Here is a 144,179-nt window from a genome sequence, read left to right as displayed (position 1 = left end):
TCACCACAGGTCAGACTTGATACAAGGTCTCAAGGAAAAATTAAGAACACTGTTAACTTTTACCTTTTGGGTTCAATGTAGCTGCAGCAGCTTAGCTATTTGTTGGATTTTCACCCAAACATAGCCAGACAACATTTGACAGTTTCACTTTGAGATGGCTTGTAGTCAAATTTAGAGTCAAATATAGTGACGTACTCAGACCTGATCCAGGAGATTATTTCTCAGGACCTCTTCAGATAGTGAAGAATTGGGCCAAACAGTTCAAGCTCACAGATAATAAATCTAATAAATCATAGAAAATAAAAATGCTCTTCTCCCCCACCCTCCTTTTTTTTCTTTTCTTTCTTTCAAATCTATTTTGCTGGTTTTTTTACAATGAACAACTCAGATTCATTGAAGAATTTTACAGAGATGGTTCCTGATGTAAAACAAATATGTTTGTGCTTATCTCTCTGGGCACAGTTCCGCACTCCCTCCTGTCTATTGCACCGCAGCAACTCTGTACTTTCAGAGCTCTCCATATAACATATCTGGCCCTTACAGAGTTGGTCAGCACTAACTCTTTTAGACATGGAGGTTTTCAAACACATCAGACAAAAACTCTGCGACACATTTAACTATTTGTATCATACAACTAACCCCAAAGATGCACCCATTTGTGTAAGTCTGATGAGCAGGTCAGCTTTAACCTTTCATTTTCTTTATCTGGCTATTCTATCTCCTCACTGAACTGAGACACTTGTCGTGCCCCTAGATGAGTGGGTGGGAGGAGGCATGGAAAAAGTGCTAGCTCAGCTTGCTAATGACTTGAGCTGCTCGACTTGGTGACAGATTGTAGTAAATTCTGAAAGTTACAACGGTAGAAACTGGCCCACCTTACATTGAAATTGTTTCTATCTAAGCTTCAGAACAGAATCTAAAGCTGGTTTCAAAAATAGTAGTTATTTTTCATTGGAACAAAAGAGAAAACAAGCAAAATTATTCTTTCTACCAAGCTAATTATGCAAACAGTTTACTAAGCTATGCTGAGGGCACGAATCGTGTTTTGGTGTTTTGGTTTTGTCTACTTCCTTTCCATAGATTTGTGGAAGGCTGGGGGTTGAATGTTCATAAATATTTCTTTGCTTATCAAGTGACAAAGTCTTCTACAAATAATCTCCTAATAGTGGTGAAAATAAATGAGAAGCAGATTGTTTCAGTTCTTATTGAAAATAAGAAACTGGATTAATGCAATAATGACACTGAGAACCATCGTGAGTGGATTAAAATCTCTATTTACTTACACAGAACATATTTAATCCAAGAAGAAATTTTTGTGCTGTATTTGTAAGGTGTATTTTGTTCTTCACAGTGCTTTCCAAATGTTAGAATTCAGATCTTAAAATGCTCTGTGGTCCTTCATTTTCTGTTCCATGGGATTCAAATTAGGAAATCTCTTTCGAAGCAGACTATACAGACTCCTGAGTAAATAACTGTTTATGTATAAACAGGAAGAGAACATAAAAGCTAGCATTGGATGTCCAAGGCTCCAGCCTCTCACATGTTCAAGTTTGGATCAGACTAAAACATCTTCACTGCTTGTTTGGCCATGTTTTCAGTGATAATACTTCTTATGATGGGTCTATTGCTGTGAGTTTCCAAACATCACAGTCTAGTTGATGAGAAACTTTGTATTTAGCACACAGAAGCAACAGCCTTTACGATGACCAGTGCCATAATAATTCATTACAAAGTGCTCCAACAGCACCTAGATACCCATGGCCCACATGGGTGTCCCGTGTGCTAAGGATTAGGCAAAGACATTGTTGAGTAGTGCAATTTGTTCCTAATGAATAGATCTGCTGGGGTCAGGTAAAGTCACAAAGAATGAGTTAGTTCTCCAGATTCAATCATTTCATTAAGACCTTGTAGCTTGTCCACATTTTAAAGAAACCCAGGAATAAACCAGTATGGGTGGTTGAACCACCTGCTGTTGAGCCTAGAGACAGTTTTGAGCAACCAAGGCTATGAGTTCTTATTCAGAAAACGTTTACACAGCAGTTACTGTTGTCCAGAAAACATTTTAGAGACAGCTTTCAAATACTTAGATCAGATGCTGCAAGCAAGTGAGCAGCCACACCATAAATCTCAAAGGGTACTAAATAGCTCAAACATTTACTTAAATTCTCAGGTGGGATTCACAACCTGAGTTGAGCACCATGAGTACAGTGAGAGCAGTATTTGAGTTAGTCAGCTTTAAAGTTATCTTGCAAAGACCTTTATTAACCACAGTGATACAATATTGGCACATGCTTAGGTTGCAAGATTTTTCAGGAAGGAAAATACACATTTAATAACACACTGAGGAACTCAGAGTGTCTGCACTGGAAAGGGCAATGGCACTCTAACCTCCAGCTGGGATTTTACTCATAAAGTACAAAGTAAGAATTACTAAAAATAGGATGTCAAATACTGTGTCAAACAGATGACTTGAGTATGTCCAGTAAAAACCAGAGTTACTTGATTTTGACCAAGTTTCACTTCAAGTCATTTCAGCATTAAAGCAAGCAGCTCTCAAGAAATGGAAGTGCATACATTTAAAACAAACCCATATAAACATAAACTGCAAGGTCTCACAGAAATCTCTCTATGTGCTATACTTTGCCACTTCTGTTCTTATTGCCTCTTCCCTTCATTATTTTTTTTACTTTTGCTCTTGAAGTAACTTTCCGTTCCCACGCATTCTCTGCCCATCATTCACCACCTACCTTCCTATAATAATACTAAAGAGAGGCTTTACGTCTCATTTGTTGAAATCACTGTATTCATTTATTTCTAGTACAGAGTAATAAAAGCTAAACAAAAAAAAAAAAAAAAAAAGAAGGTTTTTTTTTTCTATTTAATTAGAAGAATGTATTTTTATTTTATTTTTTCTTCCTCAACTCACATATAACTTTATTGTCACAACCTCTGGGATTGTGACAGCACTTTTAAAAAACATCTTCTAAATGAGTTGAAATCATGCCATACAGCAAACTGAAATGAGGCAATGAATCACATCCTCCATAGGTATAAATCTTCAATCTTCCGTTCATATAGTTTTACACCGATCTACTGAGAAAGTGATGATGGGGGTGGTTTTAATCCCCTTTTGCATCATTCTTCCCCCATCCCGCTACACTCCTGTCCTCTTATTACCTCTTTTTGACTTGTAAGACTTAAAGTCAGAAATATTTTCAGGAAGTTTTCATAATGCTGATGGCACTTCAAATGGATTAGAGGGAGTAGAGAGAGAGGTTAACTAAGTAACTATATGTGTCTGTATTAGCTCAAAAAGCAATTAGCTGCTGTAACACAAGACCTAACAGACTGATGCCTAGCAAGAGTATATATGACTAATGCAGTGTGACTGCATTGAGAACAGTTTGCCCACTAGAGAAGCTAACACATTACTATATAAGAGCTCACTTTGAAGTCTCATCTTTAAGCTTGCAGCTGGTCTCAACATTTTTTTTTTTGAGCTTGCTGCTTCCTTTTTTCCATGATTATTTTTGACAACTCCATCGCTCCTACTCAGCCCAGTGCAAAACAATGCAGTGGAAAAATCATTGCACTTACACCACAAAAACGGGCAGTTGTATATTTTCTTCTCTGTCTAACCCTTCTCCCTCTCCTCCTCCCAAGGAAGCCCCAGACCTGAGATATAATAGAGGATAAAAGTAGAATATCCACTTTTCTAAAAATGAAAAAAACTCCTATCCATTCCAGTGACAGTGTGTCTGGTCTGATATTAAAGCCTTTCTCACTTCATACCCACCCCATAGAGTTTCTCCCCAGTGCAAAATGACCATCTCAGATGGTTCCATTTGACAGTTCCTCAGTAGCAGTTACTTTGGACTGCAAAATTGGCTATTAATAAAAGCAGTGTTACTTTGCAAGTGGTCTAACACAGGCCATGTCCCTGCCTAGTTTTCAACAGTACTCATTCTGATGTGACTGCTTGTAGCTGCAGTGGTGTCTGATATTGTGGTAACACTGAGAAACCAGCAGAGGCCTTGCGAGTTTGTCCTTGTAGATGTCCTGAAGTCTGGACCTCTGGTCCTTCTGGAGGAGGGAGATGGATGGTGAGTGAACCCCTGCAAGGCTTCGGGCTACACAGCTCACAAGCAACCCAAATACGGCAGCTCTAATTTAAACATCTTTCACCCTCCCCAAAGGACCCCCTTACCTGTGTCTGAAATCACACATTTTATATCAGCTCTACATTATCTCCCTGGAAGACAGACTTGGAAGGCAGATCTCTGACCTCCTACCTATCAGAAGCTGGAGGAAATCACATGACCCCTCTTCCTCCACTTCCCTTTCAGTAATGCTATCAATTATCTCAAAGTCTCCAGTTCCAGCTGATGAAAGACACTTGAGGCAAAGCTTTAGCTGCTGATTATCAGGTTTCCCTCTCACAGAGCTGACAGATTTCTCATGTTGTTAACTGCATTTAAAAAAAAAATAGTACAGGAAAACTGCTCCAAAATCTAACACATATTAAGGGAGTGCAGGAGTTGATAAACAACACAAAGATTAAAGATCAGTTGCCTTGAGAACAACTGATGAGATCATTCACTTATAAAACAACAGGCTTGACAGCAAGGATCAGGTGTCCCTGAACTAGCTCCTGAAGTGTAACCATACCATGTAATTAATATCAGCCCTCAGAGAGGCTAACATTTCTGTTCAAGTCGTGTTTCCTTCTGCTATCAGTGAGTCTTTCTGCAGACTCGTGGCACTGTGGAGCAGAACAACAGGGAGTGCAGTGCTGCTACTATAGAGGCTGCATTGTCTGTAGAAGGACACTGCTAGCTGGTCATGGAAAAGGCAACAAAGAGACTGCTGGATGGTCACTTGGAAATAAAAAAATAAAGACAAACCTTGGGGGAAAAAAAAAAGCCAGAGCTGTAGTACTGGATATGCTAGTTATTACAACTTGGCTTAGGAAACAGAACTTTCCAGGGTCATTTCCAGCCTTTGCAGGAGACTGTACTCTCTGAAACACTGAACAGACTGGGCTGAGTGGGCTTGCTGTGTCCTGTCATACTCTTCATGTCGGTCTCTCCTGTTTTATCCTCTGATTTTTCTGAAAGGAAAGGTAAAAAAATGTGACCCAAACAACTCTTCCAAAATACAGAAAATGCCAACCAAAACCAGCAAAAGTAATTAAAACCTAAGGCCAGCTTAAAAAGCATGTTGGAAGTCATACAGCTTTAGTCTTCAAAGGCTTGCTTTTTTCTGCAAAGGGGTGGAGAAGAAAGCTTTGATTTAAACAACACCACCATCACCATAATGGATCATTTGATCTTTTGGTTCCTGTTTTATTTTAATTAATGTTTCTAAGTACTGATTTAAAGTCAATCCAGCTTTATTAAAGGTTCACTGCAGGATTAAGAGAGATTTGAAACCAAGCCCAATACAGTCAGCAGAGACAAGTTCAAAATGACCACTCAGCAAATAAGAAGTGTATTATGCTGGTAGTGTTTTGAGCGATCAGCTAATAAAATCAGGCAGCACTTCCAAATACTGTGTTATTGTCTTTTTTTCCCTTGGCAATGAAAATCTTTTAAACTCCTAGTTCATAGGCTTTTGTGCCACTTGTGAAAAATTCCTTTTCATTTTTTTGAGAACATTCGTTCATTTAAGGTTAATGTTAAACAGAATCTTATATATGCATCCATCAGCTACACAGTCATTACCCATGCTGAATGCCACATATATTAGCAAACTTGTACCATTCAATTCCCCTCTTTTTCCAGATTTGCAAGCTCAGAACAGCAATGCTGTAATGTACTATAGACTCTAGTTCCTCTCTACAGGTCGCATATACAGGACACAGACGGAGCAAGGCTTGTGAGCACAATGAGCTTATTTTAAATCTCACAGAAGCAATAGCCTTTCTAGCTCTTCCAGATAGGTTGCATCCAGTTGACAGCATGTCTTGGTGGTATTAGGACTGTGTCTAGGAACTTATTAGTATTTAATATGGATTAGGCACTAACCTATATATTTCACACTCCATTAGAAGAATAGAAAATCTGAGATCCTTTACAAAAAAGTCCTGTGTTTTACTTGCCTTATTCCCACCTCAGGAAAAATAGTATGCCACAGGTATAAAAAATGTCTCATTCTCCCATCCACGGGGAATTTTATTGAAATCATATATGCAGACTCCTAAACCATATCTACACTACTGTCTCCATTCAGTGCTTCCAGCTTCTGCAGGTTTGGGAGAAGACAAGGGAGAGTCACAGTAAAACTTCACATGAGGCATAACGCCATGAAAAGCACCGTGCTCTCTTGCAGAAAGCTCTCCACAGCTTCTGCAGTGGGCAGGTGGGAAAACAGCATCTGTCCTGTGAAAAATCTGGATCCGGTCATGAGAGAGCCAGGGTGTGAGCAGGAAAGAGTGTGCAGCAGAACAGTGTGGGCATTGGTGCTGCCATAAAGCAGGCTCAGGATCAGCCAATAAGGCTCATCATTCCTCTGCATCATTCAGCCCAGCTAGCCCCTCTCGTTCAAATGGAGAATAGTTCACAGCTGTGCATACGCTACCCTAATTCACTCTCTCCCCTGTGAGTGTGTCTACAGAGAGTATCAGGAGGCCTCCATTGCATTAGCATTGCTACTAAAGCAAGGCAGTACTTACAGAAATGCATTTCAATTCTGAGTCCTGCACACATGCTTTGGTTACTTTTGTCCACTTAATGAGAAAATAATGTAGGGCCCAGCTGGTGTAAGTCAGCACAGAAGCAATGAGCCTAACGAAACAGTGCCAGTTTACCTCAGTGAGGATCTGGCCCAAGGGATTCATAATGGATGGAGATGTCTAGTCAGGAAGAGGTTAGAAAAGCTCAAAAGATCTGCATTTATCCCCCACTTTCACAGTTCAGAGAGATTCTGCCAAATGGCATGAGCAGCTGGACATCTATTTCAAATCCATATTCTATTCCCTAAAGCTGCATTGAAATGAAGAATCCTGCCCACAAAACAGATCAATATCTCGCACTTCTTTAACTTCAAATTGTGATGAACAAGGAAGATGCTGCTGTAGCTTAAGAACTAATCAAATAATCAAGGTTACAGAATCTCTACATTGACAAAACGAAGAAAATAAGCATTTTAAAACATTTTCTTAATTCATTGCCTCTGACATAAATAGATTTATATCTGATTGTGACATCTTTTTTATCCAACACAGGGGTAACAACAATAATAGCAATTATAATAATCTGAGAATTGAAAAAAAGGGTGCAAATTAAATGACAAAATTATGAGTTATTGTCATTCAAGATACTGCCATCAATAGACAGAGATACTATGACTAAGTCATACTATTTGAATCTGGGTCAGATTATTATTAACATTAATCTCTCTACTAGAGTTTTCTCTTTCACCAAAGAAAGAGACAAATTTCAGATCAGTGAATAACCATAGCTATGGATGGAAGACAAGTGTAATTTCAATGCTGATTGAACTTCACTTCTTGACTTTCTTAATCTAAACAGAACAAAGTCCTCTTCAAAATTTTTTGGTGTTAAAAATTTAATCAAATATGGTTGAGATATACCTGAACATAGGAATGGAATACAGAAAGTAACAATAACATCAGGTAGTTTATTCATTTTGTTAGGGCTGTTTAAATTATATGAGAGTACATTACATTATTGAGTGGGATAGAATCCACACAAATGTAGTGTCTCAGATTACACATAGAAACTCTAGTCTTAAGAATCTGTTTTGAGATCTCTTGTGTTGAATTTTCACTCTTGTCAAAAAAGGCATTGTAAAGACATGTCCAACAGGATTTTGTCTATAGCCTTGATCAAAAGTAAACTGAAACCTTCAGGTTTCACAAGACTAGATTAAAAAAGTCTGATTAAGAATACAGACATTGCTAAACTTTTTTTGCTATCACTGAATACAAAATTCAATGAAAGGGAAATCTGATGTTTGTTAATGTGTCACATTTTAAAATTAACATCTCCACATCTTTTTAACTCCCCTTGATAGTCTAAATCAGAATAAGAAACTTGGCCCCTTAACCACAAACATGTAAGCTTCCATATGCCCACCTGAGACTACAAAACTCATTCTGGCTTGTTTCATGGATGAATCAAGCCCTAAAACTCCAAATAACCTGAAAGCCCAAAGATTAGATTATATGAATCTCACTTTTCTCTTTAAAACTTTTAAAGCTTGAAAGTGGTATCTCTTCTCTTAAGGCAAAACAGAAGTAGTTCACCTCTAGAAACAGACAAGGGAAAATACTTTTTCAGAGAAAGAGGCTCAGTTTCTCAATCAAACACAACTACACTGATATTTACTGCAATGAAACAACTGTCATTTTGAAACCCCACCAGTAAATAAAGTGCAGGTGCTTTCTGCTAATAAATAACTCTTACTAAAAAATACATTATGTAGGGTACACATACCTTATATAGAGCACATATGATGTCAAAATGTGCCTGGTTGTGTCTTTCAGAACTTGTATCTGTCTGCTATACAAGAGATTCCTAAGACTTCCAGAGTTGATGTGGTTTTGAAAGGTAAAACTGACTAACCACCAGGGAATGAGAAGCCAGATTACCTGCTTGACAAAGCTTCAAGGACAGTGTGCACAGTCTGTTCCTAACTAGACTTCAGAAGAATCCCATAATCAAACAAACTGAACAAAAGAGGTATCCAAGGACAGTGCAACAAAAGGTGACAGAGCAACATAGAGAGAGAAAGGATTGGGAAATAATGCAGACAAACCTTATGGACAAAAGAATGCAAACTGAGGAAGCAGGTGAAAGGTAAGGAATTAAAGTGTATTAGGACAAGGTAAAGAAGAGTGGAGTGTTTTTTTTAGCAAACAGAGTTAGCAAAAATGTTATACATCTCCTGACCCAGACTGTGCCTCAAAGGATTCCTTCACAATTTAGAAAATACTTGTGTGAGCAATTGCAGATCCTACTTATCAAAGTCAAAGCAACACATATATTTATAGTACGATTTTTATGTTTTTATTGCTAGAAAAGCCTTTTAACTGAGAACACAACAGTTCCTAGTTTATTTATTCAGCCAGACCCTAGTCCTACTTTGTACAGTAGCACTAATTTCACAGGATGTGAACTCCATTGCTGTATTAATACTGAATCAATGGATTGTGTTTTCTGATCAATATAAGCATAATGTTGAAAGTTTTGACTTTCTAATTTTGAGGAAAGACATGAAGCTGATAATGTCAGGAGATAGGAACTACAATATATAATGAAATAGGGAGAGTAGGACAAGGGGTTGGCAAATAGGGTGACACAACAGAAAAAGAAAGACTACTGGATGTAAAGGAGATATTTCTTTGGATTATCTCTGGCCTAGTCCTGTTGACTGAGTGCACACTGGTACAGTAGGTGCTTGGAGCATATCTGCTACTTTAATGTCCTCCAGAAGGAATCTAGTCTATATACCCAAAACATATCTGCAGTGCTAACAAACCATGGTAAGAGGAGATGCATGGGAGACTGACTTGAAAAGTGCTTTCCTGATCCAAGCTAAAACACAAGCATAGATGCATCCTTCACCTTCCTGAATGAAAGGCAGAGAGAGGGCAGGGAAGGAGAAAAAGGGCTCAGGCTGGGAAATGAGGAAGCTGAGAGAAATGAGGCAGAGCTGTGCACCACCAGAGCAAAGTCTTCTGCTGAGCACTGAGTGGCCTGTGCTGCAACCCAGTAACTGCAAGCTGTGCAGCTCTCCCATGTCTGGTGACTGTTCAAACCGGTAGGAGACTGTTTCTGTTATATGAGTGGGAAAAGATCTGTGCTGTATCTCCAGAGCAGGGGTGTCAAACTCATTTTCAGTGGGGGCCACATCAGCCTCGCGGTTGCCTTCAAAGGACCAAATGCAATTTTAGGGTTGTATAAATGTAACTACAACTACATTTATACAGTCCTAAAATAACTACTCCTACATTTATAAGTAAATGAAAATGGGTTTGACACCCCTGCCCTAGAGGATCCAGCCTTGTCAGGTAAGGATGATTCCCTATGAGTGAATTTTGAAAAAAAAAATATCTAGAAAGTACCATCAGAGCAAACGCATCCACACTTTATTCTGTATGCTGGTTGAGGCCATCAAAATCTAATTTGTAGGACTGCTGAGTATTCTCTATGTATATCTGAGTCCTGTGGGAGCACTGCTAAACATGTTAGTCCTTTAAACTGAAGCATCTCTGTCAAACAAGATAAAACAAAACCAAGAGTCTGAAAACTACCTCTTCAAAAGGAGGATGCATGGATGGAGGTTAGGTGTCATTGATACAGGCCAGATACAGCACAGGAATGTGCAATATCCTGCTTCCTTCAACACAAGAAAAATCAAATAGCTACAGATCGTCTCCCTACTCGCAGCTCCAAATCTTCCAGTCAACAAGCTCTCCACGGAGGGGACATCTCTCAGGGGACTGTTCCAATTGCCTGACTGTGCCTGGCCATCTGTGTGTTTGCTTTTTGTTGTTGGTGGGGTTTGTTTGTTTGTTTTTCTTTGCCTTTTTTGTTGTTGTTATTGTTGCTCTTTTCTCCCTCTTACTCCATATTCCACCACTCAAATGACCATGTGCCCTAGCCCACACTGCGCACAGTCCTGAAACTCCTTATACATACCTTTAGTTTGGAGACCAGAGCCATCCCATAAAACAATATAAGTTTTTGTAGTCAAGTATGTCTACTTATACGCTTCTGTGCACCTAAGCATTGCTGTTGACAGGGGTGAGGATGTAGAGGGCATTTAGAAAGCACTTGCACAGCCTTTTGCCATGTCACGGTCCATAACGCCTACACTGCAGGGTACTAAGGAAGCATCGCAGTTCCCTCAGACTGTGGGCTCAGTGAACTGACTCTGCAACCAATGTGGAGCTTTCTGATGAACTCTAACTGCATTCAAAACAGTCACCCAGATTGCCTGGATATATGCACACACATACACACGCACACATATAATCTTGAGCACTCTGTGGCATGATACTCTACTTTTAAAATGGCAGTCATGTACCTCAACCTCCCAAAGGTCGTGGGACAGTAACTTAAATAATATTTGTGAAGTACACAGAAATGTTATTATCAGCAGCAGAACCCACACAGAAATTAATGGTTATTTACACAGAACAGGCTTGGATCTGAATGTACAGCAAACAAAGGGCATTGAACACTGAACGCTAGTGACAAAGGAGAAAAAATATGGTCATTTCCTCACCAGCTTGCGCACTGAGGCAGAAATCAAAGGAGGAATATACTAAGTAATTATTAATTCAAAATTATGGCATATTGTGTATATATATATATTCAGTCTGGACTGAATAGACACTTTGTTCTTATTTTTTCTTACTTACAGGTTATTTTTATTTTGCATATATAGATTTCAATACTATACAAATAATACTTACATGATATGTTTTGCAAATTCAAACAGATACTAATGGGATATGCTGTATGTCACAACCCAGGCTGTCAACTAGAAGTCCAAAACTTGCAGACACTCTTTTGCAGGAAGGCCCTACCAATGCCAGACAGTCATATTCTATTTTCATGTAATCCTGTATTTGAACAATTAAGACTTAACGCGACCAACTGTTTGATAATCTCAATAATGATAAAAGAGCTCTATGAAGGTTAGAAACAGCAAGTAAATGTCAGTGTCTAAGGGAGAAAGTAGGGGAAAACACAGGGCTTGAGGATCACAAAGCAAGTGAGCAGACCAGAAAGTCAATTATTTTTCTTTCCTCTTTGTTAGTTGCATGCTAGCTCTAAGAAGAACAGCAGCCAAGTAGACCTGCCAAGCCCTCCAGGTTGGAGATGGATATGATGACAAGAAATGTGAGGAACTGAGCACTGATGCTGCTGTTACATCTGTTTTAAAAAGTGACAACACCCTCCCTTCAGAACTAACTACCCAAGCAAATTTTGCAGCTCTTAACAGGACTCATTTGCTATTGATGAACTCAAGGTGGCAGGAAAAATCAGATCCAAATCCATCCAGCCTAAGAGCCTTATTGCTCTCATTTTATCCCTAAAGCTTTTGTTGCCCATTTTTTTCATAGAGTTTACTTCTTTGTAATTTAAGTCCAGGCCCCTAAAAAGGGTAAAAAAACAATTTTGAGTACAGTCTAACAGTAATTATATTCCAAAAATATTAAAATAAAGATGAAATATCTTTGGCCTTTATAAAAGATATCAAAAGGTAAGAATAATAAGGGAAAAAGAGTGAGAAATTAATGCCTGTAATTGGCAGTGCCCAGTTCAGTGTGCCTGTCACTAGTAGTGAGTATGCCATAACAAAGAAATCAGCAAACTGGAAATTCCTCCTGCTGTGCACAAATAAAGCCAGGAATGACTGTTGCTGCTGCTTGTACAGTCAATTTCAACATCTATGTGATGCTTCACAAACTGGGTGTCTGGTGGCCGTGGTCAACAGAGTTTGAGTATCATATTCTGACTATTCAGCAGCCTGCTTAAGCATAAGCTAGTTTCACTTCCATTCTGATGCAGATCCTGTTTTTTATAACCACTGAAGGATTTGAAGTAGCCAAGGGGAGGAGTAATAATTTCTTTGAAGATCCAGACAGAAAAATGTTGAATGCCATTCACTGATTCAGTGGAAAAGACACCAGAAAATAAAAAGTGCAAAAGGAAATCATCACTTTTATTATCCTTTTTTTTTTCCCCACCAGTTGTTCATGTTTTACCCAGTGCTTTTTAGAGGCAGAATGCTGCCTTTCTCGACAGCTATTCTACAACATCCTAATTGGTACCTTTTTTTAACCACTGTTATTGATATAATTGCAAAATATCAGAGTCTCTTCTTATGATATAATTAGGCATCAGGCATGATAAGCTTATTATGAATCAAATGTATTGCCTTCCAGCACGAATGTTGCAAGTGGAATCATTCAGATCTCATTTTATCCGATTGTATAAGGTGCAACAGCAAGCTTTATGTTTCGTACAGAATGCACAAAGCATTTAAACACAAAATTTAGACTATTGAGTGGAAACTTTTATTGCAACATTAACCAGGGTATGATTTACTGTCAAGCCATAATCTAGATCAGAAATTTCAGAGGCTTCTTCCTTGACCGAATCATAAAGTAGACAGTTTTCACCAGATGGCAAATTTTTGTTTGGATAGAAACAGAAGAAGGGTTGATTGGGGAAAAGAATTGAGGGACCGTCACGTTTTGTAAGCAATTCAGAGGAGGTGTCTCAAATAAGGGGCCACAGGAGAAGTTACAATGGAACAAATCTGCAAAATAATCAGTAAGAAATCACCAGGATTAAGATGATATTACTCAAAAATGACCAAGTAAGTCAAGCAAATGGCTGGAAAAAATGTAGTTCGTAGTGTCTCCTTAATTAGCCCTTGCATCTGAGGACTGAGAGGTGACAAATGGAATGTCAGCTTTCTAAGTTTCACAAGGGAACTATGGGCTCCTACCTCTGGCCATATCTGCACTGGGAAAGTGAATAGAAACTATAATAATGAGCAGACTTATTGGTCATGTGGATAAAGATTACGCATTTGGGGAAGGAAAAAACAAAAACCAAAAAAAAGCCCAAAACACAAAAAAAAAAACCACCAACAACAAACCAAAACCAAAACAAAACAACCCCAAACAGACAAACAAATCAACCAAACAAACAAAATGAAACAAACCACCATAACCAGAATTTTTAATATGGTCATGCATGGCAAATATGTGGGAGTTTTTCGCAGAGTAAACAAGCATATCCAGCTGATATAAGCTACCTGGCTTTCCAAAGTTTAAGTTTCTTTGTTTGATTTTTTTTCTTTTTTTTTTTGTTTTAATTCCACCTCTAGTACCTTCTCAGGAAACTAATCCGACATGGCATTGCATCACAACTACTTGCTTAAAAGACAGGAAGCAAAAAGCAGGGTGAAAACAGAGCAGAACAAGATCAGTAGAGATCAAAAAAGCAGAGGTGCTTTTCAGACTGGATAATGAAAAGGCAGATGGCATTCAGTATAGATTAATGTAAAGAAGTGCACAAGGGGAAGAACAATTCTAACTTCATATATGAAGTCATGGGTTCGAGCTAATCACTAGAGCTCAGGAGACTGACCATGGGGCTGCAACAGCTGAAGTGTCAATGATTAGTAAGAATGAAATTGAGAACAAAACAGAGAATATCCTCATGACAGCACAAGGAATCAAGGTTCCCCTGCATATTAAGCTGTGTCATTCTGGCACATAGAGATCAACTAATCATGTTCTCTTTTATCTTAAGAACTAAATATCATTGAAAAGACACGAAGGAGTACACTTCAAAACAGAGGTAATGCTTCACTTAGGTGATGTTAACTAGTGGAACTCCTTGACAGAGAAATCTGTCAACCCAAAGTTTACCTGATTTGAAGACAATATTAATCAAATCTATGCAACGGAAATCCCTCTAGAATTATTATCCGTCCAGAAACCACATCTAGCTCATGTCTTTTCCATGATATTAAAGAAGTAAGAGTTCTCTTTCCCTGCCTCTATCAGTCAACCTAGAAGTTGGTAACACACAGATCTACTCAAGGAATCTCTCCAGAGACCAGCACCAGCCAAAAACAGTCTTTGGTGAGCAGCAGGACAGTAGAGAGATTTTGGTATATAATGCTCCAGGACTGAGACAAGAACATTAGAAATCTGGATTTATGATAAAATAAGTTGAAAAAAGTATGAACTTTAGGGATATTGAAATTCTCTATGAAGTCAAGAGGAGACTAGACAAGTCCCTAGAGAAGTATCACTATATACTTGTCCTGTCCTTATATTCTTTGCAGTAAACATCTATTAACGGCTGTGGCAAACTGAGCTAGAGGCAACTTTGGTTTGACGTGCTACCAGTAATTTATTTGATCTGATCTCTGTTTTTAATGGCAGCATGCAAACAGGTAGTGTCAGGGCTTAAAGAACATCCCCCTGCTCCTGGAGATTTTGTCTGCCTGGGCTCAGGGCCAGCTTAGACAGAGCACAACTACTGACCTCAGAAGTTACTGTGAAGAAAACTAGAAGAGGTCTGAGTAGATGCTGCCTCTCATTCCCTTGGGAGGTACTTTTAGCTATGACTGTCACCCTTGGCCTCTGCCTGGGCTATATGGTGTTTGTGTTGTAGAATCATAGAATCATAGAACTGTTTTGGTTGGAAGAGACCCTCAGGATCATTGAGTCCAAACATAACTTAACTCTAGCACTAAACCATGTCCCTAAGAACCTCATCTAAATGCCTTTTGAACATCTCTAGGGATGGTGACTTCACCACTTCCCTGGGCAATATGTTCCACTGTTTCACCACCCTCTCCGTGAAGAATTTTTCCTAATATCCAATCTAAACCTCCCCTGGTGTAACTTGAGGCCATTTCCTCTTGTCCTATCACTTGCTACTTGGGAGAAGAGACCAACACCTTCCATGCTACAACCTCTTTCAGGTAGTTGTAGACAGTGATAAGTTCTCCCCTCAGTCTTCTTTTCTCCAGGCTGAACAGCCCCAGCTACCTCAGCTGCTCCTCATCAGACTTGTGCTCCAGGCCCCTCACCAGCTTCATCACCCTCGTCTGCACCCCCTCTAGTACCTCAATGTCCTTCTTATGATGAGGGGTCCAAAACTGAACGCTGTGTTCAAGGTGGGGCCTCACCAGTACCGAGTACAGGGGCACAATCACTTCCCTAGTCCTACTGGTTATAGCAATGCTTGCACTTGGCCATGTAGCCCACTGGGCAGGACTCCTGACCTTGACACACAGACTGACTGCTCAGTGCACCCTGAGACCTCTCTTGTCACGATGACTTCAGCTGGTTATCACAGGCCCTCAGCTGTCCCTAGTCCTCAACCCCATCCCTGCTCTGCTTACCTTGTTGGGGCATGGTGTGACTGCATCCAGCCAGGGATGCAACACCCCTACAAGCTTGTGAGCACCTACCCTGGCTGGGTGCAGTCATGTACCTACCGAGCCCTGCCCATACCGCATGACCCATACTGCACCCTGACACAGAGCAGCTGTACAGAAGTTTGGTCATAATCTTCTGCTCACATTCATCCTGGACTGGAAGAACACATCAATAAAGCATAAGGAATCTGAACATCCATGATGCTTGTGACAGCATCTTTTGTCATGAAAAGAAATAGTGTCTCCTAGCATGCTGTCATAATTCAGAAGAGCTTCATTTATATAAAGATTTGCACTGTGAAATTCATTGATTGCGTAATACAAAATTTCCTTTTGGAATTGTCAGTTGATAAATAGATAGCCTTTTGTCACAGGAGACTTCTGTCCAAAGTTAGTATGCAGGAAAAGTGAAGAGGGCTAAATACAGGTTCTTCTTCACTGTGCTTTTAGAACAACATTCCCCGGTCCTGTTTGTAGAAGAAACACTGTGAAAAATAAGTCAAACTCTCTACTCTAGTAGGATAGAAGAATTGCAAGCTCTGTCTCTGAACACAAGTGTAAAAATACATTGAAAGTCTGGAAGAGAAGGGAAAGGGGAAAAAATTAAAAGCCCTCAATTAGCATTCTCTTTACTCTTTGGTTGATTGTGGTAGATATTCCCTTAAATAATATATGGCATTAAATTTAAAAACACTACAGGTTTAAAAATATTTGATCCTTCATTCTGGTTTGTATACTTTTGGAGTTCATTTATTTGATTATTTATATAGTCAAAAATATTAGAATTTTCCTTTTTTTTAGTTTTAATGTGGGAATCTTTACTCATTTAGTCAGCTGATTCCAGGAACTGAGGCTTTAAAAGTAGACCATTAAACACTGAAAACTTAGTGATAAAACTCTAAGAGTTGGCAACAGTTACCACTGCAAGGACTTTCCTTTTTAGCTGTTAAAGTTTTGCAGTTCCAAATGAATACAGTTCAATGATGGGAACAATAGAAGTCTTCTGATACTGCCTCTCGAAACCTTGCCCCTGAAAACTAGAATTCCTGTAAGTCAAAACATCAAAAAGATTAACAGCTTTTATGCAGGACAGCAGTTACATGCACATGCACTTTACTCCTGACAATACACTTCACCTGTCTTGCATTCCCTGCCCGTTTTGCTCATTTACTTAATTATCTGTTACTATACATAATGAATATTGCTTTGTCCAGAATGTAATTCTACTTCTAATGGTCTAGCATTAACAGGCTCACTGCTGTTTTGTTGAAGTAAATGTAGGTTTTGCTGATGACCTATTGACTTCAGTGTCTGAAAAAATTAGGTCCCTTTTCTTCCTCTGTAAAATATGTTGTTAGCATTGAGTCAATGAATCTAGACTTCAAAGTTTTATTCTTTTCAGCCAATTTAAAATATTAACTCTGTGAAGTCAGATCTATATATATTATAAAAATTAAAAGTTAGAATTAAAACTAGAACATGAACAGATTACATTTCACTCAAAAATGTCTTTTGTATTCGAGAAAAAGAAGAGTGACTGTTAGGAAAAAAATTGCAGAAAAAGATAAAGTTCAGGATAGCCCTGGTTTTAATGTCTGGGAATTTACATTAGAAAGAATTGCACTTGATATATTAAAATCAAAATGAGATTTCAGGTAAAGCTTTCTGATATAAATGTATGTATGTAATTATGATAGAATCCTCAAAAGTAAAAACTAAGGTTTGTATTAGTAGACCTTGATCTCCTTCAGGCATTATTGCAGACCAGAACTGAGACATATCTGAGCTCAGGAAAATATGATAACCCAGATCAGGTACACAGCTTTCCTTCTAGCTACATTTAGATGCTAATTTACCTGCATTAGCAACTTTTTGGGGAAGGCAGGCCTTCTGTTTCATATTATTAGATGATATTTGTCTCTTCATCCCGCTTTTGAGTCGAAATGAGAAAAATGGGCTTAATCTCCTGTGAGCATACTCGTAAAAGTGTGTAGCAACTGAGCTTACCTTGTCATCTACCTGAAAAGAGAAATTCATATACTGACTAGCTATTTACAATGCCAAAGCATAAACATTATGCCCTCCAATAGTCTGCCTTTCTGCTAACCACACTTGAACAGGACTGAAGATTTATTTCCAAAGAAGCCCTGGAGCATTTTGGCTGATTTACATAGGGACCGATTTCTTCACATGTAACAGAAATACTGTAGTAATCAATCTACTAAGGGAGAAAAACTGAATACTCCCCCAACTACTCAACTTCTAAAGAATTCCAGCAGCTTCTGAATTTAATTACCAACAAGTTTAGATATGCTGGTAGATTCCAGGGCTCTCTTTATGCACTTTCCCTTGAACCTTTCTTGTCAGACTTTCTCACAGTTCTTCATAAATGAAGTCACTGATTGTTTAGATTAAATTGGAACATTGTGTTTATGTCCATGCAGTGTAGTACTAAACATAAACAAATTCTTGATATGAGAAAAGAAGATAGACTCTCCAAGTGTTATATCACAGAGCACATAATTTCTCTTAAAATCCATTAAAAATATTGCTATTTAAATCCAAACAAATTACTGCAACGTAAGGAACCTCTAGATTTATTCTTAGTAAGGGAAGTGGGCCCTGTTTCTTTCCACTGAGTATTCAGACAACTTATTGGGTTACAAATCAGATCAGTGCTAGCCTAAAAGTCAAGGTCACCACTCAAGCTTGGCTGAACACAAGAAATAATGCTGAACAAATTTGCACAAAGTTAGCTATATCAGTTCATGCATTTTCCACTGCTTGAATTAGCAAATGTTTGTCTGTACACAAGACTTTTGAATTTGAAATTGGAGTTCCCAGCTACACAGAGTTGATGGGCATGCTGTTTCCCTTTTAGTTGCAACTTTCCTCAGCAGCTCCTGGCTTTTGAGCACTGTAGCCTGAAGTCAAATAAACTGTTCAAACACAATGTAGCTGCCCATTCATGTTCACCTACAAAGGTCACATGCTTGTGATGCAAAGATCCAAGAAAAAGGCTGAACAAGAGGTTGGTGGTTGGGAACGAAGTTCTTAACAACATAGGGTGTTTCAAAAAGATGGGTCAAACATGTTAAAACTATACAAAAATTTACAAACAGTTTAATGAACTATCATTTTGAGTAACATTTTTATAAATGCTCTATATTCCCTCTACTTGCTGTATGGACAACATCAAGATAATAGTTGATAGTTCATAATTACACAGATATAGTGATTTAAAATCAAGTCCATCTTTTTGAAACACCCTGTATTTTGCCTTTAAATCCCATCAGAATAGTCTCAGTAGAGTCACTTACCCTTTTTATTATTAAAATAATTTGTCATGAAACACCAGAAGTTTCTTAAAATTAAAAAGTAAGATTATTAAAAAATTCTCTTTCACACACAAAACTGAACATTTCTCTCAACTCTTCCCAATGACTTCATAGAGCAGTCATCATTTTTATTTTCCTTGTTTTTAAATAAAAATGTCAAACAGAGGAAAATCACAACTAAACAGATAGTTAACAGCAAAAATCCAAGAATGACTTCTCGGTCTCTCCTCCATCAGTCCTTTCAATTTACTACAGCTATGGTCTACATGCCAAGAGTAATAGCAGTTGTGATCAAACTTTGCTATCATATTTAGTAATTTGAAACTCCAAGAACTTGCAGTGGTACTCAGGAAAGTCAAGTGTTTATCTTAGATACTTGTTAACTTGCCCTGACTGGCTAAGAAATTGTCAGAAATCACATTGTTACCTGGGAGATACTGAAAATAGAGGAATAAGTGTAAGCGTTTGTGTAGCTTAAATACAGGAGGATTTAAAGGCATTAACCATTTGCTAATGCCTGTAGAGACTTTTCCATTGTAAGGTACAAGAGACCTAAATGGATGTTTTCCATTATCACTTAACAGGGATTAACCCAACCCTTAATTAAATGGGCACTTTCAGCATCAAAGAATCAATGAAACATGCAGACACATAATCCAAAAGAAATCAAAACACACTACAGTATTTTGGAGTATTTTTACAAGATGTTTGCCATACCTACTGTGGGCTTATTACAAGGAAACAAACAACAACTGAACACAAAAGGATTTTTTTTGTTGCAAGGGTAAAACTTGAGTTCTTTGCACTACCTACATTCCTATGAAGTCATGAGAACTCATAAGTCATTTCTGGACCTCTGAAGATCCACATTTTCAGCCTATGACGTTGTTTTAGCCTTGAACCTATTTGGAAGCACTGGAAACATGCTCATGCATATGTAGGCGTGTTTTGGATGTAATGAGCAGTGAACAATTAAGTGACAAGGATGACATTCCCATATAGTTCATAAACTGGTATTTGGGAATGTACATGCACTGTAGAGACAGTTATATACTATTACTTGAAACAAAAGTAAACAGCTATCAGTATGTATTTCACCATATAAAAATACCTCATTTGATAGCCTTACTTAATGTTGTGTAAAAAGACCATATTGAGAAAATAACATGTAGCAGAGAACTACTCTGCAGAGGCAACTGCTCTCAGGAGCTAACTTTAGATGTAAGTCTTTCAGCTAGAGCTTACCTTGCACCAGAACACATTCTCTGTTGACTGGAAACTAACATTTTTTAGGGGTTTGGTTTGGTTTGGTTTGGTTTGGTTTGGTTTGGTTTGGTTTGGTTTTTTTGTGAAGCTGAACTGCCTTCAGCATGAAGACCTGAGCGGAAGAGTAGAATAGAATTGCATTTTAAACCCCACTTCACCAGTCATTGCTAGCTAGCTGTGCCCTCAGACACATCCTAAGATAATATATTTTATTTTTTAACAACATTAAAATTCAAACAGTATATTATGCAACCTCTCCTTCCTGTGCCGTGCTGATGAATCAAAATGTAGCAGCTTCTTCCCACAGACCCTCATCATGTAGGTGCCTTGGCTAATCTTGAGGCTACCTGGTGACCTTTTGAAAAAAGGAGCATTAAATACGTGTTATCATTGAAGGATAGAGCCAGATCAAAAAATGAAATATCTTAGCTTGAAATACATTAATTTTGAATAGACGATATGTAAAATTAGGGGAAACAGAGTTGAGACAGGTCACTGAGGTGGAAGTGGACATATACTATAAGATAAAAAAGCAATCTTTGAAGAACTGGAGAATGGGAGGGGAAAATAATATACAAATGGAAAAACGCATTGTCAAATGAAGGAGTTAACAAAAGGACTGGACTTATGGAACTGGAAAAGTATTTCCTACAGGGGATAGCTGTGGAGAATTTTATTCTTATTCAGGGAAACATGGTTATGTTCTCTTTTCCCTTTTTTCAATCCAGTAATAAAATTAACCACTGTTCATTTCCATTGTACTCATATGTAAACAGAGAAAACCCAAATGAAAAATAAGGGAAGCAACAAGTATATGCTGTTGAGGGAATACAAATTACCATGGCTAGGTGGTTCAGTGTACGCAGGAAACAACAAGTAAGTTAGAATTGTTTCCTGAAACCAAAGAGTTTGGAACTCGGCATGATCCCAGTTTTGAAGTTACGACTAGGAGTTGTGATCTGAGTATTATAACCTAAACTCAACTGCAATTTTCTTCAGAAGAGATCTCTTCTCATGGACTGCTATAGAGGCTGAACTAGACAAAAACTGAGCAGAATCCAGCCTAAAATATGGTGTAACAGTATTTTATTCTAAACCCTCTATACCCAAGTGTACAACAATATAATAAAATAATAAAGGTGTTGGATAAAAGTGAGGTGAAACTCAGAAGTAGGTATATATTATTGGAGATCTCAGCTAAAGAAATGGGAATGAGTATTTGCAAAGACTACAGAAAGAGAGGTGTTTGTACACACATCAACAGAAGGCTTCCTTGTATAAAACCAAAGGAAGAAACAGAGACAGGAAGGAAATCACAGGGAATAGCTTGAGTAATAGCCAAAATGCAGTTTAGTTCTGCATAAATGTCATGGTAGAGGAGAGAAAAGGGGGAGAGCTCACAGGTAGTCTTAAAAATGAATTTTTCAACCAAACAAAATACTGTGAGAAAGAGGAAAAAAGAGAGAGGAAGGGACAAGTACTTCAAACAAGAGTGTTACTCCTGAAAGATACACTTTCCACCCGTAAAAATAAATACCAGAGTCCTAACAGTGCTGGTAGGTATGGATAACAAACTGCAAACATTAGTTGAAAGAGGAAATGTGTAATATGATAAAACAGAAGGTGCAAGAAGAAGAATATTTAAAGCAAGTAGGGGTCAGGTGGAGAGCGTACTCCCAAACAAAAATTTAGTAATCTCTTAATCTTTCAGTTCCCAGATGAAAATGGATGACCAAAATGTTAGAACAGAGGAGGAAGAAGAAGCACTAGCAAATACTCTCTCTACCAGTTTCGTTTAAGGTAACATAGACTGAAGGAAATTAAATGAATGTCAGAGGCAGCAATTAATGCAAGCAGAAGAATTATTTTTAAAGGAACATAAATAATACTAGAAGTAAGCAGATTGTGTGGAGCTTCTCAGGTGTCAGAGAGAGCAGCAAATTTATTAATTTCCTGGCTTCCTTTTTATCAGTCTTGAAGTAGTACTATTTTAAACCTTTGCTGGCTAACTCGTCCTGCAACTCTTTTGCATAGCGAATTTGTCAGATACCAGGAAAAAAAAATAATAATAACTAGCCTCAAAAGTTATAAAACCATCTCTCACAAGAGATTTGCTTTGTTTCCACAATCATGAGTGGACAAACTAGAACTATAAAGTGAACATTTATCACTCGACCATGGTGTCTATGGTGCTGCCTTCAATAATAAACAAGACCCATAGAAACAACCAGTTCTACAAGATCAGGCTGTGCATGATGCCCAGAAACAGTATCTAGAGCAATTCTTTTGGAGTACTTGTATGGGCATGCTATGTTCAATGTATATTTATGATTTTGTATCCTTGTTTGATATAGAGTTGCTGGCATGTTGGAGCAAAATATAAACTAGGAAAAGAAGAATTTATGCAGAAACACTAAAAATAAAGCAAAATTTAAAATAGAGGCAGAAGACCTCCTGTAACAGATTTGCCATTCAGAGTTCCTTTCAATGTTTAGCTTTCAGCTGTGATCAGAAAGTGAAGCATAATGAAAAATCCTTCTCAGGCTCATCCATACCATAATCAGCAAGTATCTTCATGAAGAATATGGGGCCAATTCTATTGCTCATCAGTAACCATGTTTGGTATCAGAACCAGACTGTAAAACTCTTTTTGAAGTCTAATTTGAGGCAAAGAGTTTTGGCAATGATCTCTTTGGATTAACAGGGAATGTTAGGCCATTGACTCAGCATGACTAAGGTTTCATCCTTCTTACATAAGAATATGTATGTATAGCGTTTTTTTTTCCCCTAATTCTCACATCATTAGGTGATCTAAATGGTTTCCTTGTGGTAAGCCACTATGTTTACAAATTATTAAAAAAAGGATGGTGACAGTTTTCACACTACCTTCAGAAAAGGTGAGGTTTACCAACATTTGGACTGACTATCTGTCAGACCTAAATTAGGAGCTCTTTCTGACAACTGAAATTCCATCAAGAAGCTGAAACCTGTCCTTTTCAAAACTTTTGGGACTGAAGTGGAACAAAACCTATGTTTTCTTGAAAAAGAATTTACATGTATGCTCTTTTATTTACAAGTGTAGACATAGAAATGGTCCAGGAACTAAGAACCCAGTAGGTGACTAAGTCAAGTTTTGAGGATTCCATGAAAAAACTGATGACAAGAACAATCTTAAATGTTTTTGGTTGTTGTTTGTTTTTTTTTTCCTTCCTGAAATTACTAAAGGTGGAGTTTTGGGGATTCTTAACCTAAAAATGCCTTTAGTTTTTGAATGAAATTCTGCTTGTATGCTCATTTTTTAAAATTCAGGTCGAGACCTGTGAAGGATACTATACGGACCGTAACCCTCACTTTTGAAAGAATAAGAGGCAGTTAAAAAGAAACTGCTCAGAAAATTCTACTGTGAAGCTCAGATGGCACATGGGCATGTTTACAATCTTGATTGCTTTTACAGATTTCCTCAGTGAAGAAATCACATTGAACCTCACCATAGATTTCCTAGCATGATGCATTCTGGCACCACTGGAATGGCTGCATTGCAGAAATAAGCCATGCCCCACTAACGGTTCAAGTTTGGCCATTTTTAAAGCAAAAGATGAAAGCATTTTCTAGGAAAAAAAAAAAAAAAAGGTCACAAGCTCTATTGTCCATTACGGAGAAAGAATTATCAACCTTAAAAGCCTACAAGTGAGTTATAGACCCACTTACTGCCAAGTTTAATCACAGGCAGAAAGAATTGTATGTGATGGAAAAGAGAAGTTTAATCTTCTGCTGCTTTTCTCTTCATACAGGCACCAACAGATGATATCAGAATATAATGCAGTGACTTTCTACACTTGCTTTTTTGCCAGTAAGAGGTAACATATAATTACACAAAGTGAAGAACAAACATGAGGTAGAAGTGGGGTGGAAACCAAGAGTTTCCACTCTAGAAAAAAAAAAAAAATAAATAAATAAATAAATAAATAAATTTCCTAATCCTCTGCTGCAAGCACATACAAAACTTAAGACACTCTGGAAGGTCCTTTTCCCGGAAAGTACACACAGTAGTTGTTGCTACTACCATCCACTGAAAAGCCGAATCACATCTCCTCATGAAACTGCTCCTTGCATGCCACCTGCCTTCCTCTACTCCACCTCACCAAGACGAAACATGTACTAAACTTTCTCTAACATGTCTGATGAAATATGCTCAAGTTCACCTACAGAAGTCTCATTCTGATTTGTTTTACCTGACCTTGCTTGTCCAATGCCTAATAACTGTAGTACCTGGGCTTTTCTCTTGGTAACTGAAAAAAGATCAATGGTCTTTCCTAAGCCTGGCATAATAACAAAAATATCATCAATAACTCATCTCTCTCTGAACATAATCTGGTATTAGACAGAACTGAAAATGAAGATTTAGGGTACTATTTTGTCTTTAATAGCAATTGAGCATCCCCAGAAAAAGGCAACATAATAAAGAATAGGATTGCAGGATCTCAGTCTCTTTTTTCTTCTCTGGCTGACATTTTCCAAGTCACACACTTTATAAATTCTTACTGATCTCCATCAACATTTCTCTTTGATGTTTAAAGTCTCAGATGGAGTCACATTTGTAAGCCAACAACTCCTTTCAAAATATTTATATCCTCCAACTTGAGGTTCAAAACAGGGCAAGACTCTTTGTGTATAGCCACTTAAAGCAAGTGCAGTATTTCTGTTACACCAGTTCAAGGAACAGACATGATGTGTATTTTAAGATACTATACCTCATGTAACTTTTGGCACTGGGGTCAAAGAACTATAACCTTTTAGTAAAGGAGAACAATGTGCTCAGTACTTCTCACATTAAGCCAGTTTTGACTGTACTGGAATCAGCTTCAGTGGTATAGAAGTTTTCCATGAGGAGAATTAAGCTATAACAACACTCTAAATTATGCAAATTATGCACACAGTTTACTGTGGCTTCAATATGTTTATAAACTACATATTTAAAAAATCCAATGGAATGCAATGGCGATTAAGTCCATAGGGTTCATTAGATATCTATCTTCAACAAATGAATAAGTAATGGCATCCTTTCTCCAGAAATTTTTAAGCAATAAGTACTTTTTCTAGGAGGAGAGAAAATGGTGAATTTCAATTTATAGAGCTCTGTGTGGAGTATGGATTTCATGTATACCACCACAGATTTTGTTTTGCAAGACTTTTAGATTTATGATTCCAATGCCCTTCTGCTTCCTAGGTATTCTTGGCAAGATGCTGAAGCCCCCTTCAGGATGGCAGTTCTTTGGCTAGTTGATCCAGAGAGAGGGTGTGAGACAGATAGAGAGGAGGAGCAATTCCTTGACTTCACACCAATTTGCCTAGCTCATTCTGTCTGGGCTGGAGGGTTCGAGCCAGCTGCTGCAGAAGAGATGTCAATAGCCACATAGAAAGATACACCCCAAATCATTCCATAACCCATATTCCAGATATCCCCGTTCTCAAAGAGTCAAATAGAGGATTATATTAAACACAGGTGGCAGTTTCAACCTCTCTGCAGCTGAGCCTGACTGCTGCTTCTGCCTTCTCTTTCTCATTTGCATCCTCCCATCTGTTCTTGCTTCATTTCCTGCCACCCCACACAAATTATTACACTCTTTTCTCAGTCCTCCTCCATCTCTTTCCTTCTCCCATTACAGCTACTGTCACTGCCTTCTCACTTGTCTCTGTCTTTCCCAGGCTGTCACATTCCTTCCTCCTTACCCAGCTTCAGCCATCATAAGCCTTTCCCTTCCTTGCTGTCTTGACTCTCCTCACCAGCACCTATGGCAGTGCCAGAACAGAGAGCATGATCACAAAGCTTCCTGAACCCGTTGACTTCATTTCGAATCTGCCTCCTGCACAAATGGAGCAAAAATGTCACCGTTTATAAGCCTTATATGACGTCGCATTGCACTTTCATCTCTCATCAAGCATACATATAATCTTGGAACAATGGTATAGATAAAAGATGTCTCATTCAAACAACTTTTTTTTTTGTTCTTTTGTGTTTCAGTTAAATATTCTTTCACGCATAGCAAAACGAAAGAAATCTCTGCACATTCTCTCAGCCCCAGGAATTCTGCAGAAAATTCTGGTGGCTTTCTGGCTGTGCTATTTGAGGAACTTGGGAAATTACCAAGGGAACTCCCATGGAAATTATCTTCCAATATTTTTAACTTTGTATATCTGAGAACAGTGCACCACACACAACAAAACTAATGGATATGGCTATTTCAGAAAATATATGTTTCCACACCCTCTTATGGAAAGTTCCACTAAAAGGAAAGCAGAAAATTCCTATGCAGTTTATGGTGAACTGGCAAAGAGTATCATGACCACTAAGGTGTCAAAGCAGCTCCAGTATACTACAAAGACCACTTTACAAAGAAACTACCCACTACTTTACAAGAGGTTACCTTCGAAGATACCCAGGTAATTAAGGGGTTGCCTTGCCGAACTATGAGACAGAGCTTTTAAACACAGAGAAAACTAAGCTGGCTTCTACAGTGCTGTGGTTTATTTTAAAGTCTAACATATTTTTATGAACTTTTTTTTAATTGACAAATATAAACTCTTTAATGCAAAGCACAAGAAACCATATTGCTGTCATCAGGCTTTCCCTATATCCATCCTTGACCAAATAGGGACCACCTCTCTCTCAACTCAAGCTTTGTCCCTTATGCCTACATACTTTCATCAAGCTGCAACAATTCACAGAGACACTAAGTTTTCAGGCCATACTTTTGCTTCACTGCCATTGCACCTACATTCTTAACGTTTCAAAAGGAATGCCATGTCACTCATAAACCCTCTGTGAAGGTGATGGGAAATTTTGTCTGTACACTGATCTTCAGTAGGTTATTGTGGTGGGAGAGAACCTCATGAGGATGTACAAGTTCTACTTGATTTACCTGTCTCTGTGTCCTCCTCTAGCAAAGACAAGACAATTCTGTGAGAAAAATAATCTGTAAAAAAGAATTGTTGTGATTCAAACTGACCCTGCTTTATTTCAAGCAGGCTCATTATTATCTTGTGAGTGATCAGATAAGAAGGTCCAATAGACTGATGCTATAGAACAGGTTACAAAACAACAGAGAAGAACTGGCTGTGCTTCAGAAATTTTTTTACCCTTATGATCTTCAACATTACTCCTGGTGTGCAGGGGCCTAAAGATTATTAGGGAAAGCTAATCAGCTTACAATCCAGGGGTCCACCCCGTACCAGGATTTATTCTTGCTCACTGAAAAAGGTTGAAAATCACTGCTCTAGACTTCTTACAGTCAGATTTTCTCTTTGTGATTGCATTCTTCCAGAACAGCTACATAAAAGAATTTAATTATATTTCACTAGACGAAGGAGCAGCAACCTCAAGTGACAGAGAAGGTGTGATTCTCTGTACTGCATTGCTATTCTTACCCAATTCTACCCATCAGCAAACCCTGTCTTCACATAGGACCTGATGAAAGTGGGCTGAATCCACCTACACAGATCTCCAGTGCATAAGCTGGAATTTCCCACAATGAATGAGGAACTGAAAATGCATGTGATGTATACAGGTGGTTGTATTTATAGGTTATGACTCCTCTGACTGATCAGCCACACATTTGGGGATTTTGTTTTTATGGGAGCTACTCAACTGTCTTTGCTTTATACTAAATGTCAAGGAGGAAAGCTGTACTTGTAGAAATAAGAAAGCACAAGCACCTGGACTGAAAGCACAAAAACAGGTCTGCTGTCATAGGGTAACCTTAAATCAGGCCCACAAAAAATAGTTCTCCGACTTCATCATCTTAAATTTTTGCTTTGATCTCAAGTGGGGAAGAGGGAACTCAAATGTATGACATAATTTAGCAATGTATGCCCAAAGAAGCATTTATTCCGGCTATTTACTTTGTATGCAGCCTTGCATAGGTTTATTTTTATACCTGTGACAGCTTTATTTGCTGCTGTCTCTTTCTAAAAACAATAAGTCCTTCCTGTGCTATTGCAGACTATTGTAAGTAAACAAGTCTCCTTTTGGTTTTAAAATTACATGTTGGATAAGGAACTTTTGCCCTACATAAAAGTCAGTAAATTAAAGAGGACATTGACTAGAAGGTACATCTGTGCATAATACATCACAGCAAGTTTGCTGACTTCCTACTTAGTGACTTCTCTACTATTTTACAAGTTACCCTATGATACCTTAGCAACAGTACAATACTCGGTCAGCAGTGGTATTTTATCAAGAACCTTTTTAAAACCTAACTAGTGTGAGGGGAAGGGGAGAATGGGGCTGCAAGAAAATAATAAATTTATACATTTGCATTTTTTATTTTATTTCAGCTACCTTTAAATACATTCATCAACTTTTTGTTTTTTCAAGTTTTGCCAGTCCTGTCCTGAAGTATAACTTCCCTTATATAGATTATCAGGGCTTGTGCTGTGAAGTCTTAAAGTGTTTGCAGAGCTAAAAGTCACAAATGTACACAAGACCAGAACACTCTAGTGAAAACCAGATAGTTACATGGGAAAAACAAATTAAACCTGAAGAGATATGTAGGAAGAACATGCCCTGTTAAACAGGTCCTGGCCCTTTTCTGTTCTTTTCTGTTGATAGTTTCTGGTGATCCAGCAAGCTGCATGTGGTTTAATAATAGAAAAGTAGAATGCCTACATCCATCTCACAGCTTAAAGAAAATAACAGCCCAGCTTAACTCCTAGTGAAGCCAGATTCACTGCATTTCTCCATGGAAGCAAACAGAGCAAGAAGAGGAACACTCCCCTGCCCAGGTCTCTCAGCTGATCTGTTCAGACTGCACCTGTGAAAGTAACTCAGACCAGAGCTTGGCCTCTGGCACTGAGATGGCAAGTTGCTCAATGTGACTCACTTACAAATGGCTAAACCTTCCCTTCCCCACACGCAGCTGAGTGGCCTCATTCATCCTGCTTGCCGGAAAAGGTCCTCTGCACGTGGTCCTCCCGAAACCATACCTTCAAGTGTGTTAGTAACTGCGAGTCAAACAGGAACATGGCCACAGTTTTTCACTATCAAGGGCCAGTTCCTGAGCCTCGGCGCTGTTTAGGCGACATGTAACATGCGTGTAGCCTTGTATTCCTTTCACAGAAGAGCACCAGGAGCCCAGCTGAGGGGAGACGAGCTGTTACACATGGGCACGCAATTTCTATTATTTGCCTCTGTGACAGGCTTGCTGCCATCATCCTACCATTACACACCAAGTTCCAAAAATCAGAACAAACCAGGGCCAAACACACAAATGAGTTTTGGCAATCCGTCACATACTTTGCGTGAATGCATTTAATAAATAAAAATAAATAAAAATATTCTGCCTGATGCAACAAACCTCTTTTCTTGAAGGGCTTCTGTTGCCTTGTCCCTGTCAAACACTTTCAATGAAAATAAGATGGGGCCAAAGGAAAGAAAAAAACAAAAATAATAATAAAAAAAAATAAACAGCAAACAAACAAACAAAACACCAACTATTTGGGTCATTTATCCTTATATTTCTACAAAGTCCAAATCAAAGTTGTTATTTGTCACTGAATACCTGCAAGGAGCTTAGGCCACTTGCCTTCAAAAAGTGTGAGGTTTTTAAATGTTGAAAACATCAATTCCCAAAAGAGTCCTCATTCATTTCATCTTATGGTAATGAGTTTAATTATATCAAATGGGCCCTACGTTTAGGACAGTAAACCATGCTAGGATAAGTTTGGAATGAACTTCAAAAGTCTGCATGCTAGTGTAAAACCTGGATACCAAATATAATAGTGGACTACTTATCTAAGAGGTAAACTGTTAGCTTTGAATATTTCAAGAGGAAAGGAATAGATGGAAAAGTGCAGGGGGGAAAGTTTCAAGATTGCATCTGGTTTGGGTAGCACCCTTTTATCTGCAACTTCGCGCTCACAGTCAATGCTCAGAAAATATTCTCACTCCATTTCATACACAGTGAACCTGTTCGTACCCTCTCTTGGGTTTGTGCAGTACTGTTACCAAACAAAACAGATGCCCTAGGACCAAATGGCCTATTGCATTTGGGAAACAGTGTCTGGAGCTGGTCTGCCGTTATAATGAAGGCACACAAATAAACACAGAGGACTCAGGAGTGAAACAGAAGTAATCTGACAAGGTCAATAGAAATGGTGCTAGAAAGGTACTGAAGACGTCATTACACTACAGGTTAAACCCTGATCTGTTCATTTAGTGGTTATCTCATTAGTGTATAGATTGGAAATAAAAGTTATTAATGTGACATTATATTTAGAAGTAAACTTTGTTTTACCCAAAAGTGCAATGCCAGTCATAAAATGCCATTCCTCTTGAGGTTTTTGGTCTCTGGCAAATCAGATCCAGACTACTGTAGTATAACTGAACTCAAATATATTTTGAGCTCACAAGACAGATTTGCACCTATGAGTCAAACTGATCTAATCTTGAACAAACTTATTTATTCTAAGTGAAGACATAGAGAGTGAAATGCTCGTGAGACATGGGAAGTTTTAATTCACTACTTTGATTCAGAATCTTAAGATTACTCATGGCAGGTGCTGACACTATTTCTTTTGTTTCTTCATGTGCACAACCAGCTCACATAGTTTCCTTCACTGATGGGGAAAGATTGTCTCCTTAAGTAATGATTTCTTTCTTATTGACATGACACTTTTTTTCTTGCATACTGATGCAGTGGTTTTAAAGGAAACTATTCCCCCATACAACTCTTCCTCATTTCAGTCCAGCTAAAGTAATGGATCCTATACTGACTGAAGATTTCTTTTAATAAATTTATTATCGTCAATTGTTATTATAGTTGTCTTATTTATTTCTCTGTAAGGCTCTACTCTGTTTTATTTGTGACTTCGACTCATTAAGTTTTGGAGATAGAATTTTCTCTTTTGCTACTTGCTCAGCCTGATTTTTTTCTGAACAGTTTTCAATTTGCCATAGATCAGTCACTTTTGAAATACCGAAGGAAGAACAGCATGAGATTTTTTTCAATACTAAAACTGGTGATCTTATATTTGAAAGTTACATGTTTTGGAGAAGAAACTACAAAGAGACAAGGTCATGGTCTTTGTATCAGGAAAATGTGCTTTGCAAATAAGCATTCAAAAGGATTGTGCTACAAGCCTTGTGGCACTGAGGGAATAATTGAATTCTGCATATGTGCTGTAGAGATTAACTAGGGTTCAACAGTTAAAACTGCTGTTCCACCCTCGGTTTCCAGGGGTAAAACAATAATTTCTTTGCCTCACCCGCTTCCCATCACATATGCTAGATGTCAAGTAAGGAACAAGAATCAACCTGACCCCTATAGAAAGGAAGAATAAAAAAAAGGATAAGCAAGTCGATGAGAAAAGGAGAAGTTTTACAAGGAGTAGTAAAAAGGTGGCTAAAAGCTTTGAACCTTCAAATCACTGAAAAGTTCCCCTTAGGTACAGATGAGACAGATTGAATGAAGCATATGGACATGGGGATGAGTGGGTAAAGACATTAGAACTCAAAACTGTGAGAGATTGTGAACAGAGCCAGGGGGATAAGGAACAAGCGACAAGAGGTCAGACACAGACTGAAGAGATGGAGGGGACAGAGAGTAACATTGTCAGAACAACGTTGTAGAGCTCTTCCCAAATACAAAGTGCTGAAGTTGTGAGAGTGGTGAAGCCCTTACATGTAAAGGAAGCAACAAAAGATGAATGTGGTCATGTTTTTACTTTCATTGCTTGTGCTTACAGACAATTACACAATCAAAATTCAATTTGATCTTACAGCTGATGAAAATCATAAGCTAAGGGAAATATAGCCCAGTGCCTGACCAGATGAGCATTTGAAGAGATAACACCTAGAACTATACAAACACAGAAAGTAAACAACAGATTGCAATGTGGCTGTAAAAAATGGAAAACAAAATAAGAGGAGCAGACTGTTACAGTTATTACGGACAAAGGGTGTCTTATACTTCAGTGACATCCCACTACGTCAGCAGCAGGCAGGGAAAAATCATAATGGTCCTGAGCATTTTAATTCATTAAAAAATCCTGTTACATGAAGACTCATTTTTCCATCAATCAAGCACATGCAGAACAATGGGTCAGAGCTTTGGCAAACTACGCAAAGATGACTGATTCACACAATTACCAAACTCTACAGGCTGAACTAATTTGCGATAGAATAATGACAAGACAAAAATCCAAGCACTCAAATGAGATTGCTTGGACAACCCATTAACTCTATGGAAGACTAAAGACGTGCATGACCAGTGAACAGCTCACATGCAAACAGACAATATAAGCATAGCAGTTACATAGGTATTTCAGAAGGCATGAAAATTTACTGAAAATGCAGTAAAGGAAGACATACAAGTACAAAGCAAAAGAGATTAATAAAATCCAAAGATTTATGGCTGTCACGGGGGAATAATGAATAATGAAATGCCCTTTATATGGGGTCACATGCAAAAATTCTGACAAGTCATTATGCAAAGGATTGCAGATAGGAAAAAATTGCCCCCATATTGAGAGCAATGACTCAGAGATCTTTGCATGTATGTGACATCAGTGCAGTGTAAAACAACAAAAAATAAATGGACTGTGAATTTCAGACTAGCACCAGATGCAAAGACAAGGCAGCAGAACATACTAAGAAATAGAATGCAAATGAACAGTGAGCATCAATGTGTGTGAATGACACAAAGACTTGTTCAGACATCTGCAAGAATAGGAAGAAGAATTGCAGAACTAAATTTTAAATTATCTGATAATATAATCAAACAAAATTTTAAGTTCTCTGGTAATATAACCACAGTACCATGAGACCAAATAAATTAAGAGCAGAATGTCATGAAGCAGATAGAGTGAATGTTCAGGTAGTGCAAACATTAAAGAGACTTTTAGCAAAAAGAAGAGGGTTATTAACCCCAGCAGATTAAACCTAAATTACGGATGATTCCTACCAGAAACAGACAAATAAAAAGCATATCCTGTGAGGCCAGTACACTATTGCATCCATGTAGTGAAGGACTGGACATTTAAGGCAAAACAACAACTGAGATGCTCAAAGACAAAAAATTATCAAATTCCTTCTCTTAAGACCGTAAAAAAATGACATATTTTAAAATTTTCTTTTAGTATCAGACATTATATAGCAAAATATCAGAAAGCAGCATAGGATAGGTATCAGGAAGCCAAACACATACATCAAAAATTAAAAGAGAAATAATAATTAAAAATATTTTTTATCTAACTGCTCACAGTTAAAGAACCATTACCTGATATAGGAAAGCAAAACTCTTAATAAAATCAATACATGCTACCAAGTGAGAACAGCTATCTCAGTAATTATACACAGTAAAACAGTTTGTTTTGCAGTTACCACCATAGAAAATTATTAGTGCACATTATAGAGTGCATAGGTTGTGCACTTTCACTTGGAAGCTCAGAAAGCCTCTAGGAATGAGCAGGAGGCAGTTAAGTATCATGGGGTAAAGAGATCATGCTGCAGCAGAGGAGTCTCTGTCTCCGAGAGTTCCCCTGAGAGTTAAGGGGCTGAGCCAGCTGAGAAGAGTTTTGGGAACACATAGACTCCAAACCTAGTGGTGGCGGGGATACACAGAGGAAAAAAGATAGTGTTGGAAATAGGCAGAGGAACAGATCAAAATAATTCATTTTTACTTACAACATGTAACTCATGCCTTTTACCATTTTTTCCTGCGTGGCAATCAGCTGTGATTACACACCAAGACAACAGGTTTTGGATTCATATTTGCAGCGGAGGGACATGGAAAAGGTGCTGCCCAGGGGACATCAGCAGACCCAGCATTTCTGTGAGTAGTGCTGTGGTAAAACTACCAGCAACTTGGTGGTGGGAGCTGAGAAGAAGTATGACTCCACTCACCTGAGTCCAGAAAAAGAAAAACAAACCAAAAAACTCGAAGTAATCCATTGAGTTACTGAAGATCTAGACTACTGTAATGAGAAAACAGTTTCTACTGGAGACTGGAGACAAAAATGTTAATTAAAATGTTTACAGTCGCAACATTTTGCTTTTCATTGCTGCATGACAGCCCAATTTTGTTCAAATAGCAGGAATAAGCCAATTCCACAGCTTCAGAGAAACACAAGTGAGCAATTTCAAATCACAACACCATAGCAACAACCCTATGATCACCTCAGTGAAGGAAAATTGGATGCCTCTGAACACGGAAATCCTGAAACCTTGTAGAATTGTTTTTACGGCATTTCACTTTTGTCCTATTGTCATTATCTAATTGAAGATAAGATAAATGATTTTTCCTATGTTTCTACACTGTGCTTTCCCTTCATGCCACAATACATGGTAATTTATACTATCATAACTTACTTCAGCACTGAGCTTTTATTAGCTACAGCCTAGTGCAATTCTGGTTTAAGTTTGCAACAAACTAATGTACTTTTGCACTGCAAATCAACATCAATATTAGATTTGAAGGGGAAAATGAAAAAGTCAAAGTTATTATTTCTGGCAATAAAAAAGAACTTAAATATTTTCTCTCAGGATTAGATGAGCTCATATCTGTCGGAGAATGGCTTAGCAGTTGTATGAGCAGAGCCTATTCTGAAGGCCTTAGCGTAAGTAGCAAGACTAGGCCACAGTGGGAACCACTGACTGTTTCAGTAAAATCAGCAAGGTCACTGAGACCTTGGCAGAGTTTCACAAACAGCTTTCAACAGCACTACAATGTAGAATAATCATAGCTAGCAGCTGCAAGTAGGAGGACCATGCAAATGTACTGTTAGAGCTTAAGCCAATTAGTAGGTGACAGGTATGCATAATTATTGTGAACTGTATAAGTATATGCTATTCGGGCTAATAAATCGAACTATGCTTTATCACTCATGTTGGGTCGACCTGCGTGTTCCTCCAGTGCTCAAACATATCTGCTGGAGAGGAGATGTGCAGCATCAGAAATCCAGTGGTCCAAAACTGGAGATAATCTGCAAGGATCAACGAAGAATAGATGGTAGACTATTGCACATAAGCAAGAGAAGAGGGCATCCAACTTCTGCGTCGTTTATGGAATTTGCCCTTCACCTGCATACCTCTAGGATCACAGCACCTTCCCTTTCCATCTTTAGGAACTGTGATGAGGCAGCCCACTCACTTCAGGCTAACTGAAGAGCCTGTCAAAAAAATCCCAACCTGACCAATGTGCCATCTCAGAGCAGCTGACAACTCATGAACTGATCATGAACTGATCATGACTGATCAGGTGCTTCAGATATGGAAATCAACAAAAAGCAAGATCACTAACAAAATAAAACAAAAGGATGTCTGAGATCAACTAAAAGCTGTACTTCATGACAAAACGAAACTCTTAACTTGTGCATCCTGTTTGGAAAGGAAACCATAAGCTCATTCTGCATAATTATTTAGTTTTGAAATAGATTTATTTTGATTGTATATATCTACATCATAGTCCATAAATTTCCTGGCTTGACATAGGTTTCTCTATTCCTTATATCTCTTTATATGTTTCACTATAAAGAATTTAAGTATTGTCTCTGCAGTGCAAACTAAAACCTCAGGTTTCTAGTGACACATCAACATTAAAATCTTTGACTTCTAAAACCCATGTCTTTCATCAAAATTAGTGATTCTCTCTATCCAATAGGTAAAAATAGTTCTTGCTCACAAAGGAAATTCAAATAACCGAAGAGGGAGACACTGGTTCTGGGAATCAAACAACATTGATTTTACTTCTTGTCATGACTACAGAGCTTTAAATTACCCTTAGAAGTAGAGTCTTAAGATTAATCTCTTTTGCATGAAGTTGTCTGCTTATACTGCATAGCTGTGGCTTCTACTAGAGAAATTTTCTTTTATCAATAGACATTTTAGTTTATAAGCAATAATTAAAAATCTAAGTGTTTGGATAAAAGGCTAAACATTTCACTCTTCTTTTTTTTTTTTTTTGAGAAATTGAATATAGCTTGATTATAAGTTAAATTTTTTATTTTTATTTTCTTTCATTGGCATTTCTGAAACTGATTTAGGAACAACAACAAAAACCCCACCAAACTCTATGAAGAAACTAATGCAAATTAAAAAAAATAAAAAAAAAAAAGACTAAGTATGCTATTTGGATACTTACCCACCTCTCTAAAGCATTTAATATTCTATTGATATTCTGAGACATTTTCACCTTAATAATGTAAGTGATCTTAGGGCTGCAAGACTGCATTAAACACACACAATGTAGACTCTAGTAAAGGGGTAAGATGCAAGATAGGATGATAAGATCCAAGGATCATCTGCTTATGTACTTACAAAGAACAATATTCCATTATACATTTTCTGCTTCTTTGAGCAAATTATTAAAAGTACAAAAATCAAGATGGCATTTAATAAGGAACAGTAATAAAAACCAACCAAACAAAAACTGCAACTGTTGCAATTAAAGTTATTTCATATTGTAAATTTACATTTCTAAATGAGATATCAGCCTACTCTGTACATGACTTGTAACTGTCTTGATGCAGCTTTTATAATCATGTGGTTCGAAATCCTCATGATAACCTAATATTTATGGGTTTCCCATAACATATGCCCAAACGGAATCCACAGCCCCTAAAATTTACTACTTCCTCTCATTCTAAATTATTTATCCTTGGTTGGTTTAGTGATAGTCAGATGGCCTTCTGAGAGAAGTTCTTCAATGTATATAGATAGATAAACAGCATAGTCTAATAGAAAGAACACAGTGCACAAGTCATTTCTCACATAGAAGAAAGAAACACTAGCAAGGCAGCAACTGTTTACCTGAGATTTCAGGTGTTTGGAGAACTCTTCATGGGTAATGAGGGTTTAATTTCCTACAGAACTGTCCTCTCTACTGTTTTTCCTACTATTTCCAAGATATCCCCACAAATACTGAAATTTCTCCTACTTTCTTCTTCCAAGCACAGAAGTGATGGAAAGCAGAACATAATGTTTGAAGAATATAGACTATTACCTGCCTGTCAATAACAAGCTGTCCTTTGAGTTTTGCTTGTGCAAGTTCATGCTCACAAAATATGAAATTCAAACATTTTTATTTTTCTCATAATTTTCTACCACCAGTAAGTTAAATAGTTTGTTTTAAACAGGTCTTCTTGTCCCATAGAAAACGTGTGTAACTTAGACCAGTAGAGCGAAGATTCTCTTACTTTTAGAAATTACTTCCATCTTTTCAGACCACCTGAGTCACCTGGAAACAAAGGTAGTGACTAAATACAGGGTATTGGTAACCAACATTTGTGGGTTTTAAAAGAGAAGGTGGGCAAATAAAATTTTAAAATTGTAATGTTCAGGAATACAAAGGGATAGAAAATGTAAAAAGTATTTATATCCCCCAAAGAAACTGTATTATGTAGCACAAAGTCAAGGCTAGGATATATTGTCTGAGCATCATTTCAGAACAAAGAAGGAATTTGCAAGTTTCATTCCTTTTCAGTATAGAAATGTTGTGTTCCTACTGGCTCTCGGGAAGCTATTGCGTGAGAGAATAAATTAAGGACAAGTCAACTTATTATTTATTCATTTAAATATCAAAGAAATACTGATTTACAGAAAGACAAAGAAATCAAAGCTCAACTGATGGAACACAGGTAGAGCAATTCTGCAGTCTGCTTGCATAACTGAAGAGATCAATGGAAACATTTCCATTCATTTCTTAAAAACAATATTATACTGGGGAAAAAATGAATAATAGTCAACTACCTCCAAGATCTTTGGAAAATAAAATTTACACCACAGTTCTGCACATTAAAACTTGATGTAGGAATAATAATCCAACTGATGTAATTTTACAATGAGGATAAGTGTCTTTGAAAACAAAACAAATTGAGTCAATTTTAGAATTAAATTGTGGTTTTACTTCGCCCATTAGTTTCAAGGTATCTGTATTTTGTTCAATCAAGTGGCAGAGAGATTTTTAGCCTATAATGTCACCAGTACAACTTTGTTCTAAATAAAAGCTTTTTTTTGAATGACTTTGAGTACATATTATAGCTAGAACCATGCTGTTTATGCTGATAGGTAAATGAAAAACATTAACTTTCTTCCAACTTGTTTCCCAGAAAAAAACAGGTTAACTTGAGAAGCCACGAGTTACATTTCATATTGAGTCAATAACTGGTTTTCTCCTTTTTTCCATAACCCCATTGAAATACCTTGAATAACTTGGTGGATTGCTCTGTTACTTCTCACTTTGATGTTCTTTCAAAAGATCGGTTTCCCCCCACATAAACACAAGCAACACAACAAGGTGTTGTGGGTTGTCAGAAACGCTATCTGCTCAAATCCTGTGTCATCAAGACTTTCCTGTCACTCACTAGCAGGTGTTTGACAGTAAGCACTTTCTTCCAGGCCTTATGATAGGAAGGAAGGTGAGTATGTAACAGTCCTGCATGTCCCTGTGGCAGCTTCTGAGAGCTCACCAGTGTAGCCAGAAATATCTGCCAGAAGTTCAGATAGGATTCCTGCTGAACCAGCAGAAGTGAGGAGCTGCTGACCCATACACACTTGAAATAACTATATTTCAATCAGCATTTATATATAAAGGAGGTTTTAATTAATACAAATCACATTTGGCATAGAAGAATGTGGGTTTCATCCTAGAGCGTTGTACCTAGCACCAGGTGAAATTCTCTGACTCAGGCTGAGTAAGAGATCAGATAAGATAATCCAAAGAGTCCATAGAAAGTTCTGAAAAGCTTTTGAGCTGACCATTAATCCAAAGACAATTCTTACAGAACACAGATAGCCATGAAATTGAGGCCTACTTTGAATTTGCTGTCAAATACTCCATCACAGAAAAACTAGAAAATGTAATTATGGAGAACAGTACCAAAAATGACTTATACACAATTAAATTTCTGATTCTGTTTGTTAATATCCCGTAAGAAAACATCAGTAACAACAGAACTACAGGAAATGGTGAAGAAAGCTGGAAAAAATATCATAATAATGGATATTTCAAGTGTTTATTTTCTCCTTGTCCAAAGCAAAGATGTAAGCATTTTACAAGGTGATATGGTATTCTAATTTTACTAGAATTATTTTACTGTCAGAGAGTGAACATATTGATAAGAACATCTAAAACACAAAATATTCCTAATACTCTAATGTCCAATTAGAGCTAAAACACTAGCTAACTTTGAAGAAGGAGTCTACTGCAGACACCAGTGTTTTGGAAAGTGCTTCACATTGGAATGCTTAAATGTTTGCAGAGAATGAGACTCTTGAGTATCATATTTGACTTTAATCAGCTATGAGAGATATATTTGTTTCATTAAAAAGACTGCTGTCTGTAGACACAGCTAATACAAATGAGTTTCATTCTGGTAAGGCTATTAATGCAGAACAATATTGCTATAGAATTTACTTTGAATAAATAGATATGTGTACATATGTACTTCTGCACAGATCTATTTGCTTTTATACAAAATGCATGTGTTCGCATATGTATCTGTGAACTGGGTGGCAGGTGGTCCTCAAATTCTGTTTTCTTAGTTTGTGATAAAGAGAATCTTTCAGGACAGCATCTAATGATGGCCACAGATATCCCAGGTTGCACACTTTCAAACAAACAGCACAGTCATTTTGACCGACAGTTTTACAGGAATTTAGGTGCATAACTTCCACAGAATTGATTTTGCTGACTACTGGACATCTAAATATGGGAGTTGTTTTGTGTTGATTTTTTGTTGGCTTGCTTGGTTGGTTTGGGGTTTTTTTTCTGAAAAATAAGAAATGGCCTCAATTCCATCTGTCAAATGGCCCAGACTTTACTCAGGACTGGTATCCAGGTCTGTCATGTATTCTTCTCAATCTTTTTCACAAATCTTGTTGTCATGTAATTCGCTCTTTAAAGGTGCCTTATTTTACTGTTGAAATGTGTTGTTTTGCTGTTTCACAGCATGGAGCGGGCTCTGTATGAAATTCACCAGCTGTTTGTCTTTGGGAAATGTGTACTACAATGATGTTATCAGTTCACTCATTTCTATAACAATTTTCTCTGTCACATCCTTTACAATCTGATGTGATTGGATATCTGGATATGCTGGAGGAAAACATTTCTTCTCATCAGTTTTGCTATAACAGTTCAAGAAAGGAATACAAACAAACAAGCAAAAAAAAAACAACAGACAAACAAACAAGAAAAAAAAAAACAAAAAAAAAAAAAAAAACAAAAAACAGAAAAACCTTGCTCTGACTTGACGTATCTGAAGACTGACCTCTCTGTGATGTATGTATATATGTATGTATATAAACCTGCAGCCCCTACCCCAAAAAAATAAGGCTTTATTCTGCATCAATGAATTCAGTGGAAACCTTCCATTCGACTTCATCAGATATAGAAATAAGCCACAGAAGAAGGGTGAATATGAAGATCTGGTTATGTGCCTAACTATCAGTTCATCAGCTGAGACTGTAATCCTGGCAGAGGAGAAAAGGACAAGAAAAGTCTTTGGATATCCATGGTGCAGTTGGCAGCCTCTGGCTATGAAAACTACACAGGGAGCTGTAGCTTCTGCTATAGGACCTTTGCCCGGAACCTAAGCCATCCAAGTGATCCATCTTTGCCCTACACCATTCACATTCTCTGGACACTAGGAGTCAATTCTTTTATTGCAAACAGCCATTTGGAGAAGCGGAATTCCAGACAACTAGCTAATAAACAGCTGATGAGCCAGGCACCGAGTAGCAAAATAATTTGTTTAGTTGAATTTGGGTTTCATATATCTCGCTTTATTATAAAGATCGATCTAATTACATCACTGTAGTCAGAAGAGTACAGTAAATCTAATCTCAGGAAGCACTACAGCAAAAGCCTCTTGAGGCTTTCTGAAGCCCTTCCTGAAACACCACACAATCAAGCAAAGCATTGTTGTCACTCACTCTTCAAAGCAAAAACACTTCCTGTTTTACTCTCGGTAGGAGAAAGTATGTGAGCTTAAGTATAAAAGGACTAAAAATTAGTGTGTGAGTTAAAGACAGAACCTGCTAGCTGAAAAAAATACAAGGACTGCAATGGGTTTTACTGAATAAGATACCACCCTTTGAGTGATGGTGTGAGATAACTGGAGATTCTGGGCCTGATATTGTACTCTACACTTCAACACAGCTACTCCTAATTTAAATCTGAGCACATTCCTATACTCCTTAACTTTCCCCTCATCCTGAGACATCTGTCTCTGGCAAGATATTTGCCATCTTTAAATTGGGGGTATTACTCCTTTGCAGGCAGGCCTAGTCAAAGAGTTCTGATTAATCCAGAGTCTCAAAACTGTCACATCAGAGAGACACACCATAACATGGTAGATCTTTTTCATATGATAGTCTCTGGTGTGAAATTAGTTTGTTTAGAAGAAAGTGGTCTTATACAGAGGTTCTCCTCTATTCCCAAAGTAATAGCATACATAGACAAACGACATAGCTTCAAATCCACTTTCATATTTTCATTATTATTATAATAGCATTGATCCATGTTTCCATGTGTTTGTCAAGCTGACAGGTTAGCTCAGATTATCTGAAGGCTTCACTTAATTGATTTCCTGATACATAGCTAAATTCTCTGTTGGCTCAAACTAGCACAGCAGCACTATATTCAACCAGTAAAGATACAGGCATTTAGAAAGTCAGCAGAGTATATTGGTCAAATTCAGCTTTCAGTTGCTACAAACTGAGAGATACTTAATTGATTTCAGCTAATGTATTCTACAGTTGCACTCATACATTTGAGAGGCAAATTGGGGCCAAGGACAGTAAGGACTGCAGTCACAATATTATTGTGATAGAGAAGCAAAATTTAAATTCAGGCATTTAAGTACATGGTTGTGTAACTAACCTGCCAAAAAATCAACTAGAGTTAGCCTGCAGTTGCATTACAGATAGACCAATCCCAGCTCTAAATTTATAACACTAGCTGGGGTATTTAACTATTGGATAGAAGATTGTGCTGTCACTGCAGCACAGATATATCCCAAGTTATACGGCTCCACAAAAAAAAAAAAGAAAACATTGATTAATCAGTCATCTACTGCTGATAACATTTTTTCAAACTAATTCCAAATAGTTCCTTACCACAGCTCCATTTCTAGAAGAGAGCTTATCACTTTCCTATGGTGTCATTTACAAAACAGCATGAAAACAACAGCCTCCAGGTGCTGTGAATTACAAGCTGTTCCTTGTGAGAAAAGTACCATCAAGAATCCTTAATTTGGTTTTGATGATCCCATATTTAACTGTGGTGTTAAGTGTGCTGAAAGAAAAAATCTGAAAGGGCTTTCCTCAGTTTTCACGTAAGTGTTGCTATAGAGCTTACAGGGTGATAATTTTTCAAATTTCCTTTGAAATACAAGTGTTCTCTGGTCTCTTCTCTTGAACAGGGGTTGTTTCTACATTACATTATAACCTCAACTAAGAGCAGGGAAGTGCCTTTCAAAGTTGCACACCAAGTATGTGCAAAACTCCTTAAACTGAGACATTTTGAAACCGGCTTCAAATTTTGAAAGGGTACAGTAGTATGACCACAATGAGGAAAGATAATTCTGTGCTTGGAAAGCATGCTTAATCATCATTTTATAGATACAGATTTTGTGTCTAATATGAAATTACACATTCTAAACTCACACTTGCCTTTTGCGATCACACTCTGCACTAGTTTCTGTTTTCTTCTTGAGCTAAAAAGATACAAATATCAGTGAGCCATGAAGAATTAAGCCAAATATATGACTTTCCACTCATAAACATGAAGACGCTCTTAAAATTTCAACATGAGGACAACTCAGTTTTGTGGAGACTGATAATCAGTGAGTACAGAAAACTCTGTGAAACTATCTAGCTTTGGGTCGGTAAAAAATGACACCTGGGATCAGTGACATGAGGTAAAGCCAGGAGCTGCAGGTGAGCCCAACACTGGCCATGCCGTTACTGAGGAGGAACCAGCCTATGACACCAGATTGAGGCTGGGCTAGTGACAGAGGCAGGTCCCATTGATGGTCTAGTGATCATCTATTGAAGGCAGGAGGATGAATCAAGTCGGGCAATAAAATCCAAACAATTCAAAATGGCCACTGGTGACATAGCTCACCAGCTGAGGGCCCCAGGCTGAGCTGAAATGGGGTCCTGGGCCATCAACAGCATGGAGAAAGCCCTGGGGTAGGCTGGGCAGGGTCAGTACCCTCAGAACCCATACAGTAGCCAAATTAATCAATGTCTTGGACAGTAATTATTTGGGACTGTGATTTCTGTGACTAGTTTAGTGTTATGTAAGCTAAATCCAGATTTCAGTCCTCCATTCTAGGTCCAAATATTATTTTCACACACGCAAAGCCTAAGCCCTAAAAGATACCACTCATATACTTATAAGAGAAGTGTTTTAAGACCCAAGTTTAGTGCTTAAACGAAAAACACATCTCAGGTACTTCTTATAAATACACATCTCCTGCAACAATAGCATCTTTTATACCTTAAACTTAGCATGTGAAGTGAAAATGTATTGATCACAATAGGTCAGCTTCTAGTAGATGGAAAACTTTCCTGTACCTCATGTCTCAAAGCTACTGAAACTGGTAACACCCACTAAAAGTTTTCTTGAGGAGAGTTGTCATTGGGAATCTCCTCTTTCCTTCTTTCCATGCTGTGCCCAGCTGAAGCATTATTTCCTAAAAGTGCACAACAATTAGGAGGTTTGGTAAAGTTTCCAAGTCACAATTCTGTGGGATGAGGAGGTCTCAAAGCTACTGAAACTGGTAACACCCACTAAAAGTTTTCTTGAGGAGAGTTGTCATTGGGAGCCTCCTCTTTCCTTCTTTCCATGCTGTGCCCAGCTGAAGCATTATTTCCTAAAAGTGCACGACAATTAGGAGGTTTGGTAAAGTTTCCAAGTCACAATTCTGTGGGATGAGGAGGTCCAGCATAATGGCTATCTGAAAGACACAGCACATCGGTTGAGCTATGAATGCTGCTTCCTCCCCTACTTTCCTTTGACCATTGTTATATACTCATTAAAAAGTACTAGCAACCAATATTCGTAACTGCTGTGCATTCAAATTTGACAATCCATGGTCCCAGAGATGAAAATCTCCTTTCTCCTTTCACATGGGATTGGAAACCTCCTGATGCCCCTCTCCTGATGCTTCATGGTTGCTCTGGAAAGTCCAGCTACGGCTGAGAAGTTGGGTCAGCGGCCTCAACCACTGCACCCTGAGACAGTGGCTGCTGTGCTCTCTTGCATATGAAAGACAGAGAAGTAGCTGCCCTTTTTATGCACAAAATACCCTGTGTCACCAATGGACATCTGCAGGTTAATTTATTTTCAGTACAAAAGTCCATGTGCCACTCGCTCTCGATCTGGTTCAGAACTTCCACTGACAGTGTGTGGATTTGTGTGTATGACCTAAGGAACAGATATCAATTATTTACTATTGTTTATAGGTTTTTCCTGCAGGAACTATTGATATCCTTAGTTTTATTCAGCCTCTTTAAATAAATGTAACTCAAAGGTTTCTGAGTGTGGTGATTCATCTGCAGAAGTGTAAGTCACTGTGGTCCACCAGTAAAGGAATGGCAGGGGAATTATACATCCATGCCCAAGCCACCCCGGCCTCATACTGTATATGCAACTTCCTCAACAATTTAAACACACAGAAATGTGATGGAGAGTGGTGTAGTCATCATCTAACACAGTCGGTCATGCTGTCTTTGCTACCACAAGCAGAAGAAGAGGACAAAACAGAGAGAGCAGAGAGAAAGCATGGACGGATGAGCCTGGCATGTCTTAAGCTGCCCCAGTTAAACTCAGGAGTAAGTAAGACCTTCCTAAATTAAATTGTATATAATCAACGTGATTAAAATTCCTGATTTGGAATCCCTGAAGTAAATAGTTTGGCTCATGCTTTAGAGCTAAGCCTTTCAACAAGTACGTTCAAGTTTAGGAAATGATTTGAGGTAAAAAAAAGCAAGGCAGAAATCCAGCCTGGAGAATGTCTCAATCCCCACAGGAGTCTGGCAGGTTGTTTCCTGAGGGTAAAAGACACAGGCCAAAACTGCACTGTGGGCTTGTGAACTGGAAAATGAGAGAGAGAAACTAGCTGCTTCCATAGAAAGTTTTAACCTTAAAATAGGGTTGCTTGAACTGAGCATTTTCCTGCGGAGAGCAGAGACTGTATCCAGTGCTCATTTCTGCTCCTCAGACTTCTCTGCTGCCTGCCACTGGGAGATCTGTATGAGCACAGCCACTAAGGGCTGTAATTTAGAGCTCAGAACAATGCATTCATAAATCTGATGAATAACACAACGAGCATAAGCCAGGCTTGGGAGCTGCAGTAAATGCTGGAAAGCTGATGTGGCTACAAAACTTAGTCTCATGACCAGCCTGGATTGCTTTAACATGAGTCACCTGACCTCAGAACACAGGCCTGCGAGGGCTGGGCTTTCTGATTACCCTCATTAGGGCTTTATTGTTTCTCAGGTTTCACACTGCGAGACTGCGCTTCCAGAAAATGACAATGCATCTGATGGAAGCATCCCCCACAGTTGGCCAGTGATTCATTTGTGATGGATGTATAATTGTTGTGTGATAAAATTGCACAAATGTTTTGGTTACTATATAAGCAGGATGCTGACATGGTGACTACACTTACAGGGCTTTCTAATGCGGTATTAAGAGAACCTCGTATGTATTTGTGATTATGTTTTCACTGCGTATCAAAGATGTCTGCATCAGAAGAGTAAGTCAGGTCCACATGACTGAATCATTGTAAAATGGCTAAAATAAAAACAGAAGAAACCATATAGAAACTTAAAAGATCACCCTTTCTAAAAGCTAGTGAGAAATATCCTTTCAGAATATCATTTTTGAGTGCTAAATGCAAATCCAAACTTACTGAAATGCTGTGTCTTCAGACCTCAGATTTCAGCCTATACAAGGTTCAAATTTTGAAGCCTGTCTCGATTCAGGTTTGGTGTTTAGATTTGAACTCATCTTGTCTTATTACCCACTTCACATCTGCTTTTCTGCCCCCGCTCCTCAAGAATACGTTTTCTTTAATGTGAAAAAGAAATGTTGTCTTTGAAAATTTCAGTCTTATTTCAACACCTCCTAGCTGCTGAAATCCATAGGGCTGCCTTTAAAACTGTATTTTAATTTCTATAAGTACTTAAGCTGTTCTTGTACTCCTATTTTTTAAATAAAAAACTATCATCTTTTCCTTGTTTACAAATAGCTCTCCTGTAGGTGAAGCAGGCGCTGGCAGGAGTGACTAGAAAGCAGAAATGAAAAATTCTATTAAATGCTGTTTCACATTTATTTTCCTTTCCAGGGCAGAAACACTATGAACCAAACCTTTAATCTCAGTGATTGATATGTCAATTTATACCACCTTTGGCTTTGATCTTTCAGTCCTACCACATTGTAAATTTGGTCTCATATTTAAAACTTGGAAAATCCCATGGTTGTAAAGTCTGCTTTTTCTCACTTGCCATTCTGCTGCAACCATTTTATTTTTTTTCCTGAAATAGTTGTCTTTTTGTGGTTCCTTTAAGAAGTGTAACCCAGCATCTCCTCTTGAACTTTTTTTTTTTGTGTGTATTTAGACAACTAAAGGCCACTGCTTCAAGGCTTTTCTTATTATTACATTGCAGGAATTTACATGGTAGAGATCTCAACAAATTCAAAAAATTCAAGCCAAGTGTGCATTCAAAAAAAAAAATGCAAGTGTGCATGACTTTTAAATAACTGCTCAAGTCTCATTAAACTCATGCCTGAAGTAAAATCCACCTAAGTATTTTGCTGAAGGGAGCCCTCTTGGGTCTGATCCAATGCACATTGAAGGCAGTCAAAAATTCCCATTGACTTCAGTGGGCTCCCAGCCGATTCCTGGGAGGTATTGAGTGTGTGAAGTTCAGCACTTCTCCTGCCAAACTTTGGTTCTTGCTCTGACATGTGTTCTTTGGGTTTTTTTTTCACTGTCTCTTCTCAGCAGAGAAAAACAAAATTTTTAAGGCTTCCCTGAAAGGTCAGAAAAGTTTTTCACCACTGCTTTAAATGCACTCTTGTTGAAAGTGAAGCATTTCAAAACCATTCGTTTCCTCCTATGAGAAACATAAAAAGAAATAGTTTCCAATCTAATATATAACTCTAGGGCTGATAAATGCCATTGCAGCTTTATAATTTTGAGGTTATTTTTGTATTATTATACAAATCTTCAGGACATGCAATATTATATACATGTATAAATACAGAGCACAAATGCACACTACTGTATATATTTACAATCTTCCATTGGTTTATATAGTTTAAAAATGTTTTTCAGAATTATAACTTTCATAACTTTGTATTCAGTTAGAAATTTTAAAATAGAAAAATTTTCAGTTCAGATTAAAACTAAATTTCTAAATGTTCAGTTTCCCATAGAAGAAAAATTCCATTTTTCTGTTGATGTCTTCTAAAATATTTCAGATAATATAGCTTTTTATACTTTCTTCTCCCTCTGGCCTTTTACTAGCAAGCATGAAAATCCATTTTTCAACATCCTCCTTTATTACAAATACTTGTATGTTATGTATACAGCCAATATCAGAACATAATACTCAACTTGCATAAATAAATCTTCTGAGTTACAGTGCATCAGACGTTCATTTTAAATGGAAGCTCACAGCTAATAATAGTTTCACTCAAACTTAGCGATTTATGCTATCACCATTCTGTTGATTAGTGAATACAAATAAACATGGCACTTTCAACTTGACTTGTTTGTTTGAAGCAACTAATGAATTCATCCTTAAATAATCTTGCAGTTAAATAAATGGACTTTGTATGCAATGTGAAAAATTAAGCTAAAGTCTGTAGAGGAGAGCTCTGGTTTCTAGGCATTTTTTTCATTTTGTGGCAGCTTCATTACTCACAAAAATTGAGAGTTGAATCTTAAAAAGTTTTAAGGCCACCAAAGCTCTGAAGCCTAATGAGCTATACTGGTTCAATGCAACTGGACATGTGTTCAGTTGAATATAAAACTGAATAGTAGAAATTGAAGAAGAACCATCTGTTTTGTTAAAATTATATATTCAATGTATTTTATGTGGTCACTTAATTTTCACAAAGCCTCTTTCTTTCTGTCTTCTCACTGAAGCAGTTAGGAAGATCCTTGATGTTTAGGTGGTAGAGATGGGGTGATGGCACCCAAGAAGGTGTAGAAGCAAGTCTAAGCTTCACAAACAGTTTGAGTCATAGGATATACCTGCTGGAGGGATCAGGACAAAATCTAACCAGAATTCAAATTTATCACATGAAGATTTCACAGTTACTGGTGCCATCAGAGTACACAGGTCATGTCATGTCTTTCAGATCCAGGCACAGATTGACCAGAGGAACTAAGGGGCTCATTGCCTCTATCTCTGGAAGACACTAAGGGAGAAGCAAGGGACTACTAAAGCCACTGCCCAGAGCAGCAGCAGCATTAGTTGCCAGGGCAGTCCTTGTGCAGTATGGAGCCTGGTATCCAAACCCAGCTTCCCCTGAAATACCTTGGCTTTCTGGAATGCGTATTGTTCTTATCCCACCACCCTCACAAGAGAAGGACTCACATATTACCTATCAGTTATTGCACACAGAATCACAGAATCACAAAATGTTAGGGATTGGAAGGGACCTCAAGAGATCATCTAATCCAATCCCCCTGCCGGAGCAGGAACACCTAGATGAGGTTACACAGGAAGGTGTCCAGGCAGGTCTTGAATGTCTCCAGAGTAGGATACTCCACAACCTCCCTGGGCAGCTTGTTCCAGTGTTCTGTTACCCTCACTGAAAAGAAGTTTCTTCTCAAATTTAAGTGGAACCTTTTGTGTTCCAGTTTGTACCCATTGCCCCTTGTCCTATCATTTGTTGTCACCGAGAAGAGCCTGGCTCCATCCTCGTGACACTCACCCTTTATGTATCTATAAACATGAATGAGGTGACCCCTCAGTCTCCTCTTTTCCAAGCTAAAGAGACCCAGCTCCCTCAGCCTTTCCTCATAAGAGAGATGCTCCACTCCCTTCATTATTTTTGTTGCCCTGTGCTGGACTCTCTCCAGCAGTTCCCTGTCCTTCTTGAACTGGGGGGCCCAGAACTGGACACAATATTCCAGATGGGGTCTCACCAGGGCAGAGTAGAGGGGAAAGAGAACCTCTCTCGACCTACTAACCACCCCCCTTGTAATACACCCCATGATGCCATTGGCCTTCCTGGCCACAAGGATACAGTGCTGGCTCATGGTCATCCTGCTGTCCACCAGGACCCTTAGGTCCCTTTCCCCTACACTGATCTCTAATAGGTCATTCCCCAACTTATACTGGAACCTGGGGTTGTTCCTACCCAGATGCAAGACTATACACTTGCCCTTGTTAAATTTCATTAAATTTTTCCCTGCTCAACTCTCCAGCCTGTCCAGGTCTCACTGGATGGCGGTACAGCCTTCTGGCGTAACAGCCACTCCTCCCAGCTTGGTGTCATCAGCAAACCTGATGATAGTACACTCCTTTCCCTCGTCCAAATCATTGATGACTATATTGAATAATACAGGCCCCAGTACCAACCCTTGAGGCACTCCACTAGATACAGGTCTCCAACTAGACTCCGCCCCATTGACCATGACTCTCTAGCTTCTTCCCTTCAGCCAGTTCGCAGTCCACCTCACTACCCGATCATCCAGACCACACTCCCTCAATTTAGTTGTGAGGGTGCTGTGGAAGACTGTGTCAAATGCCTTACTCAAGTCAAGGTAGACCACGTCCACCGCTCTGTCATCATCCATCCATCTTGTTATGTCCTTATAAAAGTCAGTGAGGTTGGTCAAGCACATCTTCCCTTTGGTGAAGCCATGTTGACTGCCCCTAATGACCCTCTTATCCCTAATATGCCTTGAGATGGCACCAAGGATAAGTCGTTCCATCAGTTTCCCAGGGATGGAGGTGAGGCTGACCGGTCTATAGTTACCCAGGTCCTCCCTCTTGCCCTTTTTGAAGACTGGAGTGACATTTGCTTTCCTCCAGTCCTCAGGCACCTCTCCCATTTCCCAAGACTTGGCAAAGATGATGGAGAGTGGTTCAGCAATGACCTCAGCCAGTTCCCTCAGCACCCATGGGTGCATCCCATCCGGACCCATGGATTTATGGATGTCCAGATTGCCTAACTGCTCCCTAACCCAGTCTTCATCAACTGAGAAAAACTCCTCCATTGTCCTGCCTTCCTCTGGCATTTGTATGAGAAGCTTTCCCCACATCTTTACAAATGCAGATTTGAAGGACTGTGTTTATTTTGAGTGACAGCTGAGTTATTAAATGTTTTCCACACCTGGAATATTACATAAAGCCTAGTGGCAGAAAGAAATTAGAAAAGCAAGTGACAAAGAGAGAAAGGTAGCAACTAAAAATAAAGGCTATGTTGTACAGTGAGCTGTATGTGAAAGATGAGGGGAGTGAACTTTCTTCATGGGAATTTAAGTCTCTATTTCTGTGCTTGGTTAGTCACTGTGTTAGCTTTAGCTTGGCCTTTCACCATAACAGGATCCAAAGTATGTTTGTCTTGTGAAGAGAAATGAAAATTTTTATCAGTCATTTCCTTCAAGCAATTTTTCCTTCTCAATCTCTCTGCCTCTCTGTTTGTTCACAGCAGTGGCTCTTCTGAGTCAAAGAGAAAATCAGAGAAAATGGTGATTTGAAAACTCGCCTGTTGATAGTACTTTGAACTTGACCTCTTCCACTCTAAAATCAGCAATGATGTAATTAATTCATTCAGTATGGTGTAAGACCTGATCCCTGATTTGCAAGGACCCTGTTCTGCAATCATTAGCAGGCAGCCCAAAACTTCCCTCAGTTTAATTCAGAACAGTATTAAATATCTCTATATGTATTTAGATATTTAAATTTTTTACCATGTGAAGCAGTACTTGCTAGGATAAACACAAAGTAGAGAGGTTACTGAAGCATGTAAGTTCAGTGACTTCTTTTACTCTATGAGTAATTTAGGGGGTTCTTTGTTTCCAAAAAGGAAAGAGGTCATATTCTTTCCATCAAGATTTTGAAGAAAAATGAAAGAGTAAGAAAGAAGAAAGCCTTAAAAACAACAAAGAAAAAGCCAGAGACATCTCTCTCTGACATCACTACTATAGTACTTGGAGAAGGGGGGAAAGTGAGAGGCCGATAAGTAAAAGGAACAATGTCGATGTATTTTATTTTTTTTTAGAGTACACTTCATAGATTCTTAAAAAGAATTTCTGGTCAGGAGAGCAACAGAGTGAAAAGAAGGTGCACCTCAGAGACTTTACACTTACAATATGTCACTGATGTCCACCAGCAGAGGATCATAGAAATATTACAAAGGGAGAAGTGCCAAAAACTGCTGAGTCTGCAAGTGGAGAGAGAAAATGAATAGAAAAAAGTGGAGAAAACCTCCATCCTTCATGCTTCCCTGATCTCTGAAGTTCAGCTAGTGCTTTTTAAATCCTCTCACTGTTTCCCTGGTGCTTCTCAGGCAACCTAGCCACCCCCACACACACTCCGACTAATTAAACCGACAGACAGTAATTTATGCTACTGTAATTCACACAATGCCTCTTCATCATTCAAGGATAATCCCAAACATTTTCTTTCTTAGTGGAGCACTAGCTTACATTGTACAGATATCCACAAAAAAAAGGTGGCTTACCAAAATACCCAGTTGGAACAGCATTGTGCACAGAGGTTTAATAAATCCTTATACTTTCAGATAATTTAATAGACTTGGTATTATTACAAAAACACAAAAACATAAGCTTTTAAGCTTTGCATCTCGCCAGCATTACTTTTCTCCCTCTTTCATCAGCAGCTGTATTAACGGTTACTCCAGAGCAACCACATCATGTGTATGCTCGATTACAGAACAGCAGCTTATAATGAACAGCATAGATATCTTGTCCAGGACAAGGTTGTGCTGTTTTCAATTTGGCTTTCCAAATCCGAAGTGAATTAGACTGTCACTGTGGAATGCACACTAGGTCTTTACCTGCTGCTTTACTGCTTGTGCACTCAAAGCCTGAACTAGGTGCAACTGTTTCAAACTAATCTGAAACTTTGTTTTAGACTGAGAGTATTTTTTTAACCTTTTATGCTATTTTCCCCTGAAGAGCAGTTCACGCATTGAAGAATGTATACAGAAAGCTTCAGACCCCAAAATCTTGAAAACAAAAGTGATTATCTCAAAGTAATATATATTAGTAAAGAAGTTCCCAAATGTTGCATAATAAGAAATTGATTTAAAAATAATAATAATAGTTTTTGTTCCCACCTTTCTATTCCCTGCCCTCAAGTCTCCAGCATCTCTTGGGAGCTGTTGCGATTATCCTCTTCAGCAATTGCTTTAAAACAAAGCAAATCCAGGGTAGCAAGTTTTATAAAATTGTTTTATCTCTGTCCTAAGGTGAAAAAATAGCTCTTTAAATCTAAACTTATGATGTAGTAGTGATACCTGTGATTGTCTAGATTGTCAGTCATAGCAGGAGTGATCTGTCTTACCGTGTGGCACCACTGGATTCCAGTTGCATGCACTACACAAATGACAGGTCACCCTTTAACAGCTATATGTAATGGAAATATATATACTGCCATTTATTTATCATAGTTAAATCAGCTACTCAAACATGCCTTGTAGTCCATGAGTGAATGTTTCTAAAGTATGTATTATATAGTTCCATTCGTTTAATGTTTTAAAATAGGATCACTTCTGCACAATGAGTGCAGATAATGAGTATTATGAGCAGTTGCAACCATTGTCATTCCAAATATTTCATCCATAGGAGAAGTTCAGAACATTTCCCTGAAATAAAATTATGAGAACTGAAAATATTGTAACCTTCCAAAGAGAAAATAAATTAAACCATACTGCCATTCCATGCCTCTTAGATCTTTGTTAACAGCATCAGGAAGAGAGAAAGGAGCTCTTTTCTTTTTATTATGGTATTTAGTTTCGATACAATGGCTGAAGGACTGCAACTCTCCCCTTAGCTATTCAGTAACTTTTTATGACAAGTCAAATTGTTCACTCTGTAAGAAACTCAAATTTCTTATTTGAAAAAGATAAAGCTGTTCAATAAAGATTGGGGACTTTGTGGAAGTATTATAGAGATAGGCAAGCACTGAAAATGCTACACACCCGCCTGTATCTGCACAGTGATAAAACAGTGGAAAAAATATATATGGTAACAGGGTCAGACACCCTGTTGCTTTCAGATACCAGGTGAGCTGAATCTTTAGGAACTACCCATGAATAAACTGTCCAGATTTTGTGTAAGGGCATGGCTGATTGCTTAGTAGTTCCAGTTTTCATAATGGTAAAGATGCTCAAGTATCTTGCATACGTGCAGTTGCTCCAGTTGAATAAACTTTCATTTTCTTTTTCCCTTCATTTTAATAGTTTCAATATTTATTTATTTTTTAACAGCATAATTATCCTGGTCAAAATCATGGGAAGTTTTATATGTAGTTTGGTCCTTAAGTTCACTGAAATTTTGATGAATTTGATCAAACTAAGATGGGAGGTGTGGGGGGAGCATGGAAACACTGGTGGTTTCCGAGACTTAATATTAAAGCCAGCAGTTTGCAGATATTTTCCTCTGAGGTTTAGATGTTAATAGATGCCAGGAGTCAAGAGAGAGTACAGAAGGAGATAAACTCATGGAATTTTCAACTGGAAAGGCTTTCAAAGAATCTTCAAAATTGTTAGCTTCTGAGTTACAAATGGATCTTATTCCTCTTATGTGTATGGCTGAGTCACTTCTGAGCAGCTTCTAGTGCCCAAACATGGCTGTGTGGAGATGCACAAGAACTTGAGAAAGTCTCATCTGCTTTCAGTTTCTAATCTATTTACTCCCTCCCTACAACAAAAATGAAAGGCTTAGAAAATAATTTTCTCTTCCGGATAAAAGGAGGGAGTTTACAATTTTATGATTTCCCCTATGTATGTCCCAGTTCCAAATTAAGTCAGGACTACTATATCTATGCACATGCCAGCACAAAGGAAAAAGCGCAGAACAGCAATGATTGCTCAGCAGTCAGCGCTGTACATGAGGCAGGGATTTTTTTATCCAGTTCATCACTACGATTTACTAGTCCAATTCTGCTGAATCAGCAGAAGTACTTCTTAAAAAAAGCCTCACCCAGTTTTGCACAGACAGCACTCTGAAAGTTCGCAGGGTTACTAGCACTTTTCATCAGAGATCCATTGTGAATTGCACTTTTAAATAAAGCACACTAAGATCAAAACATTTTCACCACTGCTGGACATCTACATATCCCCAAGTCAATTTATAGCAACTGTTGATTTTGCCCTCTTGAAATAGCAATATGGTGCTTGCCTATAACAGGCTGAGACATGAACTGAAGTGCTGCAAAAATACATTCCAGGGAAGGCTGTGACCAAAACATGTGCTGTTGTTTCTCATTTGTGGTTTGATTGATGTACACAGGAAAATGTAAACAGTTTTGCTTGTTGATGGTCTGATGGACAAAAGAATGGCTGGAATGAAATCATGTAAAAGAGGGGGGAAAACAGGGCAAAATTGAAAAACATTTCATTCTGGGCACTCAGACAACACTTCAAAAATCCATTTAAATAGAGGCTACTCAGTATCCCAGAGTAACAGTCTGCAGCTATTGAAGTACTACACTGTGGGAGTTATTTAATACTGAACGATATCTTCTACTGTCCTTAGTCCTGCTAAAGGCGATGCAAAGTGAATTATTATTCCAAAAAAGCAGATATAGCCTAGCTCTTATTCAGGTGAAGCAAAACAATTCTCACTGGGACAGTGTTTCATCATCACAGAGCCACAGAAAGCTTGAAAGACTTTGAATTTCAAAGTTTGTTAAGGTTTCCCATTCACCTGCCCTACAGAACATGCAACCATACCCATTTAATTCTTGACAAATAGCTCTCCTCCCAGCCCTTAAGTTCTCCCACAGTGGTTCCATGGCCTACCCAGGTCATTTGTTGTCCTCCAAGCCAAGTCTATTCAGCAAGAGACTGGTGCAAATATGCCACGGGTAGAAGAAGGAGCAGTTGGAGGGCAAGGAGAGGCAGTTCACCTGCAGGCTGCCCAAAGGTGAGCAGCTCTCCTCACCCATGCACTCATCCAGGCCTGGCAGCACACAAGGCAGCCAGAGAAGTTGCTCATCAAATGATCTCTCTGGGTTAACAGGACCATTGTTGTTTCAGGCAAGTACTAAAATGCAACACACCCATCTGTATCTTCATAGTGATAAAACAGTAGAGAAAAGTGATGTTCTAACAAGGTAAGGCTCATTATGGTTTCAGATATCAGGTGAGGTGGTACATCTTTATTTTGTACAAGATGTTTTGGAGGGTAAGGTTGTATGTGAAGCCTCTCCAGAAGCACAGGAGGAAGACGTGGTATTTGTCACATTCTTTTTAAATGGGTGTTTGCCTGTTGAGTAAAGCATATCATCTTGGGGACAAGAAAGAGATCCTTGACGGAAAAATTAAGCCAGCAGGAGGAAGTAAATATCAATGTGGGAGAGTTGGAGAAAAAAAAAAAAAAATAATAATAGCTGTGTATGACTTTCTCTGTGCTTTCACACGCAGGTAAAAATGCTGTACTTTGTTTTTGCATAACATCACTAGCCTGCAACCCATTCTATCTAGTCCAGACTCAGCTTGTACCTTGTCTCCATACCCATTCAAAGCAGTGCTCCGAAAATCATTATCCTGAACTTGTACACTGACTGCAAACTTGTCCTGACATTCACTCTGTGAATAACTCCTTCCCAAATGCTTCTTTGACCTTGTAATGGTTTTTCAGTCTTCTCTACAGCAATTCTTTCACTGACTTGCAACAGGTAGATTAATTCTTACTTTCAATGCTATCAAACTAATTCTGGGACTTTCAGGCTGGACAGCAGGGTTATAAAATCAATGGAAGTAGCCATTCATATAGAAGTTGCTCCTTCAAAAAAGTCATATATAAGCTGAAGCATTGCGATTACAATTGATTGCAGTTGTATCTGATTGATAGTTTCATTGGATCTGATGATATCTCATGATACTATCACTAAAACAGGATTTTCCATTCACAGAAAATGAGCTATGATCACTGTGTAGAACCATAGCCACAGCTCCCATCCCATCCTCTCATTTTTATTGGAAACACGGCATGTATTCAGGGCACTAGTTAGGAACTTGTACTTCATTGACACCACAGTTAATTTCTTTTTACACTCCCACATCCTGTTCTGGAAAGGTTTTGCTTATGTAGTTGCAAAACTTCATTGAGTATAGCAAAATGTATTTTCTTGCATTTGCAATCTAAATTAAGTCTCAGAAATTAAAGTATCACACAAAAAACTCTCTTTAAACAGATTTCAAATATGATCTCTTCTCTAAAAATGATTGCAACAGCGGATATGTCTTTCTGTCAAACTAGGTGTCCTTCCAATTATCACAAATTTCATTTTGCCTAAAAGCAATATATCTTCTCATGTTAGCTACATTTTTGTCATCAGCTTCCTCCTTTACAGTACTGTATGTGATCCCATTTGTAAGGTGCTGCTCTTCTCAGGACACAGCTTTGTTACCTTATTTCTACCATGAAGTTAAACATCACTTTTATGCCAACTATCATAATTTCAAACTTCTTTTCCATTCACTGCTTATCTTGACCAAGAAATTGTATAGCTTTTTGTTTCTCAAGTTTGGCCTTTCAGCTGGAACCCAGAGAAGCACACTTCAGCTCAACATACTAGAATGTATCAGCCACCTTTAAATTTTGAACACGGGAAATAAAGGGGGTCAGTGAGATGTGGGATATCCAACAAACATTAAAACCCACTGGCAGGTTTTCTCAGTCACTGCCATTGGTATGGACACATCAAAGCCAAAGGTAGTGTGCTCAGATGAAGCACAGTAGGTAACACAGAATTCAGTCTGCATGGAAAAGGCCTGTCTAAGAGTTTGTGTCATCACCTATTCAGATCTCCACTAATGTAACCATCTTTGTCCTGAGAGATTAAACTAGAAAAAAATGATATAAAATTAGGTCAGATGCGCCTACAAAAATAGTGGTAATGCAGTGAAAACAGAGATGTTGTTCAAATCTCATCTGAAATTCTGGTCCAACTTGTGTGTGATACAGCCTAGCTAGTCCACTAAAATATGATGCAAGGCAAAATTCAAGCCCAAGGTATTTGCAGCATGATGCACCAGTTTAAATTTAAGAGCTATTAGAAGTATATACCACTCCTTCCTGCTATCATTAGTCTTTTCATCTCCATTTCATTTTTATGGGCATATGTAGAAATATGCTGATTCTGATATTGTCCCCCTTGTCTCACAGAAACACCGGAAAACATTCATAAAAACTGACAGCTTAAAGTCTTGAATAAATCCTTTAAATTTACTATTTCACAACTTACATTACGTTCCTAATTGGTATTCATACCTGCTTCAATTCAAATCCAAATCTGCCTGTTATTAGGTTAATACTAAGGTTAACAGCTCAGATCTCTTATATCCATTCATTCAATGCTTCTTACTATAATGTGACATTCTATGTTTTTTTCCAGATCTATATGGAATAACTGCAAATAAAATAATTTTCATACAGTCCAGTGGACCTGAATCAATAATTTTGCTAACTGATGGACTGGTGTTCCATTTTCCAGCTTTTCCTTCCATACCCTATGATGTGTGGCCAGACTTTGTTAGATTGTCCATTTAGCTTATCATCAACAGTTATGCTATAAAAGTATGCTTTTATGAATATGCCCTTGAAAAACTGGCTATCGGGAAACATTTTCTTTTAAATAAAATGTTAGAAAATATTCCTATGTAGTGTTGGAGCTTCTTCTACCAGGAAAGGTTATTCAGGGTTTAATGGGATTGGAATTTTCCTTTGCAACATACTCATTATGAGCTACTGTTGTTTGTCTTTTGAAACAGAAATGCTAGCTTGGGAATGCTGTCTTTCATTTAAAAATGAAAAAATGAAGTGCAGCTGACAAAGTTCAGATAATTGGACAGAGCAGCAGAGCTTAAACCAACAAAGTATTCAGCATACTGACATGTGATCACTTTTGAAATCTCCATAGGGTCTTTTAGCTTACAGTGAGCCATTTCAGAATGCCTCAGTGTTGCAGAATAAAGGGTTTACCCTTTCAGGCTTGCACTGATTTCCAATGACATAATCATTTTTTCAGCTTCTCCTTTCTACCAAATAAATTCATATTTCACTTGGTAAACATATAAGTTTTTATGGACCTAGTCCAAAATCTTTCAAGTAGTGACAGAAGTCTACAAAAAAAAAAAAAAAAAAAAGCCAGAAAAATGTTATTAATGGATCATCAGTATGGTCTGTCATTACAACACACCATTCTCATTAACCCATAATAAACCTAAAACTGGTAGAAAGCAAATAAAAGAGGGATAGGGCAAAGAGGAGTGCTAAAAATGAGGGCCACTGGAATAGAGAGATCAGAAGCCCAGCAGCTGGCTTCGTGGCATACCAGGTATCTATAGTACCCAGCTTCTCAGGGGGTTATGTAGCCTCTGATGAAAACACCTGCTATTCAGGTCTAAGGTTTAAAATGCTAACTGTTAAGTTTTAAAGACATTCTCCATTTTTTGGTTAGTATGACTTTCAGTTTGGCTGCTATGAGGTTTGTCCCCATTCCCAAAATGAAAAGACCATCTAGGGACACATTCCTGTTTCACGCTGGTTTTCTGAATTGGTTGGAAATGAATGGAGGAAAAAAAATTCAATTCTATTACTTTTCCACCTCGTAATGTGAACAACTCTATTCTGTCCTTGTATTGAGCCCAGTACAATTTGTTTAATTCTCAAATGAGACTGAATGTTGAACTTTACCAAGTGTTAATCTAAAATTACCGGCCAGCTGAACCAGCAGATATGTTTAGCAAGTTATGCATTTTGCAGCAACCAGATGACATTTCAAATAACAGATTGGTAGGGCTTGTAGCAAGATTTCATCTTACCCTCATCAGGAACCCTCATCGTGTAAAGCCTTTGAACTTTTGCTTAGTGAGTGAAACAAAGCTGTAACTCAATCAAATCTGCACCTCACTTGACTGAACAATCTCAAAAAATCAAGCCCAGCAATCAAGAAACTCCGTCTCCTGATGGAATGGGAGACTCTCAGAGATGTAAGAGTTGTATTGTGGAAGAAAAACAAGCTAAAGATGGAGGCAATACATTTAAACACCCATGACAGTGAGATCAGGAATTAGTATTTATTGCCTAGACAAGCAAATATGCTAAAAGAGAGACAGGTATCCTGACAAGCTGGAGAGACTTGGTAACCCTGTGGTGGCCAGTCAACATACGGTACTGTTGTCTCCAGGAAACAAAAAGATTGTGTCATCTGTCCTGTGTTTCAACTTCTGCGGTCATATTTTGAAATATCTGCTCCTTCCCTGTGTTCCCCCAACAAAACAGAACAACAACAACAAAAAGGCAAACCACAAACCACACCTTCTGCTTCCCTGACACTATGGCCAGATACTGAGCCCATCGTGATAAAAACAGCAAGAAAAGCTCTGCTGGTACTGGAGAAGACTCCTTTTCAAAGCAGTGAATGAAAATGCATGTATGATGCTGTTCCTTGTGCTGTGTTTCTCCCCTGGCTGGAGGGCCATGGTTTCCAAATCTGATTGCTTAAGAGCTAATATACATTCATATTGCATGAAATATGGTGGGGAGGCTAAATATAAAACAGAAAGTTAAAAAAAAAAAAAAAAGCAAAAAGTGAACCAAAACAGACTCTGGATAGATGTGGAGATACCGGTGCAGGAAAAAATACGGACTGCAAAATAAACAATAAATTAATATAGGAAACCAAGTTATTAGCATTTTAGAAATCATTAAAAAGAGCTATAAAGGCTGTGAATTCAGTACAAGGAGACAGCAATGAAAGTGTGCAGTACATCTACACTAGAGTAGGAAGGTACTGTGAGAAAATGCCTTCTGCAGCATTGGCAACAAATCTGAGGTATTTCTTTGACACATTCTCCAGTTTAGTTAAACAAGGATAAATTCACAGAAATGCGATCTAGTGATAAGAAGGTCCTGAAACAAGGCTGAGGGCTTGATTCACCCACTGTTTCAAGGTCAGTTCAAGTACACTAGAACCAAGCTTGATTTCATGCCGATCTGGAGAAGGTAATTATTGAGACAGAGAATGGATAGACCTCCTAGTTAAGTACTAGGACAAAGGAAGGGCCAGAAGAAATTTGGGAGTCACTAACTGGTTAGATACTGGCAGTCACACAGTCACATGCCTGGAAGTGTTGTGACGTAAGACACAAGCACACCCTATAATGGTTAATTTTACTGCTTCTTCATGGAAGTGTCTCTTCTGTACAGGCACATGTTAGTGTACAGAAAACAACTACAGGGCAAGTGGTAAGCATTGCTCCTAGGAAGCTATTTTGTTATGAATATTTTAACATAACTTTAGCTAGTTTTCAATGTTGTTATAAAAATACCACCGGGTACATTTCAGTACGGTTAAAAAAAAAAAGAAAAAAAAAAAAAAGGTTACGTTGCTGTAACAGCAACTGCATTTCTCCTTGCTATGAAGTGCAAGCAAAGCATGAGCAAAGCCAATGGTACTGACCTTCCTATTGCTGAAGGGAGCGCAACACATTCTTGACAGTCTCCAAGGCAAAACATGGGAGACCTTGCAAACATCTCTCTGTATGGGCTCTTAACAATACTGAAGGTTCTTTCCCAGGGTTGAATTTCTCTGTTCCTTTGGCATGCTTTCACAAAAGGGCTGGGTCCTTTGAGGTTATCTGCAATGTGCTTATGCTCAAAGCATTAACATGCCTGTTAGCTCTGTACCCTTAGCATACTTTTTCTACTGTTATTAAAGAGTGATTATAACTCAGAAAAAGAGAATATTGGAGATGAGATACTGGACTGAGTTGAAGAAAAGCAGGGCTCTAGGCTCTAACCTTTTCCCATGCCACTTCAGGCAAGCAACATGTGTCACATTTCTATTAACCACATATGCTTAGTTCATAAGCTCTTTAAACAGAGATTATTTCTTTCCTTGTAGGTATAGAACAGCAGTACTGTTGAAAAATGGCCTGAGCCAGAATGCCTTGGCACTATCAGTAACACACTAACCATTTTAGCTACTATGACAAGATTTTGCAGCCCCCTTTACTAATCAAAGAATTAAAAGCATTATAGAGAAACTTTCTTTTTTTTTTTTTTTTTTTGAGAATACTGAGCATTCATTTAAATACATCAGTCTTTGGCTGTACTGCCTCTCAGCTTCTCAAACATACCTGCATATTTCTTTGTCCATGTGCTAGTGATTTCCAGCCACATGAGGCATAACATTCCCTTGCATCATCAGCACTGTCAGGAAGAAATTACCATCAGCAAGCAGGTTGTGAGAATGGCAGCTTCTGTGTTGAGTCTGCTATCAATTGCAGCAGAAGACACTGGGTTTGGATACAGCTGTATAGCACAGGGGTATCTTTAATTGCTTCAAAGAATTAAAGTAAGATTGCATTCAAGATCTTCTCACCAGCTCTAAGTGTGCTCACTGAAGAAAGCTCAGGGGAAAACAAGGCATGTATTGATTGTCAAACTATTTTAGTAATAGAGATTAAACACTATTTTGAACATTATATTAGAAGTGAATGGGTGTGGTACCAGACAAGGTGTGGTATTGTTGGTAGGCACATTGGCATATCATCCCAGTAATCAAGTTACATACCTATTCTCCATTGGCAGCTACTTCCAACTCAAAGGCAGAGCACAGACTTAGTCCCATCAGCTTCGGTTCGGTTCAGCATTATGTCACCATGAAGTATTGCAGGATTCCTGGACTACTCCTCTCAGTCCTGTTGTCATCTCACAAAAATTGATGCGCGAGTGGTGGACAGAAGTTCTCCCTTTCCAGGACACGTCTGCACTGGGAAACGATGGCAGAGGGGTCTTACATATTTGCAGGAAAGCCACAGACTTGGTCACACAAAGATGCTGTAGATCGTGACAAGTGCTATATATAAGCACAAAGCTTGGTGAACTACTGTGAATGTGTTATCTGCCTGGCACTCTGCAGTGCTTCAGCTATTTTATCTAAAAATGCCTGCCCTCTTTTTAATTCAGAGTACTTAGCCGACCTTCATCTCTGCAAAAGAATGCACTTGATTTTGACATGTTACGCATGAAACTAACTCCTTCCACATTAAGGATGCAAAAGCTTGGTGGTGGTGCAAGATTCATGTAAGTGAATGACCTGATCTAAACCAGAACTAATCCTGCCTGTTCCAGTAAGCTTTCTGCAGGCGCACACATGCACATCAGTGTGCCCATCACAGCATGGGAACCGTGTATTTCTGAATAAAATAAAGGATGAGAATTAGGTAAGTCTGCAGAGTGAATCCTCCTCACTGCATGGAGAGGCTATGCAAAATCATCTATATACATTTATAACACTATTCCCCTTATTTACTAACCACAAGTTCACTCATCACTTTGGTATATGTGTATGCTGTGTTTCTATTTACTGTTGCCCACTTGTCTCAGAACATCTGCTCAGCCTCAGAGCTTATTGATGGACAGACTTAATATGCTTCCTTAACCAGTTTTGTGAATCCCGGGTTCTGTGTAGAAATCTGTTGTTTGTATCCAGTAAAGACACCACTCAGCAGAAACTGCCATTATTCAGCATTTCTGCTGAATAAAAATGGGGCAAACAAGCAAAACTATTGAAAAATGTTGTTTATGCTGGGCTACACTGTGCTCGGCTACACAAGGTTACCCATATTTGAAATACACAAAATTGGCCTTTTGTGGCAGCTGCGGTTCATCTCCTACACAATGGCAATGAGGAAAAGAACAAAGTGTATCAGCACTGGGAATATTTGAATAGGACTAGGATTAAATGTAATTGCCTCATTTTAAAAGATCAGTTTATCAAATCCACTGCTTTGCTCCCAGTTAACACCCAGTCAGCACGCCTCTGGCTCTTTAAAACAGCAAGAGAGCATTTTTTTCACATGTTAAGGCAGGCAAAAGCCATTTTTACTTTGGCTAGGTTAAAAAATATATATGTGCTGTTCATTTGCCATTTCTTCCAACCTCGCCTGCAAATGCTTGTGGCTGTTCAAGTGGGAGTTTATGGCAGCATGTTTCTAGGATCATGAGGTTGATGGTTCTTTCTTCGCCTTTACTTCACAAAAAATAGGAGAGTAAGCAGCCCCAGATGTAAAGCTTCTTCTCTGAGCATGAGAATCTCCTTCATCAAGCTCGTAAAGAATAAAAGTGAAGATTTAATCAGTCTTTACACTTTTATATTTTTTAAATTATTTAACTTTTATTACTGTTGCACCATTTATACAATTACATATAATTTCAATGCATCCATTGTACATTTTGTTTTTTCATTTGTTTTCCAATGAGTGTGTGTTGGTGTCTGTGACACAGAATGGAAGAGAAACTGGAACTGCAATGAACGCAGACTTTTTCATTTCCACTGACCAATAAACAGAACTACAGGTGCACCCAACCACAGACATGCATTAACTCGTCATGAGAAATCTAGGTAGGCTAAGTAGGATGAGAATGTTTTTTACTCCCAAAAAATATTTGGAGAGGAAGAATTGGAGGGTTGGCATTGAGAAATATGTGGACAGCTAAGTGGGTTTTGTCTGAAAGTTGGCATTCATCCACTGCATTAAAAAAATATCAAAATAAGAAAGGCTGTAAATAAAAATAAAATAAAATAAAAATAAAGAACACAGAAAATACTGCTTTCATAAAGATCTGATTGCCTTGGCACAAACCCAGTGGGCAGAATCAAACACATCACTCCCAAACCCCATTACAGAACAAAAAGAAGATTTTGATACATTGGTGGAGTGCATTTACAGCAGTTCAGATACAAAAGATGTGCTGTACTTTCAGACATCCATTTATTTAACTTTTATTTTTTAATCCGGGACTTGTGTCAAGTTGGCAGAAAGTATATTAGATATTTCCCCACAAAAATACTATTTGGATTCTCCCCCCTCCCTCCCTCCCAGCTTGATGGGACATCCTTTTCATTTTTTCTTTTTTTTTCTTTTTTTCTCCTTTTTTTTTCTGGGCAATACATATTTGTTATTTCAGATCTGAAACGAGTTAGTATAGCTGAAAAAAATAAAAAAAAGACACAGGTTGTTTTAAGTGGTTGTTTCAACAGGCTGTCCAATTTAATCTTGCACTGCTATGGTTTGATCCGAATTAGTCGCTGGAACTTCAGAAGTTTTCGCTTCCTCTGGTGGGGCTGCAGGGTCCGAGGCCTTAGCAGTGGAACTAGGTGCTGCTGTTGCTGCCGCGGGCTCCTTGGAAGAAGGCGCAGCCTCGCTGCTGCTAGGTTTTGAGTCTGAAGCTGGGGCCACTTCACTTTTAGTTTCTTGGGCTGCAGGCGCTGCGGGAGCCTCAGTCTTTTTGGCTTCCCCTTCCTCTTTGCTCTTGTCATCTGCTTTACTGGGAGCTGTGGCTTCTGAAGGCTGGGAAGCTTTTGCATCATTGCTAGGCTCAGAAGTTTTGGGTGCTTCGCTACTTGCAGCGGGAGGAGAGGCTGCAGTCGGCTCCTCTTGCTTGGGTGCCTGTTCGCTGCTCTTCTGTGGCTCTACTTTCGCATCAACAACAGACTCTGACTTCTCTGGTTCTGGTTTCTGGGTTTCTTCCTGGGTCACTGTTTTCTCCTTCTCCCCTTCTTTTTCTTCTGTCTTATTGGCAGCGACCTGAGTATCCTTTTCACCTTTCTCCTCCTTGTTGTTCTCCTTCACTTCTGTGGTTTCTGTGGTTTTCTGGGCATCCTCAGCCTCCTTTGGAGTCTCCTCTTCCTCAGTTGCTGCTCCTTCAGCCTTCTTGTCTTTGTCTTTAGCTTTTTCATCATTGACACTGTATCCCTTCTTCTTCTTGCTCAGTTTGCCTCCCATGTTGGAGCTCTGTAACAGAAAAAAGGAGGAGGTGGTTACCCAAGGCTCAGCATTTATCACTGAGAGTATCAAAATCAGATCAGCTGAGGTGCAAGAGAAAAATTGGTGATGGTTCCTTGAAAAGGATACTACAAGAACTTTGGTCAGAGGTTATCAGCTGAACACACTGATGGTGCTGAGCACCACTGCTGCTGAGCTTATGCCCCAGTCAACCCTGCAGCATTTCAGAGAGCAAACTCTCTTCTGCCACATCCTCTGTGAACAGTCCTTCTCTGAACTCCTCTAACACTGGCTACTTTTCAGAAGGGAGGGAGGAAGTAACAAGGTGATGGAGGACCGACATTCATCACAATCTCTTGTGTCCTGAGAAAGGGATATAATATGTGCAAGTAGAAAAAGCCATATTTTTATTCATACTGGGCACAAACAAAATTTGACAGTCAATATTGGCGTCTACCCCCAGCCAACACAAAGCACACTATGACTCTAGCAAAGGCTATGAACAAGCTTTGCATTAAGGTTTCGAAAGGTCGAAGAGATCCAAGAGTTAGTGAGAAGGCTGATGTTCTCTGTCAGATAGCAGACTGCAGCTATGCACTCCACTCCCACTGCCTGTTACCCACACAGCCAGCTCCCATGATACCTACAACCTACACACAGGGCTGATGGTACCCAGAGGCCAGAGAGGTGTGGACACCATGCTCCAACAGCCCCAGAAACAGAAGCAGCTCCCGAGTGGGGATAGCCCCACACACAGAGCCCCTATGACCCCTTCCCAGCCTGTAGTTCCCACAGGGACCACCCACCACGAGCCCCAGATTCCCGCACACGGCATCCCTCCACAGCCCCACAGCAGGAGCAGAAACACAGGGCATGAAACACAGCAAACCTGCGAGCACTCAGTGAGACTACAGAAGTATAAGCACTTCCAAGTGCAGGCTTGTCTGTGGCACATGACATAACGCAATAAAAAATCAGGACGAGGAGAAGAGGAGTGCATGCTTTGTAGCCTCTGCTCAAGGTTTTCAAGCACAAGTGATCAGGTACACAGTTCAGTCGTTTAAAAGAAGTTGAGTACATGTGTAACCATATCAGTATTTATATAACTTTTGTGTGGGAGTCTTAACTAAAAATATACAAAATCTTTCACAGCACTTCAAAGCAAACTTTGTCTATTGAAACAGGAAGAGACACAGATAAACTGTGACATTAATGAACATGAAAACCTCTATGGTTGCCTGAAAAATACACTTCTGGTGTTAAAACAATTATATCTTTCATACTCAGTGAAAGATTAAGAAAAAAAAAAATTTCTTAGTTTGGTAGTATTTGAAAATAGTAGAGAAGGTGATCTTTTCAAAGTACTGTCAAACAGATGTTTAAGAGCTTCTTCAAGCGAGTTGAACCATTGTAATTTTCTGTTTTGCAAAGGTCCTATATTTTTCACACACCTGCCAAAATTGTGAATTCAAACCAGTAAAAATCCATAGGAGTGCTTATAGAAGGCTGAATATTAAATAAATTTAAATACCACTTAGAACTAGTTGCCTCTCAGTAGATTTTTCGCTAACAGAGATGCAAGGCCCAGACACAGCCTGACAGCAGATTTTTCCATATGTCTTGGGTAAAAATGACCTATGATGGTCAGCAGAGACCTTTCTGATTCCAGCTCTCAAAAAGAACCATTTGCAAACACTGTTAAAGGCTTAGCACATAGCCCTGCAAAATGGTAATGTAATGTTACTGAAACACTGTTTTGTTGTCTGAAATTTTATGGGGAACAGCAATAAAAGGATTAATTTCCACAGATCCACAATTGAGCAGTCTAATCTCTACCTTTGTAGCAGAGATAACAGCTTTTTAGGTATTTAAGTTAGCCTACGGACATTAGTTTGTCATCTGACAAATCTACAGGCTTCTCGATACTCCATGAGCATTGCTCCAGCTTATTGTTTATGTACAGTTACAACCAAATATTTTGAAAGGGCTTTTGCAAGTCTGCAGGATCAGAGATTTATACTGACGTCGTGTGTATCCCAATTTGAATCCCTAATTAAGACTATATTTGTTTCCAGTAAAGTCCAGATACTGCAAGCTTGATTTCATTTGCTGAATCTTCTGTATTTTTCCAGATTTTGCTATTTCATGGATAGTAGTAACCCATCACAATTTATATTTTCTTCTACAAAAAGCTTTTGTACTCAGATACGGCTGGCTACGGAATGCGCATGCCAAAGGACCTTTAATAAGCAGAGAAGCATGCATACGAGAAATGTGTGCCCAAACTATGGAAAAAAACATGCACTGTCTTTGCTTGGAGGTATACTGTGAAATTGCAGTGTCTCCATTTGCATCACAGCCAGCTGGCTGGAGATGCTGGAGCAGAAGATGGGGCAGAGACTCTATTAGTAAACATTTACAGTTACGAAGGGACTGCCACATTCCAGCATAGCTTCAACCATGTTATAACACAATAGATTTTTTTCTGTGTGACACTGAATCTCACATCTCACTATTTAAAAGCCACCTAGATCATCATCATCATCATCATCATCGTTATGCCAGGCTATCATGCAAAAGCACAGCACTCATCAGGGTCACCACCCAGCCCGCAGGTAGCAATGCTACAATGTTCCTTTCCCCCTATACCTGAATTACAAATATTCCTCCTCCTCTCCATAGCCTTCTGATAAGGTATCTGGGCTGCCCTGTCACATTCTCCAGAAGCAGCCCCCACATGCTTAATTGCCTCACACAGATGCTGATCTTGCCCCTGTTCCACCTTAACTGTGCCTGAAGCACAGCTCTGAACAGCCCAGCACAAAGAGCCTCAGGGTGCAGCAGACTCAAAGCAGAACTCAAAAATATTTTAAAATTGCAACCAGCTACACCTGGAAGAAATATAGTGTGTAGATCAAGTCACTTAACCATCTCTGTGACAGCAATGGCTATTCTTGCAGAGATAACCCTGCCTGCTGCCACAGTGGAATGTCTTACAAGTGAAACTGACAGCAAAATGCATTAAGTCATTGAGGTATGTTCCACTGCCTCTCCTTAACCCCATGACCCTTACATCCACCTTGTTAATGACAGACCCAGAAAAAAAAATTGCCTGTATGGCTTCAGTTATTTGCACTACCATTGACATATAGGGATTTTGAACTAGCTCTAGCACCTACCAGCTGAGAGCAAAGCACATCCAAAAAACAGATACTTGAAAATGTCAGTGCTGAGCACCGTTCCTGTAAAACGGCACAGCATTTGACAGCTGTCCCTCTTTGCTACTGGAAAGAAAAAGGTCTAGAGAGAGACAGACTAGAAGAAGATTTTATATAAGAAGTTGCAACGTATCAGTTATTTTCAATGAATTTTGATGAACCAGTTGGTAGACCAGCATATCAGAAGAGAAAGGTTAAATAAAACACTTTGAAGTTAAAAGAGACTTCATTTGCTTCTCAGTGTGCTCAGTACTCTTTGACTGTATTGCTTTTTTCATGGAAGAAGAAACAGATCCAGAGACCACTATGGAGGTCTTCTATGATAGGAACAAGGATTGCTTCAGCTTCTAAGGGCTGCTGGTCATTGTGCTCATCCTGAAGTTTCCGTTCGTCTACAGAACGCAAGCTCCCAGAGAGCTTGCACAGTTTTCTTTTTTTATTCTATATAAGAAAGAATCTGACCCTAGTTGTTTTGCAAAGTATAATGTCTACAGGTCGCCTAGAGCATGTTAAGAACTTTGAAAATTGAATATTCATGATAATCAGGATTTCTGGGATAACAGTGTCAAAAGATAAAAAAAAATTCTGTCTGTAAGACCATAACACAGCAGGATGAAGAACACACACAACATTTCAGATCTGATGGAGATGAGCCCATGGAATGCAGGCAGCACACACTTGTACAGTTCAGGATAATAAATACTATTACAATGTTTTACATTGCAAATTGTGCTTCTATGTTGAATCTGTCTTACTGTCTCTGTCTTCTGTCAATAAAGATTTGTCTGCTCAATTAGATTTCTTATGTACTAATACATTTCTAAATGTTTCACTTAGAACAGACTTTCACATCCCATGTAAGGATGTAGCTATTTCATTCTCAGTACAGAGAACAGTGCATCAGGAAAGGACAAAAACACAGATATCACCTGTAAATTATACTACCATAGTCTGATTGCCAAAACTAAACTTCCAAAGCTCCTGTTCAACTTCACACAAAGTGTGGGGAGCTCAGTTCACCCACAGAAAAAAGAGTTCAGGAAGACAATAAGTATTTTCTGAAATCCCGCTGCCCTCAGTGCAACATAGGCACATGCAGTAGATCAGGCCAAAGTATCCCTTGCACAAGCCTGTTCCCAGGCACAAGTTATCTCACATTGCCTGCAGACAAGAGCTATAAAATGCACATCCCTCTAAAGGCAGGGTGGGTTTCAACACTCCAAACCAAAGGAAATACTATCCCAGGAACTGCCCCATCACCCAGCTGCTCCAAATAAATAAAAATATATTTAAGAAACCATTGTATTTCTGTACCTCACTGTACGCATCTGTTTTTCTTAAAAAATGCAAATTTTTACGAAGACATGTTTATAGGATCTTGAGGAAACAGGAGATTTCCAGACACAATTTTCAAAAGATTTTCTGAAATTTTTATGAAAGAAAATAAAACAGAAAACCTTACTACTTCTCAAGATATGCAGTATGATTTGATGCTTCCCTTTACACACACACAGACACTCCTCCCTCACCAGCCCAGAACAATTAGTTTACCAGGTTACTGTTATAAGACGTCTAAAGTGTACCCCTTGATAACATTTTACTCACTAGCCTTGTCTTTTAGCACAAAGTCATATTTTTCTGGTTTTTGTCAATTATCCTCGCACACCTTGGTTTTCCTCTGATGTTACTTGGAATTAACAAAACAGCAATGCTAGCTCTCACTGACATTCAAGCTTCTTCACACCTTGGTAGTATCGAACTTTTCTCTTCTCTTCTCTTCTCTTCTCTTCTCTTCTCTTCTCTTCTCTTCTCTTCTCTTCTCTTCTCTTCTCTTCTCTTCTCTTCTCTTCTCTTCTCTTCTCTTCTCTTCTCTTCTCTTCTCTTCTCTTCTCTTCTCTTCTCTTCTCTTCTCTTCTCTTCTCTTCTCTTCTCTTCTCTTCTCTTCTCTTCTCTTCTCCTCTCCTCTCCTCTCCTCTCCTCTCCTCTCCTCTCCTCTCCTCTCCTCTCCTCTCCTCTCCTCTCCTCTCCTCTCCTCTCCTCTCCTCTCCTCTCCTCTCCTCTCCTCTCCTCTCCTCTCCTCTTTCACTGTTCCCTTCCAAAGAGAAGGCTGGGGGTGTCACAGGGCTGCACCCCAGGGGCCCAGGCCCCACGTGCAATGCCACATCTGTGGGGGCTAAGCAGCCTTCCCACAGCAGTCATGTCTGTCCCAAGGTATCAAGATGCCAGCTCATTAGATGCACACAATAAAACATGGCCTGTGGCCTCCCCATGCCTTGGTTGTTCAAGCCAAGTCCTTATCACTGAACAATTGTGTGTGTTTATTACTGTGACACACACAAAATTAAACTGGGAACATCTCTGCTCGGCACTTATGCTGTTTACTTCATGGACCACAGCATGTGCATAGCCCTGTAACTGCTGTGGCTTCTTTCCTTTCTCCAAAACCTCATTAATCTCAAGTTTTAGTAAAAGAGTATAGAGTAAAAGAACATTGAATGCTTAAAACATGGACATTGTGTTCACTTGATTTTCTAACTTGGATTGTTAAAAGAAGCCTATTCCAGTTTTGGTACTGTCTTGCTTGCTTTTTATATTCAGCTAACAAATTAATTCTAAGAAGTAATATTATCAAGTCTAAGGGTTTAATTTTCAGGCAGATTTCAGTTCTATTGTCCTCTAGTGAGAAGTAGAATAAATTTGATGCCATTTCTTAAAAAAAAAAAATAAATAAAGAGGAATTTCGGGTTTTTAGTTATTTTTTAAATTCCTGGGGACACGTACATCACAAATAAATGGGAAAGACAATGTGCTTTTTTAATGTGGGACATTTGTCGTTAATATATCTATATTATGATCTTAGATGATAGACTCCAGTCATGAGAGTTATAAAAATTTAGGCACACTGCAGGCTGATATAAAATTGTGCCTGGCTACTTGAGAACTTGTAGGTGAGTAACTGCTTGATTTGAGAAGCATAACTACTAATAATATAGCAAGTTATTAGAAGAGTTAATAATCACATGACAATTACTTCGAGAGCAAATTAAAAAGTTGTATCTGAGATATTACTAAGATTCATGTGAAATACCTGAGCTCTGAGGTATGTATTAGATTATAAATTATGAGCCTGTTTTTCCAAAAACAGAATGGGAATTAATATCAGAGGCTTCATTACAGGCAAAGGTTTTGGCAAAATTATCAATTCATATCAGCATTCACCTGAAACCACAAGTGCTTTGCATGTGTCATTCATCTTTGCACCCTACATGGAAAAAAGCTGGCCAGCTAGACAGAATTCCTGCATAAAATAAAATGTATCCATTATTCAGTCACAGAGTGATGAAGATTTTGTGAGCTACATTGAAATTGGCTGTCAAAGACTTTGGACTTAACGTCCTCCTAACTTGGAGGCCCGTACAGCTGAAGAACCTGGAGAGACATCTTGACTGAGGATCCACTACCCAGTCTGACTCTGGTCAGACACCAGCACTACTTTAGCTGTAGAAGAGCCTGTACAAACAAATACATCAAGGTACCACCTTATGCAGTCTCTCTGTGTCATCATATACTAAAGACATTTTAGTGAAGTATTGACCCAAGTGGTGCAGAGCCTCTCTGTAGGAGCGTGCTCCAGAATGTAATACACCTCACTTCTTCAAGCCAATACAGCCTTAGCTTCTCCAGCTACAAATTTTGCAGAAAATGCACACATACTGTCTTGTTTTCCTGAGTCAACGAGTGCATGGAAGAAATGCTCTGCTGGGTGCAAACTCCCTACTCGCCCCAGGCAAGGCTGTGCTTTGTAGTTTGTAGGCAGAGTTAACATCTATTATTAGACCACATAATATGGACAGAGATAACATCACGCGTGTTCTCCTTAGGCGATTGTCTACAGCTGGTACATTTAGGTGCTAGCATTATTTGATACTTTCTTGTTGTTGGTTTCAAATCAGAATCACACTGATTTTGCCACAACTGTTTTTGGTTTTCAGTGATCAAACACACCACTACATTGCCCAGCAGTGTAGACACAACTGTCTGTGCCTCCAGTTTCATCCCTGACAGCTCCTGCATGACTGTTTTGCATCGTTTATAACAGAAACACAAGCCATATTAAAAACTGAGTAACACAGAATAAGCATCAAATAGATTATTTTTACAGTGCATTCTGTGCGTTGCTCACCCTTGTGTTCATTTCATCCAGTGCTCTGATTTGTTGAATTAAAAATGCTGCCATATATTTAGATTTGCCGCATCTGCCCCAGTCTACCAGTCTTCCTACAGTCTTTAGATCCAGCTCATGTTCAAAGGATTTCTCTTATATTCAGATTAACTGCATATGTACTTTTCGTTGAGTAAGAAAAGAGGCTTGCAGACATGCTTATGCAGGTACACACATGAAGCCAGAAGTCAGCCTGCCCTGGACTGAGAATCCTAATCACACTATTGTTGGGCACATGGTTGGAAGAGGAAAATCTGCTGTAAACACCTGTTTTGCAGAGACTGAGATTAGTTTTACAATAACACGTCTTGTAGAAACATTTTGCAGTTTGTAGGCTTCAAAATAACTTAGAAAACTAAGCCAAAAATATTAATATAAGCATGTGCCTCCTCCCTATTCTTACTAAGTTGCCACATCACTTTGGGGTTTGTGTATGTCTCCATAGGAAGCAGTTTAATAAATATTTTACATTAGAAAAAACTTTCTAAACTGTAGCTTGGAATTACGTTCCTAGACAGGAAACCATGCAAGTTTCAGAGGTGCTTATTAGTCACATCTTTCAAACTGTTCAGGTCCCTGGGACGTGCACAGTCAAGGGAGAGGCAAGATTCCACACATATTATTCCAATTATGGTCAGCCACTTTTTGCCTCCCTCTAGTACTTAAGACTCCACTACCATGTCTAATTGCAAAAACACACAAGGTGATAAAAGCCTAGATAATGAGACCATTTCCTTCTAATTCACATTTTGCTCAAATTTGGTCCCTCCAGTGCTATCTCGATCAGCAATCTCAATACCACAAATACGCTTGGTTTGCAGACCCCTGGATGGTTCTGAATGCCTGCAAAAGAGAGACTCCAAAAATGTAAGTCATATGCTAGTAACCAATGAAAAGATTAGCCTCCTCCACACTACAATCCTAGTGAAGAACAGATGTGGGAAGATGTCATTCCTGGAGGGACTGCACATTGGGAAAGGAAATTTTTTCAAGCTTAATACCTATAGCTTGTATCTCTCTAGCCTTATCCTGAACAAATAAGGTAAAGTATGAGGAACATGAAGAGATTTCAAATTCATGCTTTTCATATGAAAAATAAATTTTAAGCTCTAACTATACAATCCTTATTTACATGGGTTTTTTTTTTAAATAGCAAAGGTTCTCAGTTACTATTTGCATAAATTGCAAACTTTCCTGCCATTTCCTTAATGAGGACATAGAGAGCCACATTCACTTTTTGAAAAATGCCTTAGGGTATTTAACTAGGGAACTGTCACTGGAGACAATTATCTATGGAGATTTACATTACATTACATCTATTCTACATTCTGCACTTTAAAAAGCTGTATTACATTAATGCTCATTTAACTGGTCAAACCAGTTTTAATTAAACAGTCCTCAGAATGTAAATTACAGAAATATAAGAAACTGATACATTAACTTTGAAAACTTGAAACTATCAGTTTTACTTTGGAAATGGATTCTCCAAGTGACTACTAAATTCTTCAGCATTTTTCTTTCCCTTTTCTAGGCTGCTCATGGTGCTGTTCACTGGAAAAAGCACTGGAAAATGTATGCCCTGAATGTAAGAAAAAATCTATGCATAGGAACAGGACTCTTAACAGACAGCTCAGACCTATGGTCGATCAGTACTATCCTTAGACTATGTATTTCCCTCTTCTGTTTGCATGACACCCTCACTAAAGGCGATGAAACCACATCTATAATTATGAATTAAATCCAATTTTCATTTTTGTTTTTCTTTTTTACATACAAGCTACAGGGACTGCACACCATTACTGACTGCAGCACATGTCTCCACAATTGCATCACAGAAAACAAGAAAATGGGGAAGCAAGATGAGCTGTTACCCATTCAAGGCAACACTCTCCGTTGGGGTGTGTGTTATGGTGTTCATGAGATCATCACAAGCATCTTCTTCCAAAATATACAGTATCTAGTTTATGCAGCAAACCAAAAGATTATAAATTTAAAATAAGTATTTAGTTGACTTCTTTATTCCACTGTCTAACTATTGAAGTTTCTTAAGGTTCAGGATCTAGCTAACACATTCTCTATCTGGTTTTATCTGTTTCAGCCCTGTATTAAGCTGCAGCACTAGATTTTCTCTATTTTTCTTCAAAATGAAATGACCACAGATGATGCTCGAGCAGGTATCACAGCTTAAGGTTTAGACATTGGAAGAGGCTGGTTGATTTAAAAAACAAAACAAAACAAAACAACACCCTAGACTTATCTTATCCCAAATCTCCACCACAAAAAATGCAACTGCTTCAGTTACTGTCGATGTGCCCACCTTCTACATAACCTTGGCCCTGAACACCATAATGTTATTCCTCATAAATAAAGGCATATGCAAGAGTCACAGGATTAAACCAATTTCATTCTCCAGTTATTAAGCAACTGCTAATAACAGTTAAATTAGTAATTGGAATGTTATTTTGAAAATACCTTCAAATTTAACATTGCATTAGAAAGTTGTGTGCACTTACCCCTGTAGGACAGTACTACACACCATGCCCCTGGTAGAATTAAACCTACTTACCACCTCAGCAGCACTTACAGGGTGTTTTATGCCAGCTTCCTGAAGAGCTGCCTCATTTCCCTTTGGAATAACAACTGTTGACTTTTAGTGTTGTGTATGAAGTTTCATTTTAAATGAAAAATCCTGTACTGAAGTCAATGTATACAAGTTAAGTCATGTTTTGCATAACATCAGAACTACCTGTGATGAAACCCTGCAAGACTTTGGGCTGAATTACAAATATTTTTCATGTTGTTAAGAAAAAAACTCCTCCTCATGACCACAGTATCAGTGTGGGCACCTTATCAGCTCTTCTGTTTCTCACAGCTCTGTTGCAATCATGTCTTGTAGTAAAGACATGATCAAAAGAAACAAGAGAAATGCAAGCCTGAATGCTCAACACCCTGGAAACATTTTTTGCATTCATGTTCCTGGACACTCATTTGTGCCATATGCATTTTCTACCAGATTTTGGTTTAGTCTATTATATTGTCACTTGGGTCATTCTCACTTTCTGGTTCTCACACTAGCACAATATATGTTTTTGTTTTTTTTCAACAGCGTACATTTAACACAAAAGAAAATCTCATGTTCCAGAATTTCTTTTTTGATCTGCATGTCTATACTGGATTTTTACTCCCCGCCCCCCCCCCCCCATTTTTAAAACAAAGGATTGCATTCAAACCACCAGGCTTACTAGTTTCACTTTAGTCACTGGGGGAGGATTATCAAAATAACATGGAACCAGTACACAACAATCACTGGCAAGAAAAGCGCATTAAGCGTCTGATTTCTATTTGTGTCCTACAATTATCTCTCTCCAACTTTTTCACCACTACTCATCTACACTCTTCTAATGGCTGTTCAAAATACCAGGACATCTTAGGCAATCTTTTATTAAGACTGGCAATATTCTCTGAAACTTAAGAAATGAGAGCTGTATTTCTTGACCCAGATGAAGAACTGTAGGTATGCATCAGAGAATGCTGTCATGTGGAGCCTATTACATGCCTTCAGTGCCACATTTTGGTAATAAACTAACCCATATTCAAAGGGTGCCATAGAAGGTTGAGAGAAAAGAGGCAGAGTTTGCTTTCCATTTCAGTGGTGCAAGCTGACAGAGGGGGCTGCAGAATACAACCAATCCCTATTAGAGAGATTTGTGTTGTGTCACGACATGATAATAGTTTGCTCTGAGAAACCCACTTTGAAAATGCAAAGTGTTTCTAATAATCCCAAAGTAAGAGCTATGCCAGGCAATAAGCTGTACCAGATCATGTGTTCAGCTGTTAGATATATCACCTTGGATTCAAGACACTCAGATCTGGATTGATTGCCTAAGTTTCCTTCTGACATCTTCAGTGACTGTACTTTCTCATTTCTTTTATTTGATTTTGGTTTGGGTTATATTGGGATGGCTGATCAGCTCTGCTAGAGAGAAGGTTACAGAAGACTGGAGGCTAACAAGCCCATTTGGCAAGATGTGAAGTGAGCAGCTAGTGCAATCCACGAATTGCGTTAAGAGATTTATGTTCAAACCAGACAAGGCAGAAATCCGATTTAATAATTACTCAGCCAGAACCATTCCAAGACAGCGGCTGCCCAAAAAGGAGAAGAACAAACAAAGCAGCAGGAATGAAATGAAATGAAAACTAGATTTCAGGAAAGGGGATCAAGTGCATATCTCTTTTCAGTAAAATAGCTTGTTTTTCCCGTTTAAGTATCAGTGAGAGATCTGTCCATCTTAGAACTACCAAATGTAAACTCACTAAATGAAAGCAAAAAAATAATTTTGCAGGGATAGCTGTGGAGTTGGATGTAGTCCCTTTCCCTCCTCCTCACCTGAGCACTGACTTGCATTTTGTGTCAACGAATGTAATTAATACCTAATATGGCCACAATTCAATTTCTGCAGTTCAGAATGCATATCAATTGCCTTAGATTATATTACTTTTGATGTAGGTTGGCCCTCCATCAAGGCTGTGTGTATGCCAAGTTACAATTTTCATCAATTTGGACTATATAGCAGAAAAGAGATTACAGTCCAAGGCCCACACGCTGTACAGAAAGCTATTTATAGAGAACTCTTAGGGTAATTCGTTCAGTTTAAATAGCTTTCAGTCCATGGCTATTTGAAAAATTTATTCTAACCAAAGAAGGCAGGCAGTCATCAATTTAAAGTTTAAAGAGCTATTTCAGGATTAAAATGACGGAAGTCTATCAAAGCAATAGAGTCTTGAGAAGTATGGAAAATTTGTTTTTATTTTTCAACACAGAGCCGTAAATAAAAATACTGCTAGAAAGGTTCTCTTAGCTCTTTCATCACTAACGCCTTTCAGCAGTAGTCCATGTTTCAAACCAGCACTGGGGTCCCATTTTCTGTCCTCCATGTTAGCACATTGTAGAATCCATCTGTGCCCCAGGTTGTCCACATTTTAGAAGGAGTAAGAAGACATCAACGCATCAAATCAATTAATGCCATTAACAGAATGCAGCTTCCAAGACTTCCAACAACAACTGGCTTTTCCAGCATTTTATTTGTAGTCAGTTGTCCTGGATAGTGTGGCAGCAACAGTCAGACCGAGCAACACTTCCGTTTCAGTTAGCTGGTGGGACAGGGCCCCTGCCTTCCCCTACAAGATCCCATGTAGGAATGGGAACCCAGTGAGTGCCTCTGCCTGGCTGCCTCAGCTCTGGCTTCCAGGGTCTGGCAATTCATTTGCTTAGGGGTGGGGAGAGGGAGCTGTGCTTCATAAACTTTAAGATTTTGGCTGTCATGACCCAAGAGGCATTTCAGTTCTGCAGAAATCATATATATGCAGTTCTGCTCACTGCAGTTTTCTGGGTAGTTTCCCCACATACACATGTCAAGCACTAAATTAATATGTCCCAAACAAGGAGGGACGAGTCTAAATATGATTCAAGTGCATAGGAGCCTCATATCCATGTTTGGAAATACTACTTTTGAAGGTCTCATGCTATTTCAGAAAATGCTAAGTGAGCCAGTGTCAAGAAATACATCTCAAGAAACACGTAACTATTTTAAGACTATTTACAGCTCCAAATCTTCATTTAAGTCTCTTACCTATCTCAATCTCTTATACTTTTTGTATTTCTTCTATTTTTCATCACAGGTAACTGGCAAGAAATACCACAGTTAAGTTTATTTTAAGATTTATGTATTAAAGACAATCAAAAATTCTTCCATAAATGGTCGATTTCTCTACACATTTTCAGCTCAGCAATTCTTCACTATAAAAGGGCAAGCTTTCTATTTAAATATTTATTAGCTTTTGCAAAGGAATTATTTAAAAAGGTTTATTTTCAAAGTCTATTCTGTGTGAATACATTGGCGTAAAAAGAGGGGTCCTTTTATGCTAGTTGCCACTGACTACAAACTTCCCTCATGTCACATACTTCTGACAGAATCTGACATGAACCACTTCATTCAAACACAGAAATCAAATACCGAAGGAATTATTCTCTTTATTCAGGGCAACTTAGATAAGTAATGCAAATCTACCATCACACCATTACATTTTGTCATAGCCTGCCATTCACACACAGCTTCACATGTGAAGCCTGTCCCAGCTCTGCATCTTTCTGCAAGACTTAAGAACCAACCTCACATCCCTAAAATCACAACGTGCTCATTTGGAGCAGGAGTCATCTTCTCAACGTGAAATTACCACCCTAGAGCAGCGAGACAATATCCCTTGGTTTAAGCTTCTGTCAGACACCATAGTACAAAGTGTACCATGGTAAAACTGATAGATGACATCTTCCCTTTCAAAGCCCAAACGCAGAAACATATTATAGGGTGTTTCAAAAAGATGGACCTGATTTCAAAGCAGTAGTGTTTTCAGATTGGGTCCATCTTTTCAAAACACTCTACTTCAATAAAAATGTGATGTAGTACGAAATCACAGGAATATCTCTCCCTGTTTTCAGAGGTCCACAGGAGTCTGGGGTCAGAGGAGGCAAGAGCCCAGAATCCACTCAGTTTGTTCCAGCTGTTGCATGGAAGGTCACGTCATTTGCCACCCAACTTTCCCGTTCGCAAAATGAGATAATATCACTTTCCAAACTCAGAAAAGTTCTGCCTGATATCAACAGATGCTAGAAAAGTTTGGAGATATTTTTCCTTGTTTTAAAAAGCAAGCTCGTTCCATATGACTTGTTCACCCCGAATCCCTGTCACAGGAGGCTGATTTTCTGCATATTGGCACTGTATTGAAATACTGTCTCTGAAGCTTACCATTATATCCCACATATTAGAACTGCATAATGAGCAAGTCACTAGATTTTACAGTACTGTGCTAATACTGTAATATGGAGCTGTAAAGTACCTCTGAACATTTTCAGGTATTGCTGAAAGCTCCTTCTGGAACCAACATGCTTCACATTAGTGCCTCTAGGCTGAGAACATCTGTACATTTTGATTTATAGTTCAAATATGCATTCAGTTTCGGTTCACTCGATGAGAAGGATTTTTTCTCAAACTAAGAAAGCTCAGGTGTATCCAGCTGGATAAAGATGAAGCTACTGCTTGGCAGCCATCTTAGTACTTTATCAAAGACAAATGTAAGAAAACAAAGTAATTTTGCTTAAACAGAACATTGTGAACACCTGAAAAACTACGATGAACCCCTCTAACCTTCTTTCATTAGGTTTTCAGGTGTTGGACTGACACATCATGGTAAATGCTATGTTTATTAATTAAATGCATGTCCTGTTGAAAGGATATCCCTTTTAGAAGTGATTATTCAAATCTGAACAGATGCAAGAGGAAGTTCTAAACTGGTTCACTAACTTTGCAAGACCTTTTTAAAGACTATATAAGTTTGAAAATTCTGAGTTAAATCTGTCGCATGCTGCAGAAGCTTCCTTTCCTTACTAGCTACAGATCTGAGCTGTAGCGACTATATTATTACAGTCATAGAGAGTAACGAAAATTAGAAGTGCCTTGTTTTAATGTGTGGCTAAACATCAGCCAGATGTAGCAACACAGTGCTGCTGGAGATGATGCTCAACAGAGCCGAATACAAAAGGATCATTTGCAAGGAATGGCAGGAATTAGGAATTTGAAGGGTGATAAATTTAGGTAAATTCCCCTCAGGAGCAGCATTGTCACACTGTCTATTTAAACTAGTCTGTATTCTGGAGTTTCAGAAGCCTTGGCAAGCAAACTAAGATCGGCAGTGCAAATTTGGCCAGGTAAATAATATGAAGGCAATGAAGAACACCCTTGTAGGTCTTAGTACCTGCTCTGAGGGACAAGCCACTACGAAAGCCTGCACTGTGGGCTCAAAGTCATAAACTGACTTTCTGAACCTCTAACTTGGTACCCATTGACTTTGATGTAATTTTTTTAAGGTACATTTTGATGTAATTGTTTGGTTTGATTTGGTTTAGTTTTATTATGAGTAGATGAAGGGCATACACATGTTACAGAGACTTCCACTTCCATGCAGGTTACATCATGGCAATTACAAAAACACGAGGCTTTAGATAAAATCTTGTCTGTTGACAATGTTCACAACCTGTTTTGTAGTCACTGCTTGGAAAACAAATTTATCTTCAAAGCAAAAACAGTTTTTGGAATGAATTTCAAAAGTAAGCACTATTTCCATGTAAAAAGTTCAAACCACTGTTAGAGAAGACAAAAAGAAAAAAAAAATATATACTTTTTTTTAAACTACTTTCACTGTCATATTTGTCAGAGGCCAGATAGGAAAAATGCTATGTGTGCCAAAAAAAACTTAAAGATTCTAGCCTGAGAAAGGAGTGAGGTTACAGTAACTACATAGTATGGGATCATAACCGTGACACTCAGTTTCAAATGAACTCAGTTTCTGTGAACTCTTACATTTTTAAGTTGTCAGCTCATAATTTTATTATAACCTCAGAGTATTTGGAATTTCTTTAAAGTATCAGCTCCAGTATTTATTACAAAAATAATCTAAGCTTTCATTTCTAATCCTCATTTTAGCAAGAAAAGTACTGAAAGTCCTAAACTCGGAAGGCATTTTTTGTCTCGTGGTTTCTTATGACATAATTCATTTTAAATGCTTAACGCCAGGAAAGCTGCATGCTTGCAAGCAGACAAAGGTATTTGAAACATTCAGTAAAAAATGGATGTCAGTTTATTTCATTGCTTCATACCTGTTAGCCTGGTATTCAGATAAATTCAAGAAACACATCAGTTCTTTAAATTTATTTTAAAATTTGTGTTTTTCTTCTTGTTCTGACAAGTTAACCTTACATATTCAGGAGTCAAGATGTCTAGCACTATTTGAAATAAATCTGATAAAGGACTGTATAACAAGGCCACAGGAAAAACAAAACAATCAGAAGAATTACGGATAGGAAGAAGAGCAATGAGTTTCTGCTAACTGGTATGTCAGGAGTGCAGAGGTGGGAGTCTGTCAAAATTAGTACAGGTAGAGAAAGGAGGCGCTCCCAACAATTTTTTTTCACTTCAAATCCAAAATTCTCCTAAAAACTTTAACTTTAAAATGAAAAAGTAAAGAACAATTTTGTTATCTACAAGCTAGCTACAGCGCATCACTGCAAGATGATCTATGTTATTACTCTCCATCTACTGAGCTTCTGTAGTGTTTTGACATGATTTCTTTTGCTCATTTGCACTTAACTGATATTGTTGTCATTCTGACTTGTTTTCCAGCTGGAACAGTATAATAATAATTTGATTTTGTTTATGTTATTTATAGCATAGAATTAATCCACAAATGAAAGCACTGAAATTTTAAATTGGCTGTTTTGCCTGGATATTTTTATCCATCTTTTTTCCTATTTCTTTTCTATTTGTAACAACTGTTTGCTATCAAGCTAGATTAAAACAAAAGCTGTTTTAAAACTTGTTTGGAGTAATGTGGTGATACTATCTGCTGCACCAAGTAATTCAGATACAAATGAATGTGCAATTTCAGTATTGCTCAAGAAATGGGAGTTTTCTCACTTCTTTTTAAGTTCCAAACTTTATTTCTGTGAGTTACACTTTCAAAATTTGATTGAGTTTTTCCTTATGATCTTTCCCTCAAATATAACTATAGATAACAGTGCAAAGCAAGAACTCGGTCTTTTCGAAATGCCACCATTTTTAACAATAATTTTGCAGTTTTGCTCAAAGAACTACAAACTAATGTTTAGAAATGATGAACAAAAGCTAATCTGCGATGACTGTCTGTAATTCAATACTTTCAAATTAGTATTAAAATACTAAGTTTTATATTTAGGAGAGTGAAATTTAGCTGAGATCTTTGATCATCTCTCTAGCATTTGCCAGTACAATTCTCTTTCACTTAAAAAAAAAAAAGGAGAGAGACAGAAAGACTCCCGCACTGTTTGCTAGCCCTATGAACGAAGTTGGAAGTTGGATCAAAAAACACTGAACCAGAAGCCCTGAAGACAATTTGCTTTGTTGCACCTCACATTCAACAATTTTTTTTTCAAAAATCAAGTGTTTCATATGCAGCTCAACTGTATGACATCTACAGTTACTCAAATCTGATCCACAGTTACCAGAAATATGCGCATATTAGCAAGCAGCAGCTGGAAAACATTAGTATCGATGGTAAACCTAGATGGATATCAATATCTGTAAGCTAATAGCCAGGTAAAATAAGTAGTACAGCTATACACATCTACCTGCCTATACAGATTGAGAGCAATTAATTGTCTTCTCAACTGAGCATCACCCTCCTCAGACTGGTTTAACAACTTTCAAACATTGTTTAGAAGTTTACTGAGAGCATATTCTTTACATTTATAAGGTACAACACCATTTCCCCACTGTAAATTTTTGACTAGCACCACAGCATGATGCTGCAGAGGAGAGTACACCACTGGGCTTAATGCATGTGATTAAGGCTGTGAAACAAAAGCCTTAATGTTCAGCTGTAAAAACATGCAACAATTAATTAAATATTTGACTACAACAGGATGAAATTAGAAGCCTGACTTTCCACTAGCACCCTACCTTGGACTAATGTCTAAGAAAATATAAAGCCTGGTCTTCCCTCATGTGACATTATCAAGCAGTTGATGGTTCTACTAATAAATAGACAGGAGAAGGGAGCAACAGGAGAGCAACTTTCTGCACGTACACATTCTTATGTTAAAAAGAGAGACATTAGACCATGACTACAATTAAATTTGCCAGGAAACAAAGTCTGGAGTCTGTAAAGAGGTAATAAGATCTGAGAACAAGTTGTTCTTCTCCCTTCTTATTTGGTACTGAAAAGGTACAGGGGGAGGGGGGAAAAAAAAGGCAAATAAAAAAAAAGTCACTCTACATTCCCATTCAGATGTGGGAACTTCATTGAGCCCATCAATCTGTGCACATTTTCAATCAATTGTTGTCCACAGAATACGGGAATGCATCGGAGAACTGTTTATTTTCCATTTAACACCCTGCCTGGAAAGATCAACAATCTTGCAGCTCTGAAAGGCTTCGTGCTTCGTGGCTGATCTTGCTAAGATTTGAGAGATCACCAGCACTCAAGGACACTATGCAGATTTATAGGCACCGTGGGCTGAACAACCAGTCATAGCCTGAAACATCGATATCTAGATGAAGACACTTCCATGTAATTATTGTATGAATACCTCAAAGCTGTGCTTTTGTTCTTGGAACATGATATTGCTGAGAGGTTTCTATAACACTAATTGGACTCACTCTCTGATCAGATACTACCATAAACTGGATACAATAGGTTTGTAGAGGTTATTATTCCTGTCCACCTAAATCCTCCCAAGATGTAAAGTTTTAACTCTAAATATAAAAAGAAAAAAAATGTAAGTAATCCTAGCATTTTTTTTTCCCCAAGAAGCTACAGGATTTTGCATCTCAGCTGTAAATAACTGTTCACTATCATTGGGTCACAGCGCATAACAAACCTAGGAGTCTGAACACATACTTGCTAATAATTCCAAGGGAAAGTGGCATAAAAATTTTTAAATAGTTCTTCATTCTAGACTATGTTTGATCTCTTTTCTACAGCAGCGTTTTAGCTCTCAAAATCTTAAGACATTAGGTAACCAATCTGGACATTACAAGCATAGTTGCCAAGAAAAGCTCAAGTGTAGAATCTGAGAGTTGAAGGTACCAAAGAAAGTTAAAACACAGATTTAAACAAAGACCTTTAGCCAGAACATGAGCTATCAAAGTGCGAGGAATTATTGTAATTCAGAAAACTAAGTTACTCACTGCCATTGTCCATGGTGAACATGGTCTAACAGCAAATGTGTAACAAGCAATGCCAGGAAAAGGTTACTAAATTGGTCCTTGTGCTTTTCTGATTATTCAAATGTTGTGTAAGTATCTGACAGATGGTAGACATCTTTGCAGGCCCCAGTTTTAACAGTCATTTTAGGATGCCACTGATTATTTCTGAAGTCAATCTGTGTAAATGTTAATGAGTGAAACTGCTTTTCTGTCCAACAGAGTTTGCAAGAAAAGGGGAAAGGACAAAAGGGCAACGCTTTCCCTTTAGAACATTGCTGAAGAAAGGATGTCTCTTATCTGCTTCTATGTCAGATACTGGAAAACAGCAGACTACCTCCCTTCTACTGTCTTTTTCCTCTGTTGTTTACTGTGTTCCTCACTGAAGGAATACCCAGTAAATTATCGTAGCATGCAAGGTAGTGTGTACCATCACACAGAGAAGGCAAGACATCCACTGTTCTAACCAAGAAATCAAAGCAACTCATGTACAGTGTCAGTATGGTTCATATTGCTGCTTGGCTCTCTGTTACCATGACAGAGCACCTGGGCTTCAAGCTGTCCTATGCATGTTCAACACGGGAGGTATCCCCTTCTCCTTTTACTGACACCAGTCAGCATCTTCTTCCTACTTCCTCTGCACTGGCATGAAGAAAAAGACTCCAGGAAAGAAGTTGGAGTTGCTAGATGAAAACACACAGGGGAGGAGATTCACTTTTACACTGTGAGGAAGGGGAGGAGAGGAACAGAAGGGAGACTAGAAGACTAAATAAAAATATATACAGGAAATCTCTCCTCATGTTCAAAAAGAGCAAGAACATGCTGCCACAAGACCTTCACCTCCTTTTCCATGGGGTCCTTGCAAACAAAATGTTCTGCCCACCCACAGCTGTGAGTCAGATAATGTCTCATTACACTAGCTGTTGTACACAAATGTAAGATGTTGCCCTGGACTAGATAAGAAAGGTACAAAATTAGCAAAAGACCAAAACAAAACAGCAAGCAACAAAAGCTCTCTCAGACCAGTAGCAGCAACTCCAGTACCGGAGCTCAGCATCTGTTTGGACACAAGCCTGGCTTGCCCAAAGTGCCTGGTGTCACTGGGCCAGCAGCACAGTCTGAATGCACAACACTAGGCCCAGACAGACAGCAAATGAAATTTAACAGCAAACTGTACAGAAAAAAAAGTGGTATACTGAACTCATTCTTGGCAAACGGCTGTTCAGTGTGGTTGGGTTGAAATGCATAGCTGATTTAGGAATCTCAGTAGCCTACATTTGCTACGACACTCAGTAGAAAAGGGGCATAAAAATTGTTAAACAGTCCAAAAAAATCCTCATCTTGAGTTTAAACTAAAGTAGATGGAAAACAGCAACATATCTTTATTATTATTATTATTAACAGGTATCTGAAATTAGAGGCAATAATCTGCACCTCTGTAACTACTTTTATAACTGTTTATATTGTTATAACTACATAAAATGCATTTATATGTTGGAACTGATTTCTGGGCATGTTTGCTGTGACAAACGGAGATAATAAATCACATAGTCTTCTGTTCTTCACCGTCACCTACTGCTGTACGTCACATTTTGGTTAATGCACTACCTTTCATAAATTATCCTACCCCTTCACTTATAGTCCCCCTTTAATTTTATGAAACACAGCTGTCAAGGACTTAAGTAACAAAGAAATTCCCAAATTCTCCCAGTCTCAGGCATTTTCCTGTCAATTACGCTGCTTACAACATTAGAGCAGTATTATGGGAAATAAGGCTGCCTTAAGAGTAAAGCTGCCACTGTCTATTGACACAGGAGACTTTAAAATGAGAATGTAGTAAGAGTCAAAGTTCAAGAATTGTGCACCCAGTCCAGCTGGATAACATACAAACATCTTACAACTCAAGTCTCATTAAATGAGTTCAGGGAAAGGGCATTGCTAAAAATGAAGAACAAATGTCTTGATTTACAGATCTACACGGCATTTGCTGCAATACATTAAACAGTAACAGAAGTCATTTTTAATGCAGCCTGTTTCACCGAGAAACACATAATGACACCACATCTGTGCTTCTAAGGAACACAGAAAGGACACATGCAGCATAAGTAATTTGTGCTACCTTTTACTGAAAGCACATACCAGTAGAAGATAATGACAGCAGCATGTTGATGTACAAAATATTGCTCCAGTTATTAAACCAAGAACATCAATCCTTGCCCTTCCTTTCTGATCACCGCATGTCCAGGAGACAGGCTGTGGACAGCCCAGGAGATGCTCTCAACAACAACTGAGTTACCCAATGTACTATATGTCACCAAGTTTGAGAGACTCAAATTCATGCTTATAAGCAACGGGGCAGAAAATCAGAGACTACACATTCTTATTTTCAAAGAAGAGAGTTGCTAATGCCAATTAGAGTATAGATTTTACCAGTTTACCAGTAATAGCCAACTGGTCCATAGCAATCATACTTTTTGTTGAATAAACATGTTTGGTTCTGTTGTGTTTTTTGTTTGTTTGTTTGTTTGTTTCTGCAGTATGCAGCTCTGTAAAAGAGCTCTGTGTCAGGGCAACTTCTTCTAAACTGCTACTCCAGCCTTTCCAAAGATGTCCAAGCAACTTCCTGCACCACATCTTATTTCTTGTCTCCTGCAAAATGCCACGCAGCATGGGGTAGATACCCCAGATCCCACTGGGGTGGACACAAAGCACTGTCAAATGCATCTGCCATAGTGGAATTGGATAAAAATGCCTACTGTTGATTCAAAAGTGAGCTGCTTTGCTTTGGGGCTTTGGGAGAGGAGCAGCAGCTCATTTCTATAGTCACCATTAAGGAGTCTGAGAAGGCAGTATGTTGTGACACATGAGATTCAGTGTCAAGTTCCTGCTCTACCTAATTGAGGTTGACCAGGAATAAAAGAGCTCTATCTTGACAAACAGTTTGAACTTTGGATCTCCTGCAGCACACAGCTGGTCTTTAGTACAGGTGTACAACATGTGCAAGACAGTCTTCCCTCTTCCCACAACAGGAGATGACCCTGGGAGTAAAAACAGACGTGTTTCCACAAGCAAAGAGTGCCGTTACATTTAATTTGAAGCATACAGTTATTTCTCACACACTACTCTGATGGGAGGAGGAATAGGTGGAAAAAGGCAAAACTGTGCAGCAATTTCGTAGCTCACAGGAAAGAACAGCCCTAACCCTGTAAGCAAAAAAAACCAATGGCACCAATCCAAATATCTTCTTCCACCTTGGTGCCAGCTTGCTATCCAGTCTCTGGCAGAGAAACTGAGATCTTATAAGCAAGCACAAAGAATTTGCTTTTTCCTTTTCTCACCTGAAGCTTTGAAGATATTCATCTCATTTTTACCTACATAACAGTTTCTCCAAGTTTGGGCACAGCATTAGTTAACTTTCTGTAGCTAAGGAGACAATCAGAAAAAGACCCACAGGATTATAAGGATCATGTATCCATGGCGATTTTAATAAGAAATCTTACTTGCAGTAGAATACATAGAAGCAAGAAACAGAATCAGGCTCCACGGGTGATTTATTTTAGTTTATCTCCTAGGAAGTAGGATATTACTGGTTTGATTTGATGCCAAAAATTGTAAGCCTGCATCAAGTTCTTGAGATTCAAACTCAACTATACTCTGCTCTCAGAAACCAGGACACTGTGGCTGTCCTTATCTCAAATATACCAGTTCTCTTTGGTAAATTGCTTATAATGTATTAAGCCAAGTTTTGACAGAGTCATGCTGTGAACATTAATTTCATCAACATAAGTATCTTACTTCAGCTGCCCCATTATTTTCCTGTAGCTTTATGAAAGAATAATATTTACGGTACTTCTGTTCCTTCCCAAGGCCCCATATACCTAATTTTGTCAATTCTTCAGCCAGGAATTCTGTAGTGTATGTGTAGAAAAAGGGCACTAAACAGCTATAACTTTCTTCTGTATCTATATTTAAATTACATTATTGTAAACAATTTGTATACATATTAATACGTATATGTCTATATATAAATAGAGATTCTACTGAGTATGAGCACTCCTTGTTTACAAAACTTCTTGGATCAGCTGCTTAATGTCCTTTATTCCTTGCAGCTGATTGCTACATTGTCTGAAACACAGTAAGTTTATTTATTTTATTTATTTTATCTATTTTAATAAGCTATTCTATCAAGCATTTCTAAATTGCTCACCACCACCATATTCCCTGAGATGATACAGGGTAAACAAAGCATTTGGGCTCACAGTATCCATGGGATTCTGTGACTAAGCTGCCCAACTGCAGATATGTCCTAAGCAGTGAAACTATTTGTGATGGTAGAGGGGCTCTCCCATGCCCATTTGGTTTTCTCTGTAGTCTACAGATATATTTTACTCAGTGTCCTTGCTCAGTCAAGGAGGAATAAATCCCAAGAAAACTATGTCAACAAAGTAGAATTTGATAGAAAAACTTGTAAGAATATGGAGAAAAGAGACCTGTTTGCCTTGAGTCCGACTCTGTAGGAGGGAAATGCCACAATTAGAGTTTTAGGTGTGAATGAATTAAGACCAGAATGGAAATAATGTTAGGACTTCTGAGAATAGGACTGTGACAAATGGCAGATCAGCAGTGAAATGTTTGCATTCCTTTTGCAAGATCCAATAGCTCTGTTCCCATAGCTACCGTATGTGGAGGTGGATGATGTAGCTACAGCAACAGAGAGCCAACATCCATGTTCAATGTAGAATTCCTAAGTCATTACTTAAAATTTGTTTTACCTCCTTCCAAACTTCTAAAAGAGGAAGAAAATAGGGTTAGCTCGTTACCTGAATGAATTTAAATGATGCTAAAAATATTAAAATTAAAAGATCCACTGTAGACAACTGGAGATACAATTTGCTTTCCCGGCACAAACTACCTCTTCCCATGATTCGCCTCTCCATACTGACTGGGGGCCATTGCTGTTTTGCTAAAAAGAGACCTGTCACTGTGTTACTCAATGAGTCATGTCTGGCAGTCTGCAGATCCTCCAGGCCCCACTGTATTCAAGTGCAGTGCCCAGTCATTTATAAGTCAGTCCTTCTGTCAAGTATACTCAGTTTTTTCTTGGCTCCCACCACCCACCATTTCCACACCACTACTATTTTGAAGAAATACTTCTACTCAGAAAATCTGCAAATTTTCATTGCAATTATTTGCTTCCACTTAACAGTGCTAGTTTCCTACATAATTAAAAGGAAAATATTGGATCAAGCATAGAAAGTGTTGTTTAAAGCACCGTCTTTTAACCTTCAGCATGTTGTTCACCAGGTGATTGCCAACTGGATAATGTTTGGCAAGCCAAGGCCATGTTTTGTTACATGTACATACAGCTCAACAGAAAAGAGTTTAAAGTTTAACCTACTATAACGATTTTTACTTTAATGCCCCAATTCAAGTCTCACCAAAAACAACAGGCGTCTCACTTAAGGGATTTATCCTGGGTCCTTAAGAAGAACAGTCAGCACAAGCCTTGATTTCCTAAGGGCCCTACACAGAAGTATGCTCTGTCATTGCAGAATCCAAACATGGAGATGCCAGCGAAAGTCAGCACCCTGAGTTCTACTTAATTTTACTTCAATGTCCTACTTAAAACCACTTTTTTTTTCACAGCTGCATAATCCTACTCAAATGGTCAGACTTTGCCAGAACTATAAAAGGATTAAGCAACACTTAAGCCCTGGTATAGTGTAAATCTGTAACCATTGATTAGAAAAGCACTGAAGCAGTTTTATGTTAAAAACTCAACCCTAGAATATTCTCAATTAAAAAAATCCCAACCTCAGTGCTCAGAAATAATCTCAAGAGAGTCCAGAAGGCAGTAGAATCTTAATGTAAATATTTAATGTTTTAATAACAAGATGTTTATGCAAGCTCATAAATCCAAGTGTGGCATAACTACCCAACATCTACACTGACATTGCTAATTTTGGCTTGTGTGGACAGAAGGAAGGCTCAAGTAAATACTGCGGAGAATTGTTTTTCCAGACCCCATCTTTCTGTCAGTGCAGAATTGCTAAGGCTTGCAGAGACATTTGGTTAATGTCGGGATATTTTTCTTTCCTACCCGTGAAAGGTACAGCACAGGTAGCATGTAAGCAAAATTATTCCTTTAGCAAGTGTCATTAGTCAATGGTTTTCCATTAAAAATAAGTGAAAAAAGAATACAAACACAGCCTAGGTTTCACCTTTTTCAGAGGAGATGACCACTCTGGTTATGAGAAATGACCATTTTAGAGATGAGGAGTTGGAGTTTTTTTTGTGTTTTGTTGTTGTTTAGTTTTGTTTTGATTTGTTCTGCTTATTTGCTTGTTTGTGGGTTGTTGGGTTTTTTTGTTTGTTTGGTTGGTTGGTTTGGTTTGGTTTTTTCCCATCCTGGCATTACAATATATCTTTCCCACTCCCCAGGGCATAGATTCTGAAAGAGCAAAGTTTCAGAACATGGCGCAGGCAGAGCAGGTGTGCATATCGCACACCAGCCTGGGACGAGAGAAATTGTGCAGGAAGTGAAACTACTGTAAGTTCACAAGTTTTCAAATACAGAGCTGAATATAGACACAAGCTGGCTGAAAAGTGGAAGAAAGTAGGGTTGATAGGGTTCATGCAACGTAGCAAGAGAGAAAAAAATGCACAGAAAAGAGCTTATGATTTTTTAATCTGGACTTTTCTAATTTAAAAACAGGTTGATATTTCATGTGTGTTAAGGGTTTTTTTTAAAGAAATTTTGCTAATAATCTCATTTTTATCTAAAACACTGTATCAGATCTGAGCAATCTAACAAAATAAGAGTCTGGTACGTCATCAGGTCATCATTAACTTCAGTATTATAATACCTTTGAAGTCCTGCAGCAGACCTCATTGAAACAACTAAAGCTAGCTACCAGGTTGCACTGCTAGAGTTGTCAATATCTACAGATTTGGGATGACTGTAGGCTCTGAATGAATTAACAACGGAAAAGGAGATAAGTTGCTCCATACAAGCTCTCCACATAAGCAGCTGCACAGACACCATTGGAATTTCAATCAGTACCAGTAAAGGCTTCCTAGAGGCTCCACAGGTATGTTTGCCACCACATCGCAAATGAGTTCTGAGGCCAAAAGTAGACAGAGTAGGAGATTGTTGGAATTTTATCTTTCAACATAAGAGATTCCATCTGCATACCAAGGTAGTGTGAAACATGTCTGGCACAAGCCTAAGCAAGGAGAAAAGAGGATTCAGAAGGCATGCATGTACTTTGACCTAAACACATACGGGTTCGCACCTCAATTTTAACATCAATTTCTGTAAGAATTAATGACCTGGATGACCAGGACTGCCTCTTCTTCAAGCTGTGTCCATTGTGTGAAATCAACAACTAAAAGTTATGAGAAACTGGCCCTACCACATCTGGATTTAGCTTGCTTTATTGACTTGAAAAGACTTTGAAACAAGGAGTCTCCATATGACAGAAAAGAAGCCATTGTTCTAGAGAAACCTAAGCTTCCTTCCTTCATGCTGGCCCTTGCTAAGGGACAAAGACAGAAATTCCAAATCAATATGACCATTTCAGTACTAGAGACAAACTCTGTGAAAGTGAAGTACAAAGCAGGAAAAGAATTTGCTGTGGGATTGCCCCAGGCAGGCTAAGCTAAAGGAGTGCCATTGCTACTTCTTCCTAAAAGAGAGATGGAAATCACCTTGTTGAGTTGGATTCCAATGCCAGAATGGCAGTTTGAAGACTAACAGTGGGGAATAAATCATAATCTGGGAGTATCCTCAAAACTCAACCCTTCCAAGATATTAATTTTGTGAAACAGAAAACATATTTAGAAAAATAAATCCTTCAAATTCAAAAGAACTTAAACTGCCACTCTATCGAAGAGGCACCAGTCTTATTATTAAAAACAGTTATGGCCTTTATTCCACTGTACACCACAAATGCCAGATCCAGGATTACATTTCCTCTGTTCTTCATTACATTTACTTCATTAAATTTTACACTCTGATCCCTGGCACAACTTGAAGAAGGTCTCCCACACATCTGAAATATGCATTTTAGTGCATTCAGTACTTTCTCCCAGTAATGCAGTGGACTGTCATTGCAGCAACAGAGATTCAACACAGTAATCTGAAAGATAAAGAAAGCACTACTTCACAACAGAGTTAACCTTATGACTTCCATCCTGCATTTATTGTAAGAAATTCAGTAACTTATCCTGGACCACCTGCAGTAGGAGAAGGAAGGTGTTTAACATGCAGTGCCACAGCATTATTTGATAAATATTTCCAGAGCTTCTCAACCAAGCAACTGTCATCCTCTAACTACTGTCAAAAATGAAGCTTATATAGATGGCGATGAAGATTCAACTATGAAGAGCAGGTGGTCTGCACCCATCCACTAAAACTAGCAGTCAGCAAGTGAATTAGTCTTAATCAGTATTTTGGCAAATGAGAGATCAGCCCAGTGATACTTATCTCAGCAGCTATGACATAGTTTAAAAGAAGTTTGCAGTTTTATGCGATTAAGCTTTATTGTATGTTCAATAAAGAAAAATAAGATTTTTAAAAGTACAGCGGTGATGTAGCCAATACTTAATCAGTGTTATTTTGGAGGAATAAGCCATGTCATCATGACCAAAAAGAACTTCATTCAGACAGGTCAATTTTTTTATTCTTTTGTTTATATGCATGAAGAGATTAGAATAGAAAGTCCTGAAAGAGTCAAATGGATGCAAATAGAAACTGTTTACAGTATGTGATCTGAAGGGACTTCAGGGAAACTCATTGTTACTCAGTACCGTCAGTGGAAGCATTGAGGTGATCCAGGAAAGTGAAGGAAAACAGTTAGGAGTTCCTGATATGGATGAAGTCATTCACTTCTAAGAATGTATCCTCAAAAGCAAGATACAAAAATGATAGCTAAAAATGTTCATTTAAGAGTGAAAAGTGTCCTAAGAAATGACAGTGGGAAAAAGGTCATAACAAATCCAGAAGTTTCCATGAGATGACTGTTCTGATACACTTTCTACATTTTCTTTTGTATTTGCAAGGTAAAAGCTTAAGACTGTCTTGCAGCAGAGCAGGACTGAGCGAATTCAGGTCTCCCCACAGGCCTCTGAAACTCTGTTATGTAAGTTCTGTTCATTTTACATACCTCAATTATTCATTACTTCCAACATATGAAGTGCATAAGAATTTTTTTTAGTATTTAAATTAAAGCATTTGCCAGTTAAAATGAATTCTCTAGTCCAGCAAAGGAAACAGTCCAGAGAGTGAGGCTTCTGCTTGGAGGTCTCAATTTTCAAAACACCCAACTGTCTGGTGGCGAGGGCTGAATGAACTATCTCAGAGAATTTCTTAACCCATGAGAGAACTTCAACTCTGCACAACTGAAGAAATGGCTAACAGCAAGTGAACAAAAGGAGCTCCTTGGTCAAGAATGTGCTGCACTTGTTAACAGCACTTAGCGCGTGCCTACCGGACTACGTGCATTGCTATAGCCCTCAGTGGAAATACTGATGCGATAAAATTTAGGCCATATAAGTGAGAAATTTAAAATAAACCCAAAGTAAGGAAGGACCAGTATTTTTGTAGATACTACAAGTACACAAAAGAATCCTTGCCAGCTGGCAGACTGTGGGGCAGATAGCCTGCCAGAACAAACTATCCTGTGCCCTGGTGCAAGGTTTTGGCAAGCTTTGCTGTGTCTATTGGAAGTTTATTTCCCATGAACCCTGGCAGCACCAGGCAGGCTCTCACCTAAGCTGTGCCCAGGCATGAGCGAACATAGAGAGAGGGATGAAGGAGCAGAGCTGAGCACAAAGGGGAGCCTATGGTCAGACAGGTATCTGGGAATACCCCGTGCCATGGGGGAGCACAAGAATTTGAACTGGGATGGGAACTGACTGCAAGAAAAACCCTGAGATACAAAGCTGTGGATGATTTGGGGGAAAGATGAGAGAACCGCAGAAGACGGATTCTAATGGCAGAGAATTCAGTGACAATAATTAAATATGGAGGGCTCTGCACATTAACATATTTGAAAGAGTCCATTGCTGTGATAAGGGATAGGACAATAGGGTCAAAATGCAAGGGCAATGTCCACAGAGCACAAACACAGAAGTGCCTGACGAGGGAAATATCACCCTTTTGGGGACTGGAAGAGATTACATGCTAGGTCGAGAGCCCCTGGCTGGAAACAGTTTGTTTCCACAAAATGTTTGGTGTTTGAGAAGTGGAGGGGCTCAGATGGACAAAGACAAAAGGGGAAGGAGATTGTTCGAGGCAGCAAGGCAATCCCTAATTCATACAGCCAGATTTTGGTCTTTGTTCCAATCTCCACAGCAAGCAAAAGTGTCTGTGCCTGCAGTCCACTTCTCGAAGAGCTGACAAAGGCTGGGTCAAGATTTGGGAAGGCTCAAGGGCAGCTAGATTACATCTGGCACAGAACAGGAGTTAAAATCAAGGACTTTGGTACAGTCCAACTTTTCTCTACTAAACCCTCCTCATCTGTGTTTTTTTTCTTTCCCATTGTCTGTGCTAACCAGGAACTGTTCTTTACATTTATCCAGTCCTGAAGCAGTTGCCCAAGAGGAGCAGAGGTAAAACAAAACAGTCCATGGTACTGCAAAAAAACCCACACATTGGCAGACAGCAATGGATAAAATACAAACACAGAATTCACTCACTCTAGTATTTAACTCAGTTAAGGTTATTTTAAATACAGAGGTCTCACTACTGTAGTGGGACATTTTTTGAAGTCATTCCAGAATATTCTTATCGTGCTGCTTTTTTCTTTTTTTCTTTTTTTTTTTTTCCCCCCACTCTAAAGGGAAAGCTTAAAAAAAAAAAAAATAAAAAAAATAAAAATTTTAAAAAAGCTTCAATTTTAAGAAAACATAAGGACTTGGCAAGCAGGCAGATTTGGCAGAGTCATGGCCAAGCAGCAGCTTTTAAGTTTGTGGACATGAAGGCTGGTGACATAAGGCACATACACTCTATATCACAGCTGCATGCTACTGAATTTCCACAGTGGGTCAGTGACTCAATCACATAAACAGTGGAAATAAGAAATCAAATCATCACAAACACAGCCGACTTATTAATAAAAGGAAGTGTTGTTGAGTATGAAAAACCAAGAATTGGTAAAAGTAAAGCTAGGAAGCTTCCCTGCTTTAAAAGCAGCACAGACCTAAGTTTGAAGTTGCTGACTCCAATAAACTTGGCTTAAATGAATCTTCAATACCTACAGTTTTTTGAAATATTATGCACAGCTTCACTGAGCACATGGTATATTAGGATTCTGACCATACAAAGAGAGGCAGCATGTTACAGAACCTGTTTCTACTTCACACTTCTCATCTTTAGTTTGCCTCAAGAAAATCCTGAGATTGCTTTCATCTCTGTGGTATCTGAGGTATGATAACCATGTCCAAGTAAGATCAGCTAATTATCTTCAGTGGATAATTAAGAGCACTGAAGAGCATGGCTTTCTCCACCAATGGTAGATGTCAAGGCTTTTAATTTGGGCATTTAACTTTGCTCCTTAAGCTACTCGGTGACAACTGCAACACTATGTCTCCAATTCTTATAAAACCTACAGAACAGAACAAAATCTTCTTTTACGTAATAATTAAGTATTTCTGAGCACTGCTAGCCCTTCATTGCAAAGACCTTCACATACGATGAACTGAGACTTCAAAACGCTATATAAACCAGGCATGTAATCATAGTTGAATTCAAATAGCTGCTTACCACAATTAAGTTACAGTCCCCTAATAAGGCCCAGGTCACACTAAAGCCATAAAAAGAAGCAACAAGGAGTTAAAGCATCTTCTATAACAATTTAACTCAGCTTAATCAGCTGTTTTGTCATGATTTATTGCTTGGCCTAGGCAATTTGCTAGAAGAGTCAGAGTTTCCTTTGTGGTCTAGGAAATAAAGTATCAGGTGCCAGTATGTAATTGTCTTGAAACATAACAACATGACAGTTTTCCTGGTAGCATGGTCAGGGAATTTCAAATTGCCACCATATTTTTTCAGAGTGATTCCTTAAATAATTCCTGCAAGATATCCTCTGAAGTCTTGAAGTGTTCTGTGATTGCTGAGGCAGCAGCTGGTTGGAAAAACAGAACAGAACAAAACAAAACAAAACAAAACAAACAAACAAAAACACAACAAGAAACACAAAAAAAACCCCAAACATACTCTGATCTTTGCTTTATTGTTGAGCTGCATGATGTCCTTCTTTTGGCTACTCCATGTGTTGTTCTGTGCAAACAATTGGTCTATTTGTCTTGGAATAGAAATACTCTGTAGAGTGATAAAATGGTCTAATCTTTTATTTTCTTTTGAGATGACATGAGGAAATACTTTCTGAAACAGTGCAAGTTACAAGTACAGTTAAAAAGGAAAACAGAAGAATTAATCCAAGAGAAAGAGGAAACAGTCTCAAAATACTTAATGAATATTCCACGCATTGCTCCATCTGATGGGTTGCATTAATCACTCGATACAAGATGCATTACACCTTCTCACCTCCAAAAACTGCACATATTTCAGGCATGAGAAAATTAAACCCATGTAAAATTCAGAAACTGTAAGCCCCTGAAAACACATGTTTAAAGAACAATCATGCTTGTAGCAGTGCTAAGTTTGGAGAAGAACTTGCTCGTAGCTTAAGCAGACACTAGTGACTGATTTGATTTCAATATTCAGAATTGTTTCATTGTGTGGTTTGTTTTTTTGATTTTTTGGTTTTTTTTATTTCACTGTTTGAGTACTTGATAGGAGAAATATTTCTGCAAAAGTTGCACTTGTTAGCCAGGACAATGCACACAAGCCAGTTGTTGAGTCCAACAATACCCCCAAAGCAATATTTCAGCGCTAGATTGCAGAAACAGCAGAGCAGCTCAAATGAACCCAGAATTTCGAGGGAGCGCTCTTTATATCCCTCTAATTGGGTGGACACATCAATCCTTATTAGAGCACCCCAGTGATTCATTTGTTGTTTGCTGAGGCATGTGCTGGAAGAGTCCACTGGCATGCCTTCAAGGGTCACAGGAGCCTCTTCCATTGAAATTAAAGTTCTAGTTGTCTTTAGTAGTTTTTTAATAAACAGGATTTCCATTTGACCCACATTAGAATCTTGTTTTGTTGAGATCTAGAAAGAAATGTTTGTCCTTGCAGAAGTGCACAGGGGGATGTTAATGTTCAGATTAGATTTCTGCAGCAATTAGGTATCACTAGCAATGAGTTCCAGCTCAAAATGAAAACAATTTCTTCCTTGTCTCAAGAAGTTCTTCTCAAGGAGTCACCTTTCTTCCTCTCAGATTCAGCAGCCTTTGTAGACACTAGAGACTTTTTTACAAATGGGTTTTCAAGCCAACCTGCATTAGGTGAGAAGCTGGAGTACTCCAACATCTCATCAGGCGTAGGTCCATATAAGACCATCTACACCACAGATGCATGCTGTCTAGCTTTAACACCAGCTAGTCCAGGTGCTGCTAGTCGTGAGTCTATCCCAAAGCACAGTGTGGGCTAACTATTTGTATGTTCACACCACTGCTTGTGGGGTTTCTGCAGATTGCTGAGCTCCGTGCTGCCTTGCAACCCTATTACATGCCTTGAGCTAACTCAAAACTAGTGGTGCACCACAGGTCCGACACAGCAGCACTAGCGGTGTAGACGTGTCATAAAATTCACAGGCAGAAGGAGAAGGAAGCAGCTTTCAATCCAGCAGTGCTGTTGTGGAGCTTGCTTGGCTGGGACAGCAAGTAGCTTCACGGGCAGAGCCACTAATACAGACCCACTATGGTGCTGTAGCTCCCTCACCGAGAAGGCAAATGGCATCACCCCGGGGTGGTTGGGACAGAAATCTTGACAAGATCACAACTCCAAATAAGAAAGTGCTTTTTTCACCTTGTTCTTCCTGATGGCTTTTAACATTTATTTCAGGGATGATATGCTTATCCCTATCCTTGCTATCTGAGTATAAGTTACCTCACATTTTTTACAAGCTTAAATTCTTCAGTTCAATGTCAGTTTGTTTCACAGAAGGGAAGCCACTAAAACACATGAGCTGGTAAGAGGGGGCAGTGGTTTTCTATAAAGAGTGTTTATGCTGAATATCTGTGTTGAAGGAATTACACTGGACCCATTAACACTAGCATGATGTTTGCTATATAGTGCCATTCATTTGTAGAAGTGTGCAAATACAAGGTAGTGGGATCTTCATCATTACTGCCATGTCTCATGTTGCAATTTTGTAATTCTTCAGTTATTTAAGGTTGAAGTTAAGAGAGATTGTTAGATTTTACAAGCATTTCTGAAGAGCTATGTGCAGAAAAAGACATCTTTATAATGAAAGATAAAACTAGTCTATTTAAGACTGATTTTAATGTTATTTTTATTCCATTTAATTCAATTTAAAATAATGGAACAAGGATACTTACTATTCCAGGCAATGCAATACAAATTAGTACTGAAACACTCAGTTGGAAAGCAGAGCTATGGGGCACAGAACAATATTACATATTAATGCCTATATTAGCAGAAGCAGTAGGGTAAAATACACGTGAAATTCTGCAAGAGCTGGCTAAACATTCTCAGAAGAATAAAATTAGCTCCCACACAGCTTCCTCATGAACTTGGCCATGGTGCTGCTGGGAACAAAGCTAACTCCCACACTTCTAAAGCTACCAAATGCACTATTCTCACTTTTGTGACTGCAATATAAACAAGCATAAAATTGTGGATCAATAGCTGTAGATCTGATTGATTAGGACTGGTCCAACTTTACTCCACCCCCAGACAAAATCAGAAATTCACTTGCAGCTGGTTTCTTAAAAATCTCATCAATAGCCCTTTCTTTTTACTGTATTGCCTCAGGACATGGCAGAAATCACTTCTCAGGGAGTTTCGGTAGGCAGGAAGTACCTGATGAGTGACTGTATTAAAGATACTATGATAGCTGGGCTCACCTCATAAAATACAGCTTTACATAAGAATAGTGCACCTACCTCGCTGTCCTGACAAACTGTCTCATGTTTGGCTAACAGCCCTTCTTTCCCCTCTCACGAGCAAGTGGTACTGCTTTCCTGCAGCCAAATGGCTGACACAGTATACATAAGTAGGAAAGCTCCACACAAAATGAAGCTCAGTTTTACAGCCACCTCATAAGTACTCTGAGAAAACTACACATATTCATATTCATATTCACACATTCATGCTGACAGCTAACCACAGGGTAACATATTTCACAGAAGTGCTAAGTTCCTATTTACAATATAAAGGATTTCTTAAAACCAGCATCAGTGTAGCAATTTATGTACAACATGTTTTGATTGCTACTTTACTGATCTAATTCTATCAACGAGTACAACCTGTAGTCTCAATGACCTGTTTTGTAGTGAGAATCTGGAATTAGAGATGAAACAATTGTGCTAAAACCTCCTTAGAAAATATTAAAAAAAATTAAAAAATTTAAAAAAAACACCAACAACAAAACCAAACAAACAAAAAAAAAACCCACCCTCCTTTGAACAGTTCATAAATATGTATTAGGAATTAAAATGTAGTTCCCTTGACTAAAACTGATGGAAATCCCCCCAGTTCCCCCAGACAGCATCAAAGGAAGATTAAGAAACACTTGAAAGTATGAACCCAAGTTTCCAGTCCAATGTAACAGTTTTATCATAACAACCTACTCACTATTTTTAATATTTGAATCAAAAGACAACATTAAAGTAAGAATTTATTGAGTCTTCTGCAGCTGTCTTGCAGTTTCAGGATCACTATATCCCATGAGACAACTGGCTGCTGCCCAAGGCACAAAACTCTCGGATGCTCCAAGGCATCCCTTTACTCACTGCACCACTTTACTCACACCTGAGTTTTACCCATCAGTCTCCACTCAGATGTAAACAAAAGGATTGCATCATAAACCATAAGGGTTACTGCTTGGGTTTGTGGGAATCGAAACAACTGAAAAAGACCAAAAAAAAGGAAGCTGAAGGTCTGAGTTGGTCTTCATTTATGCAAAATAGATACGAATGTAAGAGCTGTAGATGACCGTTAGAAGTCTCAGCCTGAGTTAACTTTTGATTTCCCACACTGGAACTCCTTTGTTAGTTCAGACATACAGTGATCTTTGGGCAGATTTAGTCCTTTGGCAATGAGGCAATTCACTTTCTAGATTTTAAACCAAAAAGCAATTTATTGGAAGATTTCACAATTGGTTTTAATTCGCAAAAGTTGGTGCATTTCTTTTTAATTCCATAACGTGATTTTTCCGTGTCCTACTCATAAGGTGGATTGTCTTAAAAAATGTGGGTTTAGATGAAAAACATGCTAAGAAAAATAACATTAAAAATGATTAAAATTTTGAAATGAAGGTGTAGTTTGGTGATACAGCTAAGCCAAATTAAATGGCTCACTCTTTCAAATGGGATGGTCCCACTGTACACTCCTCTTTCTTTGCACCTGGTCTGGCTCTTAGCTGTGCCCTGCCTGAGTTAATCCAGCTCACTGAGCTGGGAGGAAAAGAGCCCAGCAAGAAAAAACAAAGCAAACAGAAGAATATGCAGCCAGCCCACCCTAAGGAGCTGCTGATTCAGTTCAGCTGTCCTACCCGCACCCTCGAAGTAGAACTATCTAACATCACAGATGGGATTAGTTCTTAAATAAGGAAAAAATCCCACACATTGTAACATAAATTTTAAATTTTCATGCTATGTAATTTGCCTCTAATCTAAAGTAGTGGGACCAGCTCCGTGGCTAAGATTCATGCCAGATACTTAACTGGCAGCTGGGGACTTGAACATCTTCCCAGAAACCCCTACAAATAAAATACTGCAAAACAGTAGAAGGAATAGATATTTAACTTATGAATTCCAACAAAGACACTGGTTTTATTCTATAGCTACACAGTAAAAAAACTGCCCAGTCCCCCAGATAATTGGTATTCATGGAATTTTTATCTGAGCTTTCATAGCCAAACAGGAAATAATTTGCCTCAGGTTTAAACCGTTTGCTTAAAGAGAGTCCCTTTATCTATAAAGAGCATGTTTCAACTCATCTCTGTCCATTTGAGACCTGAACATCAGCTTTCAACACCTCATTGAGCACTCTGACCAAAGACGTTCCCTTGCCAGTTGGTAGTTTCTACAGCACAGAATAGCCATCTCCATCAATAGATGCTGAGAGTGACCCAATCAAAACTGGACAATTGTCAGATGGATATGTTACACACTTGTGTCATAGGAGATAAGGCTAATCCCCCAGCTGGAATCAGCAAGAGCAAAAATTTGAATCTTGGCTCTCCACATGGGTATCTGATGCATTAAATGATTAACGAGCTCAAAGTGGCTAAAAGTCTGTCTATTTTTTCAGCTAGAAATAAAAACCTATGTGATTACTCCTATAGAATTTGAGCTTCAAGAACTCCAACTTTTTCCAGCAGAAAACATTTCATGGAAAGATTCCCAGCAGTGCCATTGTCATGGCCAACTCTCAAATATTTTGACAATCTTTTTTAAAATGTAAAATAAAATAAAAATTATAAAGTCAAAAGTATTCTTCACTTGACTAGAAACTGCTGAGAGGATTATATTTAAACTTTGTTCCTATCAGTATTACACTTCCCATTTGGTGGAAAAAAAAAAAAAAAGGATGTGGTACTACACAGGAAGCTACAAAATCTATTAGAATATATTCAAATTCAAGTAATTCACATTAGCGTTTTTGCAACAAGCTTTCTTATTGCTACACATCCTCAGGGTTCTTTACCAATAGGCATGTGACGTGTTTTTCTTTAATTAACACTCATTAGTCCATAGGCTTTGTATGGTATTGCACGCTTTATGTCTTAAACCTCAGAACTATGAACTGTACCCTTTTAGAAGTGCATAGTTACCTTATGGTAAAAAATGTAAATGTTTTTACTATCCTACTGTTGCAGACAGTAGTCTCAAAAGCATACTCTAATCCTGAAACACAAACTTGAGGGTTGGTTTTAAGTTCATGTTTATTTTCATTGTCATGTCTCTTAAGTAGAAGAGGTTTTAGTAGAAGCACACTAGTTGTGCCAGTCATATCTGGTTTATACACGTCAGATATTTCTCTGTGACAAATCAGCCCAGCTCTGGAGTTTAAACATCAGCATGCACATAATACTGGAAGTTAAAAACTATTTTCTAGGGCATATCAACCCTTGAATGAAGTTCCAACATGGCAATTTTTAGCACTTCATCTTGCTTACCTATTGCTTATACTACAGAGCTTCATGTGGCAGGTGATGAAATAAGCGTGGTTGGATCACTTTTGAATAGTTTTACTAAAACCAGATTCACCACCAAAACACAGCCTAAGGCAGCTCTGGGGCAGGATGTTGACTCAAACTCAGTACAAGCAGTGAAAGCCCCATGACCACTCCAATCCACCATCCTCACTCAATAGCTCCCACACCAAGAGTACTGCACGTGTAAACACTAGTACATGCTCCCTACCTGCCCTAGTATATACTGCTGCACAGTAGTATGCGTTTGCGTCCCTTGTTGCTGTAATAACTAGATCTTCTCTTTCCCAGGTACAGGTCCATACACTGGAAAGCAATTCTCTACAGACTATCCCGCAGCCTTTGTGCCAGTTTATACAAACTTATTAACATGAATCAGATCTAACAACAGGGATTTTGTCTCTGACCAAAATAATCCTAACTTAAGGCATATTTTTTTCTGACTTATCTGCTCAACACAAATACTGTAGTGCTGCACACTCTTACCTTCTACAGATTAAAAAGATAATCCCTCTTCCTCTTCAGGCAGTAAGAAATTTGCCTTCAACATCAACACTATCCAACTTAGCCTACCATTAGTTTCTTAAAATAATGAATGTGGAAGACAGGAAAAAAAGGAAAAGGATGACAGAACACCTGGATTTAATGTTTCAGTGAATGCTTCTGCATTGTGATTGTGAACACAAGCATTGTTATATCACATAAGAGCACGAGACCCAATCAGTGCTGCCTGCCCAATGATCTAAATTACCACGGAATTCTAGTGGCTCACAGCTCTGCCTTTGTTAGTACAACTCAATTAGTTTCAAAGAAAATACTCACTGATCAACAATGTAAACAAAACCGGAATCAAGCCCATGGCTCTAGTTCTGCTCCCAAACACACCATTGAGAGGTTCATTTCAGAGAATGCCAATGCACTGTTGTGCATGGCTCGAAATCCATGTCACTGAATAATCTAACAATTAACAGTTAAACGAAGGTGAGCCTGTATTCATCTCTAATAACACTAAGATAAAGGCAACTAGCAAAGAATCCAGTTCCTTGAACAGAAACTTACATACATATCCTGCAACTGCTTCTTAAGAGCACAACATTATTTCCAGTAAGCATGTATGGAAACTAAACAAATCTCAGGTTGCCCTCAGGTACAAAATGGTTGATTCCAAACACATAGTCCAAAGTAGCTGCAGCACGGAGAGCCCTTGGTATTGAACCAAGAACTTCAACAGCAGCTGCTCACCTGCACACAACAGATAGATTGCACAAAGGTATTTGTTCAGCTAAACATTAGGTCTATTCAAAACCATTTATGAATACACACCAAGGATTTCTTTAGCAATGAACCTAATTTGTATCAGGTTTAACCTTCAAAGCTATTGTTATTATGCCATTAAGTTTGAGTAACCATGTGTTGAAAACGTGCGGATAGCCTTTGTTACGCAGTTAGATTCTCCGCTCATCTGTGGAACAGCCCAACAAATGTCTCTGCAGCCTATAGATTAAATAACAAAAGACATCCTAGTGTCATATAAATCAGAATTTCACAGCTGTCCTCAGATGCAGCCACAAATTTTCATCCCGGTTTTACAGAGTAAAATTTTCAAACTTAGCCCAAGTGACTACATATCACTGTCTTGAAATAAAATTTAGGAACTCAAAAGCTTCAATCATTTTTCTGAGCTTTACTTCCTTTCTTGCACATCAGCCCTTATTTGACGAACAGTCAAAAACTTACAGCACGTTTCAGGAATTCTGTCAGAAGTACTATGAGAAATCTCTGTTTAACAACCTCTGCTGTTCAGCACCAATAAATTAAATCTCTTCTTGCAAGCTCTGGAAAAAATATAAAATTTGTATCTTTCTTTCTAGCATATACTATGTCCATAAAGCACCTTACCAGAGGGTTTATCTTTTGATCTCTATTTTAAAAGAGCTCAGGCATAATGACAATAAATTAGTATACCTGGAAATTTTTTTGTTTCAACTGAACTCATTTATCTGCAGTCAAGACAAAGCTTGCTCCAAAGGTCTCCCCTGTGCATGGTCCCACAAACCATAGGGCTGAAAGGGACCTCAAGAGAAGTTCAGATAATCCCTTTTCTTGCCCCAGGGCAGAATGAATTACATTTAAGTGACCTCTTGTTGGTTTTTGTCTTAGTTCTTCTTAAAATAATAATTTTCTTCTTTACACTGCACAAAATCAATATGTTCATTTTCCCCATTCATAGGCTGTGATTGTTCAGTCTTATTGTTTACATGTGCATCCACTTGAATGGCATCTCTTTCATGTGGCATATGACCCATGCAATTAATACCTTTAAACTTGCAATGCATAGTACATAAAAAAAAAAAACAAACTTAGATGTACTTTTCAGAACAGTTAAAAAGTAATTTATCCTATTTTGGTAGCAAACATCTAGCACAATTAGTGGTCCTCTGTTATTCTTGTTGTCTCTTTCTCGTCAACAAATCTTCTTTTAGGTAATTCTGATTGCATACTCTTTATAGCTACCATGTACCGTTTTTATTAGAAATGATTCCACGGACAGGGATTTTTTTACTATATTCATTTCAAATAATTCAAATTATTTTAACTCCGGTTACTGATCATCTTCCATCTGTTACACAGGAAAGGGCAAATATATTACACATACAGTCTAAAGTTATGTTTATCTACTCAAACAATGAAAATCCCACTTCTTGTGTGCAACACTGTTACTTACTAGTCCTTAGTGGCAGAACAGGGAAAGATGCCTTCTTGTTTCCAAGAAAGAATTTAATGTGATTGTAAGTTATGCATTGTATTGCTAACATAAACAATATTCCACCATGTTAATTAAGGTGAACTCTCTGTTTTGTTTTGGTTTTTTTATTTCAGATGAAGGGCAGCTGGGAGGTATTCCCGGTTGTGACTCCGTAACTTTGAATATAGTCTCTTAGGAACCATGAGCAGATTCAACCACAAGTAGCTAAATGTGCCTAGATACACAAAGTTATATTTAACTATCCCCCTAGCTAATTAGATCAGGGAACCAGAATCATATGGCTAGATTAATTAAGATAAAACACAGCATTTGTAATAATCAAGTTAGCTATTTGGTCTCCTTTCCAGTGCAGGGAGTCAACAAACATCAGTAGCACAGCAGCTGATGACTGGCACTTCGGACCACGTATGCCCCAGGGGTGCAGTCCCACCAAACCATCATGTTTGCAAGACAGCACAAAAGGCTCCCATGGACAGTCTCATTTTATCTGTTTTTAAGAAGACCAAAAGGCCAGCAGGGGTCTTTCCCTGGAGGACTCCCTGAACCTGCTCAGGGGAAAAGGTTTCTGGAGACAGCAGGGTGAGACAGACAAGAGATTCAAGCTGGGCACTGGCAGCTCTAGAACAAAACTGGAAAATGCTGTGAGAAGCACGTAGCAAACCCACAGTCAGGCCCTTAAAGCATTGGAAAGGAACTTTGGGACCAGGGAGAACTGTGGAAATTTGCCGCAATGCAGAAAACCGCTGCATTCTTGAAACCAAACTTAGTACACGAAACTTGCAAGGGCTCATGAGCATTTCCTTTGAGTTTTTGGTCTGCTTTGGGAGCTCAATGTACAGGAGATGATCTAAATCCACTTCAGTTCTCTAGTCCCCTACTTGGGGACCCCTCCACAGCAACCGAAGGCTATTTTGTGTCTTCACTCCATCTGTAGCCACAAACTTGTACATCAGAAAAAAAGGCATATGTATTTGCCATCATGAACTGATTTGTTCCAAACATGGCACTCATCTTGATGGCATTCATAACAGATTTGCACAGCAATCATGTCATTGCCTTAATAATTTATAGATGTTTTGCTTTATTTGGACACAACGAAAATCTCAAACAATTAGAAGTGGATCAAAAGAAGGGTTTCTCTATGAAAGAAACTCAGGCCAATATGACTGTGACAGCTACTGGCCTTTACGCAACATGCAGTCTAGCAAAGCCACAGCTTGACAGACAAGCTTTGTCTGTTATAATAGCAAATGTTTTCCCTAAAAATGTGTTTTGGAAGGTTTTGTAACTTTAATTATGACCTTGCAGCAATTTGTTTAATTTCCTGCAGGAATCAAATAAATTAGTTCTTCTTGAAAATAAGACTGGCAATGCAAGCTATCACATACAGAGTTTGTGTTTGGTGTTTTTTTTTTCGTTTAGTCAAAAGCCACCTTTGCTTAAAACTAAAGCAGTGTGTAAAAAGGTCAGCAGAAAGAGAAATCACATTAATATTTCTCCAAGTGATAAAAAGTTTAAAATGTTGAATACCTTTGGCTGGCAGAGCTCCAAGATTTCTATATGGTTACAGGATTTGCCTTTTTTTTTTTTTTTTTAAGATCAAGTTCTTATGTTGATGTGATCTCACTCTAACGAACATCTAGATTTGGGAGCCATATCCATACAAACAGTTGGGGTCTAGTAACATTAATTTCAGAGTTTGGAATTAAAGTTTTGCAATAAGTTATTCTGTTCTTATATCCCTGCTTTGTATTACACAAGAATGACAGCACACACTTAAACTTATGACATAGATCTTGCTGCATTCTGAATGTCTGATAATGCACATATTGCATGTTAATGTGTGATTAACGAGGTGTTGTCTAAAATAGATTGAGTTAATTCACAGCGGAAAGTATGGACTTCCAGAGAGGATAATCAAGAGAAACAGCAACATAACCAGTTGTGACAATTAATTGAAGTAAAGATAAATGATCTACAGGGACACAGCAAAGAAAGATACTGTGTCAGACCTAGCTGAAAAAATAAGTAAGAAGTACTACCTTGAAGAAACTGGAATTTTTTTACTGACACATTCACCAATATGCATAGAGATGTTAAGGTATATCCCAACATATTAGAATACAAAGTTTATACCAAGAAATGTATTGAATGGCTTCTTTAACCAGGAGCAAATGTGCCAAAGAATTTGGGGTTTGAAGTAGAAAGGAAAAAAAAAAAAAAGCTGAGATAAATATTTCTATTCTCAGACTGTAAATTTTACTGCCACTGATTCACAGCAAACTCCTAGACAGACTTTTTTTTTTTAACCATAAATCTGTCAGTGCAGAACTTCCCTCACACCATATCACCTCTGTGTTGTAGATGGTGAGGGACTCAGATGTTCAATCCCTTGTCTCACATGATCAATAGCTGTGGGAGAACATGAAAAGCCAGTTGTTTCCCTCAACACTATCCTTTATGTATCAACCCCAAGTGAAAACAGAGATGGCAAGTATTTAAAGACACAATATTTATCCTGCTTCATGCAAGGAGGATTCATTGTATTTGTCAGTTGTTGACTGATATGTTTGCTTTTCTCTGTAATGCCATGGTGACAGCATTGTTTCAAGAGACTTTTATGAAATCACCTGCAGGTGATTTGCAGTGTAGTTTGAAATCTTGGTAACAGAAGCTACCTCAGCACTGAAGGCCACTTTCAAGTCATTGTGCCTTAGTGGATTGCCAACAACACTACTATTCAGTCAGGACTGAGACACCATGAGGAGTACCACATTGCTCTTGCTACCACCATCAACAATTTGTGCGTGAATCTGTCAGTCACTGACTCATCCACAGAAGAGGATGACAGCTGAACTTTCAATGACCTAATAATCATTCTAGTGCTTATAAAAAACTACTGTAATATTATTTTTCTTGAGCTCTGTTGAAGCTTTTATCCAATATTACACTTGGGTGAGCTATCATATTTCAATGCACATGGAAGGTCTTACTTTGCTTGGTTGTAAAAACAGTATTCATTAAGGCAATGTCGTCAGTTCAAGGCAACTGGATGAAGAGCATGGGCCATTACGCAGAAAGCTGAATGTTCCTCTAAATATAACCTAGAGAAATTAGCACTGAGGAAATCATTAGAATGTACAATACTGTTGAAACATCAGATGGCCACAAGCAGTTTGAAAGTGGTTCTGCTGGTACCTCTGCACTGTGGGGTGGTTTTCTTCAAGGTGAAGGTCTCTGAGGGTAGGAAATGAGAAAAGTGAACAGCATACAGGAACACAGAATGGACAAATCATTTTTACGAAAATCTTTCCCTGCAAATGATACCAGACCCATCAGAAAAAATTGTCCGCATGGGCAATTTGTTACTCTCACAGAATCACAGAGTCACTCCTTGAACTCTCACAATCTACATGCAGCTTTCTAGAGGCATCAGGATGCTCTTAGCTATGAATGCTGGAGTTATGCGGAGCACATATAGGCTGTAAACAAGGAAAGAGTTTCCACATTTTCCCATTTGCTTTAATCCGCTAATTTAGGCACTTGAATTATAGGCTATGGGGCTACCCTGAGCACTCAAGTACACTTACAAAGGCCTCACACGCTCCAAGTGAAAGTTTCTAGTGAAACAAATCTAGAAACCAACAGTAAGCTCTACTCCATCTCAAGCAAAGTATAGAATGGAAAAGCCCGGAAAATCTGGCCAAATTTTCATTTTTACACTCTGGGGAGCTGTTGTCTCTCTTGCTTCACAGGACTTGTAGATCTGAAAAGGAAAGGAAGAGTCAACAGGCAGCTTTCACCCACTCTTCAGCGAGATCAGCTATTCCCAGCATGGTCTGTACATCCACTGGTGCAGAGTTTGCACACAGGGCTGAGCAATGCTGCTGAAGGAGAAGAAGGCCCACTCTCTCAGTCCATCTGGTTCAGAAACCTGTCAGTTAGAGCAGCTAACACATCTTCCCCATTTGCTTTAGTTTTGGTGGTGACGGCAAGAAACCCAGAAGAGCTGTTGTCACCACCTCAGCTCACTGAGTTTGCTTCCTCCCACCAGCTCAGCAGAAGTCAATCATGCACTTACCAGTGCTGGTCAAAACACAAGCAACACGAAACTCTGCATATGAATGGAGAATGCCAAAATTATCTGAGCACCAGATCTAGTGGTGACAGGTTTCACCCTATCTTTTTCCAGACTCCTAGTTTTATACCACCTCTAGCCTGCTTTTGTTTTTGTTTTCTTTCTCCCCGAATGACGTGCTTCACTGCTTTGAGGAAGGACGATTACAGGAAGCTGATGTAGCATTTTCAGGGTCCTATCTATCTTGGACAGATGTACCAAAGTGTTTCTCATGGTTTTACTCTCCCATATTGATAATGTGTTTTCACTGTTTTCTACATCCTGATTTGCACTTACTTTGTGTGTGTTTTTCTAAGGCAGTTAGGGACATGTATCAGTTCTGTTATTATTGATCCATTCTTTGTTTTATCTAACTTTGCTTCACTTCTTCTCCATAGTTTGGCAATTATTATTTGTCTAGCAGATGCACATCTATAGCATTCTGCTATGTGACTATCTTCTACTTCATCCTTAAACAGTTAATAACATCAAGCTGTAATCAATCAGTAATTTTGCATATGAGCCCCTCCTTTACCAACCAATCACATAAGGAAAACGGTAATAACAGAAAACAAATTCTCAAACTAAAACCAGGTTCTGTCCTTCTGCAGGGGTTATTCTCTACATGCTACAAGTATTTAAGGACTACTGAAACAGGAGATGAACAGTAGCCCACTGATTTTACTACTTGTACAGAAGTGGCTTCCGCTTGTCATGTAAAGTCATGACAACTTAGATTTCTGCCATTAAAATAAATACTATGGGAAGCTTTACCATTATAGTTACTATGCTTTTGTCTGAAGTAAAAGGTTATACTTCAACATTGCATTCACATCATCTTCATGCCAATGCTTCAGTACTACAACCAGTATCATGCCATCATTAGCAAGGATCTACCTACATAACTTTGTAAGTAGCAAAAGGTAGGTGAAGGCCCAACCTTATTAGACATTCGGTATTGTATCCTTCATATGGACAGCAAGTCTCTAAACAAATTGAAGCTATTACCATCAGCTCTGTGGTTTACATTAAGCATGAACCGCACGCTGATCTGAACTGCTAGGGTAGCGTACATAAAATTAAATCTTTTGAAAAGACATTCAAATTCCTACAGGGTTAAAAAAAATATATCCCAGGCTCAGCAGATCATAATCATATGTGGCACTACTTACCAGGCTAAAATCTAAACTATGCAACGTGTGATTAAAGAGCATGTGGCTTTCCCAACACTACAGCACTGGTGAGGTACTTCGAAATCTACACCCCACAAGTCAGATCAACTGTACAACCTGCTTAATTTCTGTTCTGCAGAACACAATAACAAACACATCAAAAGAGATCAGCCTCTAATTTATACCCTAAGACAGAAGGTTTTTATTAATAAAACTATTTCCTCGGAGTTAAATTCCATTAACCATACTTAAGAGGGAATTACTACACATCTTGCTCCCAGGCAGAGTCTGACCATTCCACATGTGTTACAAATCAGTATCTCTTTACATTTATTGATGTGCTGAAGGAAGTCAAAGGATTTCGTTTTCAGATTCTGGCAAGTCAGGAATCTTTCATGTTTAAGGAATCATGTTGCTATCAATCAGTTTCTATTTTAAACTTATGAATTTTCATATCAAATAACCAATAGGTACATCTTGAAGTAAGAAGCTTTTAAGAAAGACAGCTGGGAGATACAGGATGCTGTAGGGAAGACTTTAAAGTCCTTCCCATCCTGCACGAGGTGTTTCCCCCCTTCTTTCCCTTGCATTTTTTTTCAATCTTGAAAGCATTTCCTACTAATGCATGAAACCTCTATTATGCTGCATATGGTTTTTATTTTAATGTCTCTAATGCTTTCAGGAATTTCTTTGATTCCTCTAGTTGTTACCTCATTCTTGTCATTCCTGATTGACACAGAAAAAGCAACCCAAGCCCTTTCTAAGTGTTCTTTCTTTAGTTATTGACTATGTCTCAATGCATCTACACAATACCTCAAAATGGCCTGTCTTTACTACCTTTGTAGGAATGAAGGTGGGGCCTTGAATATTGGTTTATAACTCTATATTTGAATAGCATCAGTTTTCTTACTTAAAGAACTCAGATTTTAACCTATAGTACAGTGCACACAAGGACACTACGTTCACACCTACAGACCTAAATCAAGACCTGGGGTTTGCACATAAATGTGTGCATGCAAATATAGCATCCTCTTCTTGCAGATTGAGGCGGGGCGGGGAAATCTGAAAGTCTTGTTTTCAAAATTAGTGCTAAATCAGCTTTCAGTGGCAAGTTACCTAATAATTAGTAGCTCAATGGTAGCTCAATGCTAGCCTGAAAATGCAACCGCACAGAACTCTCCTAAGATTTCATGGGAAGGCTTGTTTCTGTCCCAGAACCAGCTTCTGTCCATCAGTGTATCCCACTGAGGCATGGATGAATGCCTGCACAAGGGAAGAATTTAGCACTCTTCAGACAGAAGCTGTCCTGTGTGCAGGATGCTCTGATGAAGGACTTCATGGTTCACTGCATGGGGCAAAGCTAGCAGTGGAACACAGCACAAACACGAGAAGCTTCACTTGGAAAATACAATTTATTTCAGAGACTTCATGTTGAAAGACCAAGACAAATAAATACTGAAGGACTACAGACAGTTCTAGAGATATTTCTGAAATTAGGGAATGTGCACACTCTATAATCTCAGGGAAAGGATGTGCCCCAAAGGTATGACACTTTCTGAGATAAACATATCTTTTATTACCAGATTGCTTCAGTGAGTGTTGCATTTCAAAAGCAAGGAAACATGGAAAGAGGGGAAGGGGAAGGAAAAAAAAAAAAAAGCCTGATCATGGCTTTGTACAATAACTGCAACAGTAATTTTCCATTTTACCTTTTAATGCTGATTTTATTTTAACTAGATATGATATGTTCATAGGTTCCCATAAACAGAATAAAACCTGCTGCGTGATTGCTTTTTGGCAGATATGTACGAATTCCCTGAATTACACAATCAGCCATTTCATACATGAAGCATACAAGAACAGACAGAGCTACCACAAATTTCCCGATGTTTTAGGTTTATTCCATTCACAGACCAGAGCTGGCATTTTCCAGTGAAATTAGAACACCCAGACAAAAAGAAAATATTCACTGCATACAGTCCTGTAGGTAGGAAGATCACAAAGCAAATCTTCTCACTCTCATGAAGTTCTGTGAGACAATGAATAGAAACAGCAAATGCAAAAACCTTTCATCATGCCTTTACTTCTTCCCTCGTCCCTAAAGCTTGGAGGGTCTGCCCCAAATCCTCAAAACCAACCTTGAATACAAAAGGATTGCACAGGTCAAGATACCACCACTGGAGACAGCAGTAACAGCAGTAGCAGCAGACGCCGCATCTTCCCCTAGTCGGGCACTCCCAGCCTATGCTCTCGCTGCTCCTGTGCTAGCAGTGAACAGCTACACTGGGAGAAAGCTCCTGGTGTTTGAAGCCTGGCCACCAGTCTAAGTGGTGCCTGGCAAGCAGCTGGCAAGCAGAGAGGGGACAGTAAGACAGATTGTAGGGCTCTGATGGCAATGCTTCTTCAAAGGGGACCTTAATTGAAAACACTTGAAATACCAAGTAATCACCATGTAGGGGGCCTTGGGGTGTATGCGTTCATCACCCTAGAAAGGAAAAAATAAAGCCCATTGCCACCCTCTGCAGTATTCTTTTACCATCTTTAACCCTGGCTTGACAAATACATCAGTTGTCTCTCTTCAGAACCTAACAGATACTAGCTTACAAAATTACTGAATTTCAACAGGCTTCAGCATGTTCACCCTAAAGAGAAATATGTATCCTAGTTTTGGACAAGAGCATCTGCTGGGAAGGAAAACGGGGGGAGGAGGAATGAGCACCGAGCCAGCATCGAGATGCAACAATTTGAACGAAAGAGATTTCAAGATGTCGCACTAACACACACACACACACACACACACAAAATCTTCCTCTTGAAAGATTGCTTCCGCTTGGCAGAGAGAGACGCTTCAGGAGAGCGCCCGGACACGCAGGACATGAGTGTCTCCCCTAGACGGAGCCCGGCAGCAAGCACGTACCCGCGGCGTGGCTGCTTCACGGGGCATCCAACCGCGGCACGTACCTCGCACCCGCTTCGCCCTTTTTGGCCAAAAGGACCCCTCAACGGACCTGCCGCACCCGTCCGGCTGTAGAGGACCCCCCTGCTCCCCCTTTTCTGCGCCGCCCCCCCGAAGGCCGTTGGGAGGGGGAGGGGGAGGTAGTGTTGGAGCCCGGGGAGGAGGAGCTCGACGGGCACCCCGCAGCCACTCGCCTTCCACCGAACAAAATCTGCTGCGGGAGGGGGGGCAACACCGCCCTCCTTTTCCCCTCCAATAATGCCTGATTTTGTCTCTGCGAGATAAGGGGCTGCGGGGGGTGGGGCGGAATGGGTCCGCTCCGGCGTCGCCCATGGTACCAGATGCCAAAGCTAAGCCAGGAGCAGTGCGGGGCTACTGCTATTTATCTCCCGGGGTGAAGGCCCGTCTTGACCGAGGAGGGTTGGGGCGGAGGGGGAACAGCCCGGGGGTCGCAGCGCAGCGCAGCGCAGCGCCTTTGTTCCGCCGCCGGCCCTTCCCCGCCTCCGCGCATGCGCCGGGCAGAGACAAAGGCGCGAGCCGGGGCGGCGAGGCTTCAGTCATCCCCCCGCGGCACCGCGCCCCGGTACCGGGCAGCAGCCCCGCGGGGCGCCCACCCGGCGTGGCGAGACGTTGGATGAGTGCCGTGTGCATGTTGCCTTCACTCGCTTGTGCCACCACGCCCAGCCGAGGCACGGGGAAAGTTCCTTGCGGGAGCCGTGTTTGAAAGACACGCGTGTGTGTGGGGAGAGGCGACACAGCGAGGCGGGTCGGGAGGAGAAAGAAAACAGGTTGTAGGGAAGTTGTATCTTGCTTTGGTGTGGGGGGGAAAAAAAAAAAGTAAAAAGGGGGGGAGTCTGTGGGAAAAGGGGGGCAGCATTCGATGAATATTCATGACAGAAGAGCATCGGGGCGCCGGGCGCTGTGAGCGGAGCAGCACCGGGCGGGGAGGGTGGGGGTCAGCGGCAGTCCCTGCCTGCTTCGGCGGCCGGTTCGTAGCCCCTGCCCAGGCAGGACTCGGGCAGTTGAGCTCCCCTAAACCTTGGCATAGCGCCTCGCCAAGAACAGTGATTAAAATCGCCGTCGCGTCCACGGGCACGCATGACGGCGAAGACAGCGCCCGCTCCTTCGCTGCCTCGCCAAGAGAACAATCACATTGTTACCAGCCACAATAGGCACGCGTCGTCCCGCGCCTCGCTGCCACCGCGGGCTTGCGCTCCTCCGCGCGCCCGGCCCCGCCCGCCGCCCCCCGCAGCGCGGCCGCGCTCCCCCGGCACCGGCCCCGCCAAACCCCCGCGCAAAAACCGCCTGCCCCCCCCAGCGCCTCTCTGCACCACCACCGCCCCCCGCTTAGCTGCCCTGCCATCTTCCGAGCGTGCTGCGTGCTCTTCTCCGAGCGCCTCGTTTTGTGGAGACGTTTTTGGATTATTTTTTTTTAATTACAATTTTTTTCAGCAGCTTCCCTCTGGAAACGGATTCAAGGCACAGAAACTGGGCATAAGCCACTATTTCTCCCACCACACCCATCGCTGCCTCCCTCCTTCACCACCACCCCCCCTCCCCCAAAAAAAAGGCATTTAATTTTCGCGGAATAGGCTACCGTCCGTTTTGTACCTCGAATCCGCGCCTAGGCGATCTCCCTCGAGGAATCGAGCTCCTCGCAGCAATGCTCCTAAAATGTACCCGGAGAGGAGACTCCCAGTCTGCTCTGCTCTCCCCGATTCAAACTCACGTCTCCTTACCCACAGCCCAGACACCACGGGTAAGGAAATAATAATAATAATAATAAAAATTGCAAAGCTCTCGGGGTTTGCTATGTAAATGGCATAACTGAGATATACCGCTTCTTACCTTTTTATGTTTTTCCTCTCTCCCCCTCTGTGTATTTGTGTGCTGGGGTGTCACAAAGAGAGTCCCAGGTAGCCCAGAGCCCGCTCAGCTTGGTCCGAGGGCTGTGGCTCTCCCCTGCTCGCTCGCCGGGACTGGAGTGACTAGTGCCTGCTGGAGCAATGCCGCCGCTACCGCGGCTGCTGCCTCTGCATTTCTCACTCTCTCCCCCTCCCTTTTTCCCTCCCTCCCCCCTTCTCTGTGACAGTCTGTGGGCAGTTCAAAAGCCACACGCATTTATTTATTTATTTTTCAGGCTCGCAGGCAGCAGATGCGCTGCGCGGCGTTCGCGCTTAGGGGGCGCACGGACCCAAGGTTTTAAATATTAGCCTCGCGCGTTGCGGGAGGACTTACTCGGAGGTCCGCAAACGCACCTTGCAACCTTGACCCCCCCACACACACCCCGCCCTATAAAAAAATCTCAGGGAGCATCCCATCGAGGAGGGAACGGGGAGCGGGAAGGGAGAAGCCAGCCTTCCTGCCCCAAGGAGAGCGGGCGCGGGGCCCCACGGCGAGGTGCGGGGCGCTCCACCGCCGTCCGCAGCCGCGCCGCGGCGGGGGCGTCTGTGCCCCGTGGGACGTCGGCGGGTCCGGCCCCGGCGGAGGTGGGAAGCTGCGCGGCGGAGGGAGCGGGCAAGCCGGGCTGCCTGCCTACAGGTGCAGCCCTTTCGGGGGCCGTGGGAGCCCGCTACCCCTCAGGAGAGAGGCGGCAAAGGCGGAAGAAACTGAAAAATCCCAGGCTGTTATGCTTTTGGCATGCTTAAGGAGAGGATCTGTCCGGTAAACACAAAAGGCAAAAACAATAGAGGAAAGCAACCCATTTCTCAGGAGAATGGATCTCTCCCGGGTACTCCTGCAGCTGAAGAGCTGGCCTGAACATCGCTGGGGCTTCAGGTCTGGTATCGCTCCAGTTCTCCCCTGTGTCCCCTGCGCCGTCACAGCACCTTCGCACCCGCCGCCACAACTCGGGGCACTTTCCCACCTCCCTCTTTTTAAAACCCTGCCGCCAGGCCCAGCCCGGCTGCGGTGTGGCCGGGCGCGCCCTGGCCCTCGCACCGCGCTGCGGAAGCCCGGCCACGGCTGATGCGCGGGGCTGGGGCGCCCTCTGCTCCCCGAGCGCCTGCTGCTCGGCAGCAGGGGCAGGGGCCGCTGTGCCGGGCCGGGTGCTGGCTCCCGGACGGGTGACCGCCCCTCCTGGCCACGCTGCCAGAGAGGACTGGTGAAATGGACCCGCTGAGAGCGAGCCGCGGTGGTGGCATCTCGGGGGCGCGGGAGGGAGAGCGATCCGGCTACGCCACGTCTTGCAAAGCCAGCAGCACCATCTTTCAGTGGAGACAATGAAAGCTATTTCCCATAGCTTTCATTCCCAGCACCATCCCCAGCGGGGACGAGTACCGAGTGCGAGACCCGCAGCTGGCCCGTGATGAGGATAATCCCGGTTTGCGTTTTCGATAGAGACGGGGAGGAAAACGGCGCAGGGCACGTAGAGAGGGCAGGCGCGGCGAGCGCTGCTGGAGCGAGGAGATTTTGGTGCAGGGACGTGGTGTGCGGTGCGATGTGAGACGCGAGGAGTCCTGCTTCCCACACATTCCCACGCAGGGAAATTATCGGGCAATAAAATGTGTTTGGGGTGTATGTGTTTCACACACCACAGCGGGCGGCCACGCCGAGCACTCAGACCCTTGCCGGGGCGAGGAGTCAGCTCAAGCCACCGTGAGCGACCAAGGCCTCAGACACGGGCGAGCACTGCGGCGGGAGCCCCCGCTGTTCACCCGCCGTCACACAAAAGCTCCGGGCGTGGAGGGAGCGAGGGAGGGAGCGAGCACGGGTGCGGCGGGTTCCCCGGGAAACTGCAGACAATTCTCCGTATTTTTGCGCAAACCTTCAAATGCTAGTCCTTGTTTCAGCCATCTGCCTTTTTTTTCCCCCTTTCTTTAATTCTCCTCTGCATCTGCGTGTTTTTTTTTTTTTTTTACCGGTGGTTTAACCCTCGCTCCGCAGCTGCGGGGGGCGGCAGCTCGCCGTGCCACACCTGCACAACTGCAGCATCCCACCCCTTCTCAGGCGCGGTGCGGGGCTGGCTGTGCTCTGCCGCAGCTGGGGGAGGGAGAGCAGACAAGACCCCCGCCCCACCCCCATCCGCGATATCTCCTTGCTTACGGGCTGCTGGGGGGCGGTGACGCCGCACGGGTGAGGCAAGCAGCGTTTATCGTTATATTGGGTAATCGAGGAAAAAATAAAAGGAGGAGTGGAGAGGCGAGGAAGCGCTCTGACACGTCTCAGTTGTCGGGGGAAGGAAGGAGCTTCTTCTCACGGATCCGACGCGCATCCTGCTCCCCGCGCTGCCTCCGCGGGAGGGGCAGACCGAGTGCCGCGAGGCCGTGGCGGCCGGCGGCCTCCGCGCAGCCCGGGCGAGCCGGGGTCTGCCTGCTTGTGTTCCCGGGAGCATCCCTATAGAGGGAGCAGTAACGCCGGTGCCTACCCGCCGGTGGTTTGCTGCAAGGTCAAGGGGGAAAGTCCCTCTCCCCACTTTTATTTCTGAGTCTTGTGTAGTTCTGAGGCAGGAGTGGAGGAAAGTGACAGGCGAGATGGGTCCAAAATCTAGTCAGGAAGCAAGATGCAGCACAGCACGCCCACAGAACAGCTCAGCCAGGCACTGAGGCCCCGTTAAGGGCTGAAATGGGGTTTTGGACCATGGATGGGGCTCGAGGGAAGCTCCAGGTTAGGCTGGGCAGGGAAAATCAGGGCTAAGGATGCCCACAGGGCCATGACATTTAGAGTGTCAGGTTTGACCTGTAAAATTGCCCAACCACTACAGAACCAGTGTGAAATAATATTGTAGAGGGAAAGAAAAAGGCCAGCATTTAAGCCTGTATTTTGAAGGTGGGTTTAGGCAGTGAATGTTCACTTGCATGGAGTCAAGCACCATTTGATTTGATAGGGAAAGACAGGTTACGCAGGATTCCCAGTATATCAAGGAAATAAAATTCCTGACTGTGTACTGAGTCATTTGCTTGCGAAAGCCTGGACAACCAAAAGTAGTGTGGAAATAGTCATTGCTGCTAACAGTTTGGGGGGGGGGTGATCTTTTTGACATTTTCACCTGCTGCAGGGCTGAGATTATAATCATGGTTTACCAGCTAGTATTCTATAAAATATATCTACATACTAAATTATGCATCTCTGAACATGCCCTCAAATTCAGAATTCATCAAATGCTCCCTTTAGTTACTTTGCTGCATCAAGATATCATACCTGTCTGGATGTCATATTCAATAAATGTCATACATTTATCAAAATGGGTATATCAAAAAGCCTTTTAATATCTTTATTATAACTAAGAGTGTGTAAAGTATCTCCACATTTTCTTCGTATGTTGAAGGAACTGAAAGAAAAAGTTGGTATCAGGAAGAAGAAAAAACATTGAACAAACACCTGCAAAATGGTGGGGAACTAGGTCTGTTCTGGATGTATGGATACATCTAGACCCTTTTGTGTATCATAGCAGTTCACTGTTTCTCTGAAATCCACAGTGTTACTCTGCTGTGACAAACGCCCACGCTACTTCCCTCTTCTTAGCCAGCTCCTCTTGTTACCTCTTACCAGTTACTCCATCTCAATGCCTTTCTCACCAGCACTTCAGGTACAACTTTCTTCAGCCCCATCTGTCCTCTGGATCTTACCCGCTGTCATATTTCCATCCTCCCCATGAGGGAAAGAATCCAGTCCTAAACACTTACTTTTTCTTCTTTACTTGTACTCAATTTGTTCTTCTGATTAATAATCAGATTTTGCTCTGTGATTATCTTAGGTCTGACAACAGAGGCACAAGCCATGGTTCTTAGTCCAGGATTATCGCAGCACAAGTCCAAAGTATTCACATGGCCACCTCCCCTCTTCTTCTCCCACTCTACCAATATTCCCCCATCCCTGTCACCCAGCACCTCCTTTTCTGTGTCTAGGGATTGTCTGATATTTTTCCTCAGGAGAACCTAGTATCAATAACACAACAAATCACAACAAAACGAAAGCAAACCGCGAGTCATAACAGCTCAGGGCTTTCCAAATCTGCGGAGTTGGGCTGCATCTGCCGGAGCAGCCTGGCCCCCGCAGCCTCCATCTGCTGCTCTGTTTCCAGCCTTACACCACAAGAGGGAGTGTTTTGTTCAGTTTATTGGCAAAACCTAGTTTTCCCTATATGAAGACAATAAACCGAGTTTCCTGTACGTAGAGGTTTTCCCAAGCCCGTCTATTCAATAAGCATTTTCCTAATAAAACTTTTTATTTTACCATGCAGTGCAATTTTTTAACATTTCATAAGAGCGTTATTCACATATACTAAGTTTTATAATGAGTATATAAAATGTAATCAGAGTCTAATTCCCTGTTGATTCACCTGGCTACAGAGTCATTTGTTCTTTGGAAACTGGCATATTACATGTCAGTATAAGGCATATGTAAAATATTCTATCTGCAGTGGGTATCATTTGCCTCATAAATGTAAATACCAACTATACAAATGACAAAAATCAATTGTTATAACATAGGTAGAAACAAGATTCTTTTCCACAGAATCACACAAGAAGTACATTAAATAAAAACTATGGTAAAATCCTAAAATAACAACTTCGATAACATGCTACTGGAACACCTCAATCCAAATTTGAAGTCCTGACATTAAGACAGATGCAATCCTCTGATAACAATTTTAATCTTAACAACCCAAAGTTGTATGGTGGTAGGTATAGTTAGGTCTAGTTTTGCTAGACTGAGTGTTTCTGCTTATATCATAAAAAGTGGTGCTTCATGCCTATAGCCAGGTAGGGATATGTGGGTTTTGAACCTTGCTTTACCCCAACATTTCTGGCTTCAGCTCAATCTCTAATGCAAAGCATATGTGCCTCCCAGGAGGTCTTGCACTGGCCATTGATTTTAAAAGGCTTTCCTGCTCCACAGAAGTCTGTATGCAAGTTTTCCCAAAGATGGATATAGTTGCTGTTCTGACAGTACAATTATCTGTGTTATTTCTGTCTCCTACCCTAATTACCCTTAAGACTTAGAGTTGCTCACGTACAAAAGAAGCAAATGTGCTCAACTACTATAAGCTTCTCTTATGATCTATTTATGCCAGGCTTCTCTGTGATCATCTATAGCAGGAGTGTCAAACTCATTTTCAGGAGTAGTTACATTTATACAGTCCTAAAATTACATTTGACTCTTTGAAGGCAATCATGAAGCTGATGTGGCCCCTGGTGAAAATGCATTTGACACCCCTGATCTATGGGTTAGATCTTGGTGTCTTCACTCCATTTTTACTTGCAAGTTTCACCGAAGCAGCAGCTGAATAAGGTATTCACTGTTTGGCTCCTATGGCCACAAAAATGTCTTCCAGTTAACAGCTGGATTGACAATATCAATATCTTGACAGTGATCAGAATTGGCTTCTCTTGTAGTATTTTCTTCTGTTCTTACTCAACTACAAGAATGTCAGTAATGTAGGATCAAATGCATGATTGACTGGATGATCTAACTAATGTGACAGCTACAATGTACCTCCTACAAGGTAGAAATGAGGCCCACAGAAGAGAGTGTCAAATACCCTGAGAGAAGAAAAACGTGATTTTCTACTCCAGTACTTGATGTTCTGATCTCCACACTGAAGGCTGCTTATGTACTTTACTTACTGGACTAAAGCACTGCTCTGTTTGAAACACAAGTTAGATTCCTACCTTGAGAGAGAACTTCTGACTGTAAATTCCAAGGCTGTGGGTCTGAGGGCACTGTTATCCCTCCCTACCCCTTCCAAGCTTCCCCTGGGACCTCCCCTCACCCTTGCTCATGGCCCAGGTTGTTGTTTCAGCTCAGTCTGGGCCACAAGTCTTTGGCCACAGTGACACCACAGTCGTGCCTGTTCCCAGCCCTGTCTTTGATCTGATCTTATGCTGCTTCCTGGATGGATCTTAGATCTGGTTTAGCTCCCCATCTTGCCCCACTGAACTCCTGGATCCTCCTCCCTTGCAGAGCATCCCTGCACTCACTGCTCCCCAATATCTGTTTTGTCAAAGTCAGCACAAAACCCAGTTCCTTGAGGTAACTCCAGCTTAAGCCATCAGGTCTACCTGGCACATTGCTTGGTGAAAGCACCCATGATATCGGTACTACTGCACTGCTTTCAGATTCAAACTGGGTCACAGGAGGCCACTTTAGGAGCACCTGCATCTGTACTTTTGCAAACTTAGTCCTATAATTAAAATTCTCCTAAGAGTGCCAGTGTCACCACAGAGTCATAGCAGAAAAAAGACAAGATGGACACCCACCTCTAATTTGCCTAATAGAGGCAAGTATTCCTAAGTTATTCATTGTTGCTGCTACTCCTGTCCTGGAAGCTGACTGCTGGAAAGGCTGGGGGCTCATTGTACAGTAGCAATTTATAGGATCATTTGGTTGTCTTCCTACCACCCTAGGTTGCAGTATTCATATACCTTGTCCATCCTTTTCCACCCTCTCCCAATAAAGGGATTTTCTAGGTCAGGAACTAATGGAAATGAGGTGTTCTGAGGATCTCTGATGATTGAAGTGGTCATGGAAGAGAGCTTGAACCTGCATAAATTACATCAGCTCTAGTCCTATACAGCCACTTTTCTTAGATCCCTTTATTCCTCCAAAGTGGAGGCACTAGATTTAAAGCTGTCTGCCTCTTGTACTTTACTGCACTCTTTGAGTCAAGCACAAGCCTCAAATGGCTTTTTGAGAGTCTAATTAAATAACTATATTAGAGGTGGTTAAAGCTCAAAGTATTTGTAAATGTTGAGATGTAAGTGGCTCTCCCAGAAAATGTGAGCCTCAAAAACATTATTCCTCAACTACCCACCAGACATGTCGATAGCACAAGTTGTTGCTGTCACTCCTATGAACAAAAACGCCCCTCTGCTTCCAATCTAGAGTCAATTGTGGAGATTTCTCTGGAGCTGAATTGTTAGCAGCAGATCATCACAGAAAGGACCCAGCACTTCAGACTGGCGAACACAAGTGTGTGCAGCTACGTGGTGAGTTATGCGGCCACACCTAGATGACCTGTCCTTTCCATTCCAGAGATGGGTACATTCTCAAAGCACGCACCATGCATTCGGCCACAGGATTCTCTGTGTTGGAGCAAGACATGCTGTCTGCTTCCTGAATACTTCTTTGAAACACTACACTACTTTGATATTTTTATTTTCATGTTTTTAGGTGCCAAGTTCAGTTAGCAGAGAGCATGGGTGAAAGTACTTGAGCTTTAAATAAGCCTTGTAATGTGCACTACCAGCTGTTTGTAGATGAATGACAGGGGATCTGTAGCCAGCCTATAACTTTTGACTTTATTGGGTGAATTTTGTGGGTACTATAAATGAAAGAACATATGGGGAGTCCTGAGGTATGGTAGGATCAAGGGTTTTACAGTGCATAAATAGAACACACACACAAACTGGTTCCAGCTTTACTGAAAAACTTCAGAAAGGAAAAGATACAGGCCAGTGGGATCAGTGGAGATCCAGAAGCTGATAGTTGATTGTGTTCCAGCACGGAAGTATCAGACATCTTGTGCTTTATCAGCTACAGTTCATTGACCAGTGTAACCGAATGACTTCATGTAACAGAGGCAGATATTGCTTTGCTCGCTTGCCCAGCAGCCCAGTGGTGACAGGCACAGGCTACTGTTATCACCACATCACCAGTCTGTCCTTCAGTTAAGATTGGTTAATTGCAATAACAATATCTGACCATGCAAACAGCACCTTCACTTTTAATTTAGTAAGTTAAAAAGCTGAGAATGAACTTTCCAATGGGACAAGCAGGGCATCAGCTTTTCTTACCAAAATCACTGAAGAAAGGTCCATTGCTGGTAGGTCTGACATGAAGCTGACAGGACAAACAGCCTGTTTGGGTGGAAAGTTGTAACTTTCTGTAAGGAATAGTTTCCAAGTATTTCTGCAACATCACAGTTTCCGAGATAGTTGAAGTCTCTAGCACCTTCCAGAAGAGCTGACCAGTGGACCATGGCGTGACCTTACAGCCTAGACTTCCTGAATGTATTGTCTGATAGGACTTCTGTGAAGAGGCATGTGGTGCTACTTCTGATCAATGAAATTAATAGATATCATCTTGTACTGGCCCCATCTTCTCTGTAGTCTCAAGTATACCTGTATGCCTTAATTCATCACTCAGGAAAACAAGCCTAATACCACACCTGGAGGTAAGTCACAGGTATCTTGAATTCCATAAGCTCCATAAGTCTGAGGCTGAGCTATTAATAAGCAAAGATTACAAGCCAAATTAGTAAAGAGTTTCTGTTCCAAATATGGTAGCCATCACATTAGCAGAAGGGTTTCCAAGCAGCTATTTCTTGGAACTGTGAAAGTAAACAGGACAACGCCATAGTACCAAACAGTTGCCAGTTATCTGAATGTTGAATTGTTTAGAGTTTAAGAGATGGTTTAGCTCTTCTTTGTACTCCCCCTGCCCATCCTCTCCCTTTCCTTCCCTTACAAACCAGCACTCTGGCTTCTTGCCAGAGAGGCTGTAGTACTCAGGAAAGCAAGGGTAGGAGTTTACACCACCTTTCACCAATGCAAAGGAAATACAAGGGATCTGCAGGAATTTGTAACATAGGTAGAATCAAGTCATAATCAGATCTCAAAATTGCCACAGCTGTCTTGCTTTCAATCTTTCATGTTATTTCATCTGCGCGGTCTGTCCTGTTGCAGTGTTGTCTTTCTGACAAAGGCACAAATTTTTCAGGCTCATACACAACCATGCGTTGTAGGTTCTAGCCAAGTCAAATAGATTAAGATCATGATGCTGACTAGACTCCTGTACCGTGTAGGGATCATAAAAAAGCATAAGGATGAGCAATGCCCCTATACTGGAAGTAAAAGAGCCTAGGAGGCAACAAGGCTGGATTTTGTGAGGGTTATCCCCCTTTGTTGTGCGGGTAGCTAATGATAGTGCAGTTGGCTCAGGCACCTCCTGCTGCTTTTCCCAACAAAGTCAGTGTGACTGAAATTATGCATCAGGGAAGATTATTGATGCCAGAACCATTTCCTCCTTGCAGAAACAGAGGATGTCAAAGGGCTATCAGAACAGTTCAGGAAGAAGCTTTCCTACACCCAGTTTTTGGCATGGAAACCATGAGTACTACTATTAAAAATCCATATTGTTGAATTTAGAAAGAAAAACTGACCAGAGCATATTGAGGCAGACATATTCTGAGTAAATATTCTACTTTTCTACAACAGATGCATCAGACTTAGTTTTGAGAATTTCATGGTGAATTTGCAGCGGCATGTAATGAACAAGATACATAATGATGTACACAGTCTGAAGCTCCAGTCTTGTTCAGTCTATGATCTAAATCTGCTTTTCTTGTTCTGCCATTTCTAATCAATGTCTGTTTCTTTTGTTTGTGGAAATTAATAACAAAGCTTAAGGCAAATCCTCTTGCCTTCCTTCTTTATGTGTTCCTTTTTTAAAAGACTGGGTTTAAGCAAAAATTACTCTATATTCTGATCAGAATAATTAAGCCTCTGAGCAATATTAGAGGATAAAAACATCAACTTTCCCATGCTGCCTTCTCAAACACTCTCTTCTATCTAAAAGCAAGCACTCACTAGCCTTTCCTATAGCATAACATTGAAAACCTTTGCTAAAATTACCAGTCACAGTGTAGGCCTTTCTCGTGGAGGAACTAAAGTGTGTCCAGGAGTTTATTTCATAGCCATGAAGCAAGTTAGTCACAAGAGCCAGCAGATGTCCCAACCGGATAATGAAACCGGAAACTTGAAGGAAGGCTGTGTTCTCTTCCCATTCCCTATAACCAACTGCAACGAAACTCTAACCTGATATGGCTCATTCCCAATAACATGCAATGAATGAAAGATGCTGAAGATCTGCCTCCACTTCTTTCAGCCTTCTTATACCAAAAAAAAAAAAAAAAAAAAAGAAAAAGAACAAGATTTATCTTTGTTACTCAGTAAATAACAGGAATATTGAGTCTACCAGGAGGTAGTTCTGCTAAAAGGAACCTTAGAAGGTAGCTACTGCAAGGGCCTGCACTATTACGATAACAAGGCTGAACCAGAATATTTTTACCAGGTTATATTAGAATTAATATTGTAAACAAAAAAATAAATGTCAGCAGTTTGACTTGAGGTTCCTTTCCATTCACTTGCTTAACTATCAGTTTCTGGATTTATGTGCAATCCAATTTTGTGTAGTCCCTTACCCTCGTCTGCTTTGTGTTTGCTACTGTGAAGAGATGTCTGGCTTTGTAATCTTCGTAACTGCACCTCATATAGTCATAGATCACTATTCAATCTCACTTTCACCTCTTCTTTGCCAAACTAAACAAGCTCTGCTCCCTCAGTTTTTCCTCATAGCTCATGCTCTCTGTGTCCCTGGCTGTCTTGATAGCTCTCTACAAGACTGTTTCCAAGTTTTAACCTCCCTCTTGAAGGGTGTAGAGGGTCCCAGAACCAGATACAGTAGCCTATGGCCTCCTCAGCTGCAGATTAAAGCAAGGAATAACCTCACTTGATCCGCTGGCCACACTCCCCCTAAGGTAACCCTTAGCCTTTTGCTTTGTTCCTTATGGGAGCACACAGTTGGCACATGTTCACCTTGGCATTCACTGTCGCACCAGTTAACACCTGTAATCCAAGGTCCTTTCCAGTAAGGCTGCTGCTCTGCCAGCCAATTCCCAGCCAGTACTGAGGTATGGGGTTATTATGCCCCAGCTGTATTTTTCCTTACTGAATGCCATGAGTTTTCTGTTTCCCCAGTTCCTGAGTTTCTTCGGTCACTGTGAACTGAAGTTCCACCAGTTGCTGTGTCAATCATTTCCCCTAATTTAGCATCACCCACAAGTTCATGAACAGTGTGTGCTGCCTCATCATCATGACCGTGGATGATAATGTGGATCCTAGTGTTGCCCTTTGAGGGACTCTACAACTTACGAGTCAGACCTAAAGGTATTTATTTCTGCCCTTTGACCCACAATTTCTACACTACTCAAGCCCAAGCTTCCTGAGCTTTTGAGTGAGATCTAGGATACAGTAGGAGGTGGTGTCAAATGCTCCTCTTGCCTACATGGTCATTCCATCAGAGAAAGTAATCTGTTTAGCCATGAATTATTTGCTCTTTGGAAATACGTGTTAACTAGTCCTTACTACCTTCTTGTCTGGAGGACATGTTCTTAAGCTACCTCTCCTGATTGTTATTACTTTCCATGGACAAAGGGATCATAATCATATCAGCCATCTCTGTCAGCACCCACCTCTTCTCACCTAATTAGGCAGTACCTAAATTGTTATGGCCTCTGTACACCACCTCCTTCCCAATATGTGGTGGTAAACACAGAGTTCTGGGAGCATGTTTTGTCTGTGAAGACAGGAGCAAAAAATGACTTCAGTACTTCAGTCATTTCTGTGTTTGTTACTAGACTGTCTCCTCATTCATCCACTGACTTAGCTTTTCTCTGAATTTCCTTTTTCCAGATAATATGCCTGTATAATCTCTCATTGCCCTATTCATTCCTGTGCAGTTTTAGCTCCAGACCCACCTCTTGTTTTGATCATCCTGATTTTGTCCCTACAGCATTTATCTTTGAGCATTGCTGAGCGATATTGCTATACTCTTCTTTCCTTGCCTCTCTTTGTTTCCGCTTTTTGTACTGTCATGTTTTTTTGTGGTTTTGTTCATGGAGAAGCTCCTGGCATAACCAAGGAGGCCTTCTGCCAGAATTCCTGGTCTTCCTATACAACAGGATGGTTTGTTCCTGAGCTCTAAAAAAGTTTTCTTTAAAAATAAGCCAGTTTTCCTGGGCACCTTTCCCCTTCATGGCTGCTTTCCAGGGCACTCTGCCTAGCAACTCCCTAAAAATAAGCCAAAGTCTGCTGTCCTGAAATCCAGAGTGCTAACACTGCTATTTTCCTTCCCAGCCTTCCTTCAGATCCTGAGGTAAATCATCCCGTGGCTACTGCAACCCAAGCTGCCAACTATGCCTGCATTTTCCACTAGCTCTTCACGGTTGGTAGACCACTACCTATGGTTGAGCCTCTGATATTTCTGTGTTAGGAAACAGGTACCAACACAATCTAAGGTTTGCCTGTCGTGCTTACATAATGTCATGTTGTCAATGTCTAGAGGGTTGAAAACCACATGAAGATGAGACCCTATAAACAGCAGATATTTACTAGTCATTTTAGAAAACCTCATCTGCTGTGTCCTCTTGGTCAAGTAGTTCTTACAGATTCATTCTCAGTGTACACTCCTCCTCTGTTCTTGACCCAAAGACATGCTCAATGAGCTCGTCCTCCAGCTTTGTACTGGAGCACTGGACAGTCAGACTCTTCATGAGCTCACCTCCTCTTCTTCCCTGCTTGTCCTTCCTGAATAGCCTTTATTCATGTCTGACCATGGACTTCAGTCTTTGTTCACCAGGGCTTTACATTATACAAGAGAGGAATACAGGATCTACATTGAAGTTGACCAACCTTGATGTCTGTTTATAGCTAGCTTACATAAGTCAGGCAAAACCTGCTGTGTTAAATGTTGTTTCATATTTTGGAGGCAAAAGAAATCTAGGACCTGTCCTCCTTACCCTTAGGCAAACAGGGGTAGATGAAGTTGTGATCTTAAAGTGGACAACACAGCTGCTCCTTGTGCCATGGTTCACAAGCACAAACAAGGTGTGAAACGAGGCAGGCTGAGCCACCAGACAAGCCCCAGCAATCATATCCAGTTTTCTACCCACATTTGCATTTGCACCCATGGAAAACACAGGAGTGATTAGAACAGCAATAATTTCACCTGCACTGCAACACTACAGTTATGCTGCACACATGAACTTGCTCTCAACTTCAAAGTAGTAACCACATTCCTTTAACTCAGGAAAGTCTCATAAAAATGTAAATTTATCCTATTTCCTATTGTATTCAGTAGTGCCTATATACATATAGCAATACGGTTCACAGCAATCTTTTATAGCGGTTCAGCCAAGCTAAATGCTTTTGAAATGCTAATAAGCACAATAAATAAATTCTTCATAACCCAAGACACTGTTATGCATTCAGTAAGGGGAAAGCATCCTTAGGAAAGGCTGACTATCCCCCTTCACATGGGAAATGTATTAGGTTTGGCCTGTAGAGCTTGTGAGTGGGAATCCAGAGCTACCTTTACATTAATACTCACATGGATTTTGTTACAGGGTTTATTATTTATAAAGCAGCTAATTTGAAGTATGTTTCATCTGCAATCAAGGAAAATTATACTTGTATTCCATGTAATAAACTGTAACTCATGCTGTATATGGTTTGTGGATCCCTCTTGAACTTGTGATGCCATAATCCTATTTCCTTATAGAAATATGTGTGTGAACAAGCAGATATCCTCTGAAAAGTTAAGAATCACTAAGGTCAATGAAAATGCATTTTAGATTACTTTGGATTTGTTGTCTCAGTCTTAGGGTGAAAGACAGCTATGTTTTCTACATTTGTTATTTGCTGACAAGACCAAGAATTCATACTGTGAGAAGAAAAAGAGTTTTCTGGACTCCAGGGTACAGGACAATGTCAACAGTGACACTGTTGATGTTCTATATGTAGCAAGGTTTTATGGAAAATACAGTGTTTGTAAGCAGAAATGCAAAGTCTAAACTTCTTTTCCCTACCACCTCCACAACTTTGAACCTATCAGGGAGTTTCATCAAATAGAGACAGAGATCTCACACGAAAAGCTTGCATGTGGCCATTTAAGATATGACCTGCTTTTCTAGAGGAGCTCCATTTCTGCTTCACTTTAGGGAAAGGTTGCAATGTGAGCTTGTATCTCAGGCACATCGGAAAGTGCTCATATGAGCATTCTGAATGCCTTGGGTTTAGGAAAAACTTTAAACACATCTTTAGGTACAGAGTGGAGTCAGGAGGCAAAAAGCTACTCAGGGTATGTTAAGAACATCTCTCTCGGGCCATATGCACATAGCAAGTCAACGTCTCATATAAAGGAAGCCAAATGTGCTGCACAGATGCTGAATGGTCTGATTTTACACGTGCTTTGCAGTTGCTGTGTGCACATGCAGCATAACATGTGGGGTAAACACCAAACATTAGCTACAGAGACCTGGAAAACAAGCTTCTGCTTGTTAAAGTAACTTCAATTGCTCTCAGAGCTCCTTGTTTTCTTGCACAAAATGTTTCTCTTGGTATTGTTAATCCTGCATGGCCAGCAGGAGGATCACATCCTTCAAACACCGTGAAGTTCTGTAGTGCATAAGTCTCATAGCTTTCTAATTGACTCCTGTCTTTTGTGTAGGATCACTAAGCACCACAAACTTGTGCTACAAATATCACCCAGTGCTGTCGAAGGAGGTCAAGGCAATGTAGGTCTAGGTCCTGGATGGTGGGTGGTCTTAGACTGCTGTCTTTCTGTGGCATGGGTACACTCTCCAGTAGTGCCTTAAGCAAAATAAATGATTTGTCATGTGTTTGGTCACCCCTTTCAGAAAACAGGCATAGCTTTCAAGTTACCTCCCCTGGAATAAGCAAAGTAGCACTGTTTGCTGCATTTGTGTGTTCTGCTTGAATGGAAACTGGTGAGCCATCCAGATGATTTAATCTTGATAACAAGTACACTTGGAGAGAGTAGATCGGCACAGTTCTATGCAGCAGGCATTGTTCCAAATGGTGTTATCAGAAAGCTTCATGCTCCTCCTCATTTATCAAATGACAAATCAAGAAGAATCCCATCAGGACCGTTTTTGACTAGAGGAGAATGACCCATTTAAATTATTTGCAACCTTGGTGAACTTGAAAGACTAGCATGATTACCTTTAGGTCCTACAAAAATATCACTGTGTTTGAATCTGATACCTTCTGTTTTCAATGTTAAGCTCCTGCAAGTGAGGCCAAAACCAGCTCTCAAGTAATTAAAACATCCCAGGCTGCCTGCTAGGGTGAGCAGTGGTCCTGTGCTCCTAGAGCAGGATCTGGTAGCTAATTCTAGCTCCCAGGTTTGGGAGCACTGCAGAAGGTACACCGATTAATATTGTCTATCTGTCCTGGGCTCTTGTTATGCCCAGGCTTACACTACCTTATCTTGGAGTGGGAGTCCTGGAAAATCGTTACCCTGCCCACTCAGTCTTCCACACGCAGGAAGTAAGTGACAGTTCCCATCTTCTGTCTCTTGGCCAAATGAAAGCTGTAGTACAGAGTTTGTAGGATCAGGAGTGTTGGTCACAGTACATTTGTTGCCTTTCTTCCCAATAATGGGTTAGTCCACCTCCATCGATATTATAGCTGGAAGTAGCTGAGGGAGATAGCTTTGGAGGATGTGCAGCTTTCCATGAGGTAGAGGATGGAAGACATCTCATTTTGTCAGAAAAAAAAATCACTATTTATTAGCTAAGCTGAAGGGAGTCAAAACAACAGATTTACCCAGATTCTGACTGTCATAGCAAGAAAAAAGCCATTTTTTTACAATTAAAAATATCCTATTGGAAGGACATTTTACGTTACAAGAACATGGTGTTCGTAGTCAGTCCCTCAACATCCTTATTATTTCACTCCAACTAACAGTCACCAGAACTGAACAAGATCTGAGCAAGGCCATAATAGTACATTCATTAATAGAATGGGAGTGTATTTGGGAAGTGTAAAACATCCGAGATTTCTCAATTGTCTCTAAAAATTGGAACATAGTGTGGGTTTTTTTGTTGACATTTGTTGTGCTTCTAGTGAACAAATAGGCTGGAAGGATACTAACAGGAAATTCTGTTCACAAGATAAGCAGCTGTTAGCCCCCAAAGCTTCAGAAGTTCATAAGGGCCAAAAAACCATATTTCTTTCTATGTCTGATTTAGTGAATATTCAGCATTCCACGTCAGCCAAAGGAAATGCTTTGGGGGCAGTTTTTACAGATGTAATCAAATTTTGTGTTTGTGTGAAGAAGGACAGAGCTTGCCATTTGTTTGTGAAATAACAGTTTCAAAGGTTATGCTTTCACCACAAAAATCTTGAACGGTTGTCATTCCAAAATGCCTGAGAATTTTGTAACTTTCTGTATAATTTCTGGAAAGAGACTTGGTCCAGAACATGTCATTGTTTTCAGATTGGAAATCCTCATTATTTTAATGCACATTTCTTGAAAAGTGTTCTGGTCTGGCTCTTAGTCATCTACCAAACAGCTAACAGAGAACTGCTTCAATCTTTTTGTCTTCTGTTTGTGGCCCACAGATGCTACTGCTTTTCAGGTAAAGTCACAAAGGAAAGAGTAACAAAAGCACCTCAGAAGTAAGACCACATGATCCATTAGTGAGATCATAAAACGACTATGACTTCATCAAATTTGTCTGTGCTGTGCAGTGAGGTACATCTTCAGCTGATGTAGATGGCATAACCTCAGTTGTTATTCCTATGCTGATTTACAATGGCCAAAGTTGTGGACCTGGGAGACACTTGTTATTCTGGGAAAATTCCTTGCTTCTTCAGAAACATTTGTTCTTGGAAATGTGGATTTTTGTATATAAAGCATGTCCAAGGACTGTCCTTCCCAGCAAGTAGCAAATTTAAATTTAGATGTTATGATTTTCCCTGAAAAAATGAAAATAAAAGTGAAAATTGAGCAAGTTACTGTGGGTTCTGTATGATCTATTTGTAGAAGGCTGATGAAACTTTAGAGTCCTGAATTCTTTCCAATGGAAAAAGCAAGCTCTAAAAAGCTTGGCATTTATAAAATCTTAATCCAAAATGGCCAGAGAAGTAGTAAGCCATGCTTCTTGCAAGGAGATTAACATAATTACTTCAAACACTTCACAAGCCTAGTGACAGAAAACATGACAGGCCTTCAAGTTGCTCGTAAGTTGTCTTCAACATATAAGAAGCCAAATTATAGTACTTATGCTCTTCTAAACTTTTTTAGTCTTCTAAACTTTGGCTGAATTTCTGTGTTTCCTGTTCCCAGTGTAAGACAGAACTAAGTTTTACTTGTGGTGTACAAGAAATGTGTATTTAGATGCCTCTATGACAAAAACAGTGTAATTGTGCATATGGAGTTCTCATCAAGCATAGGGTGGATTTATTGTCTCAAGAAAATACAATGGTCTTAACTGCAATTATATACAACCTTTTCATTATTCAGTGTCAGAGGAATGAAGTATGGTAGGAAATAGCCTAGACAAGACAGAATATGTACAACATTCAGCATTATTTGCTTACCCAAACACTATCATTGATAAGCTGAGAATATCCTCAAGCTGTACGGAACAATGGAGCAGAGGAACCCACCCACAGCTGCTCTGACCATGTTGCATGTATGCACCAAGGTTCTTTTTTTGCATGCAAGCTGCTTCTGGACCACGGCAATTCCAAACTGATAGGCACTTGATTATTCATCTGCCTTGTACCACAACAGATCAAGTAGGTATAATCATTTCCTCTGATTTCCCTATAACTAGTGCATCCTCAGAAGGTGCAGGCATAACTGATGATGGAAATGACACTGTGAAAAGGGAATAAACAATTTTTCATGAATAACCTGGTGTCGACATGACAAATGATGCTTTTCTTTTCTCTGTATCTAGCATATTTTTTTCTCAGTAATGCCTAAATCGTATAGAGGTAGAAACAAGTTGTGACATTTATATATCTTGATTTCTGTCCTCACATTTGAAAATATGCTTTATCTGGAAAAAGCTGAAAAGTTATTTTCTTCTGATTTTTTTTCAGTTGGCTGGTTGGGTTTTTGTTTTGTGTTGCTTGGTTGGTTTCTTTTGTTTGATTACATGGTTTTTGTTTTTATAAAAAAATCTTCTCAAAATGGAAATAGATGTTTCAATTTTGGTTGAGCTTGAAAGCAAAGTTTTGTTGCATGAGAAGACATCCTTTGAATTCTGTAATGTTTATGTGTGTATGCATTTCATTAATGTGTGTTTGTATAGAAAAGCTTATCTAAAATTTCACTAAATAAGATTCTCTGCAATGTTTCAGAAATGCATTTAAATGTCTAGCCTACAAGAAACTTTAATTTCCCCTGAATCACAATCTAAATTAACCATCTATATTTTTTTATGAGCACCCTTCAGGACTGAACTGCTGTGCTGGGTCATAACTCACTGAGCTTGGACAGAAATTACATCTCTTTTTCACCCCCTTTTTCCTGACCTGGGTGTTTGTGCTGTTTTCACCACTTTACTCAGGGGCAGTACCTGGATAAACTGAAGTTCCTGCCTCCCCATTGCTAAAAGCAGCCCTCTGGATTTAGCTGAATGCTGGCACATCGTACATTTTTACGGCAGTCTCACTGAATTAAGTCAGTAGGCTCTCGTGGTTTTATTTATAACACTATTTTCATTTGTGCCTACACATAAAAAGTGCTGAGGATTTTTGTTTGTATTAGCGGAAAGGATGAACTTCCCAAAGCCTTCCGTGGAAGTGGTAAGACTGGCATTTTGTTCAATGAGAAAATTTGCCCTGGCCTGCTTCCAGGACCCAAACACAAACCTGAGCATATCACACTTAGCTGAGCTACTGTCTCAGGCTGCCAGCCAGTACTGTTGCAGAAAATGCTGAAGTTCTGCTTTCTGAGCTGTCCTTCAAAGTCATACAGACAGCTGCCAAGAAGCTTTTTTAAGCAACAGTAAGTCTAAGACTTAACTGAGACAGAAGGGGAAGGCAGCTGGTTTTAGTTATCAGAGATAATTTGCCAGGTATTCCCTGCTAGGGGTTGAAAGACTGAGCACCACAGAAACAGGGTCAGCAGCTTTTATGGAGACACATTAGTTTTGCTTTTCTGTTACCATGCATATTTACCTGTGTTCATGCCATCTTCTTTCCTCACACGGGGAATCCAGAATATTTGCGAAGTGACATGCTGTAACCTACACTGAAACACTCACAGACAGGGAAGCTTTCCCTCTCCTTTAGTTATTTCTTCTCAAAAATCAATCCGTTATTTTGTGGGGTAAATTTTCACTTCGGTGTGACATCAACTGTGTCACCACTCCATGGATTGTCACTGAGCAATCCCATACAACACAACATCCTCAGCTCTCCTTTCCCAGCAGACCTTGGTAAATACAGTTACCTAAATGATACTGTTTGCTCCAGCTCATGAATCAAATAAACTTTCTGCATCTGCTTGTTGAGTCAACCACCTCAAAAGATTCCATTTTCCCCTTCCCCTAAGTGATTGGTTACACACAAGCAAAACACTGATGTTTTGATATTTGCAGGCTACTTCTCCTTGCAACTTTGAAAACTCCTTTTCTTGTTGCCTATACAAGTAAGTGGTGTTCATTCATCTGAAATTAGAATAGGAAACCAGTTGAAGCTGTGAAGCTCTTTGTGATGTAGTTAGAATTATGTATTTAGAAATCCAGCTGTTCTCCTGCTTCCCTATCCCTTTTCCCATTGTTCATAATTCAAATTCCTTTCAGCTTCAACTTTCCACACTCGACCTCAGCCCAACAGTGGTTATGTTGGACATCTGAGTAAAATTTGTTAAGCCATTTTTGAATTATTCAGGTGTGAAAAAATACTGCCATATGCTCTGACCCAATATAAATAAACAGAAGGAAAATTTAGAACCTGTTGTGGGGGTTTTTTTTCACTTTTCTGTAGAGGTCACTGAAGAAAGTTTTTGAAGTATTTTCAGCTTGATACAGAAGTTTAGAATGGGAAATTTTGCTATTTAATGTGAAGCAGCAGCTCCCCAGCCCAGCCTCATGTCCTTTACTTTTTCTCGGTTCTACCGCAGGGCTCTGAAATTTTACCCATAAGCCCATGTGGGCATACACGCAAAGGACATCATTCAATCTGTGCTGCCTTTGCTGACAGCAGCAGAATTCCAGTTTCCTCTCTGCTTGATGGAAGTTTACCACTGTGTCAAAAAGGGAAACCCAAAGCAACGCGCTGTTTTCTGTTCCAAATGAACTTTGTTCATCCAAACAAAGTGTCTCAAGGGAAGACAAAGCAAGGACACTACCTAGCAAGGCCTCCCTCTCAAGGTCTATCTAGAACTGTACCCCTAGAGATTCAGAGGAGGTACTCGATGAATAAAGAAAGACAGAAATCACATGCATCTTAAAAAAAATTTAAAAAAAATAAAAATAAAAAGGACAAAAGGTCAAACTGAAGAACTACACACTAACTCGTCTCACTCCGGTGGTCCCTGGGAAGATAATTCAGAATGGATTTACCGAGGGTAAATTGCGGCTGACCCACCTGATTGCCTCCTGTGATCAGGATCTCAGTTTCTGGACACAGGCAGAGCATTCTATGTCATTTATCTTGACTTCAGCCAGGTTTTCAACACAGTCTTACACAATTTTCTTGTATCCAAGTTAGGATGTTACTGTTTTGATGGACGGACAACTATCCATCTAAAAACTCATCCATTAGACTCAGAAGGATAGGGATTAATGGGTCATATTTTATCTGTGAACCAGCAAGAAGTGGAGTGTTGTGGGTTTTTTCTTCACCTGTCCTGCTTAACACCTTTACCTGATGGCACTTTCGTCCAGTTTGCAAATGACACCAAAGATGGGGAAAGTTGTTGATGCACTCAAGATCAGGGCTGCCATCCATAGGGACCTAGACAGGTTGAAGGAATGGGCCAGTGGAAACCAGCTGAAATTCATCAAGGGCAAACACCAAGTGCTGCCTCTGGGCAGGAAGCTCTGGTGCAAGGACACAGGTTGGTCCCTGCCCAGCTGGGAGCAGCTCTGTGAGAAGGAACCTGGGGGCCTCGGTAGACACAAGCTGGGCATGAGCCAGCAGTGTATCCCAGCTGCAGGGACGGCCAGCAGCTTCCTGGGATGTAGTCACAGAGGCACAGCCAGGACATAAAGGGAAGGGTTTATCCTGAAGCAGCTGCATTGTAGGGGAAATTGGGGGATCAAGGCTTGTGTGGCCTGGAGAAGAGGTGGCTTCAGGGGGACCTAGCAATAGCCTGCCTGTATCTGCAAGGAAGTCATCAAGCAAATGGAGCCAGGGTTCTCAAATAAGAGTGTGGGAGGACATGACACAATCAGCATAAGCTGAAACAAGAGAGGTTCAGGCTGAAAAAAGGACTGAAATAAGGAAAAAAAACCACTTTTCTCACCCTCAGGACAGTTGAGAACTGGAACAAGTTCCCCAGAGGAGCAGTACAGTCACTCTCCAACCTTGGGGAGTTTCAAGACCAGACTGTACAACTTGGTCTGATCTCACAGCTGACCCTCCTTGTAACAGGAGATTGGAATAGAGACCTTCTGAGGTCCTTCTATCCTGAATTATCTTAATTGTTGCACTCAAGAGTAAACACAGCCTGTCCTTCCAGCCTTGCTGGTGCAAATCAGTACTGCAGCCTGAGGGTATCAGTGCTGTGGCCAATGTGGTGGGAGGAGGAAGAAGCCATGAGAGCACACTGTCTGCAGGGTGGCATGTGTTCCCCATCACCTGCTTGCCTTTCCTTTTAGCTGCTTCTACACTCCCATATGCATGATTTGGAATATTTTTCTGTCTATCAAAAGCACTAAAGAAAATTTCATAATCCACTGACTAGTTCTGTTAATTCTGTAAATGTAAGAGTAGAATCCAGCTACTCTGAACTTCAGGGAATGAGGGTTGGTATTTGTTTCAAGAAGAGGAATTTAAGCCGGAACTGCTATTATTTCTAAGATATCTTCCCTCAAGATCAGAAGGTGACAGCATTCTTTGGCCCAAAGCAAATTCAATCAAATTCAGTGATACGAATCTCCTTTTCTTTTCTAGAGTCAGCAGTAACCTAATTAGTCTAAGAAATAATTTGGGACTTTTAGGGTATGAAACACTAAGTATCGTAGAACATGAGGGCCACTGTTATTTTTACTTTCATATCAGGAGTTTTAATATGTGAGAAAATCATTCTTTTCCAGACTCATTCAGAAGCTCAGTGAAGTAATTGGGTTTTCCCATCCACTGCCAGCTGGCACTGAATCAGGCTTAATGTGCAGTAGTGGAAGTAAGGCTGGTAGGTTTGAGTCATATTTCAGTCATGACAATAGATCAGCTTGTATTAGAAAAGCAGTGAATATGGTTGTAAAGATTAGTTCCCAGACATATGAAATGGAATAGATAATGAAAGACAGCAATAATGAAGGGTAGTGAGTGAGCAAAAGGAAACCAAAGTTGCTGGACAAGTGAGTGTTATATCAGAACAAGTCAGACAATTTATATTGGAGGTTAATGTGGATGAATGCCTCGAAACAGCAATGGAAGACAGAAAAGCTGTGATCTCGAGGTAATAAGACAAGATCTTTTTCAATAACTTGAGTACAAAACTGGAGATTAAGGATTTAGATGACTTAAAAGGAAGAGTAAGAACTTAAATAATTAGGAATACTGTAGGATCAATTATTTCATCTTCAAAATGAGGTTCACAAAAAAATTTATTTCAGTAAGAGGTATATTCACAAATAGAAGTAAGACAATTTTTGATGTAACACATCTAGGACAAAGCCATCTACAGCATGTAGTAACCTTTACTACTCTCATGCAGTCTGAAACATTATTGAGTCATAATGGCAGTATGTGATGTAATGATTAGGGGGTGTTAATCTTCCCTATTTTTCCTGAACCCAAGAACATCACAGGACTGTTAATAGAGTCATAAAATCTCTGTAGCTGGGATAACAATGTGTTTTCTCTTAGTTATTTTTGAGTTATCCTGTACTTAAACACACCACTTTTTAATGATAAAAGTAAGAAAAGTGAAAAAAAAATGAATGCACAAGCAAGTGAAAAAGATGTTTGATTTTTTCATTTGGCAATATTGATAGAGGTTTACTCTTAAATGAACTTACCTTGGCAGGTAGGTCATTCTCAATAGCAGCAGAATCACAGTGTATTAACAGTGAACACTAACTAGCGAAATACTAAAACTGAGAGAACAGAACCCTAACAATAAGGTTGTGTTACTTGGGAGTGTGTTGTTGTCAGATCTGTTTGAATGCTTTTGTAAATGGAATTTTGACTTGGAAAGTGAGACCTACATGCATGATTTGAAGTCTGAAAGCCATGGCTAGGAATGAGGAGAGTAAATTCAGTCTGTTTAGTGAACTGAAGTCTACAGAAGTTAATCACTATCTCTGTCACATATAAGTGAACTCCAGCGTAACAGGACTTGCAAACAGAATTGCAATAATAGTAGTTGGATATATTTTGTTTTGTGTCAGGATTAATTCCAATCATTTTCTGATGTTGTTCCTGACCCTGGTTTTGTTATGTTTTTTTCAGGTTTATAGCACTGGAATGAGACTGAGCTAGGAAAAGCTCAACAGAAAATCAGTTTCACCTGAAATCATCAAAAAATAGTCACTGAACTTGGCAATATATAGGACTTCGGGTTCCCCAAGAGGGAACGAGGAAGAAATGAATTCTGCAAAGTTCCTGTCCTTTATTATTTAGCTTGCTTTAAAGAATTTACTTATCACTCATGTTGAAATGTGATAATAAAAGTAAAATTTTTTCTCCGTGGCATAAAGCCTTAAGATATTTACTGGTTTAAAACAAAAACACCCCACTAGAACTAAGCTTAGACTCCTGAAAGAAACATGGCAAGTATTTTGAAAAAGAAAGAAAGATCTTGTAAAAATTACTGGAAACCATGACACTCCATTTAGTTTTTCATAAAACTTTTCTGTGCCTTCTTATACAGTGGGTATTGATAGGCCCAGTGCATAAATAGGTACAGTTGATAAATGGATCTCCTGTACAAACGCGGTAAGGGGAAGGATGACAGTTCTCCTCATCTGGAGATACTATTCCCCAAACCTTAAGTAACACTTTTTAAAAACCTCATGTCTCTTTGCTATCCCCGGTTTTTCCTACAAGGAAAATTTAGTTTTATCCCTAATACAAAAGGCTGAAACAGTCACTATTTTGTTCAGCAGAAAGGAAAAATAACACACAGTTCTGACTGAGATGTATTTAGAGTGGTTTTCAGTACAGTCTGTGCATGAATGGTTACAGACAGGGATTTTAGCTTCCAGTGACATTGCTCGATTGCCTGCACGTTTTTCAGTTAAGTGATCTGTCAGTGCTTGAGACCCAAACTCAGTGTTTGAGCTGAACTTACACCTGTGCTCCTTATGTCCTCTAATTCTTGTGCTGATTTGTTTCCAAATGCAGAGACAGAAACTCAAGAGTGCTCGGACAGGTTACGTGTGAAGTGATCTCAGGGCAATGTAGCTAAAGCCATTTTACATATGAAGGAATGCACATCTACATTCTTAATCATATGTTGATTTACTTTGGGTAGCTCCATTAGGCAAACATAAAAATTATGTAAACTTGACAGCGAGCAGGTACGTAACATTGAAGGCCATCAAATGAAAAGAGAATTTAGTATTGAATAAGTGTTTTCCTAGAAAATGAGTTTACTTGTCTAGAAGTGTCCTGAGTGCCAAAAACTCATTTGTAAAAGATGAATGACTCCACAGGAAAACAGAAGGACCTCACAGGCCATGTGCTTCCCTTAAGCTAGTATAATGAGAGACTCAAATGGCTTGTTGGTTTAAGAGACTTTTAGCAGGAACTAGAGTGCACTGGATACTGTTTGTGTTTCAAGAAAACATGGACTACATTGATTTACAGTTCTCTCTCCTTTAAGCAAAAATACAGCATCAATTCAGCAGTGAGTAGTTAGACAACATTGTAGTCAGGTAAGCAGCAGCATTCATTTTTCCAGTTTCACCATCTGCTTTTTGACTTCACTCCCTATGTGCAAAGCTAAAATTTTTAAAGGGGCAGAGGGTCACTGTTACTTCAGATAATTGGCATTTTAAATATGTTAGAAATACCATGAGCACTGGCAGGAAGCCATTAGCTGCAGACAAGGAAGCAAAATTTGTCTTCTCAGATTTATAATGAGAAGTCCATGCATTACGCTAAACCTCTGAAAAGAAGGAGTCTTTAGAGAGCAATACAGTTCCTCAAAGTTTCACATTTTTTTTTCAGAATATTCTACTGACTTATGTATCTTAAATATCTGTTTGTAGAAGAGAATTCATAGCCAACAGGAATAGAATTCGTACCACATGAATTCTGACTTCATGCTTCTCAGATCAAACATGAACTTAAATCCCTGCTTTTGAACAGCATTTGCATGGGTTTTGTTTCAGGGTCTTTTTTCATGAATTGTATTAATCTTGTCATTTTCCCATTTAGTAGCAAAAAGTCTTGCATGAGGTTCATGAGCATGAAGGCATTTCTTCCATTATGTCTAATTGTCAAGGGACAATCTCAAAACCTTTAGCCACTATACCACAGAGTACAATGACTAGGCCTCTGAAGTAGAATATGCCACACTGTGGTACTTTTCCACAAACAGTTTAAAACTAAGAAGTAAATAAAGCTAAGTCTTTCAGCATGCAATGCAGCCAGAAGCCTGGTGTTTGAGTCCAGGTGAGGAGAAGGAACACGCACAAAGGTCCACACATAGGACATATCAGCAGGTCTTTTTTAACAAATAAGTTTCTTCATGCAGGCACTTCTGGATGACATCTAGGATAGCCTGACTGAAAAAAAATAGGAATTCTCACACTCGTTTAGTCTGAAGTGAAAGCTTTGCACACATGAATGAGACTTGTTCCCTCTCCAACAAGTCACATCTATTTTGTTTAACTCTGGCAAGATCCCATTAACTTCAGTTGAATGGAGGGTGAGAAATCAGCATCATGAACTTTTAAAAATTCAGCATAGCTTCTATGAGTCCATTTTTAATTCACTGTTGCTCTCATGAAAATGGTACTTATTAGGTAAACTTTCATTTATCCCATATAATTAATTTGAAATAATATAGCTTGGACAGTTCTTAGAAATGTGATATTAGTGTTGGCATAGTTTCCTCTATTGTCCTCATGTTCTCTAAAATTATGCCAAGCCACAAGCTAGGTCATCAGGACTTTTATAGACTCAAGTAAAGCCAGCTAGCAATAGTATGCTTTTAGCAATTTTAGAGTTGCTATTTTAAAGCTCCTTTTCTTGGAGCTATCTAGTCTCAGGGGTTACAAAAAGAATCCTAGGCTTTCCAATACAGCATCCCAGGCAAGGATGTGCTCTGAAATTTCAGTAATTGAGAATAGCCATAGGATTAGACCATCATTTGATACTGTGTTTGGATAAGACCCTCGATGTAGACATTATTCATATCAGATGTTTATTTTAAAGTGAAGCATATTTAGGCTTTCAGTAGCTCAAGCCAGATGCCACATTAGCTTTCTCCATGTTATACATAGCCACCATCTGGCACAACTGCATCAGCACAAACCCCCAAGGTCACAAACTGCAGCTCTCTGTGGCACCAGTGGAGCTTAACATGACTTGAAGCAGGTGCAAACTCAACTTGAGCTGCAGCCAGGTCACGGCAGGTCCAGCACTAGAGCAGAACACAGGTTGCCAGTATCTAATGTGACATTGAGGCTAGCATCAGCTGAAGATCAGACATTTGTTCCCTGTTTATCTGCATTTATCTAAACTATAGACTGAAGAGCTTTGAATGGACTATCACCTTATTTAAATGACACTGCTGAGCCCATTTTCTAACAGTCATAATGCTGAGTCAGCAGGGACTTGTCAGTCAGGTCTTTAGAGAAACAACCTGGTATGTAAAAGAACTGCTATTAATACAAGAAACTTAATAAAGACACTAAGCTCCATGTAGACAAAAATATTTTGTGTTGGGCAACTTAATCAGTATTCATTAATTGTGTTCTACTGTTGACCTCTCTGATTGATCCAAAGTGTATTGACTGAATCTTTCAGATGAAGTGCTGATACCTGAACTGCTCAGAGGTTCACCTTTTAGGGTAGTCTTTAGACTACTATTCAATACATGCAGCTAGAGCTCTGACAGTAAGAAGTGATACCAAATATTTTATGCAGTAAATAAAGATTAACTGTAGATACAAAATACACAGCAGTCTGCACATTAATGCCTGAACTACCTTCATACTTCTTTCCAGAAGCCATGACGGACTGTCCTTGAAACAAAAGTGTACAAAGCCTATTTCTATTTCACACCTGGCAGCAACTTCCAGACAGAACACACAGAACAATGACTTCATTGGGCTATTAGGTAGACAGCCTGCACGGCCACAGTTATCACATTTGCAAGGATAACTAATTAGAAGCAGTCCATCCAAACATATCAGAAAATAACTTAAAACCTGCATATTTTGTGTGCTGTATATGCAAACAGTGCAGAATTGCACAGTGGAGAAAGCCAGCATGCAGCTAATGAGTGACCCTGCATTTGCAGAACAACAGAGCTTCTGGCATTTCAGATACACTGAGGAAAATGGAGGTTAACAATTTTGAAATTACCTCCTTTATACTAAAAAATAAAACAGCAGTTTGTGGCTTAATTTGTGTTCTGCTCTGCCTTGTGATGTAAACCTGAAACAAAAGAACGAAAGGAAGAACTTTGTGATATTTTTAGAGAAACATTTGTAAGGGGACAACCTTACAGCTTCCAGGACAGAAACTGTTGCAACAGTTATGCGGGATTATAGCTAATGTAGGACCAGCCCAGCAGCTAATACCTAGGAAAGACTGTGGCAGAGCACTCATGTTGTGACATGTTCCAATAATAATACTTTCCCATCCTTTGGCAATTTGCAGTTTGTTGGCTTCCAGAGGTGGATTTCACAGTATATGATAACCCTTGATGGATACTCTTCTATGAATGTTTGCTTGCTTTTTGAGTGCACATATACTACCAGCATCCACACCATCCCTTGGAAAGTGATTTCTTGCAACAGTTTAACTTTACATTAATGAGGACCTACTTCCTTTGGAACCTCTCTCCTTCTAATTTAGCATGATGACCTACTCTTCTGGTCTTGGAAGAACTGTCAAACAGCCTTTGCCTCCTCACAGTCTCCAGGCCACTCAAGATGTTGTAGCCTCTTCTCTGAACTGGAGTGTCCTGGTCTTAGTATAGAAGGTCTTCCATACCTTGTTGGCTTTCACTAGATCTCTTCTAGTTCTGTTCTGTCCTTTTTGAGTTCACAGAGCAGAACTGCACACCGTATTCAAGACGGGGGTATGACATGGAAGTACTCAGTGACATACTGGTAGTCTGTTTTCTGTATCTTTCCTAGTAACTCTCAACA

The 144,179-nt window shown here is 39.7% G+C and overlaps 1 protein-coding gene and 1 long non-coding RNA gene across 4 annotated transcripts; one reads left to right on the top strand and one right to left on the bottom strand.

Moving 5' to 3' along the window:
• Positions 1-63,939: 63,939 nt before the first annotated feature.
• On the bottom strand, positions 63,940-116,179 carry BASP1 (brain abundant membrane attached signal protein 1). Of its 3 annotated transcripts, none has more exons than XM_065832297.2 (2): positions 115,979-116,179; positions 63,940-65,587 (listed from the first exon to the last, which is right to left on the bottom strand). In XM_065832297.2, the coding sequence occupies exon 2, from the start codon at positions 65,576-65,578 to the stop codon at positions 64,844-64,846; it is 735 nt and encodes a 244-aa protein (XP_065688369.1). In that variant the 5' UTR covers positions 65,579-65,587; positions 115,979-116,179; the 3' UTR covers positions 63,940-64,843. The 3 variants fall into 3 exon arrangements, with proteins under 3 accessions (XP_065688369.1, XP_065688370.1, XP_071660587.1); XM_065832298.2 differs by lacking the exon at positions 115,979-116,179 and adding an exon at positions 115,742-115,762; XM_071804486.1 differs by lacking the exon at positions 115,979-116,179 and adding an exon at positions 114,136-114,156.
• Positions 116,180-116,219: 40 nt separating this feature from the next.
• Positions 116,220-139,546, top strand: LOC139827206 (uncharacterized). Its single transcript, XR_011737527.1, has 2 exons — positions 116,220-116,908; positions 139,300-139,546. It is a non-coding gene; the product is annotated as an uncharacterized lncRNA (long non-coding RNA).
• Positions 139,547-144,179: the final 4,633 nt, after the last annotated feature.

Source organism: Patagioenas fasciata, chromosome 2 (assembly GCF_037038585.1).
Source record: "Patagioenas fasciata isolate bPatFas1 chromosome 2, bPatFas1.hap1, whole genome shotgun sequence".
In the NCBI taxonomy this organism is placed as follows: domain Eukaryota; kingdom Metazoa; phylum Chordata; class Aves; order Columbiformes; family Columbidae; genus Patagioenas; species Patagioenas fasciata.
Note: the sequence above shows the minus strand (reverse complement) of the source record. Positions and strands in the feature narration are given on the sequence as shown.

Bases quoted from the DNA above. Each gene is read 5' to 3' on its own strand.
- BASP1 (XM_065832297.2), bottom strand. From the start codon at position 65,578: ATGGGAGGCAAACTGAGCAAGAAGAAGAAGGGATACAGTGTCAATGAT.